The sequence below is a fragment of the Amphiura filiformis genome, chromosome 13 (genome assembly GCF_039555335.1).
Source record: "Amphiura filiformis chromosome 13, Afil_fr2py, whole genome shotgun sequence".
Taxonomy (NCBI): Eukaryota; Metazoa; Echinodermata; class Ophiuroidea; order Amphilepidida; family Amphiuridae; genus Amphiura; species Amphiura filiformis.
The window spans coordinates 42,226,599-42,345,444 of record NC_092640.1 but is presented as its reverse complement, the minus strand read 5'-3'; the positions used below and the strand labels follow the sequence as shown (position 1 = coordinate 42,345,444).

At 36.8% G+C, this 118,846-nt stretch overlaps 3 protein-coding genes and 8 non-coding genes across 11 annotated transcripts; 2 read left to right on the top strand and 9 right to left on the bottom strand.

The window, feature by feature from the left end:
- Positions 1-18,697: 18,697 nt before the first annotated feature.
- Trnal-aag (transfer RNA leucine (anticodon AAG)) lies at positions 18,698-18,779 on the top strand. The gene has a single exon. It is a non-coding gene; the product is annotated as a tRNA-Leu (tRNA).
- A 2,723-nt stretch (positions 18,780-21,502) lies between these two features.
- Trnal-uag (transfer RNA leucine (anticodon UAG)) lies at positions 21,503-21,584 on the bottom strand. Its single transcript has one exon. It is a non-coding gene; the product is annotated as a tRNA-Leu (tRNA).
- A 650-nt stretch (positions 21,585-22,234) lies between these two features.
- On the bottom strand, positions 22,235-22,316 carry Trnal-aag (transfer RNA leucine (anticodon AAG)). Its single transcript has one exon. It is a non-coding gene; the product is annotated as a tRNA-Leu (tRNA).
- Positions 22,317-23,079: 763 nt separating this feature from the next.
- Trnal-uag (transfer RNA leucine (anticodon UAG)) lies at positions 23,080-23,161 on the bottom strand. Its single transcript has one exon. It is a non-coding gene; the product is annotated as a tRNA-Leu (tRNA).
- Positions 23,162-25,216: 2,055 nt separating this feature from the next.
- Positions 25,217-25,298, bottom strand: Trnal-aag (transfer RNA leucine (anticodon AAG)). Its single transcript has one exon. It is a non-coding gene; the product is annotated as a tRNA-Leu (tRNA).
- A 906-nt stretch (positions 25,299-26,204) lies between these two features.
- On the bottom strand, positions 26,205-26,286 carry Trnal-aag (transfer RNA leucine (anticodon AAG)). Its single transcript has one exon. It is a non-coding gene; the product is annotated as a tRNA-Leu (tRNA).
- Positions 26,287-29,419: 3,133 nt separating this feature from the next.
- Trnal-uag (transfer RNA leucine (anticodon UAG)) lies at positions 29,420-29,501 on the bottom strand. Its single transcript has one exon. It is a non-coding gene; the product is annotated as a tRNA-Leu (tRNA).
- A 7,339-nt stretch (positions 29,502-36,840) lies between these two features.
- Trnal-aag (transfer RNA leucine (anticodon AAG)) lies at positions 36,841-36,922 on the bottom strand. The gene has a single exon. It is a non-coding gene; the product is annotated as a tRNA-Leu (tRNA).
- Positions 36,923-55,531: 18,609 nt separating this feature from the next.
- On the top strand, positions 55,532-63,847 carry LOC140167291 (uncharacterized). The gene is made up of 5 exons (XM_072190622.1): positions 55,532-55,619; positions 59,581-60,603; positions 61,098-61,406; positions 62,582-62,683; positions 63,174-63,847. The coding sequence occupies exons 2-5, from the start codon at positions 59,610-59,612 to the stop codon at positions 63,359-63,361; spliced, it is 1,593 nt and encodes a 530-aa protein (XP_072046723.1). The 5' UTR covers positions 55,532-55,619; positions 59,581-59,609; the 3' UTR covers positions 63,362-63,847.
- Positions 63,848-79,939: 16,092 nt separating this feature from the next.
- LOC140167677 (uncharacterized) lies at positions 79,940-80,593 on the bottom strand. Its single transcript, XM_072190976.1, has one exon. The coding sequence runs from the start codon at positions 80,591-80,593 to the stop codon at positions 79,940-79,942; it is 654 nt and encodes a 217-aa protein (XP_072047077.1).
- Positions 80,594-102,504: 21,911 nt separating this feature from the next.
- On the bottom strand, positions 102,505-109,161 carry LOC140167675 (ras-related and estrogen-regulated growth inhibitor-like). The gene is made up of 4 exons (XM_072190975.1): positions 109,146-109,161; positions 107,609-107,665; positions 106,678-106,746; positions 102,505-104,015 (listed from the first exon to the last, which is right to left on the bottom strand). The coding sequence occupies exons 1-4, from the start codon at positions 109,159-109,161 to the stop codon at positions 103,603-103,605; spliced, it is 555 nt and encodes a 184-aa protein (XP_072047076.1). The 3' UTR covers positions 102,505-103,602.
- Between the last annotated feature and the right edge of the window lie 9,685 nt (positions 109,162-118,846).

Below are 118,846 nucleotides of genomic sequence, written 5' to 3'. Positions count from 1 at the left end.
CAATAATCATTTGGTCCTTTAACCATTTGGTCCGATAACCATTTTGGTCCGATAACCATTTAGTCTAACAACTATTTAGTCTAATACTCATTTGGTCTATAACCAATTGGTCTAATAGCCATTTGGTCCAATACCCTTTTGGTCTACACACCATTTAGTCTCACAAGCATTTAGTTTATTAGTAAATAGACGAAATGGTATTAGACTAACTGGTTATTAGACCTTACGAATATTAGACCTAACGGTTATTAGACCAAACGGTTATTAGACCAAATGGTTATTAAAGAAATATTAGACCAAATGGTTAGTAGACTATATGGTTAGTAGACATACCGGTTATTAGATCAAACAATACCGTAAACGTTCGCCTAATGGCGCTATGGAGTTCATGGAAATGAGAGAGCGCCATCCCTGTAAAAGCCGAATATTATCACTGATCATTAAGGGTACGTGTAGTTAAAGGGTGAAACCTATCGACACATACAATTATGAACAAGATCGAACAAACTTGTTCATGATAATGCGGTAATCATTCACCTGATACGTTGTGGCCCAGTGAGCAGAGCATTAGACTATAGTGCGAGGATAAAGAGAACTTGTGGAGAAGATTGATGGTTCGAATCTCATGCAGTAATTTCTGACAGATTATGATGTCTGTCAATGTTTTTTTTCTGATTTGAGGAAATTTTATTCTCTATTTTCTTGATTTTATCTTTAGCATTGTTTATATAATTGTATTATTTTATCTTGTATGTGTCTTTTTTCATGATTCTTTGTTTTTATCGTTTCATTTTAGAGTAACTCAATCCATTCAATCAAATGTTGTAATGAACCTATTTGATTGTATAGGCATTTGTTATGTGTGTGAGACGAAATGTCGCGTGCGACAAGTCTTTCCATTCGCGCGAGTGTCCTTGCCTATGCATCAGTAGTCATAAGAGGTATATCATTTTATTCAAAGGTCCCAAATATACGGGGGTCATAAAGTCTTGGAAAGAATAATAGGAGGGGGTCATAAAATGTTTTATGACCAAAATGTAGGGAGTCACACGATGACCACAGAAAGTGTGTTATTTTATTCAAAAAGACTGATTTCAGTACACTTTTGGGGTTTGGGATCATAAAATTTTTGTTGCCGAAATAGGGGGTGTGCAATTTTATTGACGCAGACTTTTTGTAAATTTGGGACCCCCTTCCGAAAAAAATGATAGCCCTCTAAGAGGATTCAAAAGATAACCTCTGAACCCAATAATCCCTAGCTATATTTGTTTGAAACTGTTCCACGGAGGATGTATCATAATAGGCTCAGTCTTCAAATGATATAAATAAAATTTAAATGAGTGAACGAACAAAATCATACAACGACCAACTGAATAGAGGCTGTGCATATGACGTATCATCCCGTAAATATGGCGGACTACTCAAATGCATTCAACAAAAGCATGATTGCATCTACCGCGACAGTTCGTCTCACACACATAACAAAATGCACTACGATCAAATAGGTTGATGACAACATTTGATTGAATGGACTGCACTGCGCCATGATTACGGAGAAGAAACCGGTTCAAATCCTTTGTTTGGAGCCAATCGATAAACGCAAGGCCTCTATAGCTATCATTGAATACTGGCTAGGATTCCAAAACACAATGAGAACATGTTATAAGGCGCTTTGGAAGGCACACAATACCCCAATGGCTTTCCATATTATGTACACTCAACAACTATTCAGTATCGAAGCCCGATATCGAAGTTACGTAATGTTACTATGTCAACGGGATCACGCGCTTAAGAAATGAACCACGATCGAAACAATCAGTACACAAAAAAGGCATACCAAAATAGCGTGATCGTAATGATCGCCATACAAACAGTGCTTGGTTCCGATACCATCACGGAGTTACGTAACTACTTCGTGGTCTGATAGTTATATGATCAATGGTCTGATCTACTTGGGTTCGATTCTTTTAAGAAAAGAAAAAATAGCTGATCATTTATAATGCATAAATGAATAAAGTAATGTAGTTACACAATTTGAAACATTGAGGCCGTTCTATTTTTCAAAGGTCATTTAACTGTTAAATGTAGTGGAATATATCACGCATTGATAGGTAGCAGGTGGAGCCAATTTTGTCAGCGGTTTTTGTTGCCGTTTGTTCGCAGTGCCTATTTATCTAAAAAAAAATAAGAAAATTAAAATTAAATTTGTAAAAAAATCACAATATTCGTTCGTAAAATGGGGACAAAATCAAAAAACATTTCTTGACCCTTCTTCACATAAAAGTGGGGGCAGAAATCAAGATTCGAACCAGTACCATTCACCATTCAAGGCGCACCCTCTACCGACTGAGCTAACGGGTCAGACAATAGAAGGGTGTAATTTTGAACTGAAGAATATTAAAAAAATATGAAGAAAATACAATGTTATAAAAAGATTTACCAAAATGAGTTAGGTATAACGTATGAATCGATTTACAAATTAAGTCCAATGGCACTTTGAGAAAGAATACCGGAAGAAACCCCAAAACATTTGCTGCTCTAGCAACTAACCTAGTGACCTAAAGTATTGGGTCATGTCACGATATTTTTTCTGAGGCATTATGTCCAGGTTGCTCAATTTAACATACACGTGTCCTTAATGCTGTTGAGATTTTACAAGGATGGCGCTCTCACATTTCTAAGAATCCAAAAGCGCCATTAGGCGAACGTTTACGGTATTAGACTAAATGGACATTAGACTATATGATTATTAGACTAAGTGGCAATTAGCCTTTGTGGTAATAGCCCAATTGAATATAGACTAACCGGGAATTAGACCAAATGGTATTAGACCAAATGGCAATAGACCGTTGTAAAGTAGGTTGAAACAACAACACTTTTGTATAACGTACATAACTCATTAACAACAATAAATCAAGCAAGTTTTCAAAGTATATGATTTGTAGAATGAACTTTTGCAAAACATCAAAGTGTTATTTTTCAATAATATATTGATTAAGACAATGATATTTTGTTTTTTTCGACCAACAATACCGCGTCTACCCTTAAACGTATAAAAAAATAAAAAGCATTACATGGTGGGTAATTTACAGGTTACTTCAAAGATTCCACGACTAAGCTTATCAAGGCTGAAATGTTATAATTGAAGTCTGAATTATAGTTTGCGTCTCACGTCAGGGTAAATGCGCGGTGTGATTGGTTGCTGACCTGCGCAGTACGACATTTTTGGTCTGGTTGACAGGACGTCATACGCAAACTAGTCTTTTTAATTCGGTATTCAATTATAGTGCAGCGACATAGCGCGAGTCATACTATATTTTTAATTTACCATTTTGCAATTAAAACTTATAGATATGTTGAGGCGTAGCCCGGGGTACATTCAATTTTTTAATGATAAGTTCTAAAAATTGTGAAATTTTCTACTCTATGACCTTTAAAAAAATATATACCAAATTACAAAATATTTTCCCAATTTTATATCCAATGATCCCTTTTTCATTGGTTTATATCCAATGTCCCACTGCTTTTTAAACATCATTGATAGGCGATAGGTCTCTATTTCCAGAAGCCGGTAGACATATATCCGTTTACCTTTAAAGTTAAATACCCTCAAGGGGAAGCTGGTGCAGCTAATACCTGGCATCCCCACATCCTATAACACTGAGCTGGATTCGTTCGTTTGACAGGCATTATAACAGAAAATTTGATGGGAAGACAATTTGTTATTTTCATATCGCTGTGGTCAATTGAAAACTCTTGTTGCATGCACGGGAGACGTGACAACGATGAACTTTCCATAATCATGATAATCGACTGCTCAGCATGCTCAGTGCCAAAAGTGGGTAAGTGCAATAGATGCCTTGTGAACATTTGGCAACATACACACAGCATATTGTTCTCTTCTACACATGGCAGCTCCACATGGCAGCTATTGTACTTAACCACATCTGTCACTGAGTGGTCATAATACTAAGAGTTGTGTCCAAATGGAGGTCGTCTATTACCAAATAGACCTAACGTCACCTTGTACTTATTTTAAAACTGAGTTAGGTGTCACAATATTGGAGCAGCTTCCGAGCCTGTACTCAAATTGAGATTTTCACACTTAAGTTAGGACCTATTAATAAACTGGGCTCAAAAATAAACTTATAATATTTCAGGTCATACAGGGTGAGTCAAAAAAAGTGCAATAGAGAAAAGAATCCATTTTTATTTAAGAACGGTGTTGAAACTTTTAGGTTTTAAAACATTTTATATATGGTATATACATTAGTAACCTTGTGTGAAAGAATTAACGAATTAGCCTTTGCCGTTTTGTTTTTATGACACATTCTATAGCGCTACCCAATTTTAATGTTTGTCCAAGAGACATCTAAAATTTAAACTCTGTGTAAGGTAGACTTGGAACAACTGCCATTTTCTTAACCTTATTGGCATTGAAATAAAATGGAGCACCCAAAGTGTTATTGCCCTTGGTCTTGTTTAAGGAAAAGAAACATTATTTGTTGTTATTTTCATTTTATCTTTAAAGATGTTTATTCGCTATCAAAAACAAACAAATTTGTAGGCGGGTTTTCAAATGTCAAAATGAAATGCGCGCAAATTGAAGTGGAGTGAATTACAAAATATCCAGTAAGTTGGACATATTGGGATTAAAATAACTGGAGTTGGAGACAAGGGATGTATGAAAGACTTAAAGTAATGTTAGAAAGTTTATTTGAAAAGAGAAAAAAAAATTAAAATAACGCAAAAATCAACCTTATTTAAGTTAAAGTCAGTTTCATATCTGGTGCCTTTACCGTGCACTGTGTGCTCCTATTCAAAATTCATGGTATCTCGTGGACAAATAACGAAATTGGCTATCGCAGTAAAAGGACTCATAAAAATTAAACGGTGGTCGCGATTCACTTCATATTTTCACCGAAGGTGGCCATAGAGTGTGGCATTTATAGAATATTTCAATATTGGGAAAGTTCGACTTGTTTCTTACAAAAATATGGATTCTTTGTTCTATTGCAGTTTTTTTTGACTCACCCTGTATATTAAAATCCTGTCTATAAAAATGAACCAAAATTACACACAGGATTACTTCAATACTCCACTCTAAACATATGTCAGTAACCAAGCAGTTGTCCAACTGACACAACAGCAAAATGCAATGACACGGAACAGCTTCCTGGACCACATTCACAGGCGAATAATTGGCACCCAGCAAAAGAAATCTGTGAGAATGCGTACAAGATCCTTACACAGGTGATAATTGCCAAAGAGTAAGTGCAATAGTGTAGAACGGGGCTGCTTCTGCTTTTCACACACTTTCTTCAAGAAGCAGGTCTTGTTCCATACTATTCCACTTACTTACAGATTTCTTGTGTTGGGCTGTGTATGTGGACCAAGAAGCTGTTTCATATGTCAGTGTATTTTGCTGTTGTGTCAGTTGGACAACTGTTTGGTTACTTACTGACCAATGTTTAGAGCAGAGTATTGAAGTAATCCTGTGTGCAATTTAATTTTGGTTCATTTGTATGGACAGGATTTTAATGACCTTGTGAAAAATTAAAAGTTTCTTTTTGAGCCCAGTTTAGATTACTTTATAGAACCAAGAGACTACCTTCATTTTGTCAAGAATGAGAATTGATGAGAGGTCATCACCTTCCAAAGATTGAAAATGGCCCTTCTGCAGAGGTGAACTGCAATTTTGAGGAACATGATTGCCACGCTTACGCTATTAATATGCTTTTCCTATGATCTAGTGAAAACAATTTTTGCTCATGTGTTTCAAAAAACTTCATCTTCTTCATGTTCATCTTCATCTTTATCTTCATCTTCATCTTCATCTTCATCTTCATCTTCATCTTCATCTTCATCTTCATCTTCATCTTCATCTTCATCTTCATCTTCATCTTCATCTTCATCTTCATCTTCATCTCCATCTCCATCTTCATCTTCATCTTCATCTTCATCCTTCCCTTGAATCCCTTCTCCATGTTCCCCATCATTCAATGTTGGGAAGATGATGAAAATACTGATGACATTTCAACATTGACAAAGTGGGAGGAGAAACATTCAGGGGAATTGGGAATGGCTGTGGGCTGAGCTTTCATGGCTGTGAAAATATTGTTTTGCAGGTATTGCAAATGGATACTTATGGGAAGGAAAATAAATGTTACCATGATTAATACAGTGGTTGAAAAATTGACCCATCGAAACGTGCCGAAGCTATATTGGCCTTTTAAAGAGACACGATCATATGCCCTTGAGATTCACTTGTTGACATTATAGTGTCTTTGGCTAACTTGTGACATATGTTTACGGGTCATTTTGAAAATTTAGTCACCAAGGTCAACATTGAAGCATGTTTAGTCCAATGAATAAAGCCTGATATGAAGGATAATAAGCAGAGGTACACTAGGGCAGGAACTTTTATGAGTAGACTATAGGACTGTTGGTCGAAGCAACCATATAAAATCAATTTCATTATCTAAATCAATACATGATTGAAAAATAACACTTTGATGTTTTGCAAAAGTTCATTCTACAAATCATATATTTTGAAAACTTGCTTGATTTAATGTTGTTATTCAATAACCACACCTACAATAGTATATCTGTGATATTTGATTTCTTCTACACACTCTATATGATATGATCAATGCAATTTTTGCTAAAGCTCACTACCATTCGCAAGATGATGTGAACTACCAAATCGCGACAGTTTGAAATAAACTGCGCTAAAAAACTATCCTTACACTTGGAAAAATAATCACAATTTCTAAACTGAACCATATTGGAATAAATTTGTTATTGAAATAGATGCACTATCTAATCCTGCACATTATGACACCACATTGAATCCAATTGTGATTATTTTTCCAAGTGTAAGGATACTTTTTGGCGCAGTATATAAACCTTAACAGACCTATCTATATATTGGATTCATTTTATTTTGAGAAGGAACTAACTAGGTTGCATTATGCTCGGGTCCGACAGCAGAGTTAGAGTTCCATCCATTGATTGTTATGCGTGTGTTACATCTACCCTTGTAAATCTACTGATGCGCTCGTGTTAAGGGATCGGATAGCAAAGCAATCTTTGCATGGTATTTTTGTGGAACATGCGAGCCCATCAGATTATCGAATTGCATTCTGAATACGAGGAATGTCCTTCTGATATCATATGTGTTTGGGGAAAAAATGTGTATCTTCACTACGAAAGGTCAAACTTTTCAAATGATGGTCGGCTTTTCCTCCCATTTACATACACTTTAAGTACATATCATTAGTTTTACTTCGAGGACTTTTAATATCAAAAATAAAATGAATATCAATTTTAAATAATTTGCCATAAAAATTTGTATTATATCACGAAATTTAAACAAAAATCAAAAATGTTTGTTATCCGAAGGACAGTCCTCGTATTCAGGAATGCAAATCGATATGCCTGATGTGCTCTCATGTCCTGCAAAAAATATTGTGCTAACGTTGCAACCGTTCCCTTAAATCTATTCTCACATGTTAAAAACTCTATAACAGTAGATTAGAGAGCAGAAAAAAAAAACAATTAAAAAATAAAGGATAATGCAGTATCCTTAACACCCAAATACAATCTGTCCGAGGCAGTAAAAATGTAAAGAATTGTGGTGGATCAGTCGAATTAACCCATTGTTTAAAAGTTTTTAATGCCGATGATACATTATTTAGGTGTAAAGGGTAACGCCACACTCTCTATTTCTATTCTATAACCACAAAATAGTGTGATTTAAAGAGAAATTATCACTTTTTTGTCCACATATTTAAGTTATTTAAAAACGAGCCCGCAGAGTGCGTGCTGTGTGCGTAGGCCTGTCAAACGCATGCTTTAATCACCTCGCACGCTTTGTAAAAGCCTTCTGCTGCGTTGCTTTAAATTCGCGAGAAACAAATGCACATTTTGGGCATGCGTTTGCAGGGAGAACCTCGTTTTGGTAGCAAGACGGCGGATCCGTGCAAAGGGCGAATTGACATGATTGAATAGGGAGTATAAAACTCAGACATTTGTTGTTTAGTGGCTCCACTTTTTAACGACCATGACCATGGTGAATAATAGCATAATATCATAGCAAATTGAGGCGAAATGAATTTCTAACCAGTATGACTAGTATAGTAAGTCAAAACAATTCAAGCACAACCCCGGTTAACCTAATGGAATAAAATCATAGTAACGTCACGGTAGTAGATATGGCTAGGCCAATGGAGTTGACCTAAACTTAAGGGCTATATAAACCAGGGATATGAGTAAACAAAAGGCAGATATGTAAGGCATTTCCAAACTCATGCCTCATTAATCATTACCTATATACCTGTCTTATGTGACACGTTTCTTCACGCATGTCAATCACTCAACTTTCCTCCTTCGTCAGAAAGGTTCGTCCTTGAAAAGAAGAGTAAGATAATAACCCTCCCAACAAACACAACACCGTTTTAAAAACGTTTTAAATAAGTTATATTTTGGGTCTTGGTTTATAGGTAAAAACGTTTTAATAACATTAAATGTCGGGTTATATAAAACACACTGCAGCAGTATTTTTAAAATGTTTTCTGTGCAGTAGATTATCATAAAATGTTTTTAATGGTATGAAAAAGTTTTATACCCTTAATATACCCTTTATATAACCCGACATTTAAACGTTTTCTGACAACCTTTTATAACCTTTTGCGAATGATGTCGAAAACGTTCTGTTTGCTGGGCTGCGACATGGACTTAGCTAAACCATAGATCCTGGCTAAACACTGCCATAATTTGGCTATATGGTTTTGCTGGAATGTCATCATGTTGCTAATGAGGTACCTAACTTGGGTACACACAACCAGGTAGAATGGGAGTATCTCATCAACTCATTTGCATGATAATTGCATGATTGTGGCATTTTTCCAAAAGAGTAGTCACAGTTAATTTTGTTACATCACCACTTCTACGACGAATGTCGACTGCATGTTATGTCCGAAGCTACTTTGTCAACAATATTTGGGGAGATATCACCAATGATAGCTATCTGTGTAGTTGCAAGGAGATCCATATAATCTTTGTCTCATACCCTGATCTAATGATAAGACAAAAGGATAGCATGGAGAACGCAGGTTAACGTTACAAACTAATGTCAGTTATAATTGAGGACGTAGTGACCAATTCGGTCAGAATTTCCGGCAAACTTATTAATGTATGGTAATGATGAAAGCAAATCGGATCCAAAGTGTTTTGGTAGAGTTTAGAAATGTAAACCAAAGGCATGCACGGTCATATATCAAAGACTGCGCGCACATGTTTTCAAATTGAAGCTGCACGTGGAAATTGTACATCCTATTTTATGACGTCACAACAAATATAAGTACTTTGACATTATAGGTAATTCTAACATAGATTCTCATTTCTATATCAAATTATTCAACTTTTTCTACTTTTTGCGTTAAATTTGTATTCTGCACATTTGTGTGAAAATTGAGGGCGCTCTTCATATACATTTTAAATTTAAATCAGCCAAATAATATGAGCTATTCCTTACATTTCATGATAAAAAGGTCAATCCAGTGGCGTGCCTGGAATTTTTGACAAAAAATTGTTCAATGAGCATTATTTCGGCCCAATTTTACCGAGATATTCCGCTCTAAAATTTCAAACGCAAGCGTGCATCATGAGCGCCGTAGGATGACGTCAAATCATGTCAACAGATAATCTGACATCAGAAATGGCTTCTCATTGTTGTCAATATTAAGGTCACAACATGGCCTCCGATATTGACAGACTGTACTGTCTCTTTATAACCAGTCAAAATGAATGGGTAAAATTTCACGGGAAAATTTTCTGGATACTTGTCACCCATGGGTGCAGACATATATATTAGCATTGTGATCCCGTGCGCAATTATTTGTTTTCGTACATCATATTTATAATAATTGATTTTTTTTTTTCGTTTTTAATAATCAAACACGGAATAAAGCAAAACTCACTGAAAAAAATCAGATTTTCTGAAAAATCAATGGATTTTACACGTATGCGTTACAAATATGATGTACGAAAAAAAATCGCATCCCGAGCACAGCGGGTCGTCTAGCAATGTGTTTGAGTTTCCGCATAGATAAATATTTTTTCCGTTGGTAAATATTTTTGATATCATTACGTTTTGATGATATTGTGAAGAAATTAAGATTGCGTTATATTCAATAAATTTGACATGCGGTCAAGACCCGGGGTCAAGAACGCTATTCCAATTCAAAACGACTAAGATTAGAATAGCGAGGTCACCACCGAAGGTCAGGGATCAGGCTCGAGGTTCATGGGTTATAGACGAATCCAACGAGCCAAGTCATGGTCAGGATTTGGTCGGCCATGACTGGTCCCCGCTTGCACCAAACTGGTGTAGTGACTGCCCAATTGGGTGGATTAAAGCCGCTTAAAATTCGATGTTAGATTCTTTTGTGTTGTATACTGTCATTATTCTTTTGTCTATGTGTAACACAGGTAAATGCAGTTTAAAATACCCTTCAAGGCCGCATCATTTCACATTTTAGGTGAGATGGAGCCGACGGGGACCCAACTTTGGCAGCCATTTAAAAAGGTGTACGAATGCGTGAAATTGGATTCGTCTATACTTACATTGATACGCATTGGTTACGTGTCCAGAAAATTTTCCCGTGAAAATTTAGCCTACCCATTAATGTTGACTGTTTATGTGGGTGTCAAATGGGTTATATAAACGAGGTTGTTCAACAACATACAAACCATTGCAGAGTCTGTGCACCTTCCCCTATATCCACAGTAGTGTTACACTATATGTCATCTCATATCTAAGTAATCATCTGAGGTCAATTAAGTCGATTTGTCACTAAAGCATGCTAAGACTATAAGTCTCATTCAAAATTAGTTGTGTCATATTGGGTAATATTCGTACTTTCTTTCAAAATAACAGACATGTCAAGGAGGCGTGATTCATTTCAGGTCAAGTTGCCAAATAGTCATGTACAAGCTCAATTGTGAAGGACCAAGCCTTGTGGTTTGACAATTGCCTTGTTTCCCTAGCCTTTCAAAATAGACCCATTTCTCTATGGCCTCCAAAAACTAATGTCATCCGAGAACCAACTTTATACCGTGGCCTATGAATCTCTGGCAGTACGATGCTCGGGTGATTATATTTTACAGTCCATGGGTTTTCGGGGGCCATGGTAAAACCCCCGGGGCACCTAATGCAAATGACCATACGGGTATGCTCCCCCAGAAAGACCCCTGTTTTGGGACCACGCAGCTCCGAAAGACCCCTGAGAGATTGCGGGGAATCTTTACACACACAAAAAAAAATCAAAATATGACATTATACGCCGTGTCATGTATATGATATTTGTGTGCATTATGGTATCCAAATCACACAATTTGTGGCAATTTTTAGAATTTTTAGGCATTTTGGCGGCCATTTTGAAAAGCGCCCTCTATCTGGAGTATTGCAACATTTGACAAGTTTGGTTACTTTTAAATGATTCCCCATCCTTCAAAGTGTAAAATATCACTTTCAAACATTCGTAAGAAGTTATAAATGACTGGAAATAGAATAGGAATATAATAAATATTTAATACCGGAAACATGTTGTATCGAATATTCTACAATTTGAACCAAACAATTTCCTGATGATGATATTCCCTTTTTCATTTCATTGTTAATATTGAAATCCGGGATTGAAATGCTTGATTATAAACAAATTATATTTGCAAAATGGTTTTTTTTTTAACTGTTGCATTTTTAATTGCGATTCTTATCAAATTTCAGTGGCTCCATTTCTGTATCTCAGCCCCGGGGGGGCACTTCGATTTGAAATGGATATAGGTGTAGGGCTGGCACTTTCGCACCCAGGGGCATTCGGTGAGAGCAAAATGTAAAAAATATGGGGTCATTGGGTGACAGCATGATTTTTGGCATTCGGTGAGAGCAAAATGTAAAAAATATGGGGTCATTGGGTGAGAACATGACCTTTTTTTTAAACGGAATCTTTGGGTGAGAGCCGAAACAGTGCGACATAAACCTCGAAAATCAAATTTCTCGTTCTAAATGGCTTCAAATTTCTTTGTTTTTTCAAAATAAGTGACAAAATCAGTGATAAATGAAAGTTGCTGTTAAAAGTGAACAAGTAAGGGTCTTTGGGTGACAGATCAAATGAAAAATAGGGGGTCTTTGGGTGACAGAGCATGTGTTCGTAAAAAATATGGGGTCTTTGGGTGACAGCGACGCTGAAAAAGGGGGACTTAACAGCCCTACATACGCGTCACCTCCAAAGTTGGAGTGCCCCCCCGGGATCTCAGCTTCTGTAAATGCCAACAGCTTTCGGATATTTCGCCCCCTGGACCCCACCATGGGCCTTTAAGTGGGCTCCTGGATCGTCATTGTGTTTGCGCTTCGCGCTGCGGCTATCGTGAAACGCGCTTCGACTCTATTATTTCATCCCCACCACTTTCTACAACAGATCTACATCCCCTTATACCCCTGGACACCGGGTGGTATTCTGCACTGTAACTTATCACCCTTTCTTACTCAAAAAACCACAGGAGCAACATAAAACTTTATGTTAATGCATTTTTTTTTTTTCTTTCATTTGAAAGTGAACTAACAATTTAAACGTTTTAATTTTTTTTAATGTTCAAGCTTTTCTGGGTCTGCATGGCATGCTCAGGCAAAGTGGGCACTGGTGAGTCATTCATCCTGATGCAGTCATGTGCTGTGGCTAATTACGCTAAGTTCCTGGCTTACTGAGAGTAGGCCTTCTTGTTGTAGTGAGGCGAAACTATAAACGCGTTGATTTTCCATGGCATGGTAAAAATGTGTGCCTTTTTGGCTGTAGGCTTTATCAAACACCAAAGTTGATTATGGCAACATTTAGAATCTGTGACACTGTGAACACTAATGCGCGATGACGTCCCTTCGACTTCGAAAGAAGACATTAAACCTAACATTCTGGTTCACGTATTATAGGGGTCTACAAATAAAATGTCCGTCTGAAACAAAGGTGAAGCAGGGGTATCAAGTTGCTATGAGTGACAACGCATACGCGATGGCATGGGTTGCCCCATCTCCCAAATCAGCACAAAAACTACTATTTGGAGGCAACAAATGCATAATTTGCGAACTTGATTTCATGTTGCCTGTCCACTCTTCTAGCCAGCCCCGCCTAAATACAAATCCTGGCGCCGCCACTGGCTATAACGGTTCCCCGCGGTTCATGGTTGTGATTAAAATTAATTAGAAACACACTGAAAGATGAATTACAATTAGGCACGTTAGAACTAGAATGTAGGCATCGGAAGTGGGGGATACGCCCCCTCCCCTTAATTTTTGCAACGGGAGCGTCCCCCTAAAAATCAGGATGGCGGAAAAAATCAAGCATTTGCACTGCGCATCTTCCTTCTTAGTACAAAAAATACCTTGTTTTTGACGCAAATATGGTAAAATTTCACAATTTTGCCCGCATGGCGTACCCATTGCAAACGAAAGCACACCTTCATTTGGGGCTTAAGTAGTCTGAAATTGACATTTTTCGCACGATTTCCAAAGGAGAATTGACCATTGCTCATTGAAATGAATCTGGAATATGGTAAATATAAGTGTGCTCTTTCATTTAATGACATAAAAATTGAAAAATATTGTTAGGATCACTCGGGGTTTTGACTTTTAAAACCTATATCTTGGTCAAAAATTGTGCTTGAATAGGTCGTTTTCAAGAGATTTACCACATTCGCCTTGCTATAAACATTGAATTGCGTCATCTGTTGACGTAATGCAAAATATATTTTCAGCGGAAAGTATTAGCTTTCCGTTCGATATAAAAACTTTTCTGATTGGATGACAGCAACATTCGGGGTTTTGACAAAAACCAATTACAGATGCCGTATTTTAGTCACCAGCTAGAAGCTCACACAGCTCTTATGATGATATGCACTTAACCGTGTAGTATAGGCCCTAAACACAGACTGTGTAGAGACAAGACATTGCTAGCTTGGACAAATAATGCGTATTCAGGTGTATCGAAGTGGAAACTGTGCATATATGCGTTTATAAGAGAATTGTTTTGTAGCCAAATCCTTCGTCCGGCAAGGCTCGCAGAGCTGGCATAGTGATTGCTCGCGGGCAACCCAACCCAAACCTCCACGTGGTGTCGGATGGGTAACGCTAACTTGGGCAATGAGGAACAGGCGTGGAAGCGAAGATTTCGGCGTAGTCGGATACCATGTATAGTGTTGGTCACGGTCTAGCCACTTCTTCTGCTGATTCGGCCTGGTGTGGCTCTGAGAATTAAGACTCCGTTTGGTTTTGGAAATAAGTGTAAGGAAATGACAGGAAATTAACGCACAAGCATCTGAGAGGAATTAACGTAAAAGCAACCGTTTGGGAAACGTGTACATCATAGCATAACCAAGGGCAGTGAAGCATATAAAGTATGGTATTGTATGGAAACAATTGTTCACGAGAGACTTGTACAGCTGGTGGTGCACCGGGGGGGGCACTCCAACTTTGGAGGTGACGCGTATGTAGGGCTGTTAAGACCCCCTTTTTCAGCATCGCTGTCACCCAAAGACCCCATATTTTTTTACGAACACATGCTCGCTCCGCGCTCTGTCACCCGAAGACCCCCTATTTTTCTATTTGATCTGTCACCCAAAGACCCTTTACAAGTTCAATTTGAACAGCAACTTTCATTTATCACTGATTTTGTTACTTATTTTGAAAAAATAAAGAAATTTGATGCCATTTAGAACTAGAAATTCGATTTTCGAGGTTTTTGTGGCGCTGTTTTGGTTCTCACCCAAAGATTCCATTTAAAAAAAAAGGTCATGTTCTCACCCAATGACCCCATATTTTTTACATTTTGCTCTCACCGAATGCCAAAAATCATGCTCTCACCCAATGACCCCATATTTTTTACATGTTGCTCTCACCGAATGCCCCTTAGTGCGAAAGCGCCAGCCCTACACCTATATCCATTTCAAATTGAAGTGCCCCCCCCCCCGGGTGGTGCACATAGCCGTAGCAGCTGAAAGCACCAACCCTCTTCAAATAAACGCAAACGCAAAATCTTAACATACGTAATTAGTTAGCACAGAAGACGTAACTCATCGCGGTGAGAAATTAGCGGAAATAACAGGTGTATACGTCATCAGATGTGTTTTTCAGTTATGCAATTAATTCCTCTCGTTATTTGATTGATAGCATGAATGGACTAATTGGTTCGATTAATTAGATCATTAGGCCTATAGTGGACTCACGCGCCAAGAACTTAAAATTAATGAAAACCACAAAATGTTCCATCAAGAACGAGAGGTTGACGAGCCGGGATACATCATATTTTTGGTAGAATTAATTATGCTCTCTTTTTTATTGTTCTGGTAGGTAGGCCCCTCTAATGATCACAGAACCATCCAGACTTGTTTCTTGTATATTAGCAAGGCTATTATATAAAGCATTCCTAGAGATTTTCTAATAAGTTATAACAGAATTTATAAAAGAAAACCAATAAAGTTGAAGCGGCCTTTAATAAAGTAAGCGAGTGTGGACGAGAAACGTGTTTCATTTTTTACATGGCCTTATACAAACATACATAGTTAAGCATGATACGTCTAACATTAAATTTATACGATGAACAAGTTCATGTAATACGAAAATGGAAAGCGGATATGTTAATCATAACAGTTAAAATATCTCCTTCATTCATCAGGCAACCCTTGGCATTTCGGTTGGACGATGTTGCCATGGTGATCGATTACAAATACTACTGGAAAGAATCAAGTTGAATCCAAAATAGTAATTAAATGTGATTTTTTCATACAATTAAATACTGTTATTTTTAAGAATTTAATGGTCAAGAAAATACAATAGACTATACCTATATAATACTCGGGACTATGGGATAGTGTCAGCCGTGCACCTTTGTTTCATAACCATGAAGGTATAGGACATTTTTTGTTTTTGCTGTAGCCCCCGAATGAAATTTATTTAATTATGTTTGTACTCACTCAGGTAGCATTGTGTGTGAATTTTACATCCGGACTAGAGGCTATTCATACTGCAGTTACTGTCCGTTTTCCTATACACAATACACAGTGCTCTCACCATTGACGCGTGACCCCTACAAATGATGTATGTTGGGAGAATGGACACTTGCCTAGTTAACATCACTGTGTGAAAAATAACCAGCCAATATTTTATTTATTCTCCAAAACTTCTAGCAAATATATTTCTCTAACATGACCTAAAATTACAGCTAGGTTAGATGTTCAGAAATGGTCGCACTTTTGTAAAATATGAGTGAGGGCAAGGCATAGCTAGCCAACTCCCCGTGTTATTTGAATGGAGATTTGACCGAAAATATTGGTATCGGACCGCTCACTTCTGAAGGATGCCACAAAAAACCGGTAAAAGCTACATTTAAATTATTCTAAATAGGTTCTAGAAAATAAAGTTTTGTAACATGTCCTAAATTTTTAGCTAATTTAGGTGTTTGAGAGGGTCGTACTTTTGTGTTTTAGGAAGGACATGTAAACGACAGATAACACCAAAATATGAAGAAATTATTTCTAAACCGTGTTAAGTCAAAAATCATTATGTTGCTCATTTTCAAGAATGCTGGTTTACAAAAAGCACGACATTGTCTGATTTCGTGAACAAAGCCACACATAACATTGTTTCCTTTCGTTTCCTTTATAATCGGTTACCCAACTGAAGCTATGAATACCAGCTTTATTGCGATATCGCACATGAAAACAGTCACTTGTGCACAACCAGAGAAGATCCGATTTAATCAGTTGAGCTGTTTCAATGAGTGTTATCTTGGTTTAATAGCTTTTAATGGGGTTAAGTCCTGCAAAGGTCGAGATGAATTCTACTGTAGACATGACTGCATCATGTCTTTTTTTATGGGCATTTTAGTGTCTAAAATGACCCAAAATGAGGGTTTTTCAATATTGCCGTCCATTTCTAATCGTCACCCCCATAGGCTTTACATGTAAAATAAAAAGGCTCGTAAAAATTTAATAGCCTCTAGTTCGGATGTAAAATTCACACAAAATGCTTTTTGAGTGATTACAAAGATAATTAAATACTTTTCATTCGGGGGCTATGTGGAAATTTTTTTATGTATTCCTTGTACAATGACATTTCACAATAAAATGTCCACAAAAGTGCGGGGGTGTCAGGCCCATACGAAGAGGTGATTGCGGGATGTGGCAGCACCATGCCCCCCCCCACACACACACCCACACAAAAATCCAAGAAAAAATTACCAAAAAAAAGTCCACTATATTTGACGTTGAAAAGTATAAAGAAAGCAAATTATACCATCTTATCCAAATAAGGGGTTAGTAAAGGTTTTTTGGAACGGACAGGTTGAAGGGGGAAGCAAGTACATTTTGGCATTGATATTTTCGCATACATGATTAGATAATTCAATGGTTTAATTATTAGGTTTCCGAAAATCTTGCGTAAAGGGGAGGTGTGAATACTTGTGGGCATATCGTATTCGGGATAAAGATTTTTTGACACGACCAAAGGTGCGGGCAAGCCATTTTTACAGAACATTTTGAGAATTCACCACCCCGGGGTAGGCCTACGCATAATTATTGCCCAGCCCCTTAAAGGATCTTTGTCATGAAAATTATTTTGAAAGACCTGACCAAATTCCTAGTCCCCATTTATTTTTACCAAGGATAGCGTTATTACACTCTTGAATTTGACTAGGCTTATGGTAGGGCCTAAAATAAATATATGACTCAAGCTCAATCCATGTCAAATATTAAGTGCATAGTCAAAGTAAATGGATAGGCCTAGTGTGGTGTGTTGCCAAATGCTAAAAGGCGTCAAAGAACAAGCAATATCAGGCCTAACACTAATTCTTGATGGAAAGTTTAGATTGTTGACATGGTTATAAGGTTTTACTTTGGGAACATTTATGAGTCAGATTGATGCGTCACAGGCTCAAAGTTTGTTTTAGGAATAAAGAAAAATGTGACCGTGACATTAATCCCAAACAGGCCTAATTTAACTAAAAAGGTCGATAACCTGTCGAAGACAATGGCAGATCTTCTTAAACTTTGTTATTGTTATTATTGTTGCTATAAATGAAAGTCTGCATGATGAGATGGATTGTTGCCAAATTCAGCGTCTCAAGAACAAGTCATTAATTAACACTTATTCAAGATGCCACCATTCAAGCATTTAATACCACTAGATAAGAATAAAAGAACGACAGCTTGACAAAATGCCAAACACTGAAAAATAAAGGAGGAGCCGTTTATAGAATCATTTTGAACTCCCCCAGAACATAACGAAAGTTCGAAAACAATTACAATAAAGAGGAACAAATAATTGAAAATTAAATTCTTTGCTTCAACCTAATGGCGCTGCAAGTGAATAAAAATAAAATAAAATAAATTATGATCTCTATTGAGAAAGTATGTTAAATTCCGGGGTTAAATTTTAACAAAGTTCTAATTTAACATAATTTATAATGATCTATTGTTTATTACCACTAATTATTATGGTCTGTCGTTTTGATAAAACTTTTGGCACCCATCATGAATGTGTGCAACCCCCCCCCATTTTACCCTCCCCATGACTAATAAATATTGCACAGCCCTAATGGAAAATAAGATCCGTGTGATAATTAGGCATACGCGCCTTTATTAAGCAACCGGTAGCGTGGCCGAGCGGTCTAAGGCGCTGGTTTAAGGCACCAGTCATTTCGATGGCGTGGGTTCGAATCCCACCGCTGCCAAATATTTTAAAGAAAAAAACATGGTTTTACTACTCATTCTTGGCCTAGCTGCTGTTCTTCTTCATCTTCTTTCTTTCATTTTTTTTTCGTCTTCTTTTTTTCGTGTTTATGTATCATTTTTTAATTCAAACAATAAACTGCCCATACGTCATAGTCATATTAAAAGGGCATTTCGTGATCCACAGGCTCATCCCCCCACTTTTCTCAACAAAAAAAAGAGATTTTTATACCACTGGAAACCTCTGGCTACATAATGTTTATGTACGAAATATTTCTTGCAAATTAATTCGTTTCGCAAAAATATCGTGAAATTTGAATTTCGTTCTGGTATACCAGAACGAAATTACAACACATTGTCTATATAGAGCAGTGCAATGCACATATTATGATTAAATCATGCATGACTCACAAACGCAAAATCGGAATCCACTGAAATTTTGGGAATAAGCTTTTTTCATGGATATCTACTGAAAAATGTCATAAAAAGAGGCTGATAGGATCACAAAATACGGTACTCCTTTAATACAGGCGGATTGAGGTTCACAATAATATAATGTGTGTGTGTGGGGGGTTAAAATCCGGACAAATTAGCAAAAGATGCGGATCCTGGAATCCGAGATATAATCTGGATATGGATCTGAACCAAATACGCATAGTCTTTTTTTTTTTTATTAAGATAATATAGTCCAGTTTTGCTAAAATAAAATATAGCTAAATCCTAATCCTTTAGTTTCTTCTAAGTAATAGAAATCATACAGATATTTATATAGCGCTTTATGCCGTAAACAGCCTCAAAGCGGTTTCCATTATTTTATCATTCCGCCGTTATTAGAATATGTCGGAACCATGTTTGTTGCCTACAAATGGTATAGGGTTCATCAGTACAACGACTGTGACTACCCCTAACAGCTTCCCATTGCACCTGGGTGGGGTGAGGCAAGCGAGGCATATCGCCTTGCCCAAGTGCGCAACATGGTGGTACATTCCACGCACGTCGAGCAAGCTCTCAGATTATGAGTCCAAGGCCGTAACCCGGTGGCCGTAGCCATTGAGCCACCGTGTCCTCATAGCCACCGTGTCCTAACCGTGGCAATAAAAGTCAAATTTTAAAATTTAAAAATGGGCAAAAACATGTAATTTTTCATGTTTTCTTATACAATTGTAGTCACAAAATTCTAACTTCACAATACAAGTCTAAGCATTCAAAATCTTAAGTAGGGCCTTTAGGGTAAGGGTTTACTCATAATTTAAATAAACATCTCAAAAAAAGTACCTAACCCCCATTAAATAATGGCCATTATTCAAAAAGGGGCTATTGTAATGCAAATCTGTAAAATGCGTTGGAAGCAGAATTTATTTCTGCGCATTTTGACACCTCATTTGATACGATAGCCCAGAAAACAATAAAACACCGGTCAATTTAATGTAGTGAGGTCCAGATTTGAAAGTTGTACTTACATACAAATTTTTACAATACAAAAACACTCAGATATCATTACACAGATTTCCTTCCATTACACTGAATGCAAAATCAATAGAATTTACTGCTGCAACTTTCAAATCTTGGGCTACATTGATTTAAATGTACGCTGTGACGTCAATATTTAGTCAATTGCTACAAATGAGGTGTCAAAATGTGCAGAAATAAATTCTGCTTTCAACGCATTTCACATATTTGTAATACAATCATCCGTTTTTGAATAATGGTCATTATTTAAGGGGGTCGGTTACTTTTTTTGAGATGTTTATTATAAACTGGAACTTGAAATTAGACTTTGTACAAGTCTTTGGACTTGATTGTCACAGCATACAAAAACCGCCCTAAAAACGCTTGTTTTTGGCCCTTATTTCCAACAGTTGACCAAATAGTAAAATTTGACTTTTATTGCCAGTTTAATATAAGATTAGATTTTAGCTATGTTTCATTTGGCAAAAATAAGATAATTTTTTTAAATTACAAATTAGTGCTGTATTTTTCTTGAATAGGGAGTAAATGGATGAAAATCAGAGCGTAGGGACCTACACTGTTTAGCTTAAAATTGTGACCTCTTTCTTAATCATACGAATTGGGAATAATTATTACCTATTACTATTTGATTAGAATTACGCAATCATGTTGTCATCGCTATATCCACGTGTGTTCCGATTTATTCAATTATTCTTTATTAATCATTAAAAATATATCAAAATTTACAAAAACGTTTAGTCTCAAAAAATACATTGATCGTCTAAGTTATTATATGGTACATTTCTAAAGTTGTTGTTTAATTTATATACATGTAGGTCGCCGCCCTGCCTTTGACTGTTGACAAGCTCATGGTTGATTATACACGAATCCAACGAGCTAAGTCATGGTCAGGATTTGGTCGGCCATATACTGGGTCCCCGCAGCACCAAACTGGTCTTGTGACTGCCCAATTGGGTGGATTAAAGCCGCTTAAAATTCGATGTTAGATTGTTTTGTGTTGTAAACTGTCATCATTCTTTTGTTTACGTGTAACACGGGTGATAGAATGCAGTTTAAATACCCTTCAAGGCCGCATCATTTCAAATTTTAGGTGCGATGGAGCCGACGGGGACCCAGCTATGGCTGGCATTGAGGTGTAGGAATGCGTGAAATTGGATTCGTCTATAATTGACATTTAGGGCTCAGTTGTGGCGAGGAGTCACAAATATCTTTTATGTCTTACTCATGAAGCATTTTAACCTTAACAAAAAATTAATGGCAGCGGTGGGATTCGAACCCACGCCATCGAAATGACTGGTGCCTAAAACCAGCGCCTTAGACCGCTCGGCCACGCTACCACTTACGATAAAACATAACCAATAATATATTAAACCACTTTGTATCATCTTTTGTTGTTTTCTGGGAGTGTACTTGTAATCGAAGTTGATATCATGTTCGTGAAAAACACACATAGAAGGGTACTTTTCACTGACAAGCGATGCGATGTACTAAAAAGGGTCAACATTGTTCAGGGCGGCTGGGCTTCGCAACCGTTTTTCCTGTGACCCAAATGGCGCGACCCACAGTATAACATTACTTTCCGAAACTATCAGCGGAATACGGGGCAAAATTTCTAAAGGGAGCACAATTTCCAAGTCGTCCAGCTGAACGGCTCCCAGAATGACTTTACCAGGACAAACGCTCGTGAAGCGCGCGAAATTGGCAATTTTAATGCTAAAATAAATCAAAATAGGGTTACAGGACCAATATGATGGTACCCTGCACTTAAGGGATCTGGAATGAGCGTTTATTGCGTTTCGACAGTATTTTTTGTGGGACATGAGAGCACATCAGACATATCGAATTGCATTCTGAATACGAAGAATGTCTTTCTGATATCAAATAATTTTCATTTTTTGAAATATCATGAAATAGACCGTTTCAATAAAACAGTTAAAACATTTTTATGTCTTACTCATGAGGCAACTTAACCTTAACAAAAATGTAGTGGCAGCGGTGGGATTCGAACCCACGCCATCGAAATGACTGGTGCCTTAAACCAGCGCCTTAGACCGCTCGGCCACGCTACCCGTTACGATAACATTTATCCAGTCATGTCATCTTTCGATGTTGTTCGGGAGTATGTATTTCGTGTAAAAAAACATAGAAAGGGTAATTTTCACTGGCAAGCGATGTACATACATTACATAGTATATAGGGCCTACATTTTTCAGGGCAGGGCTTCCCAAATCCTTTTTTCCCTTGACCAAAATTTCATTAAAAATTATGACTCGAATAACACAAATACTATACTGTTACTTACTGAAATTTATCAGCGGAATACCGGGTAAAATTTCTAAAGTGAACACAATTTCCAAGTCGTCCAGCTGACCGGCTCCCAGAATGACTTTACCAAGACAAACGCTCGTGAAGCGCGGGAAATTTGTAATTTTAATGCTAAAATAGGTCAAAATAGGGTTACATGACCAATACGACAATTTCCAGCAAGTCCCGCGACCTTTTTTGGAAGAGACCGTGACCCCCCAAATCGGTCGCAACCCAAAAATACGAAGAAATGGCTATAATGTTGGACAGGATCTCGAACATGAAACATCAAAAAGTACATCATTTTAGGGTGTCAAAAAGTCAAAAATTTGACATTAAATCAAATAAAGTGTTTGTTTGAAATAAAGGGTCTGTTTATATTATCCAAATAATTACCGTTTTCCTCTGTTTTATGATAGTAAACGCGCATAAAAAACTTAAACTATGGGACAGTTGAAATGACGCGATTTTCTTTTCATATTCATGAACATTTTCAATATGCAATTGACATACCCCCAAAAAAAGTTATGGCAGCGGCGGGATTCGAACCCACGCCATCGAAATGACTGGTGCCTAAAACCAGCGCCTTAGACCGCTCGGCCACCCTACCACTTACGATAAGACATATCCAATAATATATTAAACCACTTTATATCATCTTTCGTTGTTTTCCATACTGCAGTTCACGGCCCTGCCATGATGCAGTCATGTCTACAGTAGAATTCATCTCGACCTTTGCAGGACTTAACCCCATTAAAAGCTATTAAACCAAGATAACACTCATTGAAACAGCTCAACTGATTAAATCGGATCTTCTCTGGCTGTGCACATGTGACTGTTTTCATGTGCGATATCGCAATAAAGTTTGTATTGAGCTTCAGTTGGGTAACCGATTATAAAGGAAACGAAAGGAAACAATGGTATGTGTACTTTTGTTCACGAAATGAGACAATGGCGTGCTTTTTGTAAAACAGCATTCTTGAAAATGAGCAACATAATGATTGTTGACTTAACACGGTTTGGAAATAATTTCTTCATATTTTTGGTGTTATCTGTCGTTTACATATCCTTCCTAAAATACAAAAGTACGACCCTCTCCAAACACCTAAATTAGCTAAAAATTTAGGACATGTTACAAAACTATATTGTCTAGAATTTTAGAAGAGTACTTTTAATATTGGCCGGTTATTTTTCACACAGCGACGTTAACTAGGCAATGTACTATTACCTATAACATTAACTAAAACACCAAAGTACGAATATTTCCAAATATCTAAATTAGCTAAAATTTAGGACATGTTAAAAACTATATTTTCTAGAACTTTAGAAGAGTACTTTTAATATTGGCCGGTTATTTTTCACACAGCGACGTTAACTAGTCATATCCCCATAGTTTTAACGTGGGGCTATTTGTAGAGGTCACGCGTCAATGGGAAAGAGCACTGTGTATTGTGTATAGGAAAACGGACAGTAACTGCAGTATGCAAGGTCCTAACACTTCAAAGTGTTCATAGTTCTGGTCGCTAGGGTTCAAATCCCCGCACAGGCATGGAATCCTACGTAATATGTATCATGTTCGCTTCCATCTAGCGATCAATAACCTGAATAACCATTGTGTAATTCAATTCAATGCACAAGCTCATGTGGTTCTTTGATGTCAATCGCATACAATACAACCCGTGATCAATAATGAACGTTGGTCAAAAGATGAGCTTACTGAAGTGAAAAATTAGGTACATGCAGATTCATCATTTATGCATATTGCCTTGAAAATCATAAAAAGAGACTTCTTGATCAACCCAAATGATTTTATTAGCGTTATTTCTAAACCAAATTTCAAAACCACAAAGTGTTTTACCTGACGTTTGACCCAGAAATGTATGAATTTGATGAGAAATTGTGATGAAAAATAATATTTTACAAGTCAGATTCAGAAATTAATTACATCACAGTCCAAACACAGATAGTCAAGTTCATGGAGAATGTTACAAACTGTTGTATGTTTTGCCATATTGTTTTTCCTATAGGGAATAATGCTTTATCGTTAAAATCGGACAAAATCAAAAACACAACAAAAACGTGCATCGCTATTTGTACATGTATGCATGAAACAAATTATAAGAATTGTACAGAAGTGACCTAACACTTATGAAGGCTGTATCTTGAGAAAGCAAATGGTCTGATGCTAGAATCTTGGCAAGGACACTCTGGTGAAATAAAGAAAAATATGTGTGATTGATTTTGTAAATGTTTCAAAATTTAAAAATTAACAAAATGCGAGTAATTATGATGTCATCAACATGACAATAATATTCATGATAGATAATTATTGCTCCCTAAAAAAGAAATGGTTAACAAATGGTTTGAATACATCGCACCACGATCTGGCGCCCAATTTTGCTTATAGATACAAAGAACATGAAGGAGGTGGGTTGAAATTAATCAAATGACAAGGTTTTTCTTTTAAACATGCTTATGTAAATGATACATAAAACTTACCACTTACCAATTTTATATTGTGGAAATGAAGCAACAGCATATCAATTTTCATTGAAAGACGAGGGCTTAGGATTGCCAAAAAAATTGTTTCTTTTATAATCACGAAAATCACGAAAATCCGTTTCAATAAAACAGTTTATATCATTTAATCTTAACAAAAAATTAATGGCAGCGGTGGGATTCGAACCCACGCCATCGAAATGACTGGTGCCTTAAACCAGCTCCTTAGACCGCTCGGCCACGCTACCAGTTATGATAATCCATATCCAGTCAAATATTTAAATACTTCCTTACAACTTTGCAAATGACATGAAGGAGGTCAAAATGAAGGAGGTGGATTGAAGTTAATCAAATGACGAGGTTTACTTTTCATATTCATGAATATTTTAAACATAAAACTTACCACTTCAATCAAACACTTCGTTGTTTGGTACCAAAATGTCTTGTGGTTTTATTTCAGTGGAAACCAATTTTATATTGTTGACATGAGGCAACAACATAATGATTTTCATTGAAAGAAGAGGGATTGGAATTGTCAAAAAATGTTTCTTTCGTAATCAGAAAGAGTGGACATCCATTATCACGAAAATATATACCAAACAATCGCGAAATATACCGTTTCAATAAAACAGTTAAAACGTGTTTTTATGTCTTACTCATTAACCTTAACATTAACATTAACCTGACCATGTTCTATAAGATCCAACATGGCCTGGTCAACATACAACTGCCGCACATTATCCTACCAGCAACATACATAGGTAGACACGACCATCAATTGAAATATTCCATACCAGAAGCCACCATAGACTGCTACAAATATGCATACTATCCTAGAGCCGTAAGATTGTGGAACCAACTACCATCAGCGACAGTGTTAGCACCATCTTTAGCCACTTTCAAGGAAGCCGCCCTACCAGCTGTGAGGGGATGAAGGTACCTGTTGGCTCAAGACTCCTGTAAACCACCACAGCAAGTATGTTTTTATCCCGCACCCTAAGTTTTTCGTTTGGTATGGTCGTTACTTTTTCTTCACCTACACTTTTCTGCACTTTGCCTGTTGACGTCACTTCTGCACCATCCTAGTATAGCTTTTAAAGCTGCAAAAGGATTCACCTTTGAAGATTGAAGATTGAAGATTAACAAAAATGTAATGGCAGCGGTGGGATTCGAACCCACGCCATCGAAATGACTGGTGCCTTAAACCAGCGCCTTAGACCGCTCGGCCACGCTACCAGCTGTGGTAATAATGATCCAGTCATATATTAAGCCACTTCACATCATCTTTCGTTGTTGTCTGGGAAAGTATTTGTCTTTCGAGGTAGATATCACATGATGCAGTCATGTCTACAGTAGAATTCATCTCGACCTTTGCAGGACTTAAACCCCATTAAAAGCTATTAAACCAAGATAACACTCATTGAAGCAGCTCAACTGATTAAATCAGATCTTCTCTGGTTGTGCACAAGTGTCTGTTTTACATGTGCGACATCGCAATAAAGCTGGTATTATAGCTTCAGTTGGGTAACCGATTATAAAGGAAACGAAAGGAAACAATAGGATGTGTACCTTTGTTCACGAAATGAGACAATGACCTGCTTTTTGTTAACCAGCATTCTTCAAAATGAGCAACATAATGATTGTTGACTTAACACGATTTGGAAATAATTTCTTCATATTTTTGGTGTTATCTGTCGTTTACATATCCTTCCTAAAACACAAAAGTGCGACCCTCTCCAAACATCTAAATTAGCTAAAAATTTAGGACATGTTACAAAACTATATTTTCTAGAACCTATTTAGAATAGTTTAAATGTAGCTTGTACCGTTTTTTGTGGCATCCTTCAGAACGGAGCGGTCCGTTACCAATATAGCTCAATATTTTCGGTCAAATCTCCATTCAATTAACACGGGGAGTTGGCTAGCTATGAGCTAGCTATGCTTTGCCCTCACTCATATTCTACGAAAGTGCGACCCCTTCTGAACATCTAACCTAGCTGTAATTTTAGGTCATGTTAGAGAAATATATTTGCTAGAAGTTTGGAGAATAGTTAAAATATTGGCCGGTTATTTTTCACACAGTGATGTTAACTAGGTAATGCCCATATACCTATAACATACACTGTTTGTAGAGGTCACGCGTCAATGGTGAGAGCACTGTGTATTGTGTATAGGAAAACGGACAGTAACTGCAGTATGATGCTCGTGATTAAAGGCCCATTCAGTGATTTGCTCATCCGGACGATCGTAAAAATCATCAAAATTCAGATTTTGGTACCTTTGTAATTGGCATAGATGTGCTAACATAGCCTGCTAGTGGTTCGGTCGAAAGCCGTGTATTTTAAACAAAATAAAGCATTTACATGAATCTGGACTTTTGATACTAACAGTACAAAAAGTCCGACTCGAGATCGAAAGAAGCTCACTCTCCACCATACCAACACGCGTTGCGTATTGTTTCTACTACTTATTACATCAGTAGCTACTATTTTAAACAAAATACACAATTTTAACTGTTTTTCATATTTGAATTGACCGTTAGTTTGCCTCGGTGACGTTTAATTGCTTATTTTGTTTTCTACTACAAAAATTAAGCGTCTGTTACTCTGTTTTAAATCAATTTAGACTCTACTTCCCCGTGTTAGAAACACTGGACTAGGAAGTTTTTCCAGTCGATTGGTGGCGCACTGTACGAAAATCTCGATTTTCTCGAGTCGATCTGAGTTGAAGTAGAAAACCTTTCTAAAACTTCTGTTTTTGACTAATTTGTCGATGTATTCAGGGAAAAGTGGTTTAATGAAATTCTGTAGACTTATTCTTTATTTCTAAGCAACTCTGACAAATTTCCATTTTTTTAATGTTCCTGTGAAATCACTGAAAGGGCCTTTAACACACATAGAAAATAGTTTTCACTGGCAAGCGATGTACATATTAGGGCCAGCATTGTTCAAGGCAGGGCTTCCCTAACTTTTTTTCCGTCACCCCAATTTTACAAGAAAAACATGGCGCGACTCACAATATAACACAAATTCTGTTACTTTCCGAGACTGTCAGCGGAATACGGGGCAAAATTTCCAAAGGAAGCACAATTTCCAAGTCGTCCAGTTGAACGGCTCCCAGAATGACTTTACCAGGACAAACGCTCGTGAAGCGCACGAAATTTGTAATTTTAATGCTTAAATCGGTTAAAATAGGGTAATAGGACAAATACGATGGTACCCTGCATTTTAATGCACAGCGATGTATTTTGTTTTTAATTCCAGCAAGTTCCGAGGCCCCTTTTGGAAGAGGCCGCGACCCCCAAATGGGTCGAAACGCACAGTTTGGTAACCAATGGCTTAGGGTATCAAAAACAAAACTCCGAAAAGGAGTATATGTTTGACAGGATCTCGAACATGAAACATCAAAAAGTACATCATTTCTTTCATAAATCGGGAAAGAGTGGACATCCATAATCACGAAAATACCAAAAATCATGAAATAGACCGTTTCAATCAAACATTTTTATGTCTTACTCAACTTAAGGGATCTGGAATGAGCGTTTTGAGCGTTTCGACAGTATTTTTTGTGGGGCATGAGAGCACATCAGACATATCGAATTGCATTCTGAATACGAAGAATGTCTTTCTGATATCAAATAATTTTCATTTGTTGACATTCACGATATAATGCAAATTTTATGACAAATTATTAAAATTTGACATTTTCACATTTTTGATATATAACAGTCCTCGAAGTAAATTTTATAAATCTAATGATATATTCTTAAAGTGTATGTAGCTGGGAGGAAAAGCCGACGATCAATTGAAAATTCTGACCTTTCATATTGAAGATATGGATTTTTTTTCCCAAAAGACCTAATTTTTTTGGGTGTTTTTAAAAAAATCCATATCTTCAATACAAAAGGTCGAAATTTTCAATTGATCGTCGGCTTTTCATCCCACCTACATACACTTTAAGTATAAATCATCAGATTTATAAAGTTTACTTCGAGTACTGTTAAATATCAAAAATATAAATTTTAATCATTTGCCATAAAATGTGTATTACATTGCGAATTTCAAAAATCAAAATTATTTGATATCAGGAGGACATTCTTCGTATTCAGAATGCAATTCGATATGTCTGATGTGCTCTAATGTCCCACAATAAATGCTGTCCAAACGTTCATACCCCATCCCTTAACCTTAACAAAAATGCAATGGCAGCGGTGGGATTCGAACCCACGCCATCGAAATGACTGAAAGGTTAGAAAAAAAAGCATATGGGTGTATGGGGGACTAAAAAGAGAGGACATCCATAATCACCTAAAACAGATAAAACATTTATGTCTCACTCGTGAAGCAACTTAATCTTAACAAAAATGTATTGGAAGCGGTGGGATTCGAACCCACGCCATCGAAATGACTGGTGCCTAAAACCAGCGCCTTAGACCGCTCGGCCACGCTACCAGTTGTGATAGTTCAAATCCAGTCACATATTACACCACTTCATATCATCTTTCGTTGTTGCCAGGGAGTGTACTTGTATTTCGAGGTAGATATCATGCTCGTGAAAAACACACAGAAAGGGTACTTTTTACTGGCAAGCGATATACATACGCAGGGCTTACATTATTCAGGGCAGGTTTTCCCAAACATTTTTCCCGTGACCCAAATTTTATAAGACAAATATGGCGCGACATCATAACACAAAAAAGCTGTTAGTGTTACTTTCCGAAACTATGACATTATGCAGTTATTGTTGCCTACATGTATGCACACAACACAGGGGCACTCACAATAGGCAATTGACCCCGACTGGTAGCGCTGTGTTGTAGATATAGGAGATGAACTAGTTAGCGTCATATATCAAAAAGTATAAAAGCTATGATTTAAGTACTTGCTCTATGTTTCAATTACTTATTCTTTTCAAAATATCTGAATTTTCAACCCGGTACAAGCTTTAATAACGGGGGACCATACATTTGTATGAGAAAGAAATCTATCATTTATATCCAAACTCCCGTGTTTAATATTCCAGTGCACATTTTGCTTCACCGGGCCGCCCTGGTTTAGTCGCATTTGGAAGAGGGGTGTCACGAAACCGTAATAGGTAAAAATTTATTACTTTCTGTCAATCAAGTATGGTTTATTCGCTACATGTCGATCTTTAAATCATTAGTATAGTCCTTATAATAACGGGGGACCGCATTGATGAGAAAATGACAGCATACCCCAAAACTCGGTCAGTGGAGCTCCGCCCGTACATGTCAATAGCGTCATTATCGATTGGATTAGTCGACCGTAGCGTACAATTCGATCGCTCATTGGATTAATATTATCCCGTGGTAATAATTTGCATTGGACATAGGGCCTGCACTTTGGCTCGACATTTGAAAGGGGCGTGAATTCATTTTTGGATACGCCCCTATTATAATTAGGTAATACTCGACTCACACACATTCCCTATTATGTATACATGTACCACATGTAGTAAATCTGTCTGCTTTATCTGTATTGTGCCGTTCTTAAGCAAATAGTTAAACACGATTTCATCAAACATTATAACAATAGCTCTTTTACAGTGTGCAATCATCCCGGGCAATAATTTGGCAATAATAGAGGATGTGCGTGAAATTATTGATTGGCTCCATACAAAGGACTTGAACCGGTGTCCTTCACCGTAATCATGGCGCAATGCAGTGCATTCAATCAAACGTTGTCGTCAACCTATTTGATCGTATAGTGCATTAAATTTGTTATGTGTGTGAGACGAGCTGTCGCGGTAGATTGCAATAGCTTGTAATCATGCTTTTGTTGAATGAATTTGAGTACTCCGCCATATTTACGGTATGCTACGTCATAATCTAGGTGATTATTTGCATTGGATGTCTTGAATACGCTGGCAAAGTTGTGTAATAATCGGACTAATGCTATAACAGTAGGTGAATACAAGTATTGAATATAGGCCTATCGCGTTGCAAAGCCCAATTCAGTGATCCCAGCGAAAGTGAAAAAAAAATCAAATTGTTACTTTTATACAAATTTTAATGAAAAAATTGGCAAAAACCCAAGAAAACGGCAGTATCGACGAAGTTGAAGCCTCATTCAAATAGGCCTACATGTAGCTAATTTATATACTGTCTGTAATTACAGATTCACGTAAATGCATTATTTTTGTCTTCTTTTGTGGCGAGTGACATGGTCAGTTCAATTCACACCGAGTGTCCTTGACAGGTTTGACTCTGCTTCAGTGGTCATGAAAGAATTCAAAAGATAACATCTGCCCCAACAATCCCAAGCAATTGAGGGAGAGCGTGGCGCAATGGTTAGGGTACTTGCCTTTAGTGCATGAGGTCCCGGGTTCGATTCCCGGCGGTGGCGATTTGCTGGGATATTGACTTGGAAAAAAAAAGTCTGAAATTAATTGGCAACATCTGTAGATTAAATTCAGACTTCCGCTCTCCCTCATGGTTCATTTAGAATTGGGTAAATGAATCATGAAAGTACTCCGTCCTTCGGAGGGGACGTTAAGCCGTCGGTCCCGTGTGCAGAGAGTCATACCTGTACATGTATCTCGCAGCCAGTTTCGAAAAGAGTAGGGTGTTAACCCCTGACTGTTCCCAACCCGTCCCGGTGTTCAGATGGACCCCAATGGAAATAAGCTTCAATAGAGGCTTTCTTGGGTTATCCAGGGTTGTCAAAACCCGAACAAATCAAATCAAATGTCTGAAACTGCTTTTCGGATGATGTATCATAAGAACTCAGTCGTCAAATAATGATAGTCATATAATGACCAAAAGATTATTACTGACTACTATATCATTGAAGACTGAGTTCCGCAGTACAAAATCTGAATTTTGATGATTTTTACGATCGTCCAGATGAAAAAATCACTGAATGGGCCGTTAGTTCCCTCCTCTCCTTACCTTGGCAATATGAATCAAAAAAAAATAAAGAAAAAATAAATAAAACAAAAAAAAAAAAAAGAAAAAGAAAAGAAACAATAAAAGAAAAACAAATATGAAAAGTTCGAACAATATTTGGTTTATAAAATTAATGTGACCGTGATGAGGCTCGAACTCACCACCTTCCGATTTAAAGTTCGAAGCGCTCGTGAACAAAATTCTGATGCCTTACCAAGTGAGCTGTGCTCCTGAGATACGAAATAAAAATAAAATAATGCACTGTATACCTGCTTGTGTCGGTAATTGATTTGCTCATATTCCATAATGGTACAGTGCAACAGAGCAAAAATGCCCATAATTTAAAAGCTATATAATTTATGAACAATATACACTACACATAAAAATACTAATACAAGGGCATTTCAACATAAGAATCCAAACAATTAAGTACCAACATGCACAGCTTTGTCCTTATATCACATTTGGGTTTTTAACAAAATGTTAAAGTCATAATGTACGATCTTATAATATGAATTTGGTTAATTTTTTTCAAACCTGATTTTTTAGCATAATTGTAATGTTTACAACTTGCACCTAAATGGAATCAGCCAAATTGCTTGTGTTTGTAGCTAAATAGATAATAATAATTTTTTTCATCCCGACGATCGTAAAAATCATCAAAATTCAGATTTTGGATACTAGACTGCGGAACTCGGTCTTCAATGATAGTCAGTAATTTTTATATTTTGGACATTACTATGACTATCATTTGAGGACTGAGTTCTTATGATCCGAGGAGCAGTTTCAGACAATTGCTTGGGATTATTGGGGCAGAGGTTATCTTTTGAATTCTTTCATGACCACTGAAGCATAGTCAAACTTGTCAAGGACACTCGGCGTGAATTGAAAGACCATGTCACTCGCCACAAAATAATTAATGTCAAAGGTCATAAAACACCAATTTGGTCATTTGGTGTCTTCTGCTAAATAAAGGCCTTATATGGCTGATTTTGTACCTTTCGTCATTGTCATAGATGTGCTAACAAAGCTTGCTAGTGCAGTGGTTCAGCCGAAAGCCGTGTGTCTAAGGCAAAAACTAATGCATTTACGTGAGTCTGTAATTTATATACCGGTACTGACAGTATATAAATTAGCTACATGTATTTGAATGGGGCTTCAACTTCGTCAATACTGTCGTTTTCCTGTTTTGTTTTTTTGCCATTTGTTTTTCATTAAAAAATTTATAAACGTAACAATTTGATTTTTTTTTTTCACTTTCGCTGGGATCACTGAATGGGACTTTGTAGCGCGGATTATTCAAAACTTGTTTTTACCTACTGCTATATATATAGTATTAATCCGATTATTACATAACTTTGCCAGCGTATTCAAGACATAGGTTATGTAAGGGATAAACTGTCAGGGGCGGACTGGCCACTGTGGCGTTGTGGCGACCGCCACATGGGCCGCTTGGTTCTGGGCCACTCAAGGGCCGGTTGCTTAAAAAGAAGAGAAAAAGAAAGAAAAAGGAAAAGAAAGGAGAAGGGGAGAAAAAAGAGAAGAGAGAAAAGGAAAAAGAGGAGAAAGAAAGGGAAAATAGAAGAAAAGGGGAGAGAATGGGGAAGGAGTATAGTAGCTTAAGACATAGGCCCTAGGGCCTGAGGCATAGGTCCGAGGGCCAAAGGCGTAAGGCCTAAGACATAGGCCCTAGGGCTTAAGGTATATGCCCTAACACTAAGCTATTATAGGCCGGCCACTAGTACACCGTCACGGCATCACCTACAAATGGCCTTTTGAATCAATTCTCTAAACCGTATACACAGCAAAAGGCCAATACTCTAGATGCAAAATATTGGGCCGGCTGTCAATGGAATATTGGCATTTCATTGCGGCTGCGGAATGAGGCTTGGACCGATATGGGCATTTGGTATATAGGCAGACATAGGAGAAAGAAAGGAAAAGAGAAGAAAAGAGGGGGATTATTGAGGGGGGATGAGTTAAGGGCCTACACAGTGTGCCCGCTGTTTGTCTGCATAGTGATAGGGCCTAAGGCCTGTAGAAATAGAGGCTGATAGGCCTATAGGCACTCGACTTTCGAAGTGACGGGGATGTGCGGACATGGGACACCAGTTTGAAACTATATTAGGGGTCTTTTGGTGAGAGCTTCGACGCCATATAACCAAGGGGGTCATTCAGTAAGGAGGTCTCAAAAGGGGGTTCTTTCAGTGAGACTGGGACAAAACTTGGGTCAAAATATAAACGTTTACAAATTTGTGATAATTGTTTTTCAAAAGTCATCAAAATGGGATTTTTTTGGAGAAACAACGGTGAAAGATTACCAGAAATTTGTCAAAAATTCTTTACAAAGGGAGGTCTTTTTGTGACAGGAAAAGAAAAAATAGGGGTCATTGAGTGAGGAGTTCAGTAATTCAGTAAAATAAAAAATAAAAAAGTGGTCATTGAGAGAGGGAGTTGAAAATGGGGGTTAATGTGGGTTGTGGCCGCACTGCACGCACATCGCTTCACTCATTTTTAGTGAGTGCCCCCCTCCCGGCCTTTGGCCCTTTGGACCACCATCAGCTGTCAAAACTAGCATGGCTAGACCACCATTCGAAAACCTCTGGGCTGGGGTGCTCCTTGTAATGCAGGGATTACATTACATAATACTTACAGCTAGCCATATTACTCAGTTCAATACTCAAACCAATTTCTTTCCCTTTTGATGTTTCAACTCATAGGTGTAGATCCTGGGGGATGGGGTATAATCCCCCCAATATTTTGAAAGGTCCATACAATCTCCCTCTCCCCTCCCATGATGACACCTGTAGGCCTATGTGAGTTTCTGACCAAATCAATCTCATATTTGGCCATTTTAGCCTAAAAAGTGTCAATTTTATCGCGCTTCGCGCGAATTTATTCCACTGCATCATCACCAGTTTAGCTTCAATATGCTAAAAATGTTTGTGCGCTTCGCGCGCATTTGTACAATAAACTTATAATGTCGCCAAAAGGTGTTATTTCAAGAATATTTTTCCAACCCCTATGTCAAAAACAAATCTACGCCACTGTGGAGTTTTATCACGCTCGCTATTAAATGATCAATGCAATTTTTGCCAAAGCTCACTACTACCATTCGCTAGATGCTGTGAACTACCAAATCGCAACAGTTTAAAAAAGTTGCTATTAACCTTTACCCAGTAGGCCTAAACAATTTTCAGCATTTGTCTTATATACTCACGATATGATAACACAGTTCCGCAAAGATGTAGTTCTATATGTGTGCAAAATCTTGATTATTGCAAGTGAGTGACAATGGATAAAGAATAATTATTTCAAGTCTGTACAAATGGAATTTGGCTTGAGAAATCGTTGTCAAATACGGGCTTCTTGACCCCATAGAATAGCTAAAACCCTTAGTTGTCCGGGGGCTTCGCCCCCTGGACCCCCACCAGGGGCTTTGCCCCTGGACCCTACCAGGGGCCCTTACGCGGGCCCCTGGACCCCATGCGCTAGTTGCTACGCTCGCTTTGCTCGCTGCGCTCTACTTTAGTAATAGGGCCGGTCTTAATCAATTTGCCACGGCCACCTAAAACCACCAGTCCGCCCCTGTAAACTGTACATGGGTATAAGAGGCCCTGCATGCTTTTATTGATTGGCTCCAAACAATGGATTTGAAAAGTGTCCTTCACCGTAATCACGGCGCAGTAGCCTACAGTCCATTCAATCAAATGTTGTCAGTGTGCGAGACGAACGATGTATAAATCTGGAGGTCACATCATCACTTATCATGCTTATTGTAAAAAGTTTGTCCAATGCATATACTGTGTGTAGGCCTATTGTTCTCGGTATTGTCAATGCAATCAAGCAAACAGGTATTATATTTTGAAAAGGCCGCTATAGTATATTCACATGGGTGTCTTGAATGGCCAATCATATGGGACATAATCAAATTGCAGTGACTGCTTCCTTTGTTACCACATGTCAGTCATCTTGTGATTATTGGACCATGTAAACCTGCAAAAAACGAGCCAAAGTGCAGGCCCTATGACAATCGACGCGATTACTATGATAGTTTAGTACTGCATATCTCGGTTTAATCTTCACTAAGCGGGTTTACTGTGAATTTGCTAGTTTTAATGCTAAAATAGGTCTAACTTGGGTTACATGACCAATACGATGGTATCCTGCACTTAAATGCACACCGATGTATTTTTTTAAATTCCAGCAAGTTCCGCAGCCCCTCTTGGAAGAGGCCGCGACCCCCAAATGTGTCGCAACCCACAGTTTAGAAACCGCGCTGGTTTAGGGTGTCAAAAACAAAACTCCGAAAAAGGAGTATTATGTTTGACCATGTCGAACATGAAACACCAACATCATTTAAGGTGTCAAAAGCGTCAAAAATTTGAAATTAAATCAAGCTTCTGTTTGAAATGTTCTCTAACATGAAACATGAGAAAATTGGAAAAGCTATGGGACATATTTCACAGTAAGCTCAGAGTTGCTCATTTTACAGCCTTTCCGTCCAAAGTCAGAATTACCAGAGCATGAATTGCTCTTATTAAAGAAGGTGTTCTGACGCCCAATCTTGCCTATAGATGCAAAGGACATGAAAGAGGAGGGATGAAATTAATCAAATGACAAGGTTTTTCTTTTTATATTCGCGAAAATTTTAAACATGCTTATGTAAATGATACATAAAACTTACCACTTACCAATTTTATATTGTGGAAATGAAGCAACAGCATATCAATTTTCATTGAAAGACGAGGGCTTAGGATTGCCAAAAAAATTGTTTCTTTTATAATCACGAAAATACCGAAAATCACGAAAATCCGTTTCAATAAAATAGTTAAAACACTTTATATCTTACTCATGAAGCATTTAACTTAACAAAAAATTAATGGCAGCGGTGGGATTCGAACCCACGCCATCGAAATGACTGGTGCCTTAAACCAGCGCCTTAGACCGCTCGGCCACGCTACCAGTTGTGATATACCATATCCAGTCAAATATTTAAATACTTCCTTACAACTTTGCAAATGACATGAAGGGGGACAAATATTTCCCTTCCCTTCTATTTTTGTTTTGGTGGTCTTCGAGGTGCCTGGCACCTGTTCGCTCCAGCCATTCACTGGACTTTTTAAAACAAATATTGTTCCTTTCATAATATTGTGTAATTTTAAATAAATAAATAAATAAATAAATAAATAAATAAATAAATAGATAAATAAATAAATAGGTTTCTTTTCATATTCATGAATATTTTAAACATTCTTATGTAATTGACACATAAAACTTACCACTTCAATCAAACACTTCATTGTTTGCCACCAACATGTCTTTGGTTTGTTTGTTTGGGTTTTTTTCTTCAAGTTCAAAGTGGAAACCAATTTTATATTGTGGAAATAAGGCAACAACATATAAATTTTCATTGAAAGATGAGGGCTTGGGATTGTAAAAAAAAATGTTTCTTTCATAAACAGAAAGAGGGGACGTCTATAATCACAGAAATACTGAAAACTTAAAATTTCGATGATAAAGAGTTTGATTATGACGAAAAGAATAGCGTTGTCTTGTTTAACTGCAATGTGTGCACAAGCAGTAATTTTTTTGCGTGATGGGCATTATAATTACTCCCATCGAATGTGTGTTATCAGTCCTCAGATCGGCCCTCAGACTGTAGGAACCTATGGATTCGATCCATGTACATTATAATTCATCAGTAAACGTGGTGCTGAGTGAATAAGTTCGATGGACCAAAATATGTAATATTTATGTTTCGTTTTGTTCTGTTGCTTGTTTTCATTTTCATGCCTATATTCATGCGCTTGGTGTTGCAGTTATATAGTATTTCATTCAATTCGCCGTAGAAGTGATGATGTAACAGGATTAACTACCATAGTAATAGCTTAAAACAATGTTTGCATATATCGCCCTGCACTACAAGTAGGTTGCACTCATCACCTGTTTATGTCAACTAGTGCAGTGTGATATATTAAAAAATATTGCTAATAAGTTATTGCTGTGGTGGTTACTCGTGTTACATCATCACTTCTGTGGCGAATTCATTTCATTCTACTCATACTACTGCGGAGCAGGCGACTACAAAATCATGTGATGGAACATAAAGAGCATTATCTTCTACAGGGCTCCTCAATTGGAATCCACAGGATGTCCGAGGAAGGTAAGTTAGCGCTGCCTTACAAGATTGATGAGAGGCTGTGTGTCGGCAGAGATTAGGATCTTTGGTGTCAGTCAAATTCGGCCCATACACGTTCAATTGTATTGGGCAATATTAAAGACCCTAGATACAATGTCTAACTGGACATTATGATTAATATTTTAGTGAATAATACCCGGGCAATAGTTGATTTTGTATCTAGGGTCTTTGATATTGCCCAATAGATCCGGGCGTTGCTCACACAGTCAAGGCGCTTGATATGTTGAGCATAATCCTTTAGCATGATGATATCGCATAATAATATTATTAAGATTATTTTAGGCTTAATTAAATTAAAATTACAATGGTGAACAAATCCCTCATTATAAGTGTGACGTATATTAATTAATTGCGTCAATTATTATCTCTAATCGAGGTCAAATCGGAGAGGAAGTACCCAGCAAACACAAAACGTTTGATAGAAAACGTTTAAATATCGGGCTATATTCAGTGTATTATAAGGATATTAAGCGTTAATAACATTGAAAACTTGTTGCTAAACATTCTAGCATAGGCTAATGTTATTGAAGTGGTGCCTACTAACATTTTGACAACATTTTCAAAATGTTGTTGTTGTGGGTTTTTATTATTCAAATCAGAAACTAATATCCAATTTTTTAATATATACGTATTCATGTTCTAAACTTTTTTGGAGGGGGGGGGGGGTGAATGTGCGACTGGAACAAATTACCCGACTTTAAAATAAAAATTGACGAAACAATGACCCGAAATTATACCGGTTTTGGACAAAATTTATTAAAACATATTTATCTATACAGTCAATTGGGTAAGTGGAGCAGTAGATCACCTCGTCTTCGTTTCATCCGTGGCTCCCTTAAAGTTTGTCCAGGTTGATTTCTTTAAAGAAGTATGGTCCGATTCAAGCACTATTCATCTATTCATACTAATTACTATTCATCTTTAACCTTGTTTGAATGACAATGACTTTCATAGATAAGTTCTTGCATACAAATGTTAATCCAAAAATTATTGGGTACAAAAATGATGCTAAACATAACTATAATATAACCTCAATGACCAACTCTCCCGCATATTTATAACCAGTTCCTTAACTCACAGACAAACTTCAAAACTCCAAAACAGCTCCGCCAACGGCAGGTTCAAGGTATGTTTAACATCATTTTATACCCAATAATTTCTGGACATGTCTACACGAACTTTCTGCAAGTTATGACAAAGTATGAATTATGGACAATCTTGACAGTTTATTTTACGAATCTATATAATTAAATAATTAGAAAAGGTCAGAATCTAGATCTATATAAATGATGGCGTCACCACTTTTGCTTTTGTTCAGTGCTAATTTACCGGGTGTAGACTTGAGGCTGTGCTGTCTATATCTGTCTATATTCTGAAATCACAAAAATTATCAACATGATAAAGCACTTTTAAAAAAGCGGATGAACCTGATGTCCAGTTAATTTAATTGGCATTAAAGAGTACAGATTTTCTTGAACTGGTGTGTGGGATTTTGTGGTTGAGGGTCGTTAGGCAAATTCCTCCGGCTCCCTTTCCTCTGTCATACTCAAGTTTGTCACTTTGCTATAAATACTGCTACGGTGACACTTTGTTTCCGAAAATAGCCTGTGTCTAAAAATAGCGTCATTGACGAGATATCAAGTTGGTCTATATTTAGAACATTTTGTTTGAAAGAGAAGTAAATAGATAGGGCTAAATCTTAGTTTTGAAAGCTGTGCGCAGAATTTTTTTTTACAAGCCTTTTCATCATGTAAATAAAACTGCCCGAGAAAATTGTTATTGTCTTCATGCGCATCTCAGAAAGGTTCCAACCCTCAATATTTATATACTGAATTTGAGGGCGCTCTAAGAAGTTCCAAAAGGGTTCTAAATAAAGCATTCAGAGAGAATCCTCGCTCTTGAACTACAATAAAATTCAGGAACTGTTTGCGAACCAATGCCGTTACTGTGGGTCTTTTTTAGAGAGCCACATAAATTCCAGTAGGCCTATACCCAAATACCCTTTCTTGGTTGCTTCGCTCTCATAAAGAAGGCAAATAAAGAACTATTTTTTCTGAAAGTGAAGATCTAGACTTGCCTGAATGTTCAGGAGTGGGCTATGTGAGTTTTGCACGTTCAAGGAAGGAATTAAAAGGAAGGGCGGAAGGTCGTCTGCTTTATGTATAAGTTCTCAGTATCAGAAAAGTATGCCTAAAAGAGGCCCACTATATATAGATCTGCTCGTGTTTGTTGGGCTGCTTTACAGATCCCTACGTCCTTACAACTCGGCCAGGTTTTCGGAACGGGGGGGGGGGGGGAATGGGTACAAACTTTCGCATATAGCCTAACGACAAAAATATTATCAAAACAAAACAAAATCTGCAAGCCAAAGCCAGCTGACCTTTTTGCAAATCTTAAGGAACTATAGTGCCCGTCGCTTGTAAAATTACGCTACATTGTTATGACAATTTAAAATTTCCGGCCTCCGAAAATAACTGGGTCTAATAATATAGGCCTATAGTCATTAACAAGATTTTGTTGTAAGTCTACATGTAGGCCTATTTATAGAGCTAGACTTAGTCTATAGGCCACAAGTTGTAATTGCATCAATACATGATGCTCAATAATAGCACCCGACGATGCGCACATCGATGTGAATATCATAATGTGTGCGCATATGTATGACGTATAATTCTAGGTTTCAATTGCAAAAGCTTTCAGGAATTTACAAAACGGTCAATTGACCTTTTCGGTAATCCCATAATTCCTTGCGGTTAGACCCCATATGTCGTCATTTGACGTCACGCCGATGCGGCTTCGTTTAGCGAACGTAACTACTGCGCATTGCAGAGGATGATTTTTAAAAAGCACCCCAACATTCCACTATATGTTACTTGCGGTTAGCATAGCTGTGTGAGCGAACATAACACCACTACTCGCCCACTGCATATAGACGTACTGCACGTGCATGCTTTAATTTGAATGTGTACAGTTATATTTACATAAAAAACGCTGTGAAGATGCTAGTCGGTTTCACATTTTATGTTATCTACAGAAGGTGTAAATTATCCTTTAAACACACATCACTTTTGTTCTGAAATCGACCAAGTAATAATGACACACCCACAATTCTAAAACAACATCTTTTGCACAGAGTTCAATGGGATTTGAGAAGTAAAGTGGCAGTTGAAACTCTAGCGATAACACTTTTGCAGTGCATGATGGGGCTTCCTTAAATCATCCTCTGTGCGCATTGCAAGTCGGCGTGATGTCAAATGACGACATCTGGGGGTCTAACGGAATGAATCATGGGATTTACCGAAAAAGTCAATTTGGTCCAGTCAAATAAGTCAAATCGGCATCAAAATTCGCAATGTGGGGCAGTTTTTGCAGAGTGTGACCTGTTGGGAAAATTGTTTTGCGCAAGCAAAATATTGTTTGAAAATGTTTTAAACATACTTAAAAATGGTCATCTCACAAATAAATTATTTATTAAACATATTTTATTGATGTTTTTGTGTTTCATATAAAAGAATGTTTTCATGACCTTTATATAATCCACCATTTAAAGGTTTTTAAAATGTTCCAAACATATTTTCGGAACATTCTGAAACAATTTCCTCATGATGACCTTGAACTTTATAACACTATATCCACTAAACTGTACCCATAGATAGTGCACTGCAAACTATACCATTTTTTATCCTTTTGACGAGAGGATTAAGTTGATATTATAATGGTAGGCCCTATACTTTTAATGTTATTCTGTAATATTTTCGAGGTATAATAATAAATCCCTGAACAGTTTGTTTTTCAATTAGTGCTTTCCTCAGTTTGACTGAACTTATTTTGAAATGTTGCCTTATTGCCAAAAACCAGCAATCAGGATTTTGGCAATCTCAAGTCGCAACAAATTATTCTGCACGGCAGGGGCGTGACCAGCTTTCTTAGTTGAGGGGGGGGGGGGGATAAAAGTATTAGAGGCAAAGAGGAAAAAAAATCCCGTTTGCATCATTGTTACCCGGTAATATCGGTGGAATATAAAGTGTGTGTTTTTTTAATTCTATAAAGTCTTCAGCCATACAAAAAAGGACTTTATTGGGACATTCGCACAGTGTCATCGCCCAGATATCTTCATGGCAGAAATCGCCATGGTAGGTTGGATCCACCGCCACGCATGGCCATTTTGTATCGACCTGTTTAATAGTTTTGAGTCGCATAATGGACCGAAGGACATCTGACTAAGGCTACTGACAATAGCCCCGATTAGCTCGGTTACTGACCTCGCTGTGTGTGAGTCGTGCATTGTACGCCATAGTTCATATGGTTTTAGACATACCTCCACGATTGGCCTATACACTGCGCTATATAATTCGGCACATATAAATCAGAATTATTGTCAGTTTTTGACTCAAGACGCTAACGACTATCATATCTGTTCAAAATATATATTCAAGTGCAAGGAACCACATCTGGTTTCTTTATACGAAGATTTTCTTCTCATATCAAACTCGTGCATAGCAAATTCACGTGTATCGATCCGGGTATTTATTTTGCTGACAAAGTAATTATTAGCCAGGCGATGTCGGTGTGATTCGTAGCGCGCAAAAATTTGGTATTTTACACTATTTTGAGCATAACTCGCAAACACAAAATTGGAATCACATGAACTTTGGGGAATAAGCTTCTTTTAGTGGATGTCTACTGAAACATACCATAAAAAGAGGATGGTGGAATCACAAAATACTCCTTCATCACAACATAACTTTGCTGGACACTTCTTTACTATGGATGGACTCTAATGGATGTCATCTCAATGCCAAATACTCATCCTACAAAACAAATTGAAATTCTTTGAATTTGATTAAATTTTGATGGAAAGCGGGCTCCTTGCCACTTTTCTTTTCTTTTCTTTTTTTCTTTTCTTTTCTTTTCTTTTCTTTTCTTTTCTTTTCTTTTCTTTTCTTTTCTTTTCTTTTCTTTTCTTTTCTTTTCTTTTCTTTTCTTTTCTTTTCTTTTCTTTTCTTTTCTTTTCTTTTCTTTTCTTTTCTTTTCTTTTCTTTTCTTTTCTTTTCTTTTCTTTTCTTTTCTTTTCTTTCTTTTTCTTTTTTTTTGCCTTCCCTATTTTCATTTTTTGTCAGGAGATGGTACTCTGCCCCCCACTCAATCTGCCCATCGCTGGCTACGCTACTGCTGCATGCACAATAGCTCGTATTAGATGATGATCGCACTGACAGAAATCTTTTAAAAAAACCTGTTGAATGTTTGTTTGATATGATAAAATTGGGTATCGCTATAAAATGTGTCATAACTACAAAACGGTAAATCCTTGATTTTTACACGCAAGGTCACTGATGGATATATCATGTATAAAATGTTTTTAAACCTAATAGGTTCAACTCGGTTCTTAAATAAAAATGGATTCCTTTCTCTATTGCACTTTTTTTTACTCACACTGTATGTGTAGGCGTTTACGCCTAATCTATATGGTGCTATAAATGTTCTGTGATAAAATAATCACATTGCCTATACTTGACGAATGTTCAGTATCTCGTGATTGCGCGATTGAACTACTTGGGAACTTCCTGCTAGAAAGAAAATAATGTATAAGACTTATACTAGATTTACGGCTAGACACTTAAGTATTAAATAGAAATTCTTCAACAATCCTGTGTGTTGTTTCAACAAAACTGCAAACTATATTGTGAGTGGGTACAATATTATAAAACAAATTGAGTACTTAAGGTTATTAATTATTTTAAACTGTTGTGATTTGGTAGTTCACAGCATCTTACGAATGGTAGTGAGCTTTGGCAAAACTGCATTGCTCAATTCATAGCGAGTGTGTAGAAGAATTAAAATATCACAGATACTTTTATAGGTGCTGCGGTTCTTGAGTTACGTTGTAAAGAGGGCTGAAACAACAACACGTTTGTAAAACGTACATAACTCATTAACAACAATAAATTAAGCAAGTTTGCAAAGTATACGATTTGTAGAATGAACTTTTGCAAAACATCTAGGTGTTATTTTTCAATAATATATTGATCTAGATAATGAAAATCGATTTTTAGGTTGCTTCGACCAACAATACCTCTTCTAACCAAACTGCCGAGGGGAGATCAGATAATGTTGATCCAGGTATTTCCACATTTTCTTGCTGACAAGCTTCTCCATCACTTTTGACATAATACAGAGCAGAGAGATGGGCCTGTAGTTTCCCGGTGTGTGTTGGGCTGGCATGTAACCTTTGTCAAAAGGTAATTGAAAGAGGCGAGCAAGTGGAGTAGCAAGTTCAGGAGCCGCCATCTTCAGGGCCAGAGCAGGGACGTCATCAGGGCCAGAAGCCTTATTGATATCAGGCTTTCTTAACTTTGCTGGGCCAGAACACGACCTTCGAGCAGCTGGAGGAAGTCCTAGTGTGCAGCTTTGAGACACTTTTGTTGTTGTCTTCTTCGGGGATGGTAGATTTTTCACAGAAAAGAGATGATAAAACATTTGGTGCTGCCAAATGTAAAACCACTACTATCTCCAACCGGAGAGATTCTGATGGCAACCATCTACAACTTCACTTTTTCGGAGTTACTCTTCAAGAAGCTGACAGCGTGGACCTTCTATGTCTTACATTGAATAATGGAACCAAGTAGTTACCAAAATGTCTAAGACAGCCGGTCAGCGACTGGGACTCCTCAGAAGAGCTTCGCCTTATATTCTACCTGCGGCACTAGCTCAGCGAATGAGTACATTCAGCCATTGAGCCATCGCATGTCCAGTTGGAGCAGCCATCCTCTTCTATCGTATATGTTCTACAAGGAGGCTCCTGAGTTGTTATGCCAGATGATGCCAGACATCCATGTTCATGAGCCCAGGTTGCGACGGTCTGTGAGATCTCATGACCTAGCAGTGGAAGTCCCAAGATCAAACCTTGTCAGCCATGAAAGATCATTTCTACCATCTACAGCCCAATTATGGAATTCTCGTCCGACCCATATTCCAGCCACTAGATCAAGGGCCAGCTTCAGCAGGGAGGTTAATCGCTTTCTGGGTGCTTCCTCGTCAGCAGCTTCAAAATGATTTTTTTTGTCTCTGCTGTTGATGCCCAGTTATGCCATGTCGTAAAAAAAGCGTAAAAAACCACCACCACCACCAACATCAACAACAACAACAACAACAACAACAACAACAACAATAACAATAATAATAATAATAATAATAATAATAATAATAATAATAATAATAATAATAATAATAATAACAACAAACAACTATCATCAACGTCAACAACAGCAACATAGTACTATAATGTACCATAACATTAATCAGAGTACGGTAGCGTGGCGATATTTTGCTTTTATGACCTTTCCCTTTACGACCTTAACATTAGCGGACATTATAACCTTAACATTAACGAACATTACATTTCATGTTTGATTAACTAATTAATAGCATGCATGCGTCTTAACATGTGATATGTGTGTGAGAGACATAATTTTGCAGTTGCTAAGAGCATAATCGGATAACTAATTAGGAAGTAATTATGCAATTAACATTGGTAACGTGAAATTAAAGAAGCTTTCAAGATATCCGGGGCGGGCGGCAAGTTGGTAACAGGAACAGAGCAGGTAAATATTGCATCACAGATTACCTTTTTAAAATGTAGGCCTAGATATTCGATGACCATGGGTTTACACTATTTTTGAATGTATTGCCCTTCAATATAATCAGTTCGCACTCATCACCTGTGCATGTGTGCAATCCTTAATTTTATACAATACCGATCTGTATAATTTCAAAGACACTAGTTGTACAGGTGCGAGTGAAACATACAATGGACTCAGCATAATGTGAAATTTCTATAGAATTACGATCCCGATTTATCCCCATTCTTTGACAGTCCCTCATTTCAAATTATAAGTTTTGCTTTCTTTTTTGTTCAGAAACCAAAAATCAAGGGATTAAAAATTGGAGCAGAGCTGGTATGCGATCATAAACACTATTGTGCTGGGAGGACACAGTAGGGCATATAACAATAAGTATATATATGGCCTATTGTGCTAACATAACTATTATCGGATATCTATGACCGCGGGCGGTAGTTGATCTGATTTAGTCTTACTTCAGAGAGGTCTGTCGTAGGTGGCATACTTTCATTCACCGTATTACATCCCGAATTCTACGGGCCGAGGCCTAGAAATCATGTGCGTATATGGGGGGTCTTTGTTTGTTTGTATGAAACATAAACGATGCATGATAATGGAGATGATTATATTACTCTCTAAATGTAAAAGAGTGAAAAACTCACTCCGTAAAAGAGTGATTCACTTATAATTTTGACCTTTGTATGAACTTTGACCCGCCATATCTCAAAATGCTCAATGCTGACAGAGGTCCAGTAAACTTATTTTTAAGATTGCCGGTCTTGAGAAGCAATATCCATCAAAAACAAAACTATGGACACCAAAGCAACGTCATGTACCCACTGGCAGCCAGACTAGGATGGGTACCAATCATTTTTATCGGTTGATACCAAACCAATCAAAATTGTTCCCATCCGCAAATCAGTTTTGATTTATAACTACGTCTACTTTTTCCAAATTAAACTCTTGAATTTATCAAAGTTTATAGCTTCATCATGACATTTTATAACTTGGGATCAATAAATAAGGCCGATCTTTATCAGAATGGGTGTGACAGTGCTGTCCATAAGTAGTTAGGCTTAAAGGAATGTTGTATTGACGTAACTTATTGGGTTAAGGCGTGTCAGGGCCTTGAGGTCATATTTTTCCAGGTTTTGTAATTTTGCCGCGTAAATGCCCCTCAACATGTATACACTAAAGTTACGTATACTTTCTTAGGGTTTTGTAATGTTTAATACATGTCCCCGGGTGAAAACATCATGAAAGGTTATGAAAGATTTGTTTTGGCCCCTGAACATGTATAAAACATTACCAAACTATACGAAACTATACGCAACTTGAGTGTATACATGTTGAGGGGCATTAGTGGACTTACGGTCTTCTTGCACTCAGGTCTTCACTTGTATTAGGTATTTAGTTATGACAAATAATATCAATAGGCCAAAACAAATGTTTTTGCTATTTCCCCTCCCAAGTAAATTATACACATGGTGGAATTTTCACCCTGATCCTGGTATTCTCCGATCCGACCCGATCCGTCCCGAACAATTTGGAAAGACACACAACAACGAGGATATTGAGACCCCATGTCACATGCGAAAACGCGGTAAATCACACATTATATTTGCAGAATCTCTGCTCAGTTATCTCCATTTGGTAGATTTAAAGCTTTCTTAGCAGATTTTTGGCGATTTTCGGAGGTTTTAGCCGATTGATCAAAATTTGAAACAATTTTGTAAAATTTATTTGAATTTCCTGTGGTTTATCAAACTTTAACACGATTCGTATAGTGATCGGTCACAGTATTTAGCATGGTTTTAGTTAATTTGCTGTGATTTCCGGCAATTTTGTAGATTTTAAGCAATCGTAGCAGATTTTTTGGCGATTTTAGCCGATTGATCAAAATTTGAAACAATTTTGTATACTTTAACACAATTTACTGTGGTTTATCAAAATTTAACACGATTCTTAGTGATCGGTCACAATTTAGCATAATTTTGTGCAATTTACTGTCATTTGCAGCAATTATTGCGGTTTGGGCGATTTACCGCGTTTCCTAACATGGGCCTATATTGTACATAACGAGGACCTAATGTTTTGTGTAACGATATAGTATTTCGGGGGGGGGGATAACCCAAAATAATGTTCCCTTGAAAGAAATAATATGTTTTATTTCCTAGTGTCACCAAAGGGACTCCATAAATAACAATTAGAACACCTTAAACGTCTCTATGCGAAAAAAAAGTTAGAATTTTGTTCTCTATTTTTGTAGATCCTGTTAAGGGCAGCTGCAGTTTACTAAGTTTTGGACTTTACTAGGAGTAAAGGTAAAGGCGGAAAAGAAAAGATTAAAGGGATCCCGTGAATTCTAACCTCCATAATTAGACCAGGTCTAACTTGTTATGTGCATACGAAAAGTTTAACCTGACGACGTCGAAATTTTACCCTGCACCTCATGATCAAAATGCTTCTTCTGTCACATATTATATAGTACAATGATGTCATTTGAATATACATCAGCTACACCACACGCCTATAACTTGCATACAGAATTGGGGTCAAAGGTCATTAAGGGGGTAAAATCTTACAATCGCATTATCTGGACATCTTTAAGGGGTATGGGGCTCAAACTCGGTGAGAACAAATCTCATGACCGGAGGAACATTTTGCAGGGGTCAGTTCAAAGGTCATGCAGAGGTCAAATTTTACAAATGCATTTCTTGTACATCTGTAAGGAGCACGGGCTCAAACTTGGTGAAAAGTTTAACCTGACGACGTCGAAATTTTAGCCTGCACCTCATGATGTATAACGCACTGTAAAATAGCGCCATCATTTACATTAGAGAATTTAACGTTTACATACATAAAAATGAGGGCGCATGCAATGTCACCACTGAATGTCACCAGCTGTATTAAATCTCTTTCCTTTTTCTTTCTTTCTTTCTTTCTTTCACTATGGTAGTGCCCCCGGGACACTAGGTTTCAACAATTGCTTAATGAAACTGATCACAAACAAAAAATATTTGTACATCCTAGAACTAATCCCGGGACCTAACACGTTTACACATCTTCTACAACAATAGCAATTTCTTGATGTCACTTTTATTTCTAAAAATTGTCATTCCACCTTTTAAGAAGCCTATTTGGATCTATCCGACAAGACATGAGCTTATTTTGAACATTGACCAATATTGTTTTATTTTCAAAAACAATCTTACGAAGTAACATCTTGCGCATTCTTGACATAAAACATGTCTTCATTCATTGAAATGAAACTCGACAACTCGATTAATAATACATTACGTCGTGATGTCGACATAACTGCAGAATACATGTATGACGTATTATATTATTTTGGCAACAGAGTAACGCATTTTTCTGCCTCCGCAGGAGGTAGTTTGCTTTGAAATTGACACCTAAAATGCCGCACATTGCGCGGCATGTAGGCCGATTGTACAAATTTATATTCTGACAAGTACTCTAATTTCCGCCCAATATTGAGAGCCCAATATATATCCCCACCTCTCTGCGCCATACATAAATTCGCCTATCGCCATTTCCGAATGTTCAAAAAGGTAATCACGCTTCCTCAGCATGTGCAATAAATTAGCATTAAAATTAATCTTATTCTATAGGGATTCTAGAAACACCTAGCACGTGGCGCCAATGGCGTGGGTCTATCAAGTTAATGAATTATGCATTAGAATATTTTCAAACTCATATGTTGTATAATTGAAGACCGAATTAAAAAAGACTAGCTTGCGTATGCCGTCAAAAACCAGACCAAAAATGCCATACTGCGCAGGTCAGCAACCAATCACGGCGCGCCTTTGTCATGACGTCAGACGTAAACTAGTCTTTTTTTAATTCAGTCTTTAATTATAGGTTGTAGCCTCAGCAGCTTTTAATATCGTAGAAGACAAGTTGGAAAACCGTTATGCTGTGGCAATGGGAATACACATCAAACAAAGTTTAATTTCATGATTACATGAAACCTGATTATCAATGCAAAAACTTTGGCTGGAGAAGTTGAAGCTGACGTTCATGGCGACACTTTGGATGTGATAATTTGACATCATGGATTGTTTTGTGCAAAATTGGAGGTATTTTTGTGCCGCGGCGAGTCAGCAGACCGACTGGCATGCATGCTAGGCTCGACTAGGCCACAATCATGATCATGATGCATTTGAACTGCAATGTATGTTATGATAAGCCTAGCCGCGCCTATGGCCGGCTTCATTGCTGTTCAAATACATGTACTAAAGTATTGCAATTTTATTGCGTTGATATAATTCGGAATAATTCGTTTTAAAGTATTTGCTTCATCAATTCCCATGCGTGGTTGGTCATGTATCAGCTTTTTATGTTCTACTGAGTACTGTTGTAATATTTTTGCATGCATACCCATGACCGTTTCAAGACTTTGACTGAGAAATTTGCTTTTTGTTTGATAAAAATATAAAAAGATAAAAATAAAAATAAAATGCAAGAATCATCTTTCCCCACACAATACTTCTTACAAACAAGGTGTTGATATTGGCCCTTTCGATGCAAGACAAAGCACAAATGAAGGAAACAAAACAAAACAATAATGTTTTTGATTTTTTATTCAATTACACATACAAAAGAGTAATGGCCTATAAAAAGACCCCCCTAAATATAATAATAGTATTATTATTTTAGTCCTGAATACAAAATATAATAAACAAGCATAACAAAATCTGATACGAAAATGTGTTACTCTGAAACGTTACAATCGTAATTTTCAGTCAAAAAATCCACGAGAAATGACTCTTGATACAACTTGGGCATATTTAAAAAACAGAAACGGCTGCCTGCATCTGGAACTCTTCATATCTGAAAGTTTGAAGGTCTTATTTCATACATCAGAATCCAGAAATATCTGCAAGATTGCAAGATGGCTTTAGGTGACCGTAGCCCTATTGGCTAATGCACAAATTTAGATTTTCTTTCTATTTAAATAATATGTTAAAGCTTATGCCCTGTAGATTACATTCGGTTCTTGAAATATGGCCTGTCAAAATGGCGCGAAACCAAAACAAAAAATTGGCAACAACTCTCCAGTTGCCAGATGATTTTCTAATTACATGCATGAATTATGCAAAGTAAAGATTTCAGATACAATTAAAAGAGCTATAGTACTGAGGCATGGTACATGGGTAGAACACACACTATACTACAAATTTACGGTTGCGTTTTGGCAAATTTCAATTTGCATAATTACCGGGTAATTAGGGCCACTTATTAGAAAAGTTGATTAGGGCCCTAATTAATTATGCAAATGGCAATTTGCATGGAAAAAGGCATCCATGGGTTTTATATCTTATTTTGTAGCCGATCTGAACATTTTACTTTGTACAATTCTTGCATATATAATTAGAAAATAAGGCCTACCTGACAACATTGCATAACAAAAATAAAAGAAATTTGTTGCCAACTTCTTGGTTTCGCGCCATTTTGACAGGCCATATATTTTGGTAACCGCGACCGAATATCCGATTAAAATAAAATTTTCAGTCTTGTAATCAGGAGAGAATGGACTCACATGTTTCAATCAGACAAAAATCTATATCCAATAGCGTTACCTTAAAGCTAGCATTATAAGTGTCTCCTTAACTAATAACAAAAGGTGCCCACTGGTATCTTGGAGGCATTGTCTTTTTTAAAGACATTTCTTGTTTTTGTTTACAGTGAAACGTCGTAATTCGGCATCCTGCAAAATTCACAACAATAATGCGTCATCAAAAATGCGCAAAAAAAGAAGTTTTTAGTTTTTGTCACCAATAAAACACACCGGTAACTTGTGCACGTTAAAGGATGTCTTCGGCAATCACAACATTATGCCTTCTATGTAAGAAAAATAATTATCAAGCACGAATCTCGTGGTTTTATTTAAAAGAAACTCATAGTGACCATGAAAACGAATAAAAACATCCGTCTCTCAACACGCGATATTTAAAATTCCCTGGCGCTGAAATGACGTCCCAATAATACAATGAAGGCTGACAATTGAGCACAAATAACTAAATTACGTCATTGCACTTAGACAATTTCGGCGCGAGAATTTTGAATATCGTATGTTGAGAGCTGGCTGATTTTATTCGGTTTTTTTTGTGGTCAATATGAGTTTGTTTTAAATAAAACCATGCATGTGATTCGTGCTTGATAATTATTTGTTTAACATAACAAGGCATAATCGTATGATTGCCGGAGACCCCCTTGAAACATAAATGTTTTTATAATTTCTGCCTCACAGTATCAATACAAAAGTTTCGCCTCGTGGATCCTGGACAATATTCCATCCATAGCAGCTCATACTCAGGCAGATGTATTGTGATTCTGGTATTCAGATCGATTGGACGCTAACGAACATACCAGGAATACAATAATTTCACCTGTTGCGCCTGGACAACATTCCATCCATAGCAGCTCATACTCAGGTAGATGTATTGTGATTCTGGTATTCAGATCGATTGGGTGCTAACGAACATACCAGGAATATAATAGTTTCACCTGCTGGGCCAAGACAGCAGTCCATTTATAGCAGCTCATACTCAGGTGGATGTATTGTGATTCTGGTATTCAGACTGATTGGATGCGTTTTTATTGAGGGCGTTTCTTTAGTATATGCTTCTAGACGGGTTTTTACGGTATATATACTGCAACTGACAAACTTTTAACCGGTAGTTCAATCACTTCATTTGTTTTCTACTCCATGTTACTTTCAACTACCAAGAGCATGATTGAATATTCTATACAAGCACCTGGATCTTAGGTGAATGGGCTAAATGTGTTCCTTTATATAATTGTAAATTCTCAAAATTAAATATATCACAATTTTTATTTACGATTTAAAAATCGTTACTTATAAAATGCAGTAAAATATATCCACATCAAACAGCAATGGCCGCTAATTAGTGTATTTAATTTCAAGGTAGTGTATTAAAAACAAAATCTGGGTTTTACCTGAAAACAAATCGAAATCGAATCGAAATAGCAATATCATATGGGGTACTAGAGCATGCACAAATCGTAATAATATGTAGAATAGAAACTTGGTGGTATCTCATATGATAGTCGTATGGTGTAAATGGTATGCTTAGCCTGAGTTGCTCGGCCTATCTCGAACAAAATCGCCATGCGTAGCTATTGAAAAACGAGAGGATTCGCCGTACTATCACGGCAATTTTTGACACGAAGATATAGGGATGATGACGCTGTGCCACAACGAACCATCATCAAAGTTCCAAACACATTGCCGAAATGGGCTATTCAGAAAATAATTGCACATCCCTATAGAGGAGTAAATTTTCAATCAAAGACACGTCCGGATTTCCAAGTCTGCTTACTGAAAACGACTGGAATTCCAGTTGCCAATATCACTTGAAAAAGCTTGGAAATCCAATTAAATGAAGGATAAATGACGGAAATGTCCAAAATAAACTCTTAAATTGAGGATTTCTGATGTTGAACTATTTTTCTGCCGGATATTTTTACTTTTGGACACTTTAAAAGTCTGGATTTCCAACAGTCTCGATTGGACAAATAGTCCGGATATCCGCACTCCTCTATAGGGGGTGTACATCTATTTTCTGGAATAGCCCAATGTACATTCACGTTTCTATACACTTCAACCGCTATTGTTATATCATAATCCTCGGGATTATATCCCAACACGATGGTCATCGGTGACGTAACATTTCTATGACATGACATTTTCAATTCTTAGGCTGCAGTCAAGCGACCATTGCTTATAGAATAAATGCGGTCTTGTGAGCAGGAAAGGGCGGGAAATATGAATGCACTATGGGACATATGGGATAACATAGCCAAAAATAATGCCTTGTGGGAAGGATTACCAAAATCGGAAGTAGAAAGTCATATATTTGAAACATTTAGGGACAAATTTACCTATGTGGGAGGTCTGGGGCTCATATGAAGGCAATTTGATAGAATTGATTTTCCGTTTGTCTTATGATAGAATCTGTTCCCATTTTTCGGAAACAACCGGAACAACTTGTTTTATACCTTTATATTTTAATTAAATTTGGGGTCAGCGAAAATACGATTATCCTTACAAAATGTAAAACTTTTTCAAAAGTGCCTTTAGTCGAAAATACAACGTATTTTGATTAAATTTCCATATTTGAATTGTTTTGACTTCTCTGCATCTGAAAATGCAGAAACTTGTTGCAAATGTTTACAGAATCCAGTCTAAATGAACGTTAAAAGTGCGCTTTATCAACCAAGGTCACAACAACCGGTTCAAAATTTGTTTCGCAAAGATTATCGTTATGAATTCCTTCCTTTGTAATGAAGAATAGATAAGAGGGATTAGTCACAGGCGATCGATTTCGTTGTGATTCCTTCTCATCTACTATTTCCATGGTCATCTCCAAAATTCAGCATCGAAGTGGTTACGTAATTCTCTTGGTTACCGGATCACGCTTTTTTGGTATGCCTTCGAGTGCCATATACTTTGTGTGGTGATCGTTTCGATCGTGGTTCATTACTCAAGAGCGTGATCCCGTTGACATAGTAACATTACGTAACTTTGATACTGAATACTAGCGAGTCCTGTAAAAAGAAAATCGAGGCTGGTCAATCTATCCAAACCGTATGGCCTGTACTGAAGCATTTGTTGGAACTGGCCGGTTTATTGGGCGATTTATCGTAGGTCGACCAGTAATGTTATGTGTTAGGGATGGATGGGATGAATGGATGTGATGGGGTGCTTGTTAAGGGGTCGGATTTGTGTGTCGGGGCGTTTGCTTATTACTTCCGAGGACTATAACTGAATAACACACTGACATAACAAGGATTAGGACCTAAACACGCGTCCTCGAAACGAAGTCCTCAGAAAGCGTAAAAACACGATCTTAGATGTCCCCTACTACATCTTCAGCTGAGTGTTAACATTGCGTGGACTTATTCGGTATTACCGATGTAAGTGGATTTGGACTTTTTTGTTCGTGATCAAGTCACAAAAATATCTGAAATAAGTTTAAAAAAATGAAATTTGACCCGTACCAACGCGTTCATTTTCACGTATGAATTTGTCTTGCATTATAGATATTGACTTCAAGCACAGCAGCAAGCCAATTTCATAGATCGTGATTCTTTCAGCTTCCTAGTTCATTTAAGTTCAATTTTATATTGTCATTGCATGTATCAATTTTGGATTATAGTGTCTTTTTCATCATGCCTTACTCGTATAAATATATAGAAACTAAATACTATTTTAAAGTGTAATCTTTGACAATCCCCCCCCCACCTGCAAAATTCTTCCACAAAATAAAGTTAATGAAAATTAAATCAGTTTTAAGTGCAAAGTTCATGACTGCATTTCTGGAACACTGACTTGATGTACGGTGTACTATGAGGGACATGCAAACTTGAAATAATTTGTGCAAACTTAAAATAATTTTTTATAAACTCAAATAATTTTTTACAAACTCAAATAATTGTTTAAAAACTCAAATAATTTTTTACAAGCTCAATTAATTTTTGTGAACTTGAATTATTGTTGCAAGATTAAATTAATCTTTTACAAACTCAAATAATTTTTGCAAACTTAAATTATTTTTTGCTAACTCAAAATAAGTTAAAGTTTGCAAAAATTATTTGAGTTTGTAAAAAATTATTTTAAGTTTGCATGTCCCTCATGGTACACCGTATCGATGCCCATTCAAGCGTTTCCTTCCGTCAGAGATATTTCAATAATACACTTTCCTATTACTACATAATAAAAATAGTCATACAACAGGGCCTGTTATGTGTCGCCATTTTGAAGAGGAAATAATTATAGTTCTCGTGATTTAAAGTAAGTATTGATTGTATTATCGACTTTTCTTTTCCTGCTTTTCTTTTTTATTCCATTCCTGCTTTGTTTTTCTGTTAAATGTGTTCTGTATTTTCCTATTGCTACTTTTCATCTTCTCTGTGCTAACAAACCACTAGCCACTGAGATATTTCAATGTTGCTGTATATGTCAATGTCAACTGCGTGGTACTCAAAACAATAGTTTATGTTTAATCCTTAAAATTTAGAGTGTACCACTACCACAAAGCATAACAAACTCTACATGCACAAGCCCATAGTAACTCGGACCTATATGCTGTTATTAAAAAACCAAACCAAAACAAAAAACAAAAAACCCAAACCATTCACTTTTCAAATTTTGAGTGCTATTCTGGGATGGGTTTTCCATATTTCCGTATCAAATTTGGCCTAGAAATAATCATCAGAAAAATGAAAGTTGTATCTCATCTTAAAGGTTAAGGCTTATATATTATTATTTTCTCATTGTTATTCTATATAATAGTCTTAATCAGATTGTCACTGGAAGTCTATGATTTGGGTCATCGCTTTTACCACTCGCTGTTTTATTTTTGGAACATTGACATTATGTTATACTTCACACCGATTTCTCTACCAAATTGTAGGCATATGTCAAACATGCCAAAATTACATTCTTGCTATAAAATTTTAATATACGGTCCACAAGTTATAAGTTCTCCCTAGTACTTTTTAGAATAAGTCAAAACATATTTTACGAAATGTAAAAAAATATTAATGTAAAAAAATGTGGACCAATAAATAGCGTCACATGTCATTGCGTTCAGTCACAATGGTTAGGGAACAAACCAAAAGATCGATGACGTCCTATAAACGTAACTAGTTTCGTTTCTCAGCCGACCCCCTCCCTCCCTGCCAGAAATGTAATAATGAAATGTTGAAAATTTGACATAATAATAATAACAACACATACGTCAGACCGATGTTTTTGTACAAACGTAATCGAGTATTTTTACCCCCTCCCCCCTAAACGAAACTAGTTTCGTTTATAGGACGTCATCGATCTTTTGGTTTGTTCCCTTAATTGTGTAAGAAAAGAGGCCGTTTTAAAAGTTACACCTGAGTCCATAGCAGTCAGGTTTTCTTTATCAAATACATGAATAGACCTGGCCTACTGTATTGTTTGAGAGCTGACTCCTATGGACTCAGATGCCCGGGCTCAGATGCACCTTTTAACACTGTTTAAAACGGTCTCTTTTTTTACATAATGAACAATTGTGACAGAACACGATGTAAGTAAATAAGTAAATAAGTAAATAAATTAGTATATAAATAAGTAAATAAATAAGTAAGTAAATAAGTAAATAAATAAGTAAATAAATAAATAAGTAAGTAAATAAGTAAATAAATAAGTAAGTAAATAAGAAAATAAATAAGTAAGTAAATAAGTAAATAAATAAGTAAATAAATAAGTAGATAAATTAGTAAATAAATAAGTAAATAAATAAGTAAATAAATAAGTAAATAAGTAAATAAGTAAATAAATAAATAAATAAATAAATAAATAAATAAATAAATAGATAAATAAATAAATAAATAAATAAATAAATAACTAAATAAATAAATAAATAAATAAATAAATAAATAAATAAATATCACTCTGAAGTAATTAAAATAAGTATGTCCAAGCATGGAAATAGTAGATAAGATCTACTATTTCCAGGGTCCAAATAAGTTAGAATAGTAGTTAGTTAGTTTAAAAAAATCGCTTAATCCCAGAGAGGGGGGGGGGGCAATTGATTTTTGGCAGGCCGAAGGGGGAGCAAGCAACATTTTGGCACGCCATTATGAAATTTTACCCCCCCCCCCCCTCATATTTATTACACAACCCCTTAGGAGGGTGACAAATTTGAGGTTTTTTCAAACAGAAGGATCATTTTCCGCTCGCCAAAATCCCCCATCCCATTTTACCCTCCCACCAGGACTCATATAAATAATTATTGCACATGGGTTTTTTTTATTTCACCTGATTAATAGTCATATTAGCTTGTTAAAAATATTTTTAGACCAATCAACCTAGTACTCTAGAGTATGTTCCTTAACCACGGGTCTTGGGCTTCTCTGGCCAGCGAAACCGTGCCTATATGTCACTTAGGGCGATTGCGTCATCACACCACGTGGGATGCACGCACGAACAGCGCATATATCAAGTAGTATTTTGTAGTATACAGGCGGGTTAGGGTTAATGGTTTTTGTTTTGTTATGTTTTATGTTTTATGTTTTATATTTTATGTTTTATGTTTTATGTTTTATGTTTTATGTTTTTATTTATTTTATTTTATTTTTTTGCTCAAAGTGATTTCAGCAAGTTAAACGCACATAAGATGTGGGAGGCTGTGTAATAAATTGGTTCCAGAGATTATTCCCTGATTTCCCTCTCTGGTGCGAACATGATGAGTGCTTGGTAGCAGTCAAGTTAGCTCAATCGATAAGGCGTTCGACTATGGTGCGAGAGGTTGCGGGTTCGAACCCTGGCGGTGCCTAGTACGCTCTCGTGGAAAAATTGAGTTAGCTTGAAATTCCCCTGGACAAGGAGCTCACTGCTAATTTGTCTCGTTGTAACCCGTATGAAACTCGGGGAGCTGATCCTGGTTGCGATGGTTATTTGTGGAATGTCTAGGGTGTGCGCTCTTGAAGCAGCAAAGTCCCTGAATTGTTGTTTAATGGTTTATGGAATGATAGTTTTTACTGTTTTTACCGTTTTCTCATGATACAGGTATTATATGATTTTCTTTTTCCACTTAAAACAGATTAAAAGAGAAAAAGATCACATTCTCCTGTAAAATTAAATACATGTGCAAGTCAATGATTTTATCATGGTAAATACTGTTTTCTTTGTCACTCAGGACATGTTAAAAGACAAATAAATATTGCAAACTTCTAGGTTAATGAGCGGGTATTAATTGTTGGGAGAGAAATTAGACAATGATGCATGCGCGCTGATGTTGATGCGTCTTATTCACGCGCCCCGAAGGGGGGAGTGCATTAGACGCATCAACATCAGCTATCATTGATTTACATGTGCAGCCCTCTTCCCTAGTAAAAGTGGAACAATTGTGATTTTACCATTTCGTTGTTAACTAAACATATCTCGAGATTAAAATAAGCAAATTGAACAGAACAAACGGCATTTGAGAGCTAAGACTGCGCCCTTGACGTTGATGTTAGCATCATGTCATTACGGTATTTTCTAATTGCCATAGAGGGCGCTTTTCACTTGCACAATATTTTTTTGAGACAGGCTGTATACATAACTGCATCGTGGTGTTAACGTGCATAATTGTCCCATGACTTGAAACCAGCATTAATATTTGTTTTATTTTTTATTTGGCCTAATGTAACTAGACGTCTATGGTCGATGTTCATTTCCCTTAATTTGAAATTGCATCTTTCACCTGCCTCATTTTTCTATAATCTATAAACAGTCATCTTAGGGCATAAATAAATAAAGGCACTTAATTTAATGCCCACGTGACCAGATGGGCGCTGACATTACAACGTCTAGACAGGATGTCTGGAAAAGTGACCTTTGGCACAGCGGGTGGTCTTCCTGTGTATTTGTGATTGCAATTGGAAACGCGGGATGCATGTCCAAATTTTCTAGCAAATTTGCCATTTTTGCAACTTTGTAGTATTATTGTAAGAGTTTCCGTCGATAACTTTTTTCCGTCGACCAAAACTTTCAAAAGAATCCCCGTATGTATAATTAAGTTGCCTATTAATTTTTCAGTAATTTGGATCATATTATTTGTCTGAAAAATTCCTATCTCTTAGCATTGTAGCACATCTACTGATCACTTGGTGGTCTTGGTATGGTGGCGCACATGGGTCACGTGAACATTAAATTTCGTGCCTTTTATTTAATAAAATGCTGCAAATAAAATTCAATTTAATAACAAGTATACGTGTTTTAAACTTCATTCCAGCTTCGTGTTTTGCTGTCACTGTTGTCAAGATGACAGAAACATCATCAGAGCCAAAGACAGAAGAGGACCTAGAAGACCTTTATGAGGAAAAGAAACGTGCCATTGGGTCCAAGATTGAGTATCTGAAATCCTGTGATGAATATCTTACACAGGAAACGTATGATGCAATTGACCAGATGACAGATGTCTTTTTCCTTCTTGGCAGAGATGAAGACTACAAGAAGATTTGCAGTAGGATTGTTGGCTCCATGCTAGAGCAAGGTTTTGCGCAATTGATGGTGAAGATTGTAAAATCTACAGGAAAGGTTGCGTATGAAGTTAGGCATCAAACCGCAATGTTCTTATCTGTCACCATGTCGTACTTCCCGGAAGGAGTATGGCAACAAGTCGCAGTAGAATTTTGCAAGAGCGGTATAATACGGTATCTAGTGAAAGAATTAGACTTCTACGATCCATATACAAAGGATCCCAAACAACGGATTCTCATAACTAGTACCCTTGCGGACTTGAACAATCTGACATACACACCAAACGTCATTCCTATATATCGAGCGGCAAATGCAGTTAACGTCCTGATGAAATTTGCTGAGGCAGATGATGGTATGACCACAATTCACAGTCTGTGTATACTAGCTCAGATTGTAAATGAAAAGGAGAGTGAACGTTTGGCAACATCAGGAGAATGCATAGTAACGATGCTGGATATTTTCCAAAAGGCAGCTCAGTCTGATAATAGAATGTATTGCTTTGTAATAAAAATAGATGATGAAAATGAGGAGACGTTTGAAATTGCACTTTCGACGCAAGCGTCCGGTATTAATAATCTTGCAAGCAATGATGCCAACAAGGAGGCCATAGTACAACACGGAGGCGTACCAGTCCTAATTGCGATGTTGAGACCTGAGTATACAAACGCTGTGAAGAAATACACCATTGAAGCGTTGTGGAAGCTATCCTTCCTGGAGAGCAACCTTGACGCGATTCTTACTCATTTGACCTTTACAGATACACAAGCATTGGAAGGTGAGTTTATACAGTAATATTTGGGAAGGAAATTTAAATGATTTGAATAATTTATTAAAGTAATAGGAGTCAGAGTGGATTCCTGCAAGCGAAAATTTAATCGAGAACCATTTTTATTTTTTATTTGAAACATTAAGTGACACAGGGTCAAATGCTGACTAAATTTGGAATCTGGAATCACCTGTTTATAAAGGTGTGCTTATCAATTAACATTGATTGAAGGGCTCATGAAGTCAACATGATACGCCTTAAAATTGTGGCTCAAGTCCCGTAGGCTTATATTGATAATTAATTATGATGTTGTTTATGATGTTATTTCGCGAAACTCAAAGATCAATTTTGGACTCTACCTAATGAGAGATTATTAAAATATTTTAATGACGATGATGGGTATGACAAATGATAGTATAATATACAATAATGAATACAATACAACTGACACCGACAAAGAAGCAAAAACTAATTGAACTGGTATTTTTGTTCCAATTTGATAGAACTAAAGGGCATGCGATCGTCTCCAAACCCAAGACTTCGTGACGCATGTCAAGGTCTTCTGCACCAGTTGGGCCTCCTTGACATTCATGAGGAACCTCCAGTGGAACAACAGACACAACCATCAGCATCTCGATCCCCATCAACGACATCGGCGCGTCCTCGCAAACCTCCCCCATCATATCAAGAAACCATGGATGCACCTCATATCATGATCAGTTACCAGCATGATCATCTGCAGAGGGTGATCAAAGTCCGAGATATGCTCCAGAGAAAAGGATACAACGTCTGGATGGACGTTGATAAAATGGGTAAGTATTTTATTATAATTATCGAAGGTTAACTCCAGAAATGATTGTGTTACCGTTCGGAGCTGAGGAAGTTGTCACCAACAGCTGTTATTCTTTCAGAAGGCAAGTATAGACCTTTTCCCTCTATCCCACAATGCACTATTCCAGGGGGTATGACGTAGTTCATCAACCTCATAGATCGTGTGCATCCGATGGTCTTTGCCAGGCCTTTGCAATTATTTTGTCTTAATATGGGCATACTGATTCCATATATGCGGATTATCGTAAAGGCCATCGATGTTACTAATTATGCAATTATTGAATACACGAGTGATGCAGTTACGGAGCGATGCAGAACATCTGTGTAAGAGATTTTGTGTTCGTTTTTTTCAACTACGAAAAAAAAGTGAAACGGACGCCGGTAAAATATCACTGCGTGTCCCGTCATCAGTTTTTCACCATTAGGTCTATAAAATGTATGCAAAGTTAGGTTTCAATAACAGGAAACTTTTTTTGGTGAATACACCATGTCCATAAGGCATAGAAATGTTGTTTTTTTCTTTCGAATGGTATTAGTGACCGTGGCGCCATTATCATCATTATCGGGGATTCCTTTTTTGTGATGAAGGCACCAGTCGAAATGTCCGTATTCCAGAATGTGATGAACATAACTCTGTACTCCCCCGGGGAGATGATGTATTTTGCGACACTCATACCCCCCTGGAATAGTGCATGATGGGAAAGAGGAAAAAAGGTCTATATTGATTAGCCCGGGCGATAAAACCATTAATATGGCCAGAGCAAAACGTCCACTAATAGATATAAACCTCAGACTAATGCTTGGCGACAGAGGAGGCGAGTTCTTGGTTTTCATGTCACAGATCACAAACAATATAGCTCCTGCATTTCAGGATAAGTTTAGAGAGGTTTTATTGCTTGAATTAAAAGCTTTCTTTTTCTTGGCCCTACATGATCGGAATGTCCACCAATGCACCCTCAAAATTGGTCATGATCTAACTTTCTGTATAGCAAATCCAATCAAACAGTTAAGTACGCCATACTTTGTCAAGAGCACTTTTAAAGATCATCGTGTCCATATTAAAACAGTATTTCCCCTACATACGTAGTCGTCGTTCCCTCGCCCTACACACCAAACCAACCCCTTACATATTGTCGCTCCTTTTGTCATTTAACAGAAGGTAACCTTCTAGTGTCGATGGCTAATGCCGTGGAGAAAGCAGATGCTGTTCTCGTCTGTTTTTCCAGGTCATATAAATCAAGCGTCAACTGTCAGGGAGGTATGTGCAAAATCGTCATAATTATTGTTGTCCTAAGATATTTTCGTGGGGTGAATTGGTGATGACTGCGACGGTTTTCCTAGTTATCGTGGTTTCGGAAGTATCGCAGAACGATAACATAATGGACTTTTTTTTTAAAAGCGTTATACGTTATATCGATGAAACATTCATAGTTAAGTCCTGGGTTCAAAATATTAAAACAAATCTACAAATTATAGGTTTGTACCGTCTTTTGCAAGTGAGAGAAGGTAGCAACATATAACTGAATCGTTAGAATCTTTGGTCCCAAAGATGTCATATATAAGCATCCAACGACTTATTTATTCTAAATTATCCCATGCTAAAATATAGTTAGAGGTTTTACGTGCGTGCGTCTGTCGCAACGACTGGTCTTTATCATAATTAAAGAAAATAAAATTGATTAAACGTGTTTGTTGCCGAAATCATTATTGTCATTACTATTACTTCTTTCTTAATTCAATTACCTCAGAGGCTATCTACGCCCGGGAACAACAAAAGCCAATAATTCCAGTGAAGATTGAAGACTACACACCAGACGGTTGGTTGGGATTCCTTATCGCTGGCAAGAAATACATCAGGGCGTATTCTGACGTGGTCCTGAACAAAGATATGCGAGATTTAATGCGGGAATTGGGTAACAAGGGAAGAGCTGTGTAAATTAATACGATAAGTCGGGAAGAGGTAGTCTTGGATATTGTTTACGCTTCCCTACTCATACAAGAGGTTCTGAATTAAATAGGATCAAAATAGGTGGGGTGTGTATTTTTTTACAAAATGTATAACAATATTTTGCTCCCCCCCTTTCAGAATATGTGGTTATACATACAAAACAAAAATTTACAGCAGTAATGAAAAAAATATATCAATTGCTAATCCCCCTGTACATTCCCTCTGAATGTTTTTGGTTGAGGTTGCCGAATTCGGCAGATTTGCACTATGTTTAACACAGAGATATTGTTATATACCATGTACAGGGTGTCCCAGAAAAAATTACCGGGCAAATAAATTTGGACGTAAGTCAAAAAATAGACATCAGAATCCAAAAATCTAAACATCAGCGTGTAGCCCATCTTATTCTGCATCTTATACGCCAATTTGACTGGAATCGGTTGACTGATCGCGAAGAAATGAGCGATTTCATAACGCATGTATATCAATTCACTTCATTCCAAGTTTGAAAGAAAGATCATTCAACACAATGCGCACTAGTGGTTAAACTATCAATGGGCTTCTTATTTTGTTCTATGAAATCCTTTTCGTTCTTTTGAAACAACCTGTTTCTTGCAAAACATTTAATTAGGTTTTGTTCAAATTTGAAAACCTGCACGATTTTAAAAATGAAAGCTTGCAAGTAAGATGATGCTCAGTGTTTGTAAATATCTTTTTTCGTTAATGTTGATATAAATGTTGCATAGTGAATTCCAGCTGGCTTAAAAATTTCTCACACACATAATGTTTTCGGAATATTTCCAAGGAATTGTAATGCAAAGTTTAAATCTTTTAAAACTTTAACATTAATGTTGCGTGGTATCAAAAATCACACGTAAAGCTGTTAGCACTTGATCATTGTCAGCATGGTCAGTTACTCAGTTTTGGCTCACATGTTCTTTGTAAAGTATATTTGCACAACCTAAAGAATTAAAGTTGGAGAGCTTCCAATTGCAGAAATCAAAGTTTTCTCGGACAAACTGTTATTCATCTTCAGTGAAAGCATGAATGACATAACACGGTGGGGTTTTAATAGATAATGTGGACTAAATTTAATAAGATACACAAACTTTAGGAAGTGGTGAGCGAGTATGAAAATAGCGCCTGTTTATCTGTTTTTTTCTGGGACACCCTGTATATATTGTATAGGCCCTACTGGTGTAACTTATATTATTGGTGATGAACTTACGCTTTCACTGTCTAAATTGGTACTAGGGTCTCATGGAACGGGGGTATGCACTCAACAAGGTCTATATATCACTTTTTCCAAATTTGGGAGCTTTTTCTGGATCATTTCTGGACTCAATTGTTGGCAATAGCTTTTGTCTGGAGCCCTTTCTATAGTTGATCTTGCTTGGCATTCAATTATTTCATGATATGAAGGGTATGCCTACTATGCTGCCCCAAATCTTGCTGTATTCTACAAAAAACCTGTAGGCCTTTGATCTATGAGATCTGAAGACTTGCACCTGACCTGAGAAGAGGAGACACATTGAAGCTGCTTTTTTTAACGTCAACTAGTTTTTTGATTATGTGGTAAAATGTTTTGGCAACTTTTTGATTTTATCATAAAGTGCCTCCTTGACGCTGACAGAAACATTCTTATTGTGGAATTATTTAGCATACAATTTTTCAGACAAAAGACCTTGGTCTGAATTCAGAGTCATATCAAAACTTACTTTGAACTTTTTGACATTTTATTACCTTATTTCTAGGCAGGTGGTTCTCTAAGAATATAAACGGTTCCAAAAAAATAATTTCCCCCCTAAAATTTTTTGGTATAATCCAAAAACGGCTTGAGCAATTCTCTTGTCTTAAAGTTGAGAACATAGGCTGATTAGTTATGCATCATGAACGGGGTTTTGTTGTTATCTTTTATCATCTTCACTGAGAAATACAGCCACTTATAAAATTTTCGGCCAAAAAAAGTTGCACTTTTCTACATAGGTTTTTTATGCATGACTTTTGGTTTCAGACCTCTTTCACTTGAAGAAAATTAATCAAAAATGAATGCGTCTATATATTTTTTTATTATTTATTAAAATAACTTAAGTTAAGATGTTCATGAATTAATTTTTACATATTTCAAACATGTTTTATGGTTCAGTGAGTAATCATAGCCATTTATGAAATTGTATTCATCACATTTATGCACTTTCCTAAATTGGCTTTTACTATGCATTAAAATGCGTAAATTTTTAATTCTAATTAGATTTATTAGGAAGGAACAACTGTAACTTCAATGATAAATCTTGAGTTCATTGATTAATTTAACCAATGGACCAACAGATTCCTGGTTAGATCTTTTATGCTGGATCCCTATACACTTGTTTCATTGGTCATTCCTTGAATGGTTCAAAACATTTATACGGGTGACGTTATCAAGACTTGTTACAAATTCGACTTTTTTACAAACGGACAAGTAAGGGACAACACCACCTTAAAGGACTTTGCAGCAAATCCTGCAGCATGCTGGGAACCAGCTTGACCAACAGCAGAGAAAACGATGCTTAGAAGCCATCTCACATGAAGGAAGGCCTATTAATTATTAAAAGAGATTAATAAGCTGCAGCATTCATTTTAATTTATTCACTGAACCATAGAATCTGTTGTTGAATATGTGACACCTAATTTAGGAAAAGCTTAAATAAAATTTAATTAAATTATGCTTCTTTTTGATTAAATTACTCAATTAAAGGGAAATATTGTCAAACACAAATTGAAGCATAAAAAGCCTATGTAGAAAAATGCAACTATTTGGGGGCAAAATTTTCATAAATGGCTGCATTTTACAATGAAGATGATAAAAAGTAGCAACAAAAACCCGCTCACTTGATGCATAACTAATCAGTCTATGTCTTTAAAACAAGAGAATTGATCAAGCCGTTTTTGGATTATACTAAAATGTCTTAGGGGGGGGGGGGCTTACTTTTTTGGAACCGTTTATTTACATATAGTCAGTTTTTCTTATTTTGAACAATTTTTCTCCAGTGTTTTGCGCTGGGAGACTTCCTTAGTTAAACAAGACTGCTATAATATGCAGTGTCTAAGGCTCGGGTATACACGATTGAAGTTTTTAGACTTAAAGTCGACTTCAACGTTACAATCACTTATTGACTTGTTCCTATATACTTGTTATGTTAAACATGTTAAATCGTTAAATTAATTTCAATTAAAACGTGTAAAGCTTGATTATATTTAGATCAATTCTTATACTGTTAAACATGAATTCGAAGTTACCTTATTTTGTTATCATTTGACATTTACTATAATTGTAAATTTTTATTTCTGTTAACATGATTAACTTTGAAACATTAAAAGCTCCGATAAAACATTTAATGCCCGTGTAATTTTAAACCACATAATTTAGCATTAAACGGGTTTTCAACGTTACATAAAACTTGATTTTTCTTACCAATTTTCCGCTTAAACATGTTAACATGTTCCGCTGTTACTTTATTTTCACTTGATACGTTTATTGGGCGTGGAAGGTGGGTTTTTAATAGCACATGATCTCTTGATGATAGCTTAAACATGAAGTGAAGAGTTAGAGCCCCTTTGCATTCGACCACCTGAGGTTGCATAGCAACGACAAAAAACATATAACAAAGCCATTATGAATGCAATACAGAAACAGGCACCTGTTTTAACACAGGTGAGCCCACACATCTTGAACCACCGATGTGCTTCCAAGCATGGAAGAAAGCAACGGCTTACGTCATATTATACACAAGGGTATACAATTTTCTATAAAATATATTTCGCCCCATTGACAATTAGTTTTCGACTTCGCTTAATGTTTGATGTTACATCGACTTTTCTACATGCACTAAAAAGTCTGCAGGCGCCTTAGCGCGTTATAGTTTTTGAATTTTGGTCAGTATTTTTGTGGGACATGAGAGCCCATCAGGTATATCGAATTGAATTCTGAATACGAAGAATGTCCTTCTGGTATCAAATAATTTTGATTTTTTGAAATTCGCGATATAATACAAATTTTATCACAAATTATTAAAATTTGACATTTTTAAAAATGTTGATATTTAACAGTCCTCGAAGTAAACTTTATAAATGAAAAGCCGACGATCAATTAAAAGTGTTTACCTCATATTGAAGATATACATTTTTTTCTCAAAAAGACTTTAATTGTTTTGGTGTTTGGGGGAAATCGATATTCTTAATACGAAAGGTCAAAATTTTCAATTGATCGTCGGCTTTTCGTCCCAGCTACACACACTTGAAGTGCAGAGCATTAGATCTATAAAGTTTATTTCGAGGACTGTTAAATATCAAAAAAAATCAATTTTTAATCATTTGCCATAGAAAGTGTATTATTTATTTGATATCAGAAGGACATTTTTCGTATTCAGAATGCAATTCGATATGTCTGATGTGCTCTCATATCCCACGAAAATACTGTCCAAACGTTGCTATAAGAGCCCTTAACATGTGTACTAGTAATCTGTACATTTTCCCAGTTGTCTGAAGCATAAGAAGCATCACATTGAAAAACCATTAACAAACGGTCACTTACAAAACATTATCTCGATACTTTGTTAAATCGCACACTTCAAAATAACATTTTATGACCAATAGTTGGTATATTTAAATGAGCATTTATTGTTTTGTATGGTAAGATTTATATCCATAACAAGCTGTCATCTTTTTCATACAAAATGTTTTAAACGTTTTCGTTTTCATAATCCGACATTTAGTGTTATTAAGACGTCTTGCTAAAGAAAACGTATTAATACCGTTTATGTGTTTGCTGGGATATATCTTAATAATTTCTATCTATCATAAAATTGCCTTCAGTTTGGCAGAAAATAAACTTATTTAAAACTTTAGGACGTTCGTTACCATGGTTACGGTAGATAAGGTAAGAAACAACCTCTCCTACCCATACCCCCCCTCCGACGCTTTCCTCCCCGTGACCGACAACGGGACCGACAATTTAACAGCCCAGTGGTTCTAGGCATGGAAATAAGAGGAACCGATTAACAGCCTCAATGGTTTTTATGGTAAATGTAATTTATTTTTCTTACAAATGTTTAGCAAAATACGCTGCTTGTTTTTTTCTTCTTTCTTTGTAATGGAGTTAAGATTAGCTCTCATGTATTTATTCGAACCCTCTTAATCTTTTGGATGAAATTCGAAAAATGGATTAATGTCAAAACATTTTTTTATCAATTTTCATCATATATACTTGTCCTTGGTCTTATATTATGAAACAATTTCTCTTGTTAAAATATTTGGAGACAGAGTACTTACATATCGATCCATTTTATCAGGGTCAATCCCCATTTTGCTACTAACAGCCCTGTACACTATGTTTATTAATTCGAATTTATAAATTCACCATACATGGGGGCAGCCATTACACGACAATATATCAGAAAAAGCATTTATATGAATAAGCTCGAGCCCCTCACAAATGAATAGAAAGACAAAATGAGGATATTCGTTGGTTTTCACAAAACGACTGACTACCAAATTCATATGGTGTGATTGATGAACCCTGTTAAACGAAAAGAATTAGCGGTTAATTTTATCACAGTTTTTTACACCAAATTATGAGCGACATGTTGCTGATGACAACAGCTGTCTTGACATTAAAAAGTATAGCCCAATGTGTGATAGGGGCCACTCGCCAGACACTGCCGCCAAGTTGTTATGGTAGCCTCCATGCAGTGGTCTCTCTCATGAATTTATAAATTCAAATTTATTATTGTGTACATATGGCTGGTTAATGTGTATATTATCCATTGTAAAGTTTAATATTATCTTTAGCGATATAACAACACATTTAGCGATATAAATTGCTATTGATCTTAAATTGGTAAACATCTTATAAAAAATACTGATTCCGTTATTTCTGTTATATTTCCTCATGTCACTTTAGCATCAGGATATAAACTTCATGGTAAACGAAGTAAATACTTCCCCATCAGATCCAAAACAGCTCTATTGTCTATTGTTAATCTTTGTAAAAGTTTTATTCAAAACCTGTTTCATCTGTTGGATAGAGCTTCTTCGCCTTCCTTTCCCGTTCTCTATCGCCTTTCTTCTTCTAACCTCTCTATAGAGTTCATGAAAGGCTTCACGTATGTTCTCATCCCCGGAGCAAGCGGAGCTCTCGAAGAAAGCACATTCTAGATCTTGGGCGCATTTTTCTCCTTCTTCCACCGTCACTTCACCATGTTCACGAATGTCGTCGCTGTTTTGGCATAGTGTCGTATGACGACTTTTGGCCAAAATGAGTTATATAAACTTTCAAAATCTATGAATGAAACTCTATATATTCACAAAGTTTTGAGACCTAAATGTAATTAGTTAATGAGATATGGCACTAATTAGTATGATACGACATGTTTTTTATGCAACACCCCCCCCCCTAATTCTTCATTCTGTGTTTTGGCATACAGTCGTATCATAGTCGTATCATGATACGTCGCCATAGGCCACCGTGTAATTGCAGTTTTCTATTGTTTTGGCATACTGTCGTATCACATGGCGTATCATATATTTTTACATAGGTTGTCAAATTGTGCATATTTTGGCATACTGCCGTATGAGTTTGCAGATTAATTACTTCTAATTAGTGAATGAATAAAAAGTTTATATTAAGTTGAGAACAAAGACAAATATATTATTGATTATTTTATTTATTTTATTTATTTTATTAGATCTTATTTTGCCTGGGGAACAAACTCAGTGGTCCACACTGATTTCCAGTCTGGCCCAGGGGTCAAACAAAATACATCAAAAATACAAATGAAATACATACAAAAGAATTACATACCATGGATTTAACAAATAACATCATATGAAGAGCTCTGTTTCAAAACCCCCCACATCCACCCGCCCAACCCCGAGAACACATCAACAAATCATCAAAACAATCACCGATACAAGGAGCCCCTCAACAAAATCAGTCTTTGGCAGGATGTTCATCCTACCCAAGCATCCCGCCAAAAACCGCCCCTGCTGCAAACCCCCACATACCAGCGACTCCCCCGATGATCCGCTGATGCGCTCCCAAAAATGGGCAAATGGATGTAAGGGGCTCTGAAACAAAGCTCTTCATATATGAACACACCAAGGAAGCACATCTGTGCTGGTCGGCTGCAGTGCAGCAATGTCGGCAGGCTTCTAAGACAGCCCGCAGAACAGAGTCCGCACTGCAGCCGACCATCATGCAACAACCTGAATAATTAAATAGTTTAATTGCACATCGCTTTGAAACGGCCTAGTGTATGAGGTAATGGTACTTTAACCTGGGTTGGCAATGAATTAAAAGAGACCACGCCTCTGGATGTAAATTTTCGCTTAGCCGACTCGCTCTTACTAAGTGGGATGATCAGATTACCTTGTGACCCTGCTCTAGTCAGGTGGTTGTGACTCGAAGCAACTGTGTGGAATATATTGCACAGGGGTGATGGGAGTAGGTTACAAAGGCTTTTGTACACCATTATATTTAGATGGAAATTACGGCAGCAATCCAGTTTATCCCATTTCAGGTTGTTGAGAAGTACTTCGGTGGGATATCTGCGTGGGAGCCCCAGAATGATCTTACCAGCTGCATTTTGAAGTTTATCAAGTCTACTGAGGGACGTCTTAGCAGCGTTGCCCCACACAGTATCGCAATAATCAAGTTGCGGAATGATGAGCGTTTTATACAAAAGAATGAGAGTTTCCTTGGGCAAGATGTTTCTCAGCCTTCTTAACAAACCATTACGTTTAGAAACGGAGCTTGAAATCTTCTCAATGTGAGAAGACCATTCTCTATATTTATATTCTTTGATAATAACAAACATATTTTACTTTGGTGCTCTCCAGTGGGTCTTCAAAAATTGGAAAAACTTTAAACGCGATTTTCTCAAAACGGCATTTTTCGTCATACGACAGTATAAGGGAGCACGGTGGCCGAGCGGAACGGGCTAGGACTCATAATCTGAAGGTTGCGGGTTCGAGCCCCGGCGACGCCATCGTGTTGTGCCCTTGAGTAAGGCACTTTATCTCGATTACTCCTCTCCACCCAGGTGTGAAATGGGGAGCTGTTATGAATACTGTCCATTGAGCGCCGCCCAAAGGTATGAGCATGCCTTGGGCATTGTATGGCAGCTGACATATTCTAATGACGGCGGAATAAATGTAAAGCGCTTTGGTACATGTTCACATGTGAAAGGCGCTGTATAAATACCAACATTTTTTTAATTTTTTTATTTTATGCCAAAACAGCGACGATGTGATCCAAGTCATTTTTGTTACCAATGATTATTAAAGAAACATTTCTGGCTTTCTTGATTTCATCGAGATAGTTTTTGATTTGCACAATGTCTTCAAAACTTTTTCTGTCCGTGATGCTGTATATTAATAGGAAGACATCCGCCCATCTTATATGACCTTCTCTGTGTATCGTTTCCTCCTGCAAAACAGAAAAACAAATTAATAAGGTCACGTTAAGCATATTAAGTGATGTTTAACAGAACTTTGTTGGAAATATTCTGTAGCATACTGCAAACTGACAAACTTTTTAAAACCGGTAGTTCAATCACTTCATTTGTTTTCTACTCCATGTTACTTTCAACTCCCAAGATCATAATGGGAAAAATGATTAACTACATCGTTGACATCCTATGAAGACCAAGATGAACACACAATAACATTAAGGGTGCACAACACCGTAAGAACTCAGCTAATTGAAATCATTTTGATTTTATTGCTTTGTGGTAAATTTGACTCGCGACTAATATTCGTAAACGAATTTTCACTGCTCTCAGTAATTTATCACTCAAAATTCACCCCAATATGGCTACCCGTATCCTCACATGCTTTACGGTATTCCTTACTACATCTTCTGTCGCGAAAACTGAAGCGCTGCGCGCATTCACTGGGACAAAATACCACTACTACGATCGTAATTTGCGTGGGGAACTTTTCCTGTTTCCAATTTTGGTTAACCTCCGCAAACTTCTAGTCCATCCCAAGGACAAGGTTGACCCCATTAACAGCACGGATTGCATCTATGAGATACCTTGTACCAATTGTAACAACACTTATGTTGGTGAGACCGGAAGGAAGTTTGCAACGCGACTCAAAGAACATCAAAAAGAAACTATGAGGGTGCAAAAGACAAAACAAAACTACACGCGTCAAACACGTAAACAGTCAGAAACTGAACAATCAAAATCGGCTATTGCAGACCATGCAGTTCAACAGAACCACGTAATAGATTGGGACAATTCAAAAATCCTTAGCAAGGAGTGTAATGCAAATAAAATATAAGACGCATCAAGGAATCAATCTGGATTCGTAGAAGAGGACCCAACGTCATGAATAGGGACGACGGGGCACACTATCTAAGTCACGTATATGATCCTCTACTGAGTGACATTTCTACACCCTCTGTCGTCGGGAATCGTCCAACCGGAAGAAGTGATCAACAATCAATATTCTGATTATGCTTTTCGACCATGAAAAGCGAAACCGTCAAACTAGTGAGTAAAATTTGGTTTTGTTTAGAAGAAATTGTATATTTAACCAATTTACACCTATTGTCACCAAAAACACACTCAACCTAAATTGCATACTCGGGATAAAAAAGAAACATACGTGTTTATCCAGAGGTGACGGAAGCGCGGGTGAGGGGACACGCTCCCTATTTTTTTTCCATTGAATCCCGAAGAAAAATAAATGAAGAAGTACCCTTTACATCTTCCTTTTTAGCCCGATAAACGCCGTGTTTTGGGCCTAAAATTACAAGCGGTTTTCATAGGTATAAAGAAATTCCAAATTATGTTGAGCCCATGACAATGCATGGCATTCTGAGAATATTTGACGGAAACTGTAGCTAATAAGGGCATGGATATCTAGGTAGCTTTCCTTCTCACTTAAATGTCATTCCTGGAAGTCATTACAATGCAAAAACGCATCACGTTTGAAGAGATCAAATTGATATGCAAAACTCTTCAATGGCCTTGTTATATGAGGGTTATAAACAAGTAACAAGGCCATTGTCACTGATCATTGCTATCTTAGTCAGAGTCCTGGTAATAAATAATTCCGAGAACTGATGATAATTAAAGCAAAAATAATAACTGAAATCGACAGAGCAACAACTTCAACGTTATCAACCCGATTGGAACGTGATGGATAATGATACTTGGTTTGTACTTCAATCGCAAGCCATTCAGCGACTGATTGAATGAAAATTCTTTTGCTGTATGAAATAGTCAACATAGTGTATAAAAGTGGGCAAAAAAGCGTGTTTAGGGATGGTGTGGGGGGGTCGTTGAACTCGGACTGAAAGATGAGGCTATAGTCTGTAGACTTTTTAGAGATATGAGATTCTCACCTGACCAGCTGTATCTAAAATCTCCATGGTAACGACTTCATCATCAATGGACGTTTGGTGTCGATATGTGAATTCTGCATTTGAAGAAAATGAAATATATAAATAACGTCGATATACATTAATACTTGGAATTCATCTTATTAAAAGGTTCTTATCAAATCTAAATTTAGAAACGATTTCAATCAAAATGATATATTGGTATCTGTAGCATTTGTACCTGGCACATTTGATTAGGCATCAGAAACAAATTTGTTCGATCTTTGGATCGACCGTCGATGCTACTTCGATGCTTGTTATTAATCACTAATTAATCAGAATTAATGCTAAATTTATATTGGTCAATATCAAAACAAACAAAGATTCTTATGTTATCAAAATTAACATTGTCAATTTATTGATTTCATAAATAATAAGGATCGACCAAGCATGGATGGTCGATCGAAAGATCGAAATAATTTGTTTCTATAGCCTTACCTTTTTGAATATTTCGAATTAATAAGACTCACTGTTTACATACCAAGGGGCACCCCCTACCTAACAAACGTGACACGCTGCGGTACATTTTGGAAAACTCCGACAACCGTGGACGTCCACGGTTGGGGATGTGCGTCCCCATTAGGCGGTAAAAAGTCAGATCAAGATTCACATTTGCAGATCTTTATTACACCGGTCTGCGCCCCATACTCCCCCTCCACCACCACCACTACCACCACCACCAGGGCTGTCAACTTTTAGGAATTGCTTGGCGCGAAATATCGTCGACAGGGGTACCAAGACGGAAATATTGTTTCGCGACTAAAATTAATTAATTATTAATTTTATTAATTGTTGACACCTGATTTTTGTCGCCGGGGCGTTCGAGAAGCTAAGATGGAAAAATTCTCGAACTATATATTGCCAATGCGTGAGATTTTACTGAGCGTGTAAAAGTGGCCAAATGCGTGAAACTGCGTGAGAGTTGACAGCCCTGACCTCACCCCGGCGCACCCTCCATACAAACACTACCCACATTCAGGCACAAACAACAACAATCAAACAAATTAACTTACCTAACGTGGGATCATATTCGTAGATAAATCTTTTCGTCAAGTAGCGGACTACAGTAGCTGAAATGAGAATAAAAAATGAACCATTATTTAGACTTTATACGACTGGACTGAAGGTATTATCTCTCTCGAGGAATTATTTTCAGGTGACATACTGATGATAAAGAAGGAAAGGCCAATGTTAACCAGCCATATTTGGATCCAATAACCGGAGACAAATTTCTCAAAAATCGTAATTTTGCCTCTTCCGATTAACGAACCGTTTGCGATGAAGTTTCACCTAAAACGTAAAGTAAAGAATGATGATTTTGTTAAGAATTTCATTAATACCGGGAACAGGTTGATTACCAGTAAAGAAAATTCTCGTTTTAATTGAAAATTACAGCAAACTCCTTACATCCATAATTTTGCACCTAAATTACAAACTTGACATTAAATTTTTTATGGTAATAAAAAATATGAATGAATGAATAAATATATCAGGCGAGCACTAGCAACATTATGCACACCGTGTTTGTTGAAGCTCTAAAGAAAACTATATATAAAACAGTTTAAAATGGTAAATGTAATTATGCTATCTACTGAAGATAGCAATCAGTTATGTATGGAGCGTTTTAAGGTATTTACGTCTCTTAAAACCTCTACTATTGTGTTAAAACATTATACCGAAAATGACTCTAATTAGACAATTGAATTACATTTAATAAGTAAATAAATGTTATCATTTATAGACCGCCTTTCACATGTATCAAAGAGCTTTACATTTATTCCGCTGTCATTAGAATATGTCAGCTGCCATACAATGCCCAAATGCTCACACCGTTCACGTTGGACGGCGCTCAATGGACAATATTCCTCCTAACAGCTCCCCATTTCACCCCTGGGTAGAGAGAAGCGAGTGAGGTAAAGTGCCTTGCCCAAGTGTACAGTACGATGACACCGCCACGGCGGCGCGCCGGGCTCGAACTCGTAACCCTCCGATTACGAGGTAAAGCCTGTACCACTTCGCCACCGTGCACCTATGCATTTGTATTTGCGTATTTGTTTATATAATATATTTGTATATACATGAGATGACATATAAGAGATTGATATTGTGGAAAAGATTTTATTGGGTTGCCCACAGAGGCAATATAGACCATATCAGAAAGGGGATCACCATCTAACCACCGGCTATCATCGACGCGTCGTCGTTGTCGATTTACAACATTGGCCATTCATACGAACAAACAAAAACAAGACAAAGCAAAAAAACCCTCCCATCCCCTCAAAACGCCGATTATAAAAGCAGGCGTATTATAGAGGGTACCGTACTTTAATTTAATACGTCGTCCTTGCCCTTGCGAATTGCGATGATACGTGATATTGAGGCATGAGGCATAGGTGTTCTGTATACTGAAGTTCCATTTTCATTTTTTCATTTTTCATAGCGAAGTGGCTTCCTCCAGGCCCAATACTAATACTCCATCACTGACTGGCGACGACGAGCGGTTGGTATTTTACCAATGAGGTAGCGTGTTTTTCCCAATGGACGCAACATAAAGCACGCTGCTTCGCTTAAACCAATCGCTCGTCGCTCAGCGATGGAGTATGAATTCAATTGAATAGCGAAACACCGATTGGAAACACCCGTACCGATGAGTTTATTGGTTGGAAATTAATCGCTCATCTTGAGCAACTTGTGTATGAATTCATCGTCATATCGCCAGCCTTCACCAACCGATATATCATGGATATCAAGGAACGCAACAGGATATAAAAATCATGCATTATGCACATACATATTATTTTTCAGAACACCCGAAGGCGTATTGGATACCTTGCGTCAATGTGAAGGATTATTGGATGATTCTATTTCATACAATTTTTGCACTAGTTTCGTCATTATTTTTTATATATACGTGTATAGCGCAACAAGATCGGCTAAAAAGATCGGCAAAACGCTACAAAATGTTGTGCAAGTTATCTAAATGTCTTATCTGATATAATTGAATAAATCTATTTTTTACCATATTATCTAAGATTTAACCAAATACGGTATGGTTATATTCTTGGCCAATAATTTTTACAGTTTCATAACAACCCTCTCCACATCTTTGTTTTTGAAACAGGATATCGCCTCAAAGGATCTTCCTTACTACCATTATAATAGCCTATAATATAAATACCCCACCGGTTTTTGTCTAAGGAATGAGGTTCAGGTGTGCTCAAACACCCATCCCGTATACGTCTTGTATTACTTCATCCGTCACCAGATTAGTTCTAAGAAAGTTGTCTCCATTAAGAAGCTTTGCGTGTATCTTATGGAATCAACGCGATTTACTCGACGAATATTGACTCATCTCAATTTAGCCATTGCGTGCCGATGTCAACTGCATGGGTCACGATGTTTAAACAAAAATTCAAAGTTTCACAATTTTTGTAAAATGACAAATAATGCCGTTATTCAAACTTACATAACAATCCTTTCAATTGCATGCAAGCCATCTTCAATATTTCTTCAGCTATTGTTGTAATACATTTTGATAAGAAAATACAATTTCCAATTTGGTGACAATACCTGTGTAGGTGAATATAGACTTCAATTTTAAATGATCCATGCTATATTATATCCACGGTGCGTTACAATTTTACAGAGCTTATAGTTCAAATCCATTTCAGGACGATCATGCTGTATCGCACCTTAATTCATGGTCGAGTAAATTAGAAACAAAAAAGCTGCCCTATGAGGGGTTTTATTTGTTTGTTTTTTATTTTGTTGTTGTTGGGTTTTTACGGGGGTTTATTTCGTCGGCAGAGTGCTACACTATCGTAAGTGCAGTTTGGACAGTTTTACAGGAGGAGCATTTTTGTGTTTAGCGTAGCCGTTTGTTTCAAAGTAGCCATAAAATGATATGGGAATGTAAAGCAATTTGATTTTAATAATATAAGCTATATAAATGGTGTTAAAGTTAATAAATCGATGAATTATTAACTGATTTAGATGTCGTAAGTGCCACATACGATAGTGTTACACTCAAATTGAAATGAGTGTAGATCGCAGTGGTCGCGGTAGTACTATACTACGAAAGTGTTGCACTCAAATAGAAATAGGTGTAGAGTGCAACACTATCGTATGTGCCACATACGATAGTGTAGCATTCTTGCTAAATTAGGATATGCGTAATATCGGCTCAAATATCCAATATTTTGTCATTTTATGTTTCTTAACAAGTGTTAATTTATTTTGGTACATAATATGTACAATAGCAAGACACCTTTTGCCGTAATGTTATCTCTCAAGATTTATTACTGAATCTAAAACTAAAAACACCGGATTGATCGTCTCTATTACCAGTCATGGGAGCTATGAACTTAACCAGCATGATGACAACGCATACAGCCGTCAGCGTCACAGCCAGTGATGTGTTAGAGACTGTTTTGCACTTACGATGGTGTAGCATTCCGTGATTTTGTTGTTTAGGCCCAATAAAGTAGCGTATGTGGCACATACGATAGTCTTGCAGCAAATGAAAAAACAAAATTAGCGTGCAAGACTATCGTAAGTGGCACATACGATAGTCTTGCATGCATTAATTAAAATTGCATTGCACTTACGATATTTTATTTTAATAATTAAAAATAATTAAGCAATTTTGAAACTTAAAACCTGGTTTAAAATGTGCGTTTTTATATGGCCTTCCATAATTCGTCAAAATCTCATTTTGGCCAAAAATGTCACTTACGATAGTGTAGCACTCCGGCGACGATTTGTTTTTGTTTTTCTCATGAGGAAGACGAACGACTTTACTTACAAAAATGGTTTTCACAGTTTCAGTCTTTCAGACTTCATGAACAGCTGATAGAGAACATCATGAATGGTGACAATGGTGAAAAATCACTTACTTTCACCGCATTCATTCCAGGACCATCGTTTGATTTTGTGTTTGTTTCAATCCCAGCGACCAATGGTTTTCATGTCTATTATTGGTAAATTATGCTTTACAAATCCACTTGATTACTCACGTTTTTAGACTTTTCATCTTCCTACGGAAGACTTCATCAATAATGTGATGAACCAGCAACACTCCTACTCTCATCTCCAGAGGGTGTAGTTCTTTGTAATAGCTGGTCATATACATGATTGAGTGAGTATGTCCCTTCATCGCGGTTGATAACGTTGGCCCCCCGTTTTCTGATCCACATTGCTTCTCTAATCCATCTGGTTTGCTTACATGAGTCTTTGTCGATTACTTTGGCTCCATCCCAATCAATATCAATGACATGGTTTTGTTGTGAAACATGGTCTATGATGGCGGACTTGTTAATTTCATCGACCGACTCCTTTCGAACAGCGCGTGTGAATTTCCTCTCTGTTATCTTTTCCGATTCTTTTAAATGTTCTTTCAGTCTTACCCCGAAAGGTCTGCCGCTTTCCCCAATGTACGACTTCTTGCAACTTTTGCATGGTATTTCGTAAACACAATCGCAAGTTGTGGTGGCTTCTATTTTGTCTTTGGGGTGTACAAGGTTTTGTTTCAGCGTATTGTGTGGTCTCATCGCTGTCTGGATGTTATGCTTTTTAAACACACGTTGCAGTCTTTCAGATACACCTTGGACATAGGGTATCACTACCATGCCCTTACTTCTTTCTGTGTTCTTGTCCTTTACTTTCTTCTTCGCTTTGGTTTTATCTCTGATCTGATGTTTTACTTTTTCAATCGTCCAGTTAGGATATCCACATTGATTTAGCGCATGTTTGATGTGTTCCTCCTCCTGTTGTTTATGTTCTGACTACACCCAATTTTTGGTGTAAGGGATGTTGCGAAGCAAAGTTTAAATACTGGTCGGTGTGCGTTTTCTTTCTGTACACTGTTGTCTTTACCGAACCGTCTTCTTTCCGATTGATCAGCGTATCGAGGAAAGGTATTTTTCCTTCAGCTTCTTCCTCGGGCGTGAACTTAATGTTGTTGGTTGGATCCGCTTTGTTGAGGTGATCTGTCAGTTCTTGCGTAGTGCCCTTTGGTATAATCTCGAGGATATCGTCGACATATCTTTTCCATAATTTCGGACGACAAGCGATGGGTGCATTGGCTATGGCTTTTTGTTCCAGCCATTCCATGAAAATGTTCGCGATAATCGCGCTCACTGGGCTTTCCATGGCCGCTCCAAATTTCTGCATGTAAATTTCTCCCTGAAGGAAAAATATGTCGTCGTCAAGACAAATTCAAGTAATTCGATGATGTCCTCGGTGTTAAGCAATGTTCTTTGTTTCAGCGTGGTGTCCTTGTCCAGATAATCTCTCACTATCTCCAGCGTTTTATTGATAGGTGTATTCGTGAACAGTGACACGACATCATGTGAATTAAAAATGTCCTCGTCGTCAATTCTGACGGTAGCTAGTTCTTCCGCTAATCCCCGCGAGTTGGTGACATGATGGGCTGTCTTTCCTACCGTGGGGGACATAATCTCCGCTAACGCTTTAGATGTCTGATACGCGATGGATCCAGTGTAATCCACAATTGGTCTGACCGGGTATCCCTCTTTGTGAATCTTTGTGGTGCAGTATATGCGTGGTGTACTTTCAGCAGATGGGTAGAGCAACTTATATTGGTTATTGTCAATCTTGTTTTCTTTCTTCAGTCTCTGTAAGGTACCCAACAACTTCCGCGTGTACTTTGAAGTGGGGTCTCCTTTAAGTTTCTCGTAAGTTTTTTCATCACTAAGCAAGTTGTTTACCTTTTCTTCATAACCGTCGGTAGATGTAACAACCGTGCTTCTACCCTTGTCTGCACCCATTATTATGATTGACTTGTCCTTTTCAACTGTTTGAGTGCTACTCTTTCCTCTTTGCTACTGTTCGATTTCGGGATTTTTGCTGATTTTAACACTCCTGCGACTTCCGCACGTAGGTTTTGTGCTTCTCCAGGTGGTAATTTCCAACTCACTTTCTCGGCCGCGACAATGAAATCCTCGTTGGGAATCCTGTCCACCGACTCTGCGAAATTTAAACCTTTTGCCAGCAGGGAATTCTGCGAGTCCGTAAGCTTCCTTTTTGTGTTGTTTACAACCCATTTTTTCAGCTGTGTTCCCGCCAAGTCAATATCCGGTACGGCATTATTTTTCTTCGCTAGATCTTCATTTTTGTCTTTGAGGCTGTTTAACTTCTTAATTTGTCTTTCCTTTGACTTTTCAAACGTGAGTAATCAAGTGGATTTGTAAAGCATAATTTACCAGTAATTGATATCTAACAATCCTGATGAACTTATTCAAAGATGTTTTCATGTCTGTTGCTCTAAAGCTGAGCTAATAAACATAATATGGCTATATATTTCCCAGAGTTGTATAATGTGGAGATACGGTCTTACGCCCCTCCAGTCCTTAGCGAGTTCTCCCAGTTTAGCGGTGCTCCCTGATAAAGAGGAATCAAGGTGGTTAATTGGTTGTTCCAGATAGAACAGAAATAAAGGATTGCCTTGAAGATAAAAAAAAAGCAAGTGCTCTCATGATCATTTGAGGTAATTCTTCCCCGGCGTCGAGTCCGAGCCTTCTTTTTGTCCGAGTCCGATCCGAGCCGAGTCCTTTTGTGTCAGAGTCCTAACCGAGTTCGATTTTGGCAAAAGAGTAGTTTCTGTACATTACTGTCATGACTGTCGTATATTGCCTTTATGTTATCAACTGTTCACTCCCTCCTTACATTGCCTAGCAACCTATGTTTGAAATTTAAAAATTCTACTTTGGTTCATGATTAAGCTATAGTAAAGACGTTTGGTTCAAGTGGATCGACGGGTCCGTAGACGTGGCAGCCACTTCAAGTAGCTGACGATTTAAATGTCTTGGATTTGCTAAACTTGATGTCGCGACTTTAACAGATTTTGATTCGATTTTTTGTAAATTTGTTAATTACGCTTCGAGATTTCCTTCAAAATCCCTTATATATTTTTGAATAGAAGGTGGTGTGTTATTGTTGAATTGATGAATAACGTAAAAGGTTAGGAAAGGTTGCCAAAACTTGTTTAAAGGAAGTGTTATATAGTATTACAGTCAAAACGATACGTTTAAAAACTTTTAAGTAGCGTAGAAGTATAATTTTGCTTTCTTTTTTAGAAATTGCAGCAAAATATTGTAACATTATGTTAATAACATTTGAAAAACTTTTATGTCATGTGTTTTTTTTTTCGAAAGGTTTTGTCATTAAATTTGAAGACAATAATAGACGTTGTCTTCAAGACGCATTTATTTAAAATTCCCCATCATGTATAGCGGCATTTATGGCAAAAAGTGTATGAGAGTATATCACAGACTATTTTGGAAGAAATTACCGATTTGTTTTAAAATCTTTATCCAGCACTAGCACTTCAGACTCTGATAAGTGATTAGAATGGTACAATTGGGTTTTCTATAAAAAGATAAATTAAGTCGATGTCGAGACGCATTTTATTCACTCGAATGAAAAGTTCAAACGTGAGAAATATGCATATAGCAAGAAATGATTACACAAGTTCACGTTACGGTTATACACGGTGCGCCAGTTTTTTATCTTGTGTTTTTTTTAGGGATCTGCCATAATAGAAATGTTAAAAATACAGACATGTTGTTTGTTTAAGAGCCAGTCTCCCTTATTATGTACATGAATAAGGGGGGTTGTGATACAAAAAAAAATAGAATTGTCTCTAAAAAATAATTTTGGTACATTAGCACCAACAACTCACATGTAAAATATGAGCGTGCACAGCGCCCTCGTTCAGCTTAAAAAAATTCTTGAAATTTCAGCCTCTCTGAGCCTTACTTGCAAATGGTAAACTTTGAAGGTGCATAACATCGTGCGCCATCATCATCCCAACCTGCATTTTGCATTTTTTTACATGGTTACATTACAAAAACCAAGAAAAAAAATTGGGATCTTGATGGCGCACAAAATCAGCAAATCCAATGATTTGATGAAAAGCGCCCTCGTGCAAACTTTAAAGCATCATAACGGGCTGCGCCATCAAGATCCCAAGTCCGAACAAGTTTGAAATTAAAGACCTCCATGGCAAGTTTCATTTTTCAGCAAAAAATTTTTGGGATTTCGTTGGCGCACCGAGTTAACAGAGGTCAAAGGTCAAAATGTCCTATTTTCGCACATATTTGCATGCCTGTATTATCGCGCGCCAACGTCACCTGACTCTCCGAACAGCATTTCATCAAAGAAGAGGTAATTCTCTGCAAGAACTGAAAAAAATAGCTTGGGATCTCTTGATCTTCATATTTTCTGATTTTTGAAAATGGACTTAGCCTCATTTTGGAGGTCAATTTGACCTCTTTCCCACTCGAACAATGACGCGCAGCACAATGTGGGCTTTTTACTGCATCACAAAAGGATGCGCCAACAAGATCCCAATTTTATTTGTCATCGTCTAGCTTCTTTGGCGACCAATAGATAAAACACAAGCAACAGCTAATTGGGATCACGTGGGCGCACTAATATAAAAGAGGTCAAAGGTCAAGCTTTGTGCCAAAGTGATGCATATTTTTTGCCTATGTACAGCACGAAAGTGGAACTTTGACCCGCAATAAAAATGTGCGCCAACAAGATCCCATCTTACTTTTTGGATGATTGGATAAAGGGGCTTATGTATAACTGATAACAAGTAAAAAAAAAGTGGGATCATGTGGGTGCACTAATTCAATAGAGGTCAAAGTTCATACTTTGTGCCGAATTGGCATTATTTTGTCTATGTGCAGCACAAAAGTGGAACTTTGACCCGCAATAAAAATTTGCGCCAACAAGATCCCATCTTACTTTTTGGATGATTGGATAAAGGGGCTTATGTATAACTAATAACAAGTAAAAAAAGTGGGATCATGTGGGCGCACTAATTCAATAGAGGTCAAAGTTCATACTTTGTGCCGAATTTTTTTTCAATGGGGATCACCAGACATGTCTCATAGAAACTTGTGTGAGTGCATTTCAAATGGTGCTGATTCCATCATGGTAGTTGGTGAGAGTAAAAAAAATTTTTGTCAAAATACTTAGTCATATTTTGCAAAATTTGATTGAAAGGTTGCTGAATTCGGCAACTTTAGGCTAAAAATCGGTTAATTTTGTATGAAGTATGAACTTTGACCTCTATTGAATTAGTGCGCCCACATGATCCCACTTTTTTTTTAACTTGTTATCAGTTATACATAAGCCCCTTTATCCAATCATCCAAAATGTAAGATGGGATCTTGTTGGCGCACATTTTTATTGCGGGTCAAAGTTCTACTTTTGTGCTGCACATAGGCAAAGTAATGCCAATTCGGCACAAAGTATGAACTTTGACCTCTATTGAATTAGTGCGCCCACATGATCCCACTTTTTTTTTTTACTTGTTATCAGTTATACATAAGCCCCTTTATCCAATCATCCAAAAAGTAAGATGGGATCTTGTTGGCGCACATTTTTATTGCGGGTCAAAGTTCCACTTTCGTGCTGCACATAGGCAAATATGCATCACTTTGGCACAAAGCTTGACCTTTGACCTCTTTTATATTAGTGCGCCCACATGATCCCAATTAGCTGTTGCTTGTTTTTTGTCTACTGGTCGCCAAAGAAGCTAGACGATGAAAAATAAAATTGGGATCTTGTTGGCGCATCTTTTTGTGATGCAGTAAAAATCCCACATTGTGCAGCGAGTGGGAAAAAGAGGTCAAATTTTCAAAAAATCAGAAAAATATAAAGATCAAGAGATCCCAAGCTAATTTTTTCAGTTCTTGCAGAAAATTAACTCTTCTTTGATGAAATGCTATTCGGAGAGTCAGGTGACGTTGGCGCGCAATAATACAGGCGTGCAAATATGTGCGAAAATAGGAAATTTTGACCTTTGACCTCTGTTAACTCGGTGCGCCAATGAAATCCCAAAAAAATTTTGCTGAAAAATGAAACTTGCCATGGAGGTCTTTAATTTCAAACTTGTTCGGACTTGGGATCTTGATGGCGCAGCCCGTTATGATGCTTTGAAGTTTGCACGAGGGCGCTTTTCATCAAATCATTGGCTTTGCTGATTTTGTGCGCCATCAAGATCCCAATTTTTTTTTCTTGGTTTTTGTAATGTAACCATTTGGTACTTTAAAAAATGCAAAATGCAGGTTGGGATGATGATGGCGCACGATGTTATGCACCTCCAAAGTTTACCATTTGCAAGTAAGGCTCAGAGAGGCTGAAATTTCAAGAATTTTTTCAAGTTGAACGAGGGCGCTGTGCACGCTCATATTTTACATGTGAGTTGTTGGTGCTAATATGTACCAAAATTATTTTTAGAGACAATTCTATTTTTTTTTGTATCGCAAATCCGTACATAATAAGGGAGACTGCCTCTTAAAGGGTCATTCCTTGCAGATACACGCTTGGGTTCTGATGGGGCCAGATCAAAACAAATGTATATGGGAGCTATATACGATATTATTATACCTACAGGATGTCCAAAAAAAGAGGCCCCTCAATGCGCCCTCTTTTTCTCCTATTTCTGAAAAGTTGATCAAATATATTTTGGTATGTAAAAAAACCTTGAGTCGTTAGCTTTAATAATCCAAAACAATTATATCAATCGGCTCACAACTTTTGAAGATAATGCTCTTTTAAAGAAATGTACCCGTTTTTCACTCTGTCCACGGATAAAGTTTGGCTACTTCAAAGATTGAAAAGGAGTACACATACCATGCATGAATATCAAACATTCCTCAATGATAACTTTATAAAATAACTTTATTTATGGAATGGGCTTTACCGGTGGGTTTATGGGCAATGGGTTTTGTTAATAGTGTCATTAATTTGTGGGTAAAATGGATGCCGAATGGGACTTCTTTTGCTTTACTTGCAATTACTTATTTTTTCTTACTATGTTGTTTCTTGCTTTCTTTTTTATTTACAATAAAAGGTAGCCCTAAAAGGCTGTTTGGTTTGTCTTTGGTTCTTCTGAAGTGAGTTTACTGTGCTGCTCTGCCCTCTACCTGGTTGCCTCCTTGGCGAATACAGCTAGGTTTCAGCCCTGGTCCTCATTGCATCAATTGCGTTGCGTACCACCCTTGTGCGCCGGATACTTGCGAACACGTTTGCGAAGATCTTGGATTTTGACACAAAGGAAAAAAATCAATGGTGTGAGATCTGGTGATCGTGCAGGCCACTCCACAGCATGAGCCATCCCAACCACTCTGTTTGCTATCCGTGGACAAAGTGAAAAACGGGTACTTTTATTCAAAAGGGCATATCTTTAAAAGTTGTGAGCCGATTGAAATAATTGTTTTGATTTATTAAAGCTAACGATTAAAGGTTTCTTTAAATACCAAAATATATTAAATCAACTTTTTAGAAATAGGAGAAAAAGAGGGCGTAATGAGGGGCCTCTTTTTTTTGGACACCCTGTATAAATACTAACGGTATGTTTTTATAAGAGTGTGGTGGTCGCACTATAATCACTAAATGTCTGACCAATTCAAAACCTTAGATAAAAACTATCAAACGGCATTGGTTGATGGTAAAAATATCAATGGTAATCTACCAATGAACTGTCTAGAATTTATGTATGAGTGATATTAAAAGAACTGCAAATGAAAGCATGTCTTCACTCACCTAGATTAAAATTTGATGTCCTATTACGAAAAGCTAATTCGATTCAGAACATTCAGAGCATTGCTAACTTTAATCTATTGATATCGAGTTTCTGAACAATAGATAAACCAAAATTTGAAACTTGAAAATGCCCATTGTTTTGCTGAATAATCTGTATAGTAGGCTACTTTGTGGTTTGGTGGCTGCCTTTTGTGTCCCTTAGCATCTCCAAGCCTGCGTTCCATTCCATGTACTGCATTTCCACATATTTTTGCCATTTTGTATAACTCTTAAAATGATCTTGTCGATTTGTCTCTACATTTTTAGTGAAATAAAATCCTACTAGATTTTCCGAGTCAATGTTAGCCCAAAATCGTCTCTAAAATCATGTCAAATTTGACTCGGAAAATTTAGTGAGATCGTATTTCATTGGTAATCTAGTCAAATCGAGTAGATGTTTTAAGAGTGTATTATTCTTTCAAAATTATTGTTGAGTATCTTACATAATACAATTCGACCACGTCATGACTTGGCCGATATGATGTGCAAGTTTAATCATAGATCGACAAAAAGGGATACAGAACTACAATCAACTTCAAGTTCAAAAGGCACGCCGCTACGAAATGAAACAAAAGTGCATACCCAATGACAGATTTCATTATCAATAGAACGTCAAAAAAGACGATTATGTGTAATACAATTAATTTCTTATCATAATTATGCAACCTTTAAACGCAGGTGATCTACCAATATGAATGTTGATTCTTTGAACAAGTTGGAATTTTATTTTTCTTGAAATTGTACACACACAAACAAATTAAGTTGAATGTTGATTTACCACATCCAGGAGTGTCATGCAGAAAGATTCGATGTGTATAAGAATAATAATTATTTAAGTTATAGCGATGTTAAATCATGTCATTTCCTAGTACTACTGTTTGCACACAGTTTGTACCAAATGTCTCCAAACAAAGTGTGAAACGTAATACCGGGTGTATTACCTGTTGTTCTCGGAAACTCGTAAGGTTCCTTTTGAAATTCTTATAATGTGAATTTTCATGTATCACATCTTACACATATTCAGGTAATTGGCACGGTTGACACATTACAAGTTGGGTTATTGACATTTTAAAATAAGATGTACCACGTTTCTTCCGTTTTATAATGTTTATCATATAGGTTACAAAATTGCCTTTCCGAGGATATGATCCTCATATCCACAAGCTATAGTAAAAGTTAATAATGTAGAAAATGTGGCTCTTTTATTTCGATTGAAAATAAACTTACAGCGTTGCAAAGACATTTTAATTTAAAATTTTCCCCATTTTCCTATTATCACAACATCCGCAAAGGCAATGCTTAGCAATGTGCTCGCTTCAACGCTTCTCCCACATCAGCGCCAGGAGCAGGTGCCCCCTTCATAATGTTAGCCCCACTCATCATTTCACTCAACTGTAATTCATATTGTATTCATTTGAAGAATTTGTTGCTTGCCGCAAATATATAGCTCTATCCATAAATTTTATGTGTACGTAACACCTAAATTCCCTAAAAATATATTGGATATGCTATATTCATTTGTCTGAAATTAAATGAAATTAAATCATTAATCATTAGAATTGCATTGTGATCATGCAGCGTATAACGCATATTCCTGACGCACCACAGACTTTAGAAAGAATCTAAAATCCTTTTCTATAGAGTCTGTGGACCGGCGCACAAAACTTCCCTTCGAAGCAACTTCAAAATATATAGCGGTCGGCAACCCGATGCAGATTATCCTAATTCTAGTGAACCTAACCCTAACCCTTATGCAAATGAGGTGACGATGGCGATTATCGTAACAGATAATTATTGCACAACCCGTCATTGATATGAGCATGCGCCGTAATGAATAAATAGAGTTACCAAATATCACCGAAACCTAGTGTCACTATGCGAGCTAATTATATTTGTCTGAATACGATGAATCAAGCATCGTATCTTGGGACGTCTGTAGCCTGACCATAACAACAACAGAAAGATAGTATGTCGATAAAACGTTACCGAATTCCCGATCAATTATATTTAGGGGAAACCCCTTTTAACATGGCCAAGCTCTTAGTTGTGTTGATTTCCCGAGATTCATTGCGAGAATTATATTCGCAGTTTTCCTTTTATGCTTTTGAATGGCTGATATCCCATAAACGCTCCCAGGGAACGCGTGTGTCTTGTTTGGTTCCAATGCTCGGGGAAGCGATGCCCACGGTATATTGTACTATAGCACTACAGGCCATATAAAATTTAGGTTTTGTTCTCGTCTCCTTCCGCCTTAATTTCTGAAATTATCAAGTTTTGAGGTACTCTAGGCCGGTTTATAATCAGAATCTCACAAAACCCCTTCTTTTTCCCGAGCACTCACTGAAAACTACTATAATTTTACATTGAAAAAAACACGCACATCCCTCACGCATCAATTCATGAAAACGAAACCCTTCGAACGGGAACTAAAACATGATGATTTTATTATACCAGTATACGGCCTAGAGTAAACTTTTGCGCCTCGCTATCTCGCCCCCTCGGTATGGATCGCGAAGGCCCTTTGGCAAAGACTATAAACCCGAGGAAACTCACTGACTTGATTTTCAGTACAAAATCAACACGGTCGCGGTAGTACTGCCTATGTAACGCGCTGTGTGAGCTAGAATATAGGTGTGTAAAACTGTGTTGGCGCTTAGTCGCCGCTTAGTCGCTGTCGCGCCTTTGGCGCTCCTCTCCGCTCCCTCCTCGGTATGGATCTCGAGGGTATTTGGCATAGGTTTCCTTACGGGGCCAAAATTTGGGCAAATGACCTATCTGGTACGCGCAACCTATAACTGCTACATGCGGGAAGGACAAGATTGTCTCGTACTTCCATAATTTGAATAAATTGAATATATTTTTGAAAAGTGATTGTAGCTGTTTGAAACAGTTATGCGTTGCATTTTGGGATCCATTACTTCCGCTCATTCTAGACTGGCACATTACAATAAATTGAACATCGTTTTGAATCGGAGACAAAAAAAATGAATTCTCCAATTACACCGCGGTATAGTTCAGACCATGTCATTTAAGAGGTTAGAAACAACGTAATTGGATGACACACATTGGACCGTTCACATGGAGCCTTTTAATCTGCATCAATATTATGCTACATAGAAATCTTCACTGAATTTAAACCTAAATACAAAAAAAATACCGGTATTCCTTGTGAACGATAAATCAAGAATTCAATTTTTTTTCAAATTTCACTGGCGAAATATTGGTAGTCTCGCTTGTTCAAACACTAATCTACTTACGTCAAATTGTTATGAATATTAAGACACCTTAATGTTAAGGCATTCCTCTTTCAGTGACCATTATGAACTTTTGTGTAATATTTGCGATGTATGTGTACTATTTTCCACGCAAATCCTTTAAATTGGAGGGTTTTTCGCTTTGCGCAATTTTCATTTTTTTTGTTCAATTATGATTTTGCTTTTGGGCGCAATTTCCCGCAATCTGCAAGTTTCAAATTTGTCACTTATTTTCGAGCAAACGGTTAGCATGATTTGGTCACAACTTTTGGACAAATCGCATAATAAAAATTCGCTTTAAAAGGGAAGGCCAGCCTCAATGCAGAAGAGGTCTTGTAAATAGTTTGGGTCACCGTGAAAGGCATTTTGTAGGATCACGCTTACATCCATGTTACATGACAGTTCACCAAACCATCAATGGTGAGAACATGCACACTGAAACAGCAAAAAACATTAACTCCTATAACTCCTGTCAACTCTTTAATTCATTACTCCAAATTGTTCTGTATTTTTGTCTTTACTGCTTTTTACCCATGCTTATTATTAAAATCAAGAAATACACTATGTTAACTCAACTTACATGCACATTTTATTTTAAAATAATTTTATATTATTTCGCAATGTATAGTTTACTATAAAGTAGATAGTGGCAAGCACATGATAAAGGACTGATCATTCACTACAATCTTCACTTTTAAACTGTATTTTTTGAATGTGTTGATTGTTAGTCCGAAACTCCTGCAAAGCTATGGACATGGCATCTTACCTACTCCATTCTGTAATAGTCTGCATTGTGTGTTTTCTTAGTCTTCAATCATTTTGTTGAATGTAATTTTATGAATCAAATAAAAAAAATAGAAATTGGCCTCACTTTAGTTATGTGTCATTTTACAGTATTTATAATTTATAAAGTAAGACAATAATTTATTTATTTTCTACAAGTGCATGTCAAAATATGGGATATATTGTTCAATATTATAGCTAGCCCTAAAAACTTTATTTTCAATCGGATTTTTCCGTTGAAAAGACAAAACTGATGTTAAAGATAGCAATAATATCATCAATAACATTTTGAGTCAATTTTATCCATAAAACGATACAGGATAGGATAGATAATTACTTTGACTTCAATGTGGTCCATATAATGAAGATTTTGATTCTACAACATTATTAGATCTGTTATCAACATATCAATTATGCACTCACACACAGGCAACCAAACATCATGTTATGCTCAGTAGTCCACTGATATGACCTCGTGACCATTCCCCCGCTTTGACCATGTCATTTTTTTGATATGCTGATTGCTGAACAAGTTTATGTTTATATGTGTAGGCCTAACCTATGATAACTTTTTATGTCATAATTAATTCAAACATAACTTTGGCAATACTCAATCGTTTTCGTTCGTTGAAACGGCAAAACATACTTTCTTTTCCTTGCAAATCGAATTAGCAGACATCAAAAACATTTCCACCACGAGAAGTAAAAAAAATAATTCATACCAATAGAAGAAGGCTATAATCTTAGCTAATCTTTAGTGTACACAAACCCCATCTCAGAATTAGGTACCAGCCCTATGGGCTGGCGAAAATGCTGTGGAGAACATAATATACAAAAAGTGACTTAATGTGGACCAATGCGAACCTGGAATATATAGTGTGGACACCCTCATTGATTTGAAAATGGTATAATGAACTTGTACAGGCTATACATCTTCAGTTCTGGTTCAGATTTAACTTTCTTGGCCCAAAGCGATAAAATAATGCTATAGATACCTGTCATTCAAACCGTCTTGTACGTGATAGTCGCGAAGCGAGGGGCGATAAAATTACTCAACAACCAGCAACTATTTTAAGACGGTAGATTTTTTAACGCTTTTTACACGTACACTTACTTCAGTTATAGGTCGACTTACCGCACAGGATAAAATGATTGTAATCTTATGATAGGATATTTCCTTTTTACTTTGTACGTATTTTTCTCAAAATAAATAAATAAATAAATAAATAAATAAATAAATAAATAAACAAATAAATAAATAAATAAATAAATAAATAAATAAATAAATAAATAAATAAATAAATAAATAAATAAATATAGTATTGTCCAAAAGGCAGATTTGTAATTTACATTCTAGCTACTGACAGTTTCATGCCAGCAAACTGCTGGCAATCATCAGACTGGTGTAAAAAAGTCCACACATAATAACAATACTTCTTGCATAAATAAATAAATAAATAAATAAATAAATAAATAAATACATATAAATAAATAAATAAATAAATAAATAAATAAATAAATAAATAAAACAGTATGAAACTCAGAGTAACGACTGCCTTTCTCAGAGCAACGGCTGCCTTTCCAGAGATCTATACTTTGAAATTTGTAAATAAATAAGTAAATAATAATATTCAGACAAATAAAGCTGCCACACAAGCGAAATGGTATGTATAAAGGAGATCCGAAGGCTTGAATGGAGTGTCATTTCCGCCCCATATAGATTTTCTCGAGAGGGGGAACGTCTATAACCTTCGTTAATATTTTATTGGCCTTAACTCAAGAACAGCAAGTTAGAAATATTATTATTGGCTTCCTATATCAAAAAGGACACTGCAGTTTTATATTTAAATGGCTAGAATTGGACAAATATGGTTCCTGCCATCCCACCGCTTTAACGAGATCTTTAATATAGCAAGAAAGTTGTAGATGTAAATTTTGAATGTCAAATACCATGTACATTATATAGCTCTACATTATTCTTAAGTCGATGTCAGTGACACCTAGCTGTACCTCTTATCAAATTGCCTTAAACTTTTTTTATATCATGATAATTAAGAAATTATATAGGCTACATGTAAAGTTTGAATGATAAATCCACGTACATTAGCTACATCATTAAAAGCCAATGTCAATGGCAGCTCTTGTCAAATTGCCCTAAACTGTTTCTACCGTCATGTTAATTTGAAGTGTGAACGATTATATCAGTGCATAAATTGTTGGCAGAGATGTGGCATGAAGTTATGTTCATATCAAGACGTAACCGTTTAACCCACAAGTCTATTTTTATCTTTTTGGATGAAAAAGTTATCCAAGTTACGTTAGTCCGACCAGTAGGACTAGTTTTTATTTAATCACAGGACATCAACTCAATATCTGATCGTGCATAAAAGTCGAACCGAGAAAGTCCGCGAATAGAACCCTTTTCGAGCGACGTGGTTTCGTGGACTTTCGTGGTTCACCCTGTTTGCGCGATCAGAGATTGCGCTGATGGTCTATCATGATTGACTAAAAACAGGTCCTATACTAGTCTGACTAGGTTCCCAGATGAATTACTGTGGATGTCAAATACAGTACAATGGTCTCATTTCAATGAACACAGCTGATTCAATTATGAATTTTACCTTAAAATTATTAATTTTACCTTAAAAATTATGAATTTACCTTATAATTATGAATGTTACCTTAAAATTGTGAATGTTACCTTAAGATTATGAATTTCGCCTTAAGATTATGAATTTCATCTTAAATTGTGATTTTTACATTGAAATTATTGATTTTACCTTAAAATTATGAAGTTTACCTTAACATTATGAAGTTTACCTTGAAGTTATTAATCTTCCCTTAAAATTACGAAGTTTACCTTTAATTATGAATTTTACCTTGCGATAATGAATTTTACCTTAAACAGTAAGAATTTCACCTGGAGTGGTTCTCGAGTTCCGGTGCCACTGATTCTTAAAGCTCGTTTAAAATTAAATTAGTGATGACTATGAAACTAAACAAAATATCATCAAATTCCGAACGTACAACTTTACACCAAATGGGATAAAAGATAAGATATTCGATCTTACTGCATTGTAAATTTATATAGATTGATGTTCAATCATTTTCCGAATCAAAAGATTGAATAAGCCGTCAAAAAGGAGTGAATCAATCTTTTCACCCAGTTCATCTCGTGTTGCAAGCGTAAATATTGAAACTTCAGCAATTCTCGCTATTCGCAATAAGGGCGCCGCCAGCGGTTTGCGATGTAATCGTGATGTATCATGGGAAAATCATGATGTATCATGGGAAAAGGTCGACATCAAGTCCGCGCAATACGAATATTACCATGCTATTACATAGGAACACGTGACAATATTTTTAGTTTGTCAATATAACGGTATTACACGCAAATCGATAGAGAAAAATTAATTGTGCACATTTCAAATCACATTATTAAGTATTATTGAGTATCGATTCGCGTGTAACACCTTTATTTTGACAAACTAAAAAATATTGTCACGTGTTCCTATGTAATAGCATGGTAATATTCGTATTGCGCGGACTTGATGTCGACCTTTCCCATGATACATCACGATTACATCGCAAACCGCTGGCGGCGCCCTTATTGCGAATAGCGAGAATTATATAACTGTCATCTAAAGTGCGGTTTTCTGTAAAGGCGGAAAAGATATTACTAAAATGCGTGACTGTGAAATTCATGATCATAGCCTCATCAGTACAATGTGACATGACAGGCTTGCTAAATTGCCCTAGAACTGCTCAACCAGTCAACTTAAATATAGATGAACTTGTAAAGCACCGCTCAGCAACGCACTGCAGAACTAGCCAAGGGTTGCAAGCTGTATTTACAGTATGCTTAAGGGGACGTTTGTCAAACTGACATTTTTGTTGAATTTGTAACATTGTTTCATAAAAATCGAAGGTTTGAAAAACAACACGATATTTTAATTCAAAACAAACGTTTGAAAGGTGAACCTATGAGCAATATTCTACGCTTACAAGGAGCCATTGCTGTTAATTAAAGACTTTGAGGAGCAACAGTTATTGTCTTTTTACAGTTGTACAATATGTTCTACTTTTACCTACAAAATAAAAGCAAAATGGGTGAATATACGTAAAAACCCTACGTGAAAATAATTTATTATATTCACAAGCAAATCGTCACAAGTACTGCACTATACAGTATCATCCTCTGAAGTTCCGGTCCATGAGAGTATCATCAAATGTGTACTAATAGTTTCTTTTCAAATACTATATTCGATTGGAATAACCTCCCATCATCTGTACTAGATCTGTACTAGACCAGGGGCGGATCTTGATATGGTTATGGTGGTGCAGCGCACCACCCTAGAATTCCAAAAAATAGTGTGATCAAATATATGTAATTATCATGTTACTTAAAAAACAATAAAACCCTACAAATTCCATTAAAAATGGCTATTCTGGCTTATTCTGTGAGTCTTAACCATGTATCATAGGGATTTTTAAGTTTTTGTCCAGTGCATAATTAGAAGTAAACTGGCAACCTCAAAATGGTACAGATTCCAGTTTCGCTCCACTAGTTGCTATCTCTCCCACATAAACCCACTATGCAATGACTATAAAAGCTTTTCCATTAGCTTCTATGCGACCCCTACACTACACCGTGGTGCAGAAAATAGGTTCGCTCCACTTTTTCATAATCTTCAACACAGTTCAACATCTTATGTGGCCCACAGAGTCAAGAAGAATGTCCTTACTCAACAGTCAAAAAGTTGAGGTTTCTGTGGAGTCTAGACATCATCAGCTTGTTTATTCACAGATATCGGAATATCTGTGGTTTATTGTAAGAAAGTTATTGTGGTTTCAAGGTTTTTGGATTAAAGTTTAATGGAAGTGTCATGGTGTGTGATCATTCAGGGTGAGTCAGTGCCACAATTATGTCAAAATATTGTTCAAACTAAACCTTTATAATAATGTAACCTCATGCAGACCTACTAAGCACTAAGCAAGAACTTATTGCACCCTATATATTTTTGGTGTGCTAATGCATGCATCATACACCAAAAATGCTATTGAAACTAGTATAAATATACCAGCTAGCATGACTAGTGTGTAGCTCAAGATATACTAGTATTCTGCAAGCCAAATTTATTCAATTTCAAGATGACTTCTGTCGACTATTTGTTTCAAAATCGCTTTTCTACACATGATGACAATATATTAGGTAAGTTTTATTTGAAGAATCAAGGATCTTGTTTTTAACCTATTTATGTTCAGGTTTTTTTTTAATTTACCTTAAAAGTATGCACCAAATCGCACCATTTTAACTTTATTTTTCAAAATTTCTCAATTTCTGAGGGGAAACATCCCCCCTCAGACACCCCCCTTGCGTCGCACAAGTGCTCCGGGAGGCGCTTCGCGCCGATTTGCACCAAGTAAAAAAACTACCACCAGCCGCCACTGTACTAGACTGTACTTCACTATGTAATATGTAATGTAAAGTTCAATCTGCATTGACGTAAAAATATTTGTATTTTCATCGTAGGCCATTTATGTTTAGATTTAGATTTAGATTAAGTTTGCATGTTAAGTAGCATATTGTTTTCTATTAACCTCTCTTAATTATTTGCTCCAATGCAGCCATCACTGTGTTAATTCTGTGAATTGTTTTCTTAGGTATTCTTATACAAATTCTTATGACTTCTCTATGCAAATATAACAAATGCAAAAGCTTGTCAAATTCATTATTCGTCCCATTCGAAATCTTAGACCATGTCTTAAATTATAGAACACACGTGCGAGAGCAGAATCACTTTTTCAAGTTTAATTAATTTGTAATTAACCCACTTATTGCGCCAAAAAAGAAAAACCTTATGAACCTCTAATAGCATTTCCATGAAAAACTTTCATAATAGTTCCCACGAGTATTGCTTTTAAAGTGGCTCTGGGAGATTTCAAGGGCAAATCAGATGAGAAAATTTCGCTTTATTTTGATGAATAGGATCCCTAAAAACCATCCCAGTGGTAATTTACAGGAAAAAAGTCTATGGAAAAAATAAAAGACATTTAGTGAGCGCTGCGTTACTCTTATCTTGTGCTTAGCGCTATACGTAGGTTGCGGAATTTAGCTCCGGATCCGGAACAAAAACACGAAATTTCACAAAAAAGACGACAGCTTAAGCTTCCATTTCATACAAAATAGAGGGAGTACGTTTTATAAAATCTCACAATGCCCCTTTAAGCTTTTAAAACCGTTAACCGCGAACATAATCCCGACATTCTCCTAACCGATATATGAAAGGCATGTAAATATTATGTGCACTATTTAATGATGTAGCACCAACACGTTCGACATTATGGTATGTTGAGCTATGGTTGGAATCTGCCTCTGTTTTTTTAAAGTAAATACTGTATTATTTCTTATTTAAATGCTATGTTAAATAAAATTGCTACAAATATTTACAACAAGCACACATTACCGATTTTTAATTCTGCTCGACTCGGGTAAAATAGTGTACCGATCATGTTCGGAGAGGTATGACGGTGTAATTGAAATCTAAAGTAAATGCTATGGACATCAATATGCTTAACTTTATTGTTAAGTATGTTCTCGTGACGGTGATCGGCATTCGCTTTGAGAGCATGTCGTGTATAATTTTAACTAAGAGTACTTCATGCTTAACATAGAACATGACATTAATGGGGTATTTACATTCTTTGGTGTAAACTTTTAAACTCTTAAGGCCGCGTTTCAGCCGTTTCTGTATTTTGTTCTTTAAAAACGAATTGAATTTAAATTTATTAGCAGCAATAAGAAAAATATGAACATAAGAACAGTAACATCATCATCATGATATCAACATAATCGTGAACAACAGCAACAACAATAGCAACAACAACATCATCATCATTATTATCATCTTCAATCGAGAGAGATTGTGCTGAGGGAACACTCTGTGAAAAGATTGAAAATTTCACTCTAAAAGACTGAAATTTCACTCTTTGCAGAGTGAAAATTTTACTCGTATGGAGGAAAATATGTGATTTTCACTCTTGGTAAATTTAAATGTCAATCTTTTCGATTGACCCGAAGAGTCACTCCGAGGAGGATTGACTTTTTCACTCTTTGGAATTTAGAGAGTAAGAACGTTAGGTGGACCTTCGATAGGATATTAATTAGCAAAATAATTTATTTAAATTTTATGGCTCTCTTCAGTGAAACCAAAAAGTAACCAAATAAGAATTATCTTTTTATATTTGGATCCATATTATATGATCAAAACGGCCATTCAAGTGCTATTTTATAATTCCCTGGAACTTGTCTAGATATCTGTGTTTTCTAAAGCCCAGTTAGCCCAATACTTTAAAAGTCACTGAGTTCTTAACGGTACCTTAACATCAAATATAGGTGGTCGGCTTAATTTACACATAACCAACGTATCATGTTTCGATATTTATGATCTAGTTAAAAGCAAATGTTTCTGACTATCACATTAATTTCATAGTTAGAATCCAGTGTCCACGATTCCATCACTTTTCACAGGCGATACTTGCACTGCATGCAAAGAACTCTTTTGAATTCAACTTTTTTGTAACCTTTTAAAATCTACAATTTGTTTGGCATGCTTCACGTGACAAACAGAGAGGTGGTAAAGCAAAGGAAGTAAACAACGTGAGCAAACAAACGAAGTAAGCAACAAACAAAAGAAGATGCATATATCAGTAAAAACATTCCCATGCTGTCAGGAGTCAATATGCTGATGTTAATCGAGACAAATCTTGACAAACAGGGTTTGCGGGGTGTGGTAAAATTACATTGCACGCAAGTTTGACTTTCCTGTTTAGTGTTTTTCGCTTTCGCAAGGAACTATAAAGTAGTGACATACATTGCACGAGGAAATGGGCTTACCGGTGGATATAACATAAATCAATGTTAACTAGAGTTACTTCACATGTACACCTGCTCACAAAACAACAAAAACAACAACAAACAGCACATTCTTTTGCTATCCGAGCTTCAAAGCCATCCGAGCAGAATGAGAGGAGGAGGAGGCAGTGAAGGCGGAGAAGAAGAAGGGTGAGGCGAATAAGATGACGTGTAGTGTAGGGCAGTTTATTGTAATAAATAATGATTTGTATTGTATGTGATGAAATGTAGTGTAATATATTGTAATGTAAAGCAATGCAACGCAAATGCAATGGAATGTAATGATAAGTATTGTAGTGCAATACAATGCAATGCCATCCAATGTAATGTAATGTAATGTAATGTAGTTTAATGTAATGTAATGCAATGTAATGCAATGCCATGCCATGCGATGCCATGACATGCCATACAATACAATACAATGCAATGCATGCAAATGAATACAATGTATATGCAATGCAAGTACGGTGCAATACAATAGAATACAATAGAATACAATACAATACAATACAATACAATACAATACAATGCAATGCATCGCAATGTAATGCAATGCAATGCAATACAATGTAATGCAATGCAATGCAATGCAAATGCAATGCAATGCAATGCAATAATGCAATGCAATACAACAATGCAATACAATGTAATGCAATGTAATGCAATGTTAGCCAATGCAATGTAGTGTGATGAAAACAGTAGTTCATTTAAAAATGCTGTAATAGAAAAAAAGCTGAAGTATATTTTGTATAATTATGTATAAAAGTATTGCAATTGTAAAATCAAATCTGGATAAGATATCATCTACATAATTATTACCATAATATGCAAATTTATATTGCTAATCTGATCATAGCATACATTTAAGTTACAGGTATACATGCAAAACAACATAATGCATCTGCAGAGATATACCATGCTAAAAGAAACGCAAAGTAGTTTAAAATCTAGCTTAAATATTCATGTCAGCTGGAAAACCAGATAATGTGAATAAATGCAACAATTTTGATTAAAACAAAAGCAGCCAGTAAGCCGATGGTATCGCAGCAAAATAAATATGAGACATAGAGATTGTTGGTTACACTTTGCAAAAATAATGTAATTGTATATATTTGTTCGACATATTTCGTATATGTTTAGCAAGATCACGAATACCCAAAAAGCACTGGGACAAATTGTGAAAGTCAGGTGATATTAATCTACTTTTCTCAAAAGTAATTGACAGGTACGCGATTCTTTGTACTTAGAACCGACGGTTTTACGGCCCCTCCAAATGAGGAAGCACTTCCGTGGTTCGTTTTCCCATCAGGGGATAATAATCTACTCTTCTCAATAAAACTCACAGCTACGCGTGACCTTGTACTTAGAACCGACGGTTTTACGTCCCCTCCGAATGAGGAAGCACTTCCATGGTTCGTTTCCTCATCAGGGGATAATAATCTACTCTTCTCAATAAAACTGATAGCTACCCTTGACCTTGTACTTAGAACAAACGGTTTTACGTCCCCTTCGAATGAGGAAGCTTCCATGGTTCGTGGATAATAATCTACTCTTCATAATAAAACTGACAACTACGCATGACCTTGTACTTAGAACCGACGGTTTTACGTCCCCTCTGAACCACTTCCATGGTTCGTTTCCATATCAGGGGATAATAATATGTGACCCGGCAGCACAAATGAGCCGTAAATTCCCTAAATTGTATTCTGAGTTGCGATGTAAAATGTGTACGCAGGTCGTATTCATCGGTAACTTAAGCTGGCCCGACATCCGTCTCATTTTGATAGTCAAAACTAATCAATAATCCTATTGTTGAAGTGGATAATAAGCTTCTACCTTAGATGGCTATAGAACTTTTAATAGCTCTGGTCTTTGTTTGCTTTTGCTAAATCCTCTTCAAGTGGTGGGTTACCAGGCATTGTATTTTGTACAGGTATTCATAACCAACAATTAACAATGAGAGAACTTTCTTAAACCTCGTTGACTTGGGGATGATTTGAAATGACCGCCAATTATTACTGTTTGATATTTATTGCCAGCAATGTGGAAAAAGAGACACATGTAAAAACGTAAAAAGCTACAATTTTGTTGACGGAGCAAAGTTTAACAAACCATAACCCCGCTTCTGGATATCGTTTGAAGACAAATGATATACCATTTTTAAGTTTATGATGTTTATTTTTTAAACACGAAATAAAACAAAATTGACCGGGGAGGAATTTACGGCTCATTCGCCGTGGACGGTCACATATACTCTTTTCAATAAAACTGACAGCTACGTGTGACCTTGTACTTACAGCCGACGGTTTATGTCCCCTTCGAATGAGGAAGCATTTCCTCATCAGTTAAAACCCAGCATTTGCCATGAATGAACAGGATACATGGCCTTGTGCCCCATTAAGCTATCAAGTGCATTTCTCTATAACCACTCTTCACGCTCCTTAATATCCATTCAAATTCCTCGATATCAGATATATTTACAAATGACAAAACAAATATACGATCAACCTTACTTCCTATCTCCAAAACGAGCAAGGAAATGTTCTCTCCTCTGACAGTCTGAAAGCTCTTCACGCAATGGATTTGTATGTTAAACAGTGCCCCACTATTTACTCTCACCATGCTCACTGGCTGACACATCACTTGAACAATTTCACTCAAATTGTATTCTTTTGGGTGTGATAGGTCTTTGATACCCAACAAACAGAGGTGTTTAGATAGCCTGAATCTATGCCAGCGATATAGGTCGCGAATTGGAAAGGTCTCGTGTACATTTATATAACTGACTGAAACAAGAGTGCATGCCACAGGTAGTAACATGTGCTTTACATGTTCACTTGTTGCAGAGTTTACAACTTTCTATGATAAAATGTAATGATCTGTACTCTGACAATTACTATGTAAGATTTCAAAAACAGTTTTACTAGTGAATGGCAAAGTCTGCCATCCTTGTAAATTAGTTTTGTACACAGGACTGCTGTTACAAGTAATCTCGAAGGATATATTCCCAGAAAACTCACATTTTGACGTAGTTTATCAAGTCTAGCTTAAATATTCATGTCAGTTGAAAAACCAGACATGTGAACTATTTATAAATGCAACGATTTTGATCAAAACAAAAGTAGTCAGTAAGCCGATGGTATCGCAGCAAAATAAATATGGGATATAGAGATTATTGATTACAAGTTGAAAATACAATGTAATTGTAGATTTTGTTCGACACATATCTGTAGTTAGATCACGAATACCCAAAGAACACTGGGACATATTATGACAGTTTTAATGGATAATAATCTACTCTTCTCAAAACTAACTGACAGCTACGCCTCTCTTTGTACTTGGAACCGATGATTTTACGTAACCTCCGAATGAGGAAGCACTTTCATGGTTCGTTCCCCATCAGTCAAAACCCAGCTGTCAGTTGTGCAACTGACACAACAGCAAAATGCACTAACACCGAACAGCTTCCTGGACCACTTTTACAGGCGAATAATTGGCACCCAGCAAATGAAATCTGTGAGAATGCGTACAAGATCCTTACACAGGTGATTATTTCTTAAGAGTAAGTGGAATAGAGTAAGTGGAATATTGTGAAACGGGGCTGCTTCTGCTTTTCACACACTTTATTTTTCAGGAAACAGGTCTTGTTTCACACTATTCCACTTACTCACAGATTTCCATGTGTTGGGTGCCAATTATTGGGCTGTGAATGTCCAAGAAGCTGTTCCATGTCAGTGCATTTTGCTGTTGTGTCAGCTGGACAACTGTTTGGTTACTCAGCAGTGTTTAGAGTAGAGCATTGAAGTAATCCTGTGTGCAATTTGGTTCATTTTTATGCACAGGATTTTAAGATATGACCTTGTAAAAACGTATAAGTTTCTTTTTGAGCCCAGTTTATATAACTTACGCACTGCCCCTATTAACGATGCACTTCACACTAGGAGATTATGTATCCGCCATTTTGTTTTATTTTCAAAAACAATCTTACAAAGTAACATCTTGCACATTCTTAACATGAAATCTTAATTCATTGGACTTGAGAAACTTGTAAAAATGAAATGAAATACGGGTTCACAAGTTTCAAGTTCCCCCAAGACATTTGAAAATGAATCGAAAAGTTGTGATGTTGACGAAAATTAATTTAAAAACATTCTAACGGTTAATGGTTGGTTATTTTGTATTATACACCTGGTCCAATTCACAATGTCAGACTCCGTTGCGTTCTGTGGCAATGGCTCAGTATGTAAGAAAAAAAAGAGTTAAAAAACTGCACTTTGATACATTAAAACTCTCATAAAGCACGCATTATTTAAAGTTGTCAAAATCATCTTTTCGCACATAATAAATCACTGTGACAGAAAGTAACAACATCTGACATTGTAAATTGCACCAGTTGTGTAAAACAAAATAGGCTACCAAAATCCAACCTCTGCCATAATTCTTTTAGAGTATTTTAATTTTGTTGGCAATTCGATTTATTATTGGATTAATTATTCATTACGTCGTGATGTATATATGACGTATTATATTATTTTGTCAATTCACAACAAAATATGCGTCATCAAAATGCACAATTATTTTAGTTTTTGTCACCATTTAATTATAAAACATGTAACTTGCATTTATGTTAATTTCATCTAGAAATTGTTTCTTATATAATTAAGCGTAGCGACACCTTTTGTGCGCAGTTTAAATATTCTAAACGTACACGTTAAACGTGTTTTTCTGCCTCACCCAGTATCAGGAATACAATAGTTTCGCATTCCACAACATTCCATCCATAGCAGTTGCTGTATTGTGATTCTGATATGAAGATCGATTGGGCGCTAAGGTGTACACAAACGTTTCTCTTGCTGCATCTGGACAACTTTCCATCCATATCAGCTCAGCCTCATACCCAAATGTGTGCTATATGGGCCACTCTCCAGACACTGGCACCCACAGTTGTAAAGGTAGCCTCCGTGCAGTGATCTCCCTCACGAATTTATCAATTAGGATTTATAATAGTGTACATGGCTGGTTAATATAATGTGTATTGTTATCCATGGTCAGCATGGTAAATATTATGTTTCTCATATAATTATATTGATCTTAAATTCGTAAAAATCCTATATCGAAATACTGTTTCCGTTCTTTCTGTTATTTTTCATCGTGTCACTTTAGCGTCAGGATAAACTTCATGGTAAACGAAGTAAATACATCTCCATTGGATTCCAAAACAGGTCTATTGCCTATTGTTAATCTTTGTAAAAGTTTTATTCAAAACCTGTTTCATCTGTTGGATAGAGCTTCTTCGCCTTCCTTTCCCATTCTCTATGGCTTTTCTTCTTCTAACCTCTCTGTAGAGTTCATGAAAGGCTTCACGTATGTTCTCATCTCCGGAACAAGCGGAGCTCTCAAAGAAAGCACATGCTAGATCTTGGGCGCATTTTTCGCCTTCTTCCACCGTCACTTCACGAATGTGATCCAAGTCATTTTTGTTACCAATGATTACTAAAGAAACATTTCTGGCTTTCTTGATTTCATCGAGATGGTTTTTGATTTGTACAATGTCTTCAAAACTTTTTCTGTCCGTGATGCTGTATATTAATAGGAAGCCATCCGCCCATCTTATATGACCTTCTCTATCGTTTCTTCCTGCAAATTGAAAAACAAATAAGGTCACGTTAAGTAAAATGTGATTTTAACAGAACTTGAAATAGTTTGTAACATAGAAGGCTTAATAATACTGCAACTGACAAACTTTAAACCGGTAGTTAAATCTCTTAATCTGTTTTCTACTCAATGTTACTACTTTTTTTCTACTCCCCTACTACCAAAAGCATGATGGGGAAAATGATTAACTACATCGTTCACATCCTATGAACAGTGAACACCCAGATGAACACACAATAACATTAAGGGTGCACAACACCATAAGAACCAGCTAAGTGACTTATTTACTTTGCGGTAAATTTGACTCGCGACTAATCTATTCATCTACCAATGTGACTCTCCGTATCCTCACATGCTTTAAAACACTGAAGCGGTGCATTCACTGGGATACTGGTTTTATAATGATTTTTGTACACTTCGTGATCTTGGATTTAAGGGAAAAATCGAGGTGGCCCGTGGGCTTTTTTTTTTGTCCTATTAAGCCAAGCAACATAATGTGCCAAGTTTGGTTCTGGTAGGAGAAAGCGGTAGTTTTTTTTGCCTGAGATTGACCTGCCTATCTGGTATTGCTTTCCTTCTCACTTAAAAGTCATTTCCGGAAATCGTTACGCATGCAAAACGCATCACGTTTGAAGAGATCAAATTTATATGCAAAACTCTTCAATGGCCTAGCGCCTTGTTATATGAGTGTTATAAACAAGTAACAAGGCCATTGTCACTGATCATTGCTATCTTAGCCAGAGTCCTGGTAATAAAGCATGCTTCATTCCGAGAACTGATGATGATATTTAAAGCCAAAATAATAACTGAAATCGACAGAGCAACAACTTCAACGATATCAACCCGATTGGAACGTGATGGATAATGATACTTGGTTTGTACTTCAATCGCAAACCATTCAGCGACTGATTGAATGAAAATTCTTTTGCTGTATGAAAAAGTCAACCTAGTGCATAAAAAGTGGGCAAAAGAAGCGTGTTTGGGGATGGTGTTATTGTGCAGGTATGAGGAATACCCCTACTCTTTTTGTACCTTTTTGTCTGCGAATTATTAATAAAAATTAATTCAATTTGTGTATGTTGATTTAGCAGACCCAGCTGTGCCATGAATTGTAATGAATGTTGGTGTGTGGGGGTGAGTGTGTGAGGGATGGATGGGATGAATGGATGTGATTTTGAAGGGTCGGATGTGTTTGTCGAGTGCGTTTGCTATAAGTTATACTTGCGAGAACTATATCTGAATAGCACACCGACATAACAAGGATTAGGATTTCGTCCTCGAAACGAAGTCCTCAGAAAGCGTAAAAACGTGATCTTAGATGTCCCATACTGTAGATCTTCCGCACAGTGTTAACATTGCGTGAACTTGTTCATGTATTACCGATTTAAATGGATTTGGTATGATAACACATACAACCGCAAAAAGAGGACTTTTAGACTTATGTTCGTGTTCAAGTCACGGTATTATATAAAATATGAAATAAGTTTTTTTTTCGACCCGTACCAACGCGTTCATTTTCACTTACAAATTTGACATGCATTTAGATGTAGACTTCAGGCACAGCAGCAAGCCAATTTCATAGATCGTGATTCTTTCAGTTTCCTAGTTCATTTCAGTTATCTCTTTAAGACTCAGTTTTATCAAATTTAAAAAGAATTCCGAATTCAAAACATTTATAAAAATCTCACGGGGCAATTTTATATTGTCATTGCATGTATCAATTTTGTGATATATAGTGTCTTTTTCATCATGCCTTACTCGTATAAATAGAAACTAAATACTATTTTAAAGTGTGATCTTTGACAACTCTAGGATCACTTTTGGAAATACATATGTCCCTATCAGTATATTATATTTATTATGTGTCAAAAATAGCAGCTACGATAAAAACCTTGTAAATATTTGTCTTATTTACCATGTTTACCTCTTTAAATACATTTATAGATGATTGATGTGTTTTTCTCTTTTCAATTTAGCTTTGACATTTTCAATGTTCAATGTATTTTCCCCCGTGGTGGGTTCTGAATTTTGTTTTCCGTTTTACATTACCTTATGGACGTAAACAAACTGCTAGCCTCAATTTTTGCACTTTCCCCTTTCATTTCTCAATTTTCATTTCAAAAGGAGTCTGTACGAGCGTATCGGATCATTAAATGAAATTTTTCGGGAAAAAATCACAAATTGTCATTTTAAATTAAGATGGGGAATCCAGTTTTAGCCATTTAACTAAAAACTGCGGATTATTTCTAATGTTAATACATTGTTCTTGGAAATTAGTGAAAGAAGCCAATAGTTGCATTTATATTAATAGAACCCATACCATTCCTCTTGTGTGTCAGCTTTATCTGTCTCGATATTGTGGTGTAATGCTCCCCTCTGACCATGCTGACCCGCAGTATACCTGACACCTCACGGTACGGATCATAACTCAAGAATTCCTGAACCAAATCAGGGGTATAGCCATACCATACTATATATTTTGTCAATAATTTTTAATTAAAATTAATCATAGTCAGGGTCAATATTAAAAAGAGCCGGAGATTGGAACTCATCAAGTGTTTGAATAGGAAGGGTTATGGAACTCGGCCTGAAAGATGAGGCTATAGTCTGTAGACTTTTTAGCGGTATGAGATTCTCACCTGACCAGCTGTATCTAAAATCTCCATGGTAACAACTTCATCATCAATGGACGTTTGATGCCGATATGTGAATTCTGCATTTGAAGAAAATGAAATATATAAATAACGTCGATATACATTAATACTTGGAATTCATCTTATCAATACGTTCTTATCAAATCTAAATTTAGAAACGATTTCAATCACAATGATATCTGTAGCATTGGTCCAACACCTGACACCTTTGATTGCCTTTAAAAAAAAAATATTTTGAATAAAATAAGTAAGTGTTAGACTACGTGGGTGTAGCAAGCGGATGGATAGGGTGCTCGAAGTCCAGGGCCCCAAGTTCAGGGGCCCCGATCAAAAGCGAATATGAAATGATTAGGAAAAGGGCTAATAAATGAGATGTTAAAAGGGTCCCGCACTGCTGGTGGTCCACGGTCCCTTGTTAAGGCTCTTGTTATGCCCCTGGCAGACTGTTTACATACCAAGGGGTATCCCCTACCTAACAGACGTGACAGCTGCTTTACAGTTTGCTGATTCCAACAACCGCGGACGTCCACGGTTGGAGGTGTGTAGCGGGGTGTGTAGGGGGCAAAAAGTCATATTTTTACAAACCAAAGCCCCCCTCCCCCCACACACACCAGAGCTGTTAACTTTTCGGAATTGCTTGGCGTGAAATATCGTCGAATAGGGGTACAGGACGGATTGTTTCACGACTTAAATATTATTAAAAGTTGACCCCTGCTTTTTCTCGCCTGGGTGCTCTAGAGTCTAAGAAGGAAAAATTGTATTTTGACGATGAGTGATATTTTACTACTGAGAGCGTGAAAAAGTGGCCAAATGCGTGAAACTGCGTGAGAGTTGACAACCCTGACCCAAACCAGCCGCACCTCCATACAAACACAACCCACATTCAGGCACAAATAACAACAATCAAACAAATTAACTTACCTAACGTGGGATCATATTCGTAGATAAATCTTTTGGTTAAGTAGCGGACTACAGTAGCTGAAATGAGAATAAAAAATGACCATTATTTAGACTTTTAAACGACTGGACTTGAGGTATAGCTCTCTCGGGAAATTATTTTCAGTTGACATAATGATGATAAAGAAGGAAACGCCAATGTTAATCAGCCATAATTTGAATTCAACAACCGGGGCAGATTTCTCAAAATTGTAATTTTGCTTCTTCCGATTCACGAACCGTTTGTGATGAAGTTTCACCTAAAACGTAAAGTAATGAATGACAATGTTGTTAAGAATTTCATTAATACCGGCAATAGGTTGGTAACCAGTAAAGGAAATTCTCGTTTTAATTGAAAATTACAGCATACACCTTACATCCATAATTTTGCACCTAAATTACAAACTTGACATTAAGTTTTTATGGAATTAAAAAAATATGAATGAACGAATGAATAATTATATTAGGAGATCACTAGCAACATTATACACACCGTGTTTGTTTAAGCTCTAAAGAAAACTAGAAAACAGTTTAAAATGGCAAATGTAATTATTATGCTATCTACTGAAGATAGCAATCAGTTATGTATTGAGTGTATTTACGTCTCTTAAGACCTCTATACTATTGTGTTAAAACATTATACCAAAAATGACTCTGAATTAGAGAATTGAATTACATTTAATAAGTAAATAAATGTTGACATTTAAAGACCGCCTTTCACATGTATCAAAGAGCTTTACATTTATTCCGCTGTCATTAGAATATGTCAGCTGCCATACAATGCCCAAATGCTCACACCGTTCACGTTGGGTGGCGCTCAATGGACAATATTCCTCCTAACAACTCCCCATTTCACCCCTGGGTAGAGAGAAGCAAGTGAGATAAAGTACCATGTCCAAGTGCACAATACGATGGCATTGTCGGGGCTCGAACTCACAACCCTCCGATTACGAGGTAGAGCCTCTACCGCTTCGCCACCGTGCACCTATGCATTTGTATATGCGTGTTTGTTTATATAATATATTTGTATATACATGCCTGTGAACTTCGCTAAAATAAATGAACAATTATAGAAATAAATTGAGGTAAACGTGGTAAGTTTCAAGCAATATTATGTTACAAACATGTGAGATGACATATAAGAGATTGATATTGTGGACATTAAGATTTTATTGGACAAGGACAATATAGACCATATCAGAAAGAGGATTACCACCGGCTATCATCGACGCGTCGTCGTTGTCGATTTACAACATAGGCCATATACACACGAACAAACAAAAAACATCAAGAACAAGCAAAAACCCCTCCCATCCCCCTCAAAACTCCGACTATAAAAGCAGGCGTATTATAGAGGGTACCGTACTTTAATTTAACATGTTTAATATGTCGTTCTTGCCCTTGCGAATTGCGATGATACGTGATATTGAGGCATGAGGCATAGGTGTTATGTATACTGAAGTTCCATTTTCATTTTTACAAATTTCATAGCGAAGTGGTTTCCTCCAGGCCCAATACTTACAATGTGAATACTCCATCACTGACTGGCGACGAGCGGTTGGCATTTGACCAATGAGGTAGCGTGCTTTTCCCAATGGACGCAACAAAAAGCACACTGCTTCGCTTAAACCAATCGCTCGTCGCTCAGCGATGGAGTATGAATTCAGCTTGAATATCGAAACACCGATTGGAAACACCGATGAGTTTATTGGTTGGAAATTATAAATCGCTCATCTCGAGCGACTTGTGTATTAATTCATCGTCATATCGGCATATCGCCAACCTTCGGTAACCGAGATATCAAGGACGATCAAGGACCGCAACAGGATATAAAAATCATACATTATGCACATACATATTATTTTTCAGAACACCCGAAGACGTATTGGATACCTTGAGTCAATGTGAAGGATTATTGGATGATTCTATTTCATACAATTTTTGCACTAGTTTCGTCATTATTTCTTATATATACGTGTATAGCGCAACAAGATCTTCTTTTAAAACAGGATATCGCCTCAAAGGATCTTCCTTACTACCATTATAATAGCCTATAATATAAATACCATACTGCAGTTACTGTCCGTTTTCCTATACACAATACACAGTGCTCTCACCATTGACGCGTGACCCCTACAAATGATGTATGTTGGAAGAATGGGCACTTGACTAGTTAACATCACTGTGTGAAAAATAACCAGCCAATATTTAATTTATTCTCCAAAACTTCTAGCAAATATATTTCTCTAACATGACCTAAAATTACAGCTAGGTTAGATGTTCAGAAATGGTCGCACTTTTGTAAAATATGAGTGAGGGCAAGGCATAGCTAGCCAACTCCCCGTGTTAATTGAATGGAGTTTTGACCGAAAATATTGGTATCGGACCGCTCACTTCTGAAGGATGCCACAAAAAAACGGTAAAAGCTACATTTTAATTATTCTCTGGCAAACCTTCATGATGAGTTTCTTATATAGTATGCCGAAATTGGGTACTGTAGGTGATTGACAAAGGGTCGCACTTTTCTGATAAATAAGTGACAGTGAACATGAAATATCAGCGCCCATAAACCCAAGTTAGTAGCTAGTTAGTGGAGGCCGTCACGGGACTGATTATTGATTATTGAAGTGCCTTATTAATAGATACGCACGATTTAGGGCAAGAAAAACAAAGCGGGACACTTTTGGAGACATCATCATCATCATCATCATCATCATCATCATCATCATCATCATCATCATCGACATCATCATCATCATCACTTTCTACATTTTTTCTAAACAACATAGGGCCTACCGTTTTAATGAAATAAAACATCACGATTTTCATCACAAAACAAATATAATGCATAAGAAATCGTTTGTTTTAGAGCGTGATGATGAAATAAAACATCACGATTTTCATCCCGAAACAAAGTAATACATAAGAAATCAATTTTTCGTGAGTGATGAAATAAAACATCAAAATTGTCATTACGAAACAAAGTAATACATGAGAAATCGTTTGTTTTAAAGCGTGATGAAATAAAACATCACGATTTTCATCACAAAACAAAGTAATAGGCCTACAAAAGAAATACATTTTTCGAGAGTGATTAAATAAAACATCACGATTTTCATCACGGAACAAAGTAATACATAAGACATCGTTTCTTTGATTGCAATCAACCGCGACAGTTCGTCTCACACACATAACAATGCACTGCGATCAAATAGGTTGATGACAACATTTGATTGAATGGACTGCACTGCGCCATGATTACGTGCACCGGTTCAAATCCTTTGTTTGGAGCCAATCAATAATTTCACGTACAGCCTCTATGCAAATTAGAGTTTACACACGCTGCAGCTGGGGTAATCGACCGAAGCTGGTTGCCGTTAGTGATCGAATGCATGAGCTTATTTGCTTTACTGAATCGATTTACTGGATTAATTTCCTGTTAACTGGGTTTAATGCCACAAAGGTCGAATCGCCTTTGCCATGGACCATGACTGCATCATGCCCCACCGGTTTTTGTGTAAGGAATGAGGTTCAGGTGTGCTCAAACACCCATCCCGTATACGTCTTGTATTCCTTCATCCGTCACCAGATTAGTTCTAAGAAAGTTGTCTCCATTAGGAAGCTTTACATGTATCTTATGGCATCAACGCGATTTACTCGCCGAATATTGACTCATCTCAATTTAGCCATTGCGCGCCGATGTCAACTGCATGGGTCACGATGTTTAAACAAAAATTCCAAGTTTCACAATTTTTGTAAAATGACAATAACGCCTTTATTCAAAATTACGTCACAATCCTTTCAATTACATACAAGCCAGCTTCAATATTTCTTCAGCTGTTGTTGTAATACATTTTTGATAAGAAAATACAATTTTCAATTTGGTGTAAATGCCTGTGTAGTGAATATAGACTTCAATATTAACCGATCCATGCTATAGCGCATTACAATTTTACAGAGCTTAGTTCAAATCCATTTCAAGGCGATCGTGCTGTATCACACCTTCTTTCATTGTCGAGTAAATTAGAAACAAAAAAGCTGCCCTATGGTGTTTTTATTTGTTTGTTTTTTATTTTGTTGTTGTTGGGTTTTTACGGGGGTTTATTTGTTTTTCAGTGGTTTTTTTTCGCAAGGAAGAACAACGACTTATAAAAAATGGCTTTCATAGGGTCTTTTTATCTTTTCAGTTTCCGTAACTCTATTGTTCAGATACGAAAACGCAAGGGATTCAGTAAGTTTACTGTAATCTGACTTCATTGTTAACTCTGAAGTACCAATCAGCTTATTTCAATAGAGGTAATTGCCTGTGTCAATAAAGCCCATAAAGGCTGGAGATAAAATAGTATTGAACACCGGTGTCCGACCGCTGTTTTAATGGTCTAGCGCCCTCTCGCGTTTGACAGTGATAAATTGATTCACATTATTATGACAAAATGCAAATCCGAATGAAAAGGTCCACTTTTTTCTGTAAAAACGTTGAAAATAAGCCCTTCAATCACAAAAGGTCCGCTTATGAGCCTGTCGCGTCCCATTGCACTTGTGCAGGGCCACAGTGTCGCCCTTCACTCGTATCAATGTCTATCTCCCTATTTTGCTTCCTCCTGCCCCCCCCTCCCCATATGATCAGTCTCCCCACTCCCTCCCCGTCCCCGGTCCCTACTAGGCTCCTCTCGAGTTCTTCTCTTTCTAGTCTTTCCGTCTCCCCCTCTCCTCTCTTTCTTCCTCACCCCCTCCCACTCTCGCTTGTTCAGTCTCAACTTAAGTATCTCCTCCCTCCCTCCCTCCCCTCGCGAAATTTATCAGTATGATCCATGACTGAAAATAAGCTCTGCAAAAATAAACATTTAAAATAAACCCGACTCTTGCCTATAGGCCCAACCAATTATCAGATTAGCTTGCCATGAATAGAATACATTATCTTTGCTCCAATGCAAATTCTTTTGTATTGCATTTCAATATAAAACATGATTACCAAATCACCACTTGTACACGCCTCATTGGGAGATTTTAGACGCTCGTTTCATCGCCAATATGAAAGACTTTTGCTTATAACTTGGCAACATGGTTAGTATATATTTCAATGCAAGACTTTTTTTAAGAGCCACTTACATCTAGGCGTAAGTGCATATACACCAAACACAAGTCAATTGAAGCCGTACAATTTACCGCGAATTTAGGACCGTAAAATTTAGACTCTTCTTTTGTCTAGATTGGCACCCAACCGCACATCTCAAGGTTTTATGTAAAAAATCAATATAACTTACCAAAACGAAAACTGAAATTCACGAGCTTCAAATTTTCAGTAACTAACAAAAGGCTAGAATAAAAGATTGGTCATACCTGGGAGACTACCACTTCAGAATAACAATGACTTACAAAAACTATTACGGATACGGAAACAGAAACTGAAAAGATAAAACGACGGATAGTTTCAGTCTTTCAGACTTTATAAACAGCTGATAAAGAACATCATAAATAGTGACAATGGTATAAAATCACTGACTTTAACCGCATTCATTCCAAGACTATCGTTTGATTTTGTTGTGATCCCAGGTTTGTTTGTCTGTTGCTCTAAAGCTGAGCTAATAAACACAATATTGCTGTTTCTCAGACTTGTATCAATTGTTTTAATTGGACTGGACTCGGACAGACTCGGCGTCGGGTGCAAGTCCTTTTTGTCAGAGTTCGAGCCGGCCGAGCCGAGTCTTTTGGTGACAGAGTCCGAGCTGGGTTCGAGTCCGGCAAAAAGTAGATTCTGTACATCACTGCTGTAATTTCCTATATTTTTTCAACTTTTCATTCTCTCCTTCCATCCCAGAGTCTAAATCTATGTTTGAAATTAAAAAGTCTACTTTGGTTTAAGTGGATCTAATGCGTTACTACTGATAACTTATACAAGTAATTCTTTGAAATGACGTGTCCGCATGCATGTAAACATGGCAGCCACTTCACGTAGTTGATTCCTTGGATTTGCCAAACCTGATGTCGCGACTTTAACAGATTTTGATTCGATTTTTTGTAAATTTGTTAATTACGCTTTGAGATATCCTTCAAAATCTCTTAAATATTTTTGAATAGAAGGCGGTGTATTGTTGTTGAATTGATGAATAACGTGTTAGGAAAGGAACACGTTTAAACATGTTTTAAAAATGTCGTGTTACATACAGGGTGTAGCAGCACGTTCAAACGGTTTTAATAACAGATTTAAAAACACTTCAAAATTTCTGGTTGTTGTCTTCAAGACGCATTGTCTAAAATTCCTCCATCATACATAAAGCACTTCAGGTATAATTTCTATAAAGTGTATGAGAGTATTATACATAACAGAATATTTCGGAAAATATTGACGGTTTGTTTTAAAATCTTTATCCACTTTGACTGTGATAAGTGACTAGAATGGTACAATTGGGTTTTCTATAACAAGAAAAGATAAATGAAGTCGATATCGGGACACATTTTATTCACTCGAATGAAAAGTTCAAATGTGCAGAATTATGCAGATAGCAAGAAGTGATTACACAAGTTCACGTTAAGGCTATACATGGTGCGCCATTTTTTATCTTGGGTTTTTTTAAGAATCTGCCATAATAGAAATGTTAAAAATACAGACATGTTGTTTGTTTAAAGGGTCATTCCTTGCAGATACACGCTTGGGTTCTGATGGGACTAGACCAAAACAAATTTATAGGGGAGCTTATATCCGGTATTATTATACCTATAATATTAAACTATGTTTTTTTTTTGCAAGAGTGTGGTGGTCGCACTATGATCACTAAATGTCTGACCAATTCAAAACCTTAGATAAAAACTATCAAACGGCATTGGTTGATGGTAAAAATAGTAATGGTAATCTACCAATGAACTGTCTAGAATTTATGTATGAGTGATATAAAAAGAACTGTAATGAAAGCATGTCTTCACTCACCTAGATTAAAATTTTACGTCATATTACGAAAAGCTAATTCGATTCAGAACATTCAGAGCATTGCTAACTTTAATCTGCTGATATCGAGTTTCTGAACAATAGATGAACCAAAATTTGAAACTTGAAAATGCCCATTGTTTTGCTTAATAATCTGTATAGTAGGCTACTTTGTGGTTTGGTGGCTGCCTTTTGTGTCCCTTGTCATCTCCAAGCCTGCTTTCCATTCCATGTTCTGCATTTCCACATATTTTTCCCATTTTGTATACACTCTTAAAATGATCTTGTCGATTTGTCTATACATTTTAGTGAAATAAAATCCTACTAGATTTGCCGAGTCAATGTTAGCCCAAAATCGTCTCTAAAATCATGTCAAATTTGACTCGGAACATTGAGTGAAATCTAATTTCACTTGAAATCTAATCAAATCGACTAGATGTTTTAAGAGTGTATTATTCTTTCGGTTCTTTCAAAATTATTGTTGAGTATCTTACATAATACACTTCGATCACTTGGCCGATATGATGTGCAAGTTTAATCATAGATCGACAAAAAAGGGATACAGAACTACAGTCAACTTCAAGTTCAAAAGGCACGCCGCTACGAAATGAAACAAAAGTGCATACCCAATGAAAAATTATGTGTAATACAATTAATGTCTTATCATAATTATGCAACCTTTAAAGCAGGTGATCTACCAATATGAATATTGTTTCTTTGAACAAGTTGGAATTTTATTTTTCTTGGAATTGTACAAACAAAAATATTTGTTGAATGTTGATTTACCATCAAGGAGTGTCATGCAGAAAGATTCGATGTGTATAAGAATAATAATTATTAAAGTTATAGTGATGTTAATTAAAGCATGCCATATTTCCTAGTATTACTGTTTGCACATAGTTTGTACCAAATGTCTCCAAACAAAGTGTGAAACGTAATACCAGATGTATTACCTGTTGTTCTCGGAAACTCGCAAGGTTCCTTTTGAAATTCTTATAATGCGAATTTTCAGGTTATATACCTACCGCAAAGTCGCATCTTACACATCTTCAGGTAATTGGCACGGTTGACACGTTACAAGTTGCGTTATTGACATTTTAAAATAAGATGTTCCACGTTCATTCCGTTTTATAATGTTTATCATATAGGTTACAAAATTGCATTTGCGAGGATATGATCCTCATATCCTCAAAATGTAGCTCTTTTATTTTTTATTGAAAATGAACTTACAGCGTTGCAAAGACATTTTAATTTAAAATTTCCCCCATTTTCCATACATTACTTCTTATCACAACATCCGCAAAGGCAATGCTTATAAATGTTCTCGCATCAACGCTTCTCCCACATCAGCGCCAGGAGCAGGTGCCCCCTTAGTAATGTTAGCCCCACTCACCATTCCACTCAACTGTAATTCATATTGCCTTTCATTTGAAGAATTTGTTGCTTGCCGCAAATATATAGCTCTATACATACATTTTATGTGTACGTAACACCTGAATTCCCTAAAAATATATATTTGGATATGTTATATTCATTTGTCTGAAATTAAATGAAATTAAAGCATTGATCATTAGAATTGCATTGTGATCATGCAGCGTATAACGCATATTCTGACGCACCACAGACTTTAGAAAGAATCTAAAATCCTTTTCTATAGAGTCTGTGGACCGGCGCACAAAACTGCCTTCGGAGCAACTTCAAAATATATAGCGGTCGGCAACCCCATGCAGATTATCCTAATTCTAGTGAACCTAACCCTAACCCTAAAGCAAATGAGGTGACGTGGCGATCGTATCAATTATCGTAATAGATAATTATTGCACAGCCCGTCATTGATATGAGCATGCGCCGTAAATAGAGTTACCAAATATCACCGAAACCTAGTGTCACTATGCGAGCTAATTATATTTGTCTGAATAAGATGAATCAAGCATCGTATCTTGGGACGTCTGTAGCCTGACCATAACAACAACAGAAAGATAGTATATCGATAAAACGTTACCGAATTCCCGATCAATATCATTATATTTAGGGGAAACCCCTTTTAACATGGCCAAGCTCTTAGTTGTGTTGATTTGCCGAGATTCATTGCGAGAATTATATTCGCAGTTTTCCTTTTATGCTTTTGAATGGCTTATATCCCATAAACACTCCCAGGGAACGATTGTGTCTTGTTTGGTTCCAATGCTCGTGGAAGCGATGCCTATAAGGTATAATGTACTATAGCACTACAGGCCATATAACATTTAGGTTTTTGTTCTCGTCTCCTTCCGCCTTAATTTCTGATTTGCAAGTTTTGTGGTACTCTAGGCCGGTTTATAATCAGAATCTCACAAAACCCCTTCTTTTTCCCGAGCACTCACTGAAAACTACTATGCAGTCATGTCTACAGTAGAATTCATCTCGACCTTTGCAGGACTTAAACCCCATTAAAAGCTATTAAACCAAGATAACACTCATTGAAGCAGCTCAACTGATTAAATCAGATCTTCTCTGGTTGTGTACAAGTGTCTGTTTTCAATGTGCGACATCGCAATAAAGCTGGTATTACAGCTTCAGTTGGGTAACCGATTATAAAGGAAACGAAAGGAAACAATGGTATGTGTACCATTGTTCACGAAATGAGACAAAGACCTGCTTTTTGTTAACCAGCATTCTTCAAAATGAGCAACATAATGATTGTTGACTTAACACAGTTTGGAAATAATTTCTTCATATTTTTGGTGTTATCTGTCGTTTACATATCCTTCCTAAAACACAAAAGTGCGACCCTCTCCAAACATCTAAATTAGCTAAAAATTTAGGACATGTTACAAAACTTTATTTTCTAGAACCTATTTAGAATAATTTAAATGTAGCTTTTACTGTTTTTTGTGGCATCCTTCAGAAGTGAGCGGTCCGATACCAATATTTTCGGTCAAATCTCCACTGATATTAACACGGGGAGTTGGCTAGCTATGCCTTGCCCTCACTCATATTTTACAAAAGTGCGACCATATCTGAACATCTAACCTAGCTGTAATTTTAGGTCATGTTAGAGAAATATATTTGCTAGAAGTTTTGGAGAATAAATAAAATATTGGCTGGTTATTTTTCACACAGTGATGTTAACTAGGCAAGTGTCCATTCTCCCAACATAAACTGCTCAAATAAAGAAAGTCCGCAGTCATAAAACCCGTCCTACACCATAACCTGATTTTGTTATGACAATTTGATTGATACGGTTGTGTGCGGAAACTTGTTAGCTCCAATCTGATACCAAATTTGCTACCAAACACTCAAAAGCGACAAAGATTGATGCCAGTTTATGGCTTTTAGTGCATTTTCAAAAGTTGCAAATCAAAATGAAGCACGCGATCGAAATTGCTTAGCGTGGCAATATGGTCAAGCTTGCTTGCCTACGATGGGTCCATGTCGACTATCCCAAGTGCGCTTAAACGGACAGTAACTGCAGTATGCTAATTTTACATTGAAAAAAAACACACACATCCCTCACGCATCAATTCATGAAAACCCTTCAGACGGGAACTAAAACATGATTTTATTATACGGCCTAGAGTAAACTTTTGCGTGTCGCTATCTCGCCCCCTCGGTATGGATCGCGAAGGCCCTTTGGCAAAGACTATAAACCCGAGGAGACTCACTGACTTGATTTTCAGTATAAAATCAACACGTTCATGAGCTAGAATATACCGGTAGGTGTGTAAAACCGTGTTGGCGCTTAGTCGCCGCTTAGTCGCTGTCGCGCCTTTGGCGCTCCACTCCGCTCCCTCCTCGGTACAGATGATGGTGGATGCGATATCGCTATTTTGACGTCGCCATTGGATTAACACATAATCATGAAATCTTCACAAACAATTCTAAATTTGTTATGTGGTGTCAAAGCAAAATTATCTTACTCTAAAACCGGTGGGGTTCTGCAAAGTACCCCACTGCAAGTATGTTAATTGTCCATTTATAATCGCTAACCGTGTATTGTGAATGGGGCTGTCAGCCCTGTATCTTCGCCAGCCTCGTACGTCCGTGTTGCGTGTCCTATGCCGCCTGCTCGGTATGGATCTCGAGGGTATTTGGCATAGGTTTCCTTACGGGACCAAAATTTGGGCAAATGACCTATCTGGTACCCGCAACCTATAACTGCTACATGCGGGAAGGATAAGATTGTCTCGTACTTCCATAATTTGAATAAATTGAATATATTTCTGAAAAGTGATTGTAGCTGTTTGAAACAGTTATGCGTTGCATTTTGGGATCCATTACTTCCGCTCATTCTAGACTGGCACATTACAATAAATTGAACA

What these genes read in the sequence shown, in the direction of transcription:
- LOC140167291 (XM_072190622.1), top strand. Translation starts at nt 59,610, where the DNA reads ATGACAGAAACATCATCAGAGCCAAAGACAGAAGAGGACCTAGAAGAC. An exon ending in GATGGACGTTGATAAAATGG is followed by an intron (nt 61,407 to 62,581) that starts GTAAGTATTTTA and finishes GTCATTTAACAG; the next exon opens with AAGGTAACCTTCTAGTGTCG. An exon ending in AAGCGTCAACTGTCAGGGAG is followed by an intron (nt 62,684 to 63,173) that starts GTATGTGCAAAA and finishes CAATTACCTCAG; the next exon opens with AGGCTATCTACGCCCGGGAA.
- LOC140167677 (XM_072190976.1), bottom strand. Translation starts at nt 80,593, where the DNA reads ATGGGTGCAGACAAGGGTAGAAGCACGGTTGTTACATCTACCGACGGT.
- LOC140167675 (XM_072190975.1), bottom strand. An exon ending in CGAATATGATCCCACGTTAG is followed by an intron (nt 106,747 to 107,608) that starts GTAAGTTAATTT and finishes CTTCAAATGCAG; the next exon opens with AATTCACATATCGGCATCAA. An exon ending in GGAGATTTTAGATACAGCTG is followed by an intron (nt 104,016 to 106,677) that starts GTCAGGTGAGAA and finishes TTCAATTTGCAG; the next exon opens with GAAGAAACGATAGAGAAGGT.